The 127,856-nt window shown below is 42.9% G+C and overlaps 5 protein-coding genes across 5 annotated transcripts; all 5 read right to left on the minus strand.

Moving 5' to 3' along the window:
* Positions 1–1,095: 1,095 nt before the first annotated feature.
* Positions 1,096–2,565, minus strand: LOC140369272 (zinc finger CCHC domain-containing protein 24-like). Its single transcript, XM_072456557.1, has 3 exons — positions 2,499–2,565; positions 1,434–1,574; positions 1,096–1,293 (listed from the first exon to the last, which is right to left on the minus strand). Exons 1-3 carry the CDS (start codon positions 2,511–2,513, stop codon positions 1,174–1,176), a joined length of 276 nt encoding a protein of 91 aa, XP_072312658.1. The 5' UTR covers positions 2,514–2,565; the 3' UTR covers positions 1,096–1,173.
* A 34,994-nt stretch (positions 2,566–37,559) lies between these two features.
* Positions 37,560–39,067, minus strand: LOC140369400 (E3 ubiquitin-protein ligase TRIM21-like). Its single transcript, XM_072456733.1, has 2 exons — positions 37,727–39,067; positions 37,560–37,678 (listed from the first exon to the last, which is right to left on the minus strand). Exons 1-2 carry the CDS (start codon positions 39,065–39,067, stop codon positions 37,616–37,618), a joined length of 1,404 nt encoding a protein of 467 aa, XP_072312834.1. The 3' UTR covers positions 37,560–37,615.
* A 7,586-nt stretch (positions 39,068–46,653) lies between these two features.
* ppifb (peptidylprolyl isomerase Fb) lies at positions 46,654–50,838 on the minus strand. The gene is made up of 6 exons (XM_072456425.1): positions 50,599–50,838; positions 50,403–50,433; positions 49,650–49,738; positions 49,064–49,160; positions 48,283–48,358; positions 46,654–47,417 (listed from the first exon to the last, which is right to left on the minus strand). The coding sequence occupies exons 1-6, from the start codon at positions 50,749–50,751 to the stop codon at positions 47,282–47,284; spliced, it is 582 nt and encodes a 193-aa protein (XP_072312526.1). The 5' UTR covers positions 50,752–50,838; the 3' UTR covers positions 46,654–47,281.
* A 5,082-nt stretch (positions 50,839–55,920) lies between these two features.
* LOC140368792 (zinc finger MIZ domain-containing protein 1-like) lies at positions 55,921–120,803 on the minus strand. The gene is made up of 21 exons (XM_072455850.1): positions 120,687–120,803; positions 109,701–109,814; positions 99,861–99,966; positions 72,426–72,558; positions 71,299–71,413; positions 70,336–70,523; positions 69,059–69,242; positions 68,584–68,853; positions 67,935–68,108; positions 67,499–67,579; positions 65,813–65,981; positions 64,887–65,028; positions 64,571–64,781; positions 62,980–63,085; positions 62,717–62,877; positions 62,573–62,640; positions 61,341–61,409; positions 60,163–60,398; positions 58,203–58,360; positions 57,083–57,766; positions 55,921–56,313 (listed from the first exon to the last, which is right to left on the minus strand). Exons 1-21 carry the CDS (start codon positions 120,753–120,755, stop codon positions 56,206–56,208), a joined length of 3,546 nt encoding a protein of 1,181 aa, XP_072311951.1. The 5' UTR covers positions 120,756–120,803; the 3' UTR covers positions 55,921–56,205.
* LOC140368793 (tubulin alpha chain-like) lies at positions 102,238–103,603 on the minus strand. Its single transcript, XM_072455851.1, has one exon. It carries the CDS (start codon positions 103,585–103,587, stop codon positions 102,238–102,240), a length of 1,350 nt encoding a protein of 449 aa, XP_072311952.1. The 5' UTR covers positions 103,588–103,603.
* Positions 120,804–127,856: the final 7,053 nt, after the last annotated feature.

Here is a 127,856-nt window from a genome sequence, read left to right on the forward strand (position 1 = left end):
GCGACTTACATGTGATATTATTTGTTATTTTCACACAGGAAACCACACTTCACATGTTGATTATTTTCACACTGACAACCACAAGAGGGCGCTCTAGGCTCTAAGCGACGCAGAAGAAGAGTCTGCACTTCCTCTTCCTCTGGAGTTTGTGGAGTTGTTTAGAAGTGACACAGAGGAAGAAGAATTCAATGGATTTAGTGATTTGGGGTAAAACTGATGCTTTGCTAAACTTGTTAGCATGTTCTTTATGCTATAGTTATCTGAATAACTGTTCATATGTTACGCTAACATACCAGACACTTACCACAGTTCTGTCTGTGCCTCATGTAGCTGAAGGTGTTAGCGTTAGCATACGTCATGTAGCTGAAGGTGTTAGCGTTAGCATACGTCATGTAGCTGAAGGTGTTAGCGTTAGCATACGTCATGTAGCTGAAGGTGTTAGCGTTAGCAAACGTCATGTAGCTGAAGGTGTTAGCGTTAGCATACGTCATATAGCTGAAGGTGTTAGCGTTAGTATACGTCATGTAGCTGAAGGTGTTAGCGTTAGCATACGTCATGTAGCTGAAGGTGTTAGCGTTAGCATACGTCATGTAGCTGAAGGTGTTAGCGTTAGCATACGTCATGTAGCTGAAGGTGTTAGCGTTAGCATACGTCATGTAGCTGAAGGTGTTAGCGTTAGCATACGTCATGTAGCTGAAGGTGTTAGCGTTAGCATACGTCATGTAGCTGAAGGTGTTAGCGTTAGCATACGTCATGTAGCTGATGCGACTTATACTCCAGTGAGACTTATATATGTTTTTTTCTTCTCTATTATGCATTTTTTGTTGGTACAACTTATATTCCGGGTACTTAACAAGTGTCTTATTAATTGCTTTATTGGTATTGTCACAGGAAACACCGGGACAAGTATTGAGGCCATTATTGTGTTGTGACTTTCAAAATAAGAGCATTTCAGCGTTTCAAGCGACACAAAAACACAGGCTAGTTTCAGCAAAGTCGACTCATTTAATAACTTAAATTTGAGAAAGTGCAATTAAATAACAGCAGCAACGCTGTGCATACGAGATTAGAACTCGTTTAGCAGCTTATGAGCACAAAAAGTGAAGAAAAATAAAAAAGTACATTTTAGCAATGCGTTTCCCCGCCACAATAAGAGCGACTGTTGTGATGTCATCAGTAACCCCCCCCCCTGCAGCAGCGGCCCAGACTCTTGCACTTCTGACACAAGTGCTGAGGGTGGACTTTGCTTGGGTCCAGGTGCTCGTCCAGTCCATCCGGCTTCTCCAGGGGGCGCTGTGGAGCAGAGGCTGTGCTTATGTTTGTTTTCAGGACAAATACACAAAGCAGTCGAGTGGTGGTTAGGATATGGCTGGTCTAAACTTGGACTAAACTTGGACTATACCAGGACTAAACAGGACTAAACCAGGACTGACCTGCGTGTGGGGGAAGACGTTGACTTTGCACTTGGTGCACTCTTGTCCCATGTTGGCCCAGGAGCTGGCGCTCATCCACTTCCTGTTGCACATGTCACATTTATACTCTCCGAAGCACCTCCCCTCGCCCTGATACGGAGTCTGAAAACAAAACAAGAGACACATCAAGTTTGGCTCTCATCACGTCACAGAGACTTTTGGCTCTTCAAATGTCAGTGTTGACTTTCTGTCTGATAAGCAAAGCTTTAAAGTTGCACAATAACTTTTCTGCTTGTCGTCATGGAGATGTTATTTAGTCCAGGCAACTCATTTTTTAGCCAAAAATAGAACTAATTGTAAAAAAAAAATGTTTGCATAAATAATTTCTATGAGGTCCAGAACAACATAGTAAAAGTCCTAAGAAATCCTAGATGAGGAAATATGTTAAATTCTCATCAATCCCATATGTGCCAATAAGGCAACAATACACACCAATGGGGCTATTTTTTTCCTTTACTCCAATCAAAATGAAACTTTACACAATGAAAGTACCCATGAAAAGTACATTTTTTTGTATTACAAGTTTCTTTGAAAATACATTTTGGTATGCAAATGAGCTATATACAAGTCGAATATGCTCAAAATACACCCAAATAGGCCTATTTTTTACTTTACTCCTACCACAATAAAACTTTACACAATGAAAGTATACATGAAAAGTAAAACATTTTGTATTAGGACTTTTAGTATGTTGTTCTGGACCTCAAAGAAGTTATTTATGCAAAAAAAAAGTATTTTACAATTAGTCTGTCGTAAAAAGCTACTTTGCCTGGACTAATTGCTTTGCATGGAATGTTACACAATATAAAATTAAACATATCTTTCTCTTTGGAGACAAACAGGAACATGTTTTATGCAAAGCAGGGACAATAGTACTAAAAATATAAACTATAACAAGTTAAAATGATCAAGATCATTTTAACTAAAATTTTTATTGTGTCTTTTATTTTTAATTCAACCATACACCAGATTATTTAATACATTTATTAAATCAAACTTAAAAATATACACATAAAAATGTCTTACCTTCTGTTCACTCATATTGTCTCGCTCTGTTCCTGAAAAAGCAGCTCATGAGTTGTTTCCACGGAGACTCCTTTATAAAGGGCTGAACTGCTGAGTCATGTAAGTTTCACTTTCCACTGAAAACAAAACCTATCCCAGCATAAGGAAAGTAGATAATACTGCAATATTACTATAATACTGCTATATATTACTATAATACTGATATATTACTATAATACTGCTATATATTACTATAATACTGCTGTATTACTATAATACTGATATATTACTATAATACTGCTGTATTACTATAATACTGCTGTATACTGCTATATTACTATAATACTGCTGTATTACTATAATACTGCTGTATTACTATAATACTGCTGTATTACTATAATACTGATATATTACTATAATACTGCTGTATTACTATAATACTGCTGTATACTGCTATATTACTATAATACTGCTGTATTACTATATTACTGCTGTATTACTATAATACTGCTATATTACTATAATACTGCTGTATTACTATAATACTGCTATATTACTATAATACTGCTGTATACTGCTATATTACTATAATACTGCTGTATTACTATAATACTGCTGTATTACTGTAATACTGCTGTATTACTATAATACTGATATATTACTATAATACTGCTGTATTACTATAATACTGCTGTATACTGCTATATTACTATAATACTGCTGTATTACTATATTACTGCTGTATTACTATAATACTGCTATATTACTATAATACTGCTGTATTACTATAATACTGCTATATTACTATAATACTGCTGTATTACTATAATACTGCTGTATTACTATAATACTGCTGTATACTGCTATATTACTATAATACTGCTGTATTACTATAATACTGCTGTATTACTATATTACTGCTGTATTACTATAATACTGCTATATTACTATAATACTGCTGTATTACTATAATACTGCTATATTACTGTAATACTGCTATATTACTGTAATACTGCTGTATTACTATAATACTGCTGTATTACTATAATACTGCTGTATTACTATAATACTGCTGTATTACTGTAATACTGCTGTATTACTATAATACTGCTGTATTACTGTAATACTGCTGTATTACTATAATACTGCTATATTACTATAATACTGCTGTATTACTATAATACTGCTATATTACTATAATACTGCTATAATACTATAATACTGCTGTATTACTATAATACTGATATATTACTATAATACTGATATATTACTATAATACTGCTATATTACTATAATACTGCTATATTACTATAATACTGCTATAATACTATAATACTGCTGTATTACTATAATACTGCTGTATTACTGTAATGTAAAGATGAATGTCCCATAATGAGGCTTTAATGATGTCAATAGTCAGAGAATTGAACTCATAACCTCATGTAACAAGGCGAGGCACGTTCAAATTACATCTTTGTAGCACATTGGACTTATTTAATCAAACGTTTAACTTCACAATGTTCATCAAAATAAGTACAGAAATATATGAATATGTTTTGATTTTCAGAGCAGCAAAAATGACATAAGTTTCAGTTTTATTGCATCAGAAATGACCAAAGTGAAACTGACCTCGAGCCAACAGCTCTCTCCTCATGTACTTTACTTCACATTACTGCATTATTGTATATGTTTATAGTAAGAGCAATAGTAAAGATGCATTTCTCTCAATACTTTTCTGTTATTAGAGTGGAAGTGATTTGATTGGTAATGACGGTGAGTTTGAGTCCTCGTGAAGCTCTAACTGCTCTTCTAGTGTCGCTTTAAGGTTAGCGGCGAAACGTCTCTCCACCCGTATTTCTAACTAACATCGGGATTTAATTAAAACATTCACCACCTTCTTCGCCCGTGGCTGCTGTGTCGCCAGTATCAATATTTTGTTGTATTTCAGAAAGAAACGATGACATTTTAACCATTCGTATCTCCGGTTTACACGGTTTGTTTTCACCCAAAAGGGGGCGTGGCCGCAGCGCTAGCCCAAAAGCGTAGCATAGAAACTCGTTAAATTTGCGCTCAGATTTCTCGCCATCTACAGTGGACACAGAATGGCCGCCGCGTGTTCGTTGGCCGACGCCCGGGGGCAGCATTCTCCGGACTCGGCGAACGCTCGACACAAACGCTGCAGAACTTGGACGTTTTTTTCTCCCGCCGAACGCAGGCCCCGCCCCCTCGTCCCATTGTGAAAATACATTGTCTTTGTTATCGTTTTTGTCTTTCTTTATCATAATAAGACGGTATAGTCGCGCACAAAAAACATTTCACATTGCCAAATAAAAAGAAAGAAAGAAAGAAAGGGCCAGGGTTTCTCAGGAGAGTTTGTTGTAGGGTCGATGTCGGCAAATGATCCTCCCCGAGCCAGCAGGGGGCGACGACGGGCACTTCAAACGCCCCAAAACACACATTTAACCATCACTTACTTACAAAGACTATCAATAATGTGAAATTGTTCTGCTTTATCCTCGATGTGGGAGACGTCCTCACGTTTTAGACTCCCCACTTGATGATGACGATATAAAAAGAAAATACTAAGGCTTCATCTTCTACTTATGTTTTCGTTATAACACAGACGAAAACTACTTCTGTGTAACTTTTCTGGTGGCGGCTGTAGCACCGCACTTGTTTCCCAGGAGTGAATGTTACACAGTATTGAATTAAACGTATCTATCTAGCGTTTCGTTATGAGCGTTTTTATTTATCGCTCGAAAATGCCTTGAAAAACAGACTTTAAATCCAAATCCAGACAAAAGGAGTGACGTGTTTTCTCCTTTTGTGTTGTTCTTCCAGACTTTGAGCCCGTACGGTCGCCGTCGGGCGTCACTGAACGACCTCGTGGAGCGTTTGTCGTCTTTAGCGGATCATTTCTCGGGCCTGTCCCTGTCTCCGGACCCTCGGAATCCCAAACGGCCCCTTCCAAACTACCTGTGCCACCTCTGCTTCAGCAGGGGCCACTACGTCAAGGACTGTCCACAGGTGAGGCTCTGTCCACAGGTGAGGCTCTGTCCACAGGTGAGGCTCTGTCCACAGGTGAGACTCTGTCCACAGGTGAGGCTCTGTCCACATGTGAGTCGCTGTCCACAGGTGAGACGCTGTCCACAGGCGAGACGCTGTCCACAGGTGAGACTCTGTCCACAGGTGAGACGCTGTCCACGAGTGAGTCGCTGTCCACAGGTGAGACTCTGTCCACAGGTGAGGCTCTGTCCACAGGTGAGACTCTGTCCACAGGTGAGACTCTGTCCACAGGTGAGGCTCTGTCCACATGTGAGTCGCTGTCCACAGGTGAGACGCTGTCCACAGGTGAGACGCTGTCCACAGGTGAGACGCTGTCCACGAGTGAGTCGCTGTCCACAGGTGAGGCTCTGTCCACAGGTGAGGTTCTGTCCACATGTGAGTCGCTGTCCACAGGTGAGACACTGTCCACAGGTGAGACGCTGTCCACGAGTGAGTCACTGTCCACAGGTGAGGCTCTGTCCACAGGTGAGGCTCTGTCCACAGGTGAGGCTCTGTCCACAGGTGAGACGCTGTCCACAGGTGAGACTCTGTCCACAGGTGAGACGCTCTCCACAGGTGAGACGCTGTCCACAGGTGAGACGCTCTCCACAGGTGAGACACTGTCCACAGGGGAAACGCTGTCCACAGGTGAGACGCTGTCCACAGGTGAGACGCTGTCCACAGGTGAGACGCTGTCCACAGGTGAGGCTCTGTCCACAGGTGAGACGCTGTCCACAGGTGAGGCTCTGTCCACAGGTGAGACTCTGTCCACAGGTGAGACTCTGTCCACAGGTGAGACACTGTCCACAGGTGAGACTCTGTCCACAGGTGAGACACTGTCCACAGGTGAGGCTCTGTCCACAGGTGAGACACTGTCCACAGGTGAGGCTCTGTCCACAGGTGAGACGCTGTCCACAGGTGAGACACGGTCCACAGGTGAGACACTGTCCACAGGTGAGACACTGTCCACAGGTGAGACTCTGTCCACAGGTGAGACACTGTCCACAGGTGAGGCTCTGTCCACAGGTGAGACACTCATGTGACTCATGTCATAGCCATGATAAATAATATAATCTATAAATAATATAATATAAATTGAATATATATCTATATCAAAAAGAAAAACCTACTTTTGTCAAGGTTTTGTCTTGTTTTTCACTTGTGGCATGTTTTGTACTGTTACATTTTATAATGTTCAAATGAATAAAATAAAGTTGAAACATTTTGCTATTTTATTTTGGCATCAGATGCAATGACCAAAGTCTGCCGCCTGTAAACATCAGACTCTGTTCCTGGGACTTTTGGAACGTTTGAAAAGAATGGAAACTGAAACTTAATCTATGCATGAGCAGCTTTTGGACGACGTTCTGATGCGTGTGATCCACATACATCAAGACGACTCGCTCAGGACAGAATGGTAGAATTGGTTGTTTACGTGTCACATGTTCATATCTTTCATATCTCTGTCATTACCGTCCACGAGAAACAGAAACTGGGACAAAGTTCAAACGTCTTCTCTGTTTTGTCACCACGGCACAAAGGACTAAACCAGGACTAAACAGGGACTAAACCAGGACTAAACAGGGACTAAACCAGGACTAAACAGGGACTAAACCAGGACTAAACAGGGACTAAACCGGGACTAAACAGGGACTAAACAGGGACTAAACAGGGACTAAACCAGGACTAAACAGGGACTAAACCAGGACTAAACCAGGACTAAACCAGGATTAAACCAGGACTAAACAGGGACTAAACCAGGACTAAACAGGGACTAAACCAGGATTAAACAGGGACTAAACCAGGACTAAACAGGGACTAAACCAGGACTAAACAGGGACTAAACCGGGACTAAACAGGGACTAAACCGGGACTAAACCAGGACTAAACAGGGACTAAACCAGGACTAAATAGGGACTAAACCAGGATTAAACAGGGACTAAACCAGGACTAAACCAGGACTAAACAGGGACTAAACCAGGACTAAACAGGGACTAAACCGGGACTAAACAGGGACTAAACCGGGACTAAACAGGGACTAAACCAGGATTAAACAGGGACTATACCAGGACTTAACAGGGACTAAACCAGGATTAAACAGGGACTAAACCAGGACTAAACCAGGACTAAACAGGGACTAAACCAGGACTAAACCGGGACTAAACCAGGACTAAACAGGGACTAAACCAGGACTAAACAGGGACTAAACCAGGACTAAACAGGGACTAAACCGGGACTAAACAGGGACTAAACCAGGACTAAACCAGGACTAAACCAGGATTAAACCAGGACTAAACAGGGACTAAACCAGGACTAAACAGGGACTAAACCAGGATTAAACAGGGACTAAACCGGGACTAAACAGGGACTAAACCAGGACTAAACAGGGACTAAACCGGGACTAAACAGGGACTAAACCGGGACTAAACCAGGACTAAACAGGGACTAAACCAGGACTAAATAGGGACTAAACCAGGATTAAACAGGGACTAAACCAGGACTAAACCAGGACTAAACAGGGACTAAACCAGGACTAAACAGGGACTAAACCGGGACTAAACAGGGACTAAACCGGGACTAAACAGGGACTAAACCAGGATTAAACAGGGACTATACCAGGACTTAACAGGGACTAAACCAGGATTAAACAGGGACTAAACCAGGACTAAACCAGGACTAAACAGGGACTAAACCAGGACTAAACCGGGACTAAACCAGGACTAAACAGGGACTAAACCAGGACTAAACCGGGACTAAACAGGGACTAAACCAGGACTAAACAGGGACTAAACCAGGACTAAACAGGGACTAAACCAGGACTAAACAGGGACTAAACCAGGACTAAACAGGGACTAAACCGGGACTAAACAGGGACTAAACAGGGACTAAACCAGGACTAAACAGGGACTAAACCAGGACTAAACAGGGACTAAACCAGGACTAAACAGGGACTAAACCAGGACTAAACCAGGACTAAACCAGGATTAAACCAGGACTAAACAGGGACTAAACCAGGACTAAACAGGGACTAAACCAGGATTAAACAGGGACTAAACCAGGACTAAACAGGGACTAAACCAGGACTAAACAGGGACTAAACCGGGACTAAACAGGGACTAAACCGGGACTAAACCAGGACTAAACAGGGACTAAACCAGGACTAAATAGGGACTAAACCAGGATTAAACAGGGACTAAACCAGGACTAAACCAGGACTAAACAGGGACTAAACCAGGACTAAACAGGGACTAAACCGGGACTAAACAGGGACTAAACCGGGACTAAACAGGGACTAAACCAGGATTAAACAGGGACTATACCAGGACTTAACAGGGACTAAACCAGGATTAAACAGGGACTAAACCAGGACTAAACCAGGACTAAACAGGGACTAAACCAGGACTAAACCGGGACTAAACCAGGACTAAACAGGGACTAAACCAGGACTAAACCGGGACTAAACAGGGACTAAACCAGGACTAAACAGGGACTAAACCAGGACTAAACCAGGACTAAACAGGGACTAAACAGGGACTAAACCAGGACTAAACCAGGACTAAACCAGGATTAAACAGGGACTAAACCAGGACTAAACCGGGACTAAACCGGGACTAAACCGGGACTAAACCAGGACTAAACAGGGACTAAACCAGGACTAAACCAGGACTAAACAGGGACTAAACCAGGACTAAACCAGGACTAAACCAGGACTAAACCGGGACTAAACCAGGACTAAACAGGGACTAAACCAGGACTAAACCAGGACTAAACCAGGACTAAACAGGGACTAAACCAGGACTAAACCAGGACTAAACCAGGACTAAACCAGGACTAAACAGGGACTAAACCAGGACTAAACCAGGACTAAACCAGGACTAAACCAGGACTAAACAGGGACTAAACCAGGACTAAACAGGGACTAAACCAGGACTAAACAGGGACTAAACCAGGACTAAACCGGGACTAAACCAGGACTAAACAGGGACTAAACCAGGACTAAACCGGGACTAAACAGGGACTAAACCAGGACTAAACAGGGACTAAACCAGGACTAAACCAGGACTAAACAGGGACTAAACAGGGACTAAACCAGGACTAAACCAGGACTAAACCAGGACTAAACAGGGACTAAACCAGGACTAAACCGGGACTAAACCGGGACTAAACCGGGACTAAACCAGGACTAAACAGGGACTAAACCAGGACTAAACCAGGACTAAACAGGGACTAAACCAGGACTAAACCAGGACTAAACCAGGACTAAACCGGGACTAAACCAGGACTAAACAGGGACTAAACCAGGACTAAACCAGGACTAAACCAGGACTAAACAGGGACTAAACCAGGACTAAACCAGGACTAAACCAGGACTAAACCAGGACTAAACAGGGACTAAACCAGGACTAAACCAGGACTAAACCAGGACTAAACCAGGACTAAACAGGGACTAAACCAGGACTAAACAGGGACTAAACCAGGACTAAACAGGGACTAAACCGGGACTAAACAGGGACTAAACAGGGACTAAACAGGGACTAAACCAGGACTAAACAGGGACTAAACCAGGACTAAACCAGGACTAAACCAGGATTAAACCGGGACTAAACAGGGACTAAACCAGGACTAAACAGGGACTAAACCAGGATTAAACAGGGACTAAACCAGGACTAAACAGGGACTAAACCAGGACTAAACAGGGACTAAACCGGGATTAAACACGGACTAAACCGGGACTAAACCAGGACTAAACAGGGACTAAACCAGGACTAAATAGGGACTAAACCAGGATTAAACAGGGACTAAACCAGGACTAAACCAGGACTAAACAGGGACTAAACCAGGACTAAACAGGGACTAAACCGGGACTAAACAGGGACTAAACCGGGACTAAACAGGGACTAAACCAGGATTAAACAGGGACTATACCAGGACTTAACAGGGACTAAACCAGGATTAAACAGGGACTAAACCAGGACTAAACCAGGACTAAACAGGGACTAAACCAGGACTAAACCGGGACTAAACCAGGACTAAACAGGGACTAAACCAGGACTAAACCGGGACTAAACAGGGACTAAACCAGGACTAAACAGGGACTAAACCAGGACTAAACAGGGACTAAACCAGGACTAAACAGGGACTAAACCAGGACTAAACAGGGACTAAACCGGGACTAAACAGGGACTAAACAGGGACTAAACCAGGACTAAACAGGGACTAAACCAGGACTAAACAGGGACTAAACCAGGACTAAACAGGGACTAAACCAGGACTAAACCAGGACTAAACCAGGATTAAACCAGGACTAAACAGGGACTAAACCAGGACTAAACAGGGACTAAACCAGGATTAAACAGGGACTAAACCAGGACTAAACAGGGACTAAACCAGGACTAAACAGGGACTAAACCGGGACTAAACAGGGACTAAACCGGGACTAAACCAGGACTAAACAGGGACTAAACCAGGACTAAATAGGGACTAAACCAGGATTAAACAGGGACTAAACCAGGACTAAACCAGGACTAAACAGGGACTAAACCAGGACTAAACAGGGACTAAACCGGGACTAAACAGGGACTAAACCGGGACTAAACAGGGACTAAACCAGGATTAAACAGGGACTAAACCAGGACTAAACCAGGACTAAACAGGGACTAAACCAGGACTAAACCGGGACTAAACCAGGACTAAACAGGGACTAAACCAGGACTAAACCGGGACTAAACAGGGACTAAACCAGGACTAAACAGGGACTAAACCAGGACTAAACCAGGACTAAACAGGGACTAAACAGGGACTAAACCAGGACTAAACCAGGACTAAACCAGGACTAAACAGGGACTAAACCAGGACTAAACCGGGACTAAACCGGGACTAAACCGGGACTAAACCAGGACTAAACAGGGACTAAACCAGGACTAAACCAGGAGTAAACAGGGACTAAACCAGGACTAAACCAGGACTAAACCAGGACTAAACCGGGACTAAACCAGGACTAAACAGGGACTAAACCAGGACTAAACCAGGACTAAACCAGGACTAAACAGGGACTAAACCAGGACTAAACCAGGACTAAACCAGGACTAAACCAGGACTAAACAGGGACTAAACCAGGACTAAACCAGGACTAAACCAGGACTAAACCAGGACTAAACAGGGACTAAACCAGGATTAAACCAGGCCAAATGCCCCATCAAGTCCATACCCCTTCAACAAACTCATTCTGCTATTTTGCCTTCCATAAAATATTTGATAAACTGAACCTCATTGGGTTGAACCGATTTCAATCCTTGTTTTAAACCCATTTTAGTCCCTGTTTGGATCTGGTGTAGCCCTGTTTTTTTATTGTCCTTGAGTTGGACTTAGACCTGAGCGAGTCCAAAGTCCTGCTCCTCATTTCCAGTGAAGAGCTGGTGTGATCCTAAAGTCTTGAAATGAAACTACACTCCAGCTGTAATGCGAAATGACAAAAAATAAATATCACTTTTCTTGGGAGTCGGATTAGGATTTAGACTTGATTGCGATTCATGTACATGTTTTCTTTTTCTTTTTAGAGGTAAATAAAGTAAATATGTGACCTGGTCACAATCAGGTCCTGGACTATGCAAGAGAATTTCTTTTTCAAATTTAATGTTCAAATTTCTTTTTCAAATTTCTTTTTCAAATTTCTTTTTGAATACATTTTTATTTATTTGTTTTATTTATTTTTATTTTATTATTTTTTCATTTATTTTTTCATGTATTTGTGTTTTTTATTGTATTTATTTTAATGGCACTGATTAAATCATTTTTTTTTTTTAATGTTCATTAAATTATTATTGAACATATGTTTTTATAATAATAATAATAATAATAATAATTATTATTATTATTATTATTTATATAGCGCTTTCCAGTGACCCAAAGACGCTTTTTACTAAAGATCTGATCAGAACAAGGAAAACACTCTTGATTATTAGGCCCGAGCCCCAGCAGGGCGGAGGGCCTATTGCTCCCGCAATGCTGCCAAAGGCAGCATTGCAACTGTCTGCGCCCGCATGTTTGGTGCCTCGTCGCCCCTGGCAAGTACAGTGAACTAGCCCATGCCGAAGGCATGGATCATGCATACTTACTCCTGCTATGACAGAAATAGTAAACAATGAGTGAATGGGCGCTGTTGACAACAGCAGCGCGAAGCGCTGCATTCCTCAAAAAACCCTCCTGGCATCGTCCCGTACGCGAGAATCCATGCCGCAGGCATGGGCCATGCTTGTATCTGCTCAAATCAATGGAAATCTATGGGGAGTGGGCGGAGCATCCCGACGGAATAGGGAGTGACGAGCGCGTAAGCGCTCGTAATGATGATTCCACCCCATGGCGGCATGGGGAAGGCTTAGAGCTTTCAAACGATGTATAATTTGTTGTTATAGTGGAAACGGCTATATTGTTTTTGCTAAAAATATTATTATTTTTATTTTTATTATTAGGCCCGAGCCCCAGCAGGGCGGAGGGCCTATTGCTCCCGCAACGCTGCCGAAGGCCGCAGCCCGCATGTTTGGTACCCCGTCGCCCCTGGCAAGTACAGTGAACTAGCCCATGCCGAAGGCATGGATCATGCATACTTACTCCTGCTATGACAGAAATAGTCAACAATTAGTGAATGGGCGTAGCCCATTCACTAATTGTTGACAACAGCAGCGCGAAGCGCTGCATTCCTCCAAAAACCCTCCTGGCATCGTCCCGTACGCGAGAGTCCATGCCGCAGGCATGGGCCATGCTTGTATCTGCTCAAATCAATGGAAGTCTATGGGGAGTGGGCGGGGCATCCCGACGGAATAGGGAGTGACGAGCGCGTAAGCGCTCGTAATGATGATTCCACCCCATGGCGGCATCGGGAAGGCTTAGAGCTTTCAAACGATGTATCATTTATTGTTATAGTGGAAACGGCTATATTGTTTTTGCTAAAAATATTATTATTTTTATTTTTTTTATTGTTCTTCTTCAGCGCTTTGAGCTCTAATTTGACCCCCTGAACATGCTCAAAAACTCACCAAACTTTGCCCAAAATTCAGAATCGGCGAAAAATTTTATTTTTTCTGGGCCATTTTTTTTTTCGTCAAAAAATGCCGCGACAGCGCCACCGACAAAAGTCAAAATACATTGCGCCTATGGAAGACGCCCCGAGGTCAACTTTGGCGTAAAGCTACGAAATTCGGGACACGCATTCCTCTCGTGAGGACAAAAAAAAAATATTATTGTGGCCACGCCCCCAGACTTACCCTATGGCCACCATCTTCCTTTGAAAATGAAAACACGCTGTGTTAGCCATTTTGTTCACGTCAAACTTTGACGAACTCCTCCTAGGGCGTTTTGCCCACCAACTTCAAAATCGGCGTACGTTCTTTGGACAAGTGGGGCATCTAAAGTTATCCAATTTTATGAGATACCTTTTACGGTCTGTGTGCGGCGCAGCCACAAAGTTGGACAACTTATTTTGGAATATTGCAGATCTAAAAATTGCTCCCATTTGATCAAAAGCAGTCCGATTATGACCAAATTTGAATCAGTTGTTAAACTTTCTAGTTTGGACCAGTACGGTCCAACCGGTACGGTCTCTGTGCCGTGGAGCTGCAAATATACTGTCACAAATGGGAAAAACGCCAAATCCTTGAAATGTTCACATTTACGCTTTACACTTTAACAAACTCCTCCGTGGGCAATAGCTCGATCAAGCTTTACTTTGGGAAATATCATCTACACAAGCGCGGCATCAAAAGTTATCCATATTTTTACTCCAAGTGCTACGGTCTCTGTGCGGCGGCGCAGCAAATTTGACTGACACTTGTGTTGATTTGCACTGGATTGGCCATGTCCAATGTGTCGCCGTCTGTCAAGTTCCTTTTTAAATTCAACACACAATAAGGGCGCCATATTTATCAAGTCGAAAGCGCAGAGTCGGAAGGCCGGCGGCCCGCGAGGGCCGTTGGATGCCGCTTGCGGCTTTAATTAGGCCCGAGCCCCAGCAGGGCGGAGGGCCTATTGCTCCCGCAACGCTGCCGAAGGCAGCGTTGCAACTGTCTGACCAAACATGCGGGCGCAGCCCGCATGTTTGGTGCCCCGTCGCCCCTGGCAAGTACAGTGAACTAGCCCATGCCGAAGGCATGGATCATGCATACTTACTCCTGCTATGACAGAAATAGTCAACAATTTGTGAATGGGCGTAGCCCATTCACAAATTGTTGACAACAGCAGCGCGAAGCGCTGCATTCCTCCAAAAACCCTCCTGGCATCGTCCCGTACGCGAGAATCCATGCCGCAGGCATGGGCCATGCTTGTATCTGCTCAAATTAATGGAAGTCTATGGGGAGTGGGCGGGGCATCCCGACGGAATAGGGAGTGACAAGCGCGTAAGCGCTCGTAATGATGATTCCACCCCATGGCGGCATCGGGAAGGCTTAGAGCTTTCAAACGATGTATAATTTGTTGTTATAGTGGAAACGGCTATATTGTTTTTGCTAAAAATATTATTAGGCCCGAGCCCCAGCAGGGGGAGGGCCTATTGCTCCCGCAACGCTGCCGAAGGCAGCGTTGCAACTGTCTGACCAAACATGCGGGCGCAGCCCGCATGTTTGGTACCCCGTCGCCCCTGGCAAGTACAGTGAACTAGCCCATGCCGAAGGCATGGATCATGCATACTTACTCCTGCTATGACAGAAATAGTCAACAATTAGTGAATGGGCGTAGCCCATTCACTAATTGTTGACAACAGCAGCGCGAAGCGCTGCATTCCTCCAAAAACCCTCCTGGCATCGTCCCGTATGCGAGAATCCATGCCGCAGGCATGGGCCATGCTTGTATCTGCTCAAATCAATGGAAGTCTATGGGGAGTGGGCGGGGCATCCCGACGGAATAGGGAGTGACGAGCGCGTAAGCGCTCGTAATGATAATTCCACCCCATGGCGGCATCGGGAAGGCTTAGAGCTTTCAAACGATGTATCATTTGTTGTTATAGTAAAAACGGCTATATTGTTTTTGCTAAAAATATTATTATTATTATTATTAGGCCCGAGCCCCAGCAGGGCGGAGGGCCTATTGCTCCCGCAACGCTGCCGAAGGCAGCGTTGCAACTGTCTGACCAAACATGCGGGCGCAGCCCGCATGTTTGGTGCCCCGTCGCCCCTGGCAAGTACAGTGAACTAGCCCATGCCGAAGGCATGGATCATGCATACTTACTCCTGCTATGACAGAAATAGTGCTACGGTCTCTGTGCGGCGGCGCAGCAAATTTGACTGACACTTGTGTTCATTTGCACTGGATTGGCCATGTCCAATGTGTCGCCGTCTGTCAAGTTCTTTTTTAATTCAACACACAATAAGGGCGCCATCTTTATCAAGTCGAAAGCGCAGAGTCGGAAGGCCGGCGGCCCGCGAGGGCCGTTGGATGCCGCTTGCGGCTTTAATTTTTCTTGTTCTTCTTCAGCGCTTTGATCTCTAATTTGACCCCCTGAACATGCTCAAAAACTCACCAAACTTTGCCCAAAATTCAGAATCGGTGAAAAATTTTATTTTTTCTGGGCCATTTTTTTTTTCGTTAAAAAATGGCGCGACAGCGCCACCGACAAAAGTCAAAATACATTGCGCCTATGGGAGACGCCCCGAGGTCAACTTTGGCGTAAAGCTACGAAATTCGGGACACGCATTCCTCTCGTGAGGACAAACAAAAAAAAACATTGTGGCCACGCCCCCAAACTTACCCTATGGCCGCCATCTTCCTTTGAAAATGAAAACAAGCTGAGTTAGCCATTTTGTTTACGTCAAACTTTGACGAACTCCTCCTAGGGCGTTTTGCCCACCGACTTCAAAATCGGCGTACGTCCTCTGGACAAGTGGGGCATCTAAAGTTATTCAATTTTTTGAGATACCTTTTACGGTCTGTGTGCGGCGCAGCCGCAAAGTTGGACAACTTATTTTGGAATATTGCAGGTCTAAAAATTGCTCCCATTTGATCAAAACCAGTCCGATTAGGACCAAATTTGAATCAGTTGTTAAACTTTCTAGTTTGGACCAGTTTAGGCTGACAAAATTGAAATGGCAGTGATAGCGCCCCCTACAGAGTGACCTTTAAATTAACATTGAAGGTCAAAAATTAGTTTTACCAAAATTGTCTAAACTTTACCCAAAATTCTATTTTGCCGTCCCGATCACAAAAGCCAATCACAAAAATGCCTAAATTTTTACGCCGTAGTCGTAGCGATGACAGAAACCTCCCATGTTATCCCTATGGGAAAACCACAAAATCTCTCAAATTACCACATTTTTATGTTTTACACTTTAACGAAGTCCTCCTAGTGCGTTTTGCCCACCAACCTCAAAATCGGTGTACGTCCTCTAGACAAGTGGTGTATCTAAAGTTATCCAAATTTTAAGGATAACTTTTACGGTCTTTGTGCGACGGAGCCGCAAACGTTTCCCAGAATTCTGACTATTTGGCCTTCAGAGTGGCCTATAAACAATAGAGTTTTTCCAAATGACATGATATTTTGAACAAAATTCTAATTTGCCATCCTGATCATAAAAGTATGAGAGCCAAAGTCATATTTTGTACGGCGTAACCGTAGCGTTGACAGAAACATCCCATGTTATCCTTATGGGAAAATCGTAGAATCGCTCAAATCACCACATTTTTACGCTTCACACTTTAATGAACTCCTCCTAGGGCGATTGTCCGATCAAGTTCATATTTGGAGAATATCATCTACACAAGCGGGGCATCAAAACTTACCCATATTTTGATTCTAAGTGCTACGGTCTCTGTGTGGCGGACCCGCAAATATATGTCAGAAATGGGAAAACAGCGAAATCTCTAAAATCACCACATTTTTACGCTTCACACTTTAACGAACTCCTCCTAGGGCGATTGCCCGATCAAGCTCATATTTGGGGAAAATCATCTACACAAACGGGGCATCAAAAGTTATCCATATTTTGATTTTAAGTGGTACGGTCTCTGTGCCGTGGAGCTGCAAATATACTGTCACAAATGGGAAAAACGCCAAATCCTTGAAATGTTCACATTTACGCTTCACACTTTAACAAACTCCTCCGTGGGCAATAGCTCGATCAAGCTTTACTTTGGGAAAAATCATCTACACAAGCGGGGCATCAAAAGGTATCCATATTTTTATTCCAAGTGCTACTGTCTCTGTGCGGCGGCGCAGCAAATTTGACTGACACTTGTGTTCATTTGCACTGGATTGGCCATGTCCAATGTGTCGCCGTCTGTCAAGTTCTTTTTTTATTCAAGACACAATAAGGGCGCCATCTTTATCAAGTCAAAAGCGCAGAGTCGGAAGGCCGGCGGCCCGCGAGGGCCGTTGGATGCCGCTTGCGGCTTTAATTAGGCCCGAGCCCCAGCAGGGGGAGGGCCTATTGCTCCCGCAACGCTGCCGAAGGCAGCGTTGCAACTGTCTGACCAAACATGCGGGCGCAGCCCGCATGTTTGGTACCCCGTCGCCCCTGGCAAGTACAGTGAACTAGCCCATGCCGAAGGCATGGATCATGCATACTTACTCCTGCTATGACAGAAATAGTCAACAATTAGTGAATGGGCGTAGCCCATTCACTAATTGTTGACAACAGCAGCGCGAAGCGCTGCATTCCTCCAAAAACCCTCCTGGCATCGTCCCGTATGCGAGAATCCATGCCGCAGGCATGGGCCATGCTTGTATCTGCTCAAATCAATGGAAGTCTATGGGGAGTGGGCGGGGCATCCCGACGGAATAGGGAGTGACGAGCGCGTAAGCGCTCGTAATGATAATTCCACCCCATGGCGGCATCGGGAAGGCTTAGAGCTTTCAAACGATGTATCATTTGTTGTTATAGTAAAAACGGCTATATTGTTTTTGCTAAAAATATTATTATTATTATTATTATTATTATTATTTTTCTTGTTCTTCTTCAGCGCTTTGATCTCTAATTTGACCCCCTGAACATGCTCAAAAACTCACCAAACTTTGCCCAAAATTCAGAATCGGTGAAAAATTTTATTTTTTCTGGGCCATTTTTTTTTTCGTTAAAAAATGGCGCGACAGCGCCACCGACAAAAGTCAAAATACATTGCGCCTATGGGAGACGCCCCGAGGTCAACTTTGGCGTAAAGCTACGAAATTCGGGACACGCATTCCTCTCGTGAGGATAAACAAAAAAAAACATTGTGGCCACGCCCCCAAACTTACCCTATGGCCGCCATCTTCCTTTGAAAATGAAAACAAGCTGAGTTAGCCATTTTGTTTACGTCAAACTTTGACGAACTCCTCCTAGGGCGTTTTGCCCACCGACTTCAAAATCGGCGTACGTCCTCTGGACAAGTGGGGCATCTAAAGTTATTCAATTTTTTGAGATACCTTTTACGGTCTGTGTGCGGCGCAGCCGCAAAGTTGGACAACTTATTTTGGAATATTGCAGGTCTAAAAATTGCTCCCATTTGATCAAAACCAGTCCGATTAGGACCAAATTTGAATCAGTTGTTAAACTTTCTAGTTTGGACCAGTTTAGGCTGACAAAATTGAAATGGCAGTGATAGCGCCCCCTACAGAGTGACCTTTAAATTAACATTGAAGGTCAAAAATTAGTTTTACCAAAATTGTCTAAACTTTACCCAAAATTCTATTTTGCCGTCCCGATCACAAAAGCCAATCACAAAAATGCCTAAATTTTTACGCCGTAGTCGTAGCGATGACAGAAACCTCCCATGTTATCCCTATGGGAAAACCACAAAATCTCTCAAATTACCACATTTTTATGTTTTACACTTTAACGAAGTCCTCCTAGTGCGTTTTGCCCACCAACCTCAAAATCGGTGTACGTCCTCTAGACAAGTGGTGTATCTAAAGTTATCCAAATTTTAAGGATAACTTTTACGGTCTTTGTGCGACGGAGCCGCAAACGTTTCCCAGAATTCTGACTATTTGGCCTTCAGAGTGGCCTATAAACAATAGAGTTTTTCCAAATGACATGATATTTTGAACAAAATTCTAATTTGCCATCCTGATCATAAAAGTATGAGAGCCAAAGTCATATTTTGTACGGCGTAACCGTAGCGTTGACAGAAACATCCCATGTTATCCTTATGGGAAAATCGTAGAATCGCTCAAATCACCACATTTTTACGCTTCACACTTTAATGAACTCCTCCTAGGGCGATTGTCCGATCAAGTTCATATTTGGAGAATATCATCTACACAAGCGGGGCATCAAAACTTACCCATATTTTGATTCTAAGTGCTACGGTCTCTGTGTGGCGGACCCGCAAATATATGTCAGAAATGGGAAAACAGCGAAATCTCTAAAATCACCACATTTTTACGCTTCACACTTTAATGAACTCCTCCTAGGGCGATTGTCCGATCAAGTTCATATTTGGAGAATATCATCTACACAAGCGGGGCATCAAAACTTACCCATATTTTGATTCTAAGTGCTACGGTCTCTGTGTGGCGGACCCGCAAATATATGTCAGAAATGGGAAAACAGCGAAATCTCTAAAATCACCACATTTTTACGCTTCACACTTTAACGAACTCCTCCTAGGGCGATTGCCCGATCAAGCTCATATTTGGGGAAAATCATCTACACAAACGGGGCATCAAAAGTTATCCATATTTTGATTTTAAGTGGTACGGTCTCTGTGCCGTGGAGCTGCAAATATACTGTCACAAATGGGAAAAACGCCAAATCCTTGAAATGTTCACATTTACGCTTCACACTTTAACAAACTCCTCCGTGGGCAATAGCTCGATCAAGCTTTACTTTGGGAAAAATCATCTACACAAGCGGGGCATCAAAAGGTATCCATATTTTTATTCCAAGTGCTACGGTCTCTGTGCGGCGGCGCAGCAAATTTGACTGACACTTGTGTTCATTTGCACTGGATTGGCCATGTCCAATGTGTCGCCGTCTGTCAAGTTCTTTTTTTATTCAAGACACAATAAGGGCGCCATCTTTATCAAGTCAAAAGCGCAGAGTCGGAAGGCCGGCGGCCCGCGAGGGCCGTTGGATGCCGCTTGCGGCTTTAATTAGGCCCGAGCCCCAGCAGGGGGAGGGCCTATTGCTCCCGCAACGCTGCCGAAGGCAGCGTTGCAACTGTCTGACCAAACATGCGGGCGCAGCCCGCATGTTTGGTGCCCCGTCGCCCCTGGCAAGTACAGTGAACTAGCCCATGCCGAAGGCATGGATCATGCATACTTACTCCTGCTATGACAGAAATAGTCAACAATTAGTGAATGGGCGTAGCCCATTCACTAATTGTTGACAACAGCAGCGCGAAGCGCTGCGTTCCTCCAAAAACCCTCCTGGCATCGTCCCGTATGCGAGAATCCATGCCGCAGGCATGGGCCATGCTTGTATCTGCTCAAATCAATGGAAGTCTATGGGGAGTGGGCGGGGCATCCCGACGGAATAGGGAGTGACGAGCGCGTAAGCGCTCGTAATGATAATTCCACCCCATGGCGGCATCGGGAAGGCTTAGAGCTTTCAAACGATGTATCATTTGTTGTTATAGTAAAAACGGCTATATTGTTTTTGCTAAAAATATTATTATTATTATTATTATTATTATTATTTTTCTTGTTCTTCTTCAGCGCTTTGATCTCTAATTTGACCCCCTGAACATGCTCAAAAACTCACCAAACTTTGCCCAAAATTCAGAATCGGTGAAAAATTTTATTTTTTCTGGGCCATTTTTTTTTTCGTTAAAAAATGGCGCGACAGCGCCACCGACAAAAGTCAAAATACATTGCGCCTATGGGAGACGCCCCGAGGTCAACTTTGGCGTAAAGCTACGAAATTCGGGACACGCATTCCTCTCGTGAGGATAAACAAAAAAAATCATTGTGGCCACGCCCCCAAACTTACCCTATGGCCGCCATCTTCCTTTGAAAATGAAAACAAGCTGAGTTAGCCATTTTGTTTACGTCAAACTTTGACGAACTCCTCCTAGGGCGTTTTGCCCTCCGACTTCAAAATCGGCGTACGTCCTCTGGACAAGTGGGGCATCTAAAGTTATTAAATTTTTTGAGATACCTTTTACGGTCTGTGTGCGGCGCAGCCGCAAAGTTGGACAACTTATTTTGGAATATTGCAGGTCTAAAAATTGCTCCCATTTGATCAAAACCAGTCCGATTAGGACCAAATTTGAATCAGTTGTTAAACTTTCTAGTTTGGACCAGTTTAGGCTGACAAAATTGAAATGGCAGTGATAGCGCCCCCTACAGAGTGACCTTTAAATTAACATTGAAGGTCAAAAATTAGTTTTACCAAAATTGTCTAAACTTTACCCAAAATTCTATTTTGCCGTCCCGATCACAAAAGCCAATCACAAAAATGCCTAAATTTTTACGCCGTAGTCGTAGCGATGACAGAAACCTCCCATGTTATCCCTATGGGAAAACCACAAAATCTCTCAAATTACCACATTTTTATGTTTTACACTTTAACGAAGTCCTCCTAGTGCGTTTTGCCCACCAACCTCAAAATCGGTGTACGTCCTCTAGACAAGTGGTGTATCTAAAGTTATCCAAATTTTAAGGATAACTTTTACGGTCTTTGTGCGACGGAGCCGCAAACGTTTCCCAGAATTCTGACTATTTGGCCTTCAGAGTGGCCTATAAACAATAGAGTTTTTCCAAATGACATGATATTTTGAACAAAATTCTAATTTGCCATCCTGATCATAAAAGTATGAGAGCCAAAGTCATATTTTGTACGGCGTAACCGTAGCGTTGACAGAAACATCCCATGTTATCCTTATGGGAAAATCGTAGAATCGCTCAAATCACCACATTTTTACGCTTCACACTTTAATGAACTCCTCCTAGGGCGATTGTCCGATCAAGTTCATATTTGGAGAATATCATCTACACAAGCGGGGCATCAAAACTTACCCATATTTTGATTCTAAGTGCTACGGTCTCTGTGTGGCGGACCCGCAAATATATGTCAGAAATGGGAAAACAGCGAAATCTCTAAAATCACCACATTTTTACGCTTCACACTTTAATGAACTCCTCCTAGGGCGATTGTCCGATCAAGTTCATATTTGGAGAATATCATCTACACAAGCGGGGCATCAAAACTTACCCATATTTTGATTCTAAGTGCTACGGTCTCTGTGTGGCGGACCCGCAAATATATGTCAGAAATGGGAAAACAGCGAAATCTCTAAAATCACCACATTTTTACGCTTCACACTTTAACGAACTCCTCCTAGGGCGATTGCCCGATCAAGCTCATATTTGGGGAAAATCATCTACACAAACGGGGCATCAAAAGTTATCCATATTTTGATTTTAAGTGGTACGGTCTCTGTGCCGTGGAGCTGCAAATATACTGTCACAAATGGGAAAAACGCCAAATCCTTGAAATGTTCACATTTACGCTTCACACTTTAACAAACTCCTCCGTGGGCAATAGCTCGATCAAGCTTTACTTTGGGAAAAATCATCTACACAAGCGGGGCATCAAAAGGTATCCATATTTTTATTCCAAGTGCTACGGTCTCTGTGCGGCGGCGCAGCAAATTTGACTGACACTTGTGTTCATTTGCACTGGATTGGCCATGTCCAATGTGTCGCCGTCTGTCAAGTTCTTTTTTTATTCAAGACACAATAAGGGCGCCATCTTTATCAAGTCAAAAGCGCAGAGTCGGAAGGCCGGCGGCCCGCGAGGGCCGTTGGATGCCGCTTGCGGCTTTAATTAGGCCCGAGCCCCAGCAGGGGGAGGGCCTATTGCTCCCGCAACGCTGCCGAAGGCAGCGTTGCAACTGTCTGACCAAACATGCGGGCGCAGCCCGCATGTTTGGTGCCCCGTCGCCCCTGGCAAGTACAGTGAACTAGCCCATGCCGAAGGCATGGATCATGCATACTTACTCCTGCTATGACAGAAATAGTCAACAATTAGTGAATGGGCGTAGCCCATTCACTAATTGTTGACAACAGCAGCGCGAAGCGCTGCGTTCCTCCAAAAACCCTCCTGGCATCGTCCCGTATGCGAGAATCCATGCCGCAGGCATGGGCCATGCTTGTATCTGCTCAAATCAATGGAAGTCTATGGGGAGTGGGCGGGGCATCCCGACGGAATAGGGAGTGACGAGCGCGTAAGCGCTCGTAATGATAATTCCACCCCATGGCGGCATCGGGAAGGCTTAGAGCTTTCAAACGATGTATCATTTGTTGTTATAGTAAAAACGGCTATATTGTTTTTGCTAAAAATATTATTATTATTATTATTATTATTATTATTTTTCTTGTTCTTCTTCAGCGCTTTGATCTCTAATTTGACCCCCTGAACATGCTCAAAAACTCACCAAACTTTGCCCAAAATTCAGAATCGGTGAAAAATTTTATTTTTTCTGGGCCATTTTTTTTTTCGTTAAAAAATGGCGCGACAGCGCCACCGACAAAAGTCAAAATACATTGCGCCTATGGGAGACGCCCCGAGGTCAACTTTGGCGTAAAGCTACGAAATTCGGGACACGCATTCCTCTCGTGAGGATAAACAAAAAAAATCATTGTGGCCACGCCCCCAAACTTACCCTATGGCCGCCATCTTCCTTTGAAAATGAAAACAAGCTGAGTTAGCCATTTTGTTTACGTCAAACTTTGACGAACTCCTCCTAGGGCGTTTTGCCCTCCGACTTCAAAATCGGCGTACGTCCTCTGGACAAGTGGGGCATCTAAAGTTATTCAATTTTTTGAGATACCTTTTACGGTCTGTGTGCGGCGCAGCCGCAAAGTTGGACAACTTATTTTGGAATATTGCAGGTCTAAAAATTGCTCCCATTTGATCAAAACCAGTCCGATTAGGACCAAATTTGAATCAGTTGTTAAACTTTCTAGTTTGGACCAGTTTAGGCTGACAAAATTGAAATGGCAGTGATAGCGCCCCCTACAGAGTGACCTTTAAATTAACATTGAAGGTCAAAAATTAGTTTTACCAAAATTGTCTAAACTTTACCCAAAATTCTATTTTGCCGTCCCGATCACAAAAGCCAATCACAAAAATGCCTACATTTTTACGCCGTAGTCGTAGCGATGACAGAAACCTCCCATGTTATCCCTATGGGAAAACCACAAAATCTCTCAAATTACCACATTTTTATGTTTTACACTTTAACGAAGTCCTCCTAGTGCGTTTTGCCCACCAACCTCAAAATCGGTGTACGTCCTCTAGACAAGTGGTGTATCTAAAGTTATCCAAATTTTAAGGATAACTTTTACGGTCTTTGTGCGACGGAGCCGCAAACGTTTCCCAGAATTCTGACTATTTGGCCTTCAGAGTGGCCTATAAACAATAGAGTTTTTCCAAATGACATGATATTTTGAACAAAATTCTAATTTGCCATCCTGATCATAAAAGTATGAGAGCCAAAGTCATATTTTGTACGGCGTAACCGTAGCGTTGACAGAAACATCCCATGTTATCCTTATGGGAAAATCGTAGAATCGCTCAAATCACCACATTTTTACGCTTCACACTTTAATGAACTCCTCCTAGGGCGATTGTCCGATCAAGTTCATATTTGGAGAATATCATCTACACAAGCGGGGCATCAAAACTTACCCATATTTTGATTCTAAGTGCTACGGTCTCTGTGTGGCGGACCCGCAAATATATGTCAGAAATGGGAAAACAGCGAAATCTCTAAAATCACCACATTTTTACGCTTCACACTTTAACGAACTCCTCCCAGGGCGATTGCCCGATCAAGCTCATATTTGGGGAAAATCATCTACACAAACGGGGCATCAAAAGTTATCCATATTTTGATTTTAAGTGGTACGGTCTCTGTGTGGCGGACCCGCAAATATATGTCAGAAATGGGAAAACAGCGAAATCTCTAAAATCACCACATTTTTACGCTTCACACTTTAACGAACTCCTCCTAGGCCGATTGCCCGATCAAGCTCATATTTGGGGAAAATCATCTACACAAACGGGGCATCAAAAGGTATCCATATTTTTATTCCAAGTGCTACGGTCTCTGTGCGGCGGCGCAGCAAATTTGACTGACACTTGTGTTGATTTGCACTGGATTGGCCATGTCGAATGTGTCGCCGTCTGTCAAGTTCTTTTTTAATTCAACACAATAAGGGCGCCATCTTTATCAAGTCGAAAGCGCAGAGTCGGAAGGCCGGCGGCCCGCGAGGGCCGTTGGATGCCGCTTGCGGCTTTAATTATTTTTATTTTTATTGTTCTTCTGCTTTTTGATCTCTAATTTGACCCCCTGAACATGCTCAAAAACTCACCAAACTTTGCCCAAAATTCAGAATCGGCGAAAAATTTGATTTTTTCTGGGCCATTTTTTTTTTCGTAAAAAAATGGCGCGACAGCGCCACCGACAAAAGTCAAAATACATTGCGCCTATGGGAGACGCCCCGAGGTCAACTTTGGCGTAAAGCTACGAAATTCGGGACACGCATTCCTCTCGTGAGGACGAACAAAAAAAATCATTGTGGCCACGCCCCCAGACTTACCCTATGGCCGCCATCTTCCTTTGAAAATGAAAATACGCTGTGTTAGTCATTTTGTTCACGTCAAACTTTGACGAACTCCTCCTAGGGCGTTTTGCCCACCGACTTCAAAATCGGCGTACGTCCTCTGGACAAGTGGGGCATCTAAAGTTATTCAATTTTTTGAGATACCTTTAACGGTCTGTGTGCGGCGCAGCCGCAAAGTTGGACAACTTATTTTGGAATATTGCAGATCTAAAAATTGCTCCCATTTGATCAAAACCAGTCCGATTAGGACCAAATTTGAATCAGTTGTTAAACTTTCTAGTTTGGACCAGTTTAGGCTGACAAAATTGAAATGGCCGCGATAGCGCCCCCTACAGAGTGACCTTTAAATTAACATTGAAGGTCAAAAATTAGTTTTACCAAAATTGTCTAAACTTTACCCAAAATTCTATTTTGCCGTCCCGATCACAAAAGCCAATCACAAAAATGCCTAAATTTTTACGGCGTAGTCGTAGCGATGACAGAAACCTCCCATGTTATCCCTATGGGAAAACCGCAAAATCTCTCAAATTACCACATTTTTATGTTTTACACTTCAACGAAGTCCTCCTAGTGCGTTTTGCCCACCAACCTCAAAATCGGTGTACGTCCTCTAGACAAGTGGTGCATCTAAAGTTATCCAAATTTTAAGGATAACTTTTACGGTCTCTGTGCGACGGAGCCGCAAACGTTTCCCAGAATTCTGACTATTTGGCCTTCAGAGTGGCCTATAAACAATAGAGTTTTTCCAAATGACATGACATTTTGCACTAAATTCTAATTTGCCATCCTGATCATACAAGTATGAGAGCCAAAGTCATATTTTGTACGGCGTAACCGTAGCGTTGACAGAAACATCCCATGTTATCCTTATGGGAAAATCGTAGAATCGCTCAAATCACCACATTTTTACACTTCACACTTTAACAAACTCCTCCTAGGGCGATTGTCCGATCAAGCTCATATTTGGGGAAATCATCTACACAAATGGGGCATCAAAAGTTATCCATATTTTGATTTTAAGTGGTACGGTCTCTGTGCCGTGGAGCTGCAAATATACTGTCACAAATGGGAAAAACGCCAAATCCTTGAAATGTTCACATTTATGCTTCACACTTTAATGAACTCCTCTGTGGGCAATAGCTCGATCAAGCTCATATTTGGGAAAAATAATCTACACAAGCGGAGCATCAAAAGTTATCCATATTTTTATTCCAAGTGTCACGGTCTCTGTGCGCTGGAGCTGCATATTTGACCGACATTTGTGTTCATTTGCACTGGTTAAGCACAGCATTGTACATGTCCAATGTGTCGCTGTCTTAGTTCTTAGACAATTGCGTTAGCGCCATCTCTGTAAAATGCAGAGAGCAGAGTCGGAAGGCCGGCGGCCCGCGAGGGCCGTTGGATGCCGCTTGCGGCTTTAATTTTTCTTGTTCTTCTTCAGCGCTTTGATCTCTAATTTGACCCCCTGAACATGCTCAAAAACTCACCAAACTTTGCCCAAAATTCAGAATCGGTGAAAAATTTTATTTTTTCTGGGCCATTTTTTTTTTCGTTAAAAAATGGCGCGACAGCGCCACCGACAAAAGTCAAAATACATTGCGCCTATGGGAGACGCCCCGAGGTCAACTTTGGCGTAAAGCTACGAAATTCGGGACACGCATTCCTCTCGTGAGGATAAACAAAAAAAAACATTGTGGCCACGCCCCCAAACTTACCCTATGGCCGCCATCTTCCTTTGAAAATGAAAACAAGCTGAGTTAGCCATTTTGTTTACGTCAAACTTTGACGAACTCCTCCTAGGGCGTTTTGCCCACCGACTTCAAAATCGGCGTACGTCCTCTGGACAAGTGGGGCATCTAAAGTTATTCAATTTTTTGAGATACCTTTTACGGTCTGTGTGCGGCGCAGCCGCAAAGTTGGACAACTTATTTTGGAATATTGCAGGTCTAAAAATTGCTCCCATTTGATCAAAACCAGTCCCATTAGGACCAAATTTGAATCAGTTGTTAAACTTTCTAGTTTGGACCAGTTTAGGCTGACAAAATTGAAATGGCAGTGATAGCGCCCCCTACAGAGTGACCTTTAAATTAACATTGAAGGTCAAAAATTAGTTTTACCAAAATTGTCTAAACTTTACCCAAAATTCTATTTTGCCGTCCCGATCACAAAAGCCAATCACAAAAATGCCTAAATTTTTACGCCGTAGTCGTAGCGATGACAGAAACCTCCCATGTTATCCCTATGGGAAAACCACAAAATCTCTCAAATTACCACATTTTTATGTTTTACACTTTAACGAAGTCCTCCTAGTGCGTTTTGCCCACCAACCTCAAAATCGGTGTACGTCCTCTAGACAAGTGGTGTATCTAAAGTTATCCAAATTTTAAGGATAACTTTTACGGTCTTTGTGCGACGGAGCCGCAAACGTTTCCCAGAATTCTGACTATTTGGCCTTCAGAGTGGCCTATAAACAATAGAGTTTTTCCAAATGACATGATATTTTGAACAAAATTCTAATTTGCCATCCTGATCATAAAAGTATGAGAGCCAAAGTCATATTTTGTACGGCGTAACCGTAGCGTTGACAGAAACATCCCATGTTATCCTTATGGGAAAATCGTAGAATCGCTCAAATCACCACATTTTTACGCTTCACACTTTAATGAACTCCTCCTAGGGCGATTGTCCGATCAAGTTCATATTTGGAGAATATCATCTACACAAGCGGGGCATCAAAACATATCCATATTTTGATTCTAAGTGCTACGGTCTCTGTGTGGCGGACCCGCAAATATATGTCAGAAATGGGAAAACAGCGAAATCTCTAAAATCACCACATTTTTACGCTTCACACTTTAATGAACTCCTCCTAGGGCGATTGTCCGATCAAGTTCATATTTGGAGAATATCATCTACACAAGCGGGGCATCAAAACTTACCCATATTTTGATTCTAAGTGCTACGGTCTCTGTGTGGCGGACCCGCAAATATATGTCAGAAATGGGAAAACAGCGAAATCTCTAAAATCACCACATTTTTACGCTTCACACTTTAACGAACTCCTCCTAGGGCGATTGCCCGATCAAGCTCATATTTGGGGAAAATCATCTACACAAACGGGGCATCAAAAGTTATCCATATTTTGATTTTAAGTGGTACGGTCTCTGTGCCGTGGAGCTGCAAATATACTGTCACAAATGGGAAAAACGCCAAATCCTTGAAATGTTCACATTTACGCTTCACACTTTAACAAACTCCTCCGTGGGCAATAGCTCGATCAAGCTTTACTTTGGGAAAAATCATCTACACAAGCGGGGCATCAAAAGGTATCCATATTTTTATTCCAAGTGCTACGGTCTCTGTGCGGCGGCGCAGCAAATTTGACTGACACTTGTGTTCATTTGCACTGGATTGGCCATGTCCAATGTGTCGCCGTCTGTCAAGTTCTTTTTTTATTCAAGACACAATAAGGGCGCCATCTTTATCAAGTCAAAAGCGCAGAGTCGGAAGGCCGGCGGCCCGCGAGGGCCGTTGGATGCCGCTTGCGGCTTTAATTAGGCCCGAGCCCCAGCAGGGGGAGGGCCTATTGCTCCCGCAACGCTGCCGAAGGCAGCGTTGCAACTGTCTGACCAAACATGCGGGCGCAGCCCGCATGTTTGGTGCCCCGTCGCCCCTGGCAAGTACAGTGAACTAGCCCATGCCGAAGGCATGGATCATGCATACTTACTCCTGCTATGACAGAAATAGTCAACAATTAGTGAATGGGCGTAGCCCATTCACTAATTGTTGACAACAGCAGCGCGAAGCGCTGCGTTCCTCCAAAAACCCTCCTGGCATCGTCCCGTATGCGAGAATCCATGCCGCAGGCATGGGCCATGCTTGTATCTGCTCAAATCAATGGAAGTCTATGGGGAGTGGGCGGGGCATCCCGACGGAATAGGGAGTGACGAGCGCGTAAGCGCTCGTAATGATAATTCCACCCCATGGCGGCATCGGGAAGGCTTAGAGCTTTCAAACGATGTATCATTTGTTGTTATAGTAAAAACGGCTATATTGTTTTTGCTAAAAATATTATTATTATTATTATTATTATTATTATTTTTCTTGTTCTTCTTCAGCGCTTTGATCTCTAATTTGACCCCCTGAACATGCTCAAAAACTCACCAAACTTTGCCCAAAATTCAGAATCGGTGAAAAATTTTATTTTTTCTGGGCCATTTTTTTTTTCGTTAAAAAATGGCGCGACAGCGCCACCGACAAAAGTCAAAATACATTGCGCCTATGGGAGACGCCCCGAGGTCAACTTTGGCGTAAAGCTACGAAATTCGGGACACGCATTCCTCTCGTGAGGATAAACAAAAAAAATCATTGTGGCCACGCCCCCAAACTTACCCTATGGCCGCCATCTTCCTTTGAAAATGAAAACAAGCTGAGTTAGCCATTTTGTTTACGTCAAACTTTGACGAACTCCTCCTAGGGCGTTTTGCCCACCGACTTCAAAATCGGCGTACGTCCTCTGGACAAGTGGGGCATCTAAAGTTATTCAATTTTTTGAGATACCTTTTACGGTCTGTGTGCGGCGCAGCCGCAAAGTTGGACAACTTATTTTGGAATATTGCAGGTCTAAAAATTGCTCCCATTTGATCAAAACCAGTCCGATTAGGACCAAATTTGAATCAGTTGTTAAACTTTCTAGTTTGGACCAGTTTAGGCTGACAAAATTGAAATGGCAGTGATAGCGCCCCCTACAGAGTGACCTTTAAATTAACATTGAAGGTCAAAAATTAGTTTTACCAAAATTGTCTAAACTTTACCCAAAATTCTATTTTGCCGTCCCGATCACAAAAGCCAATCACAAAAATGCCTAAATTTTTACGCCGTAGTCGTAGCGATGACAGAAACCTCCCATGTTATCCCTATGGGAAAACCACAAAATCTCTCAAATTACCACATTTTTATGTTTTACACTTTAACGAAGTCCTCCTAGTGCGTTTTGCCCACCAACCTCAAAATCGGTGTACGTCCTCTAGACAAGTGGTGCATCTAAAGTTATCCAAATTTTAAGGATAACTTTTACGGTCTTTGTGCGACGGAGCCGCAAACGTTTCCCAGAATTCTGACTATTTGGCCTTCAGAGTGGCCTATAAACAATAGAGTTTTTCCAAATGACATGATATTTTGAACGAAATTCTAATTTGCCATCCTGATCATACAAGTATGAGAGCCAAAGTCATATTTTGTACGGCGTAACCGTAGCGTTGACAGAAACATCCCATGTTATCCTTATGGGAAAATCGTAGAATCGCTCAAATCACCACATTTTTACGCTTCACACTTTAACAAACTCCTCCTAGGGCGATTGTCCGATCAAGTTCATATTTGGAGAATATCATCTACACAAGCGGGGCATCAAAACTTACCCATATTTTGATTCTAAGTGCTACGGTCTCTGTGTGGCGGACCCGCAAATATATGTCAGAAATGGGAAAACAGCGAAATCTCTAAAATCACCACATTTTTACGCTTCACACTTTAACAAATTCCTCCTAGGGCAATTGCCCGATCAAGCTCATATTTGGGGAATATACACAAACGGGGCATCAAAAGTTAGTCATATTTTGATTTTAAGTGGTACGGTCTCTGTGCCGTGGAGCTGCAAATATACTGTCACAAATGGGAAAACGCCAAATCTTTGAAATGTTCACATTTACGCTTCACACTTTAACGAACTCCTCCTAGTGCGTTTGGCCCACCGATCTCAAAATCAGTGTACCTCCTCTATACAAGTGGGGCATCAAAAGTTATTCAAATTTTATCGATAACATTTACGGTCTCTGTGCAGCTGAGCCGCAAACTTTTCGCAGAATTTGGACTATTTGGCCTTCAGAGTGGCCTATAAACAAGAGTTTTTCCAAATGACATGACATTTTGCACACAATTCTCATTTGCCATCCCCTAAATAAAAGTATGGGAGCCAAAGTCATATTTGGTAAAGCGTAGCCGTAGCGATGACAGAAACATCCCATGTTATCACTATGGGGAAACCGCAAAATCTCTAAAATGACCACATTTTTACACTTCACACTTTAACAAACTCCTCCTAGGGTGAATACCCGATCAAGTTCATATTTGGGGAGAATCATCTACACAAGTGGGGCATCAAAAGTTATCCATATTTTGATTTTAAGTGGTACGGTCTCTGTGCGGTAGAGCCGCAAATATATGTCACAAATGGGAAAAACGCCAAATCCTTGAAATGTTCACATTTATGCTTCACACTTTAATGAACTCCTCTGTGGGCAATAGCTCGATCAAGCTCATATTTTGGGAAAATAATCTACACAAGCGGAGCATCAAAAGTTATCCATATTTATATTCCAAGTGTCACGGTCTCTGTGCGCTGGAGCTGCACATTTGACCGACATTTGTGTTCATTTGCACTGGTTAAGCACAGCATTGTACATGTCCAATGTGTCACTGTCTTAGTTCTTAGACAATTGCGTTAGCGCCATCTCAGTAAAATGCAGAGAGCAGAGTCGGAAGGCCGGCGGCCCGCGAGGGCCGTTGGATGCCGCTTGCGGCTTTAATATTCTTTCTTTCTTTCTTCTTCTTCTCGGGACCAACCCCCCTATTTTTCACCCAGTGAACATTGACGAAAAGTCACAAAAATTTGCACACCTCTAAAAATCGTGCCTCTCTACATTCTGGCTATTTCCCTTTTCTAAAATTAAAAAAAATGGCGCGTCAGCGCCCCCAAATGTACCAAAAATGCATTGAGAGATGGGAAATGACCCAAAAAAAATCTGATCGTAGAATCATGAAATTTGGCGCAGAGGTAGATGGTGACAAGAGAAGTAAAAAATATTATTACGGCAACGCCGTCCGCCCAACCAAAAGTCGGCCATATTGCTTCAAAAATGGCTAAACATGACTTCGGAGTTTTTCCAAACGTCGTACTTTTACGAACTCCTCCCAGGGCGTTGGCCCTAAAAAGCTGAAATTTGGTGAAAATGCTACTGAGGAGTGGGACATCAAAAGTTATCCAAATTACATTGATACCTCTCACGGTCTCTGTGCGGCGAAGCCGCAAACTGTAGCTAGAATTTCAGAAATCTCCCATATTTAAAATTTCTGCCGTTTGCGCAGATAAAGTCCGAATTGCGTCAAATTAGAATCAGTTGTTAAACTCTTTGCCCTAAACCTACTTGAAGTGAAATAAATTCATTTGGCGCCACAGCGCCCCCTACAGATTTTATATGGAGGTTAAATGTTTAGTTTTGCGAAATTATATGAAATTTGACACACAACTCAATTTTAGCATCCCCATCAAAAAAGTCAATGACTCATGTCATAATTGTTATGGCGTTGCCGTAACGATGACCGAAACCTTTCATGTTATTCCAATGGGGAAATCGCCAGAACATGTTTACACTTTAGACTTTCACAAACTCCTCCCAGGGCGTCAGCCCTATTAACCTGAAATTTGGTGAGACTCATCTTCAAGACCATCAAAAGTTATCCACATTTTCATTCAAAGAGTCACGGTGTCTGTGCGGCAAAGCCGCACATTTTGCCAAGAATTCAAAATAAAATTGCTTTTTGATGGTAAAACAAAGGGGAGAAGATGTGACAGCGTCACAGATTCAGCAGTAGGCGTAATAAAAGGACAATTGGGGCGCGTTAGCGCCCCCTCCTCTTGCGGCGTGGCGGCGGTGTGGCGGCGGCGTGGCGGCGGCGTGGCGAGGGCCGATCATTGCCGCTTGCGGCTATATTTTTTATTATTTTTCTTGTTCTTCTGCTTTTTGAGCTCTAATTTGACCCCCTGAACATGCTCAAAAACTCACCAAACTTTGCCCAAAATTCAGAATCGGCGAAAAATTTGATTTTTTCTGGGCCATTTTTTTTTTCGTTAAAAAATGGCGCGACAGCGCCACCGACAAAAGTCAAAATACATTGCGCCTATGGGAGACGCCCCGAGGTCAACTTTGGCGTAAAGCTACGGAAGTCGGGACACGCATTCCTCTCGTGAGGACAAAAAAAAAATATTATTGTGGCCACGCCCCCAGACTTACCCTATGGCCGCCATCTTCCTTTGAAAATGAAAACACGCTGTGTTAGCCATTTTGTTCAAGTCAAACTTTGACGAACTCCTCCTAGGGCGTTTTGCCCACCAACTTCAAAATCGGCGTACGTCCTCTAGACAAGTGGGGCATCTAAAGTTATCCAATTTTTTGACATACCTTTTACGGTCTGTGTGCGGCGCAGCCGCAAAGTTGGACAACTTATTTTGGGACATTGCAGATCTAAAAATTGTTCCCATTTGATCAAAACAAGTCCGATTAGGACCAAATTTGAATCAGTTGTTCAACTTTCTAGTTTGGACCAGTTTAGGATGACAAAATTGAAATGGCAGTGATAGCGCCCCCTACAGAGTGATCTTTAAATTAACATTGAAGGTCAAAAATTAGTTTTACCAAAATTGTCTAAACTTTACCCAAAATTCTATTTTGGCGTCCCGATCAAAAAAGCAAATCAGACAAATGCCTTAATTTTTACGGCGTAGTCGTAGCGATGACATAAACCTCCCATGTTATCCCTATGGGAAAACCGCTAAATCTCTCGAATATCCACATTTTTCTGTTTCACACTTTAACGAACTCCTCCTAGTGCGTTTTGCCCACCGACCTCAAAATCGGTGTACGTCCTCTAGACAAGTGGGGCATCTAAAGTTATCCAAATTTTAAGGATAACTTTTACGGTCTCTGTGCGACGGAGCCGCAAACGTTTCCCAGAATTCTGACTATTTGGCCTTCAGAGTGGCCTATAAACAATAGAGTTTTTCCAAATGACATGATATTTTGAACAAAATTCTAATTTCCCATCCTGATCATAAAAGTATGAGAGCCAAAGTCATATTTTGTACGGCGTAACCGTAGCGATGACAGAAACATCCCATGTTATCCTTATGGGAAAATCGCGAAATCGCTCAAATCACCACATTTTTACGCTTCACACTTTAACGAACTCCTCCTAGGGCGATTGTCCGATCAAACTCATATTTGGAGAATATCATCTACACAAGCGGGGCATCAAAACGTATCCATATTTTGATTCTAAGTGCTACGGTCTTTGTGTGGCGGACCCGCAAATATATGTCAGAAATGGGAAAACAGCGAAATCTCTGAAATGTTCACATTTACGCTTCACACTTTATAAAACTCCTCTAAGGGCAATAGCTCGATCAAGCTCATATTTGGGGAAATATCATCTACACAAGCGCAGCATCAAAACTTATCCATATTTTTATTCCAAGTGCTACGGTCTCTGTGCGCTGGAGCTGCACATTTGACCGACATTTGTGTTCATTTGCACTGGATTGGCCATGTCCAATGTGTCGCCGTCTGTCAAGTTCTTTTTTAATTCAACACAATAAGGGCGCCATCTTTATCAAGTCGAAAGCGCAGAGTCGGAAGGCCGGCGGCCCGCGAGGGCCGTTGGATGCCGCTTGCGGCTTTAATTCTTCTTTTTGTTCCCCTCAGTCTAAATATGTCCTGATTTGAATTAGTCCCACATTTAAGTTTAAGACCTTTTCTAGTCCTGGTTTTGACTGGTTTAAAAGATATGAACTGTTTCATTTTAGAGTTTGAGAGCAGCAGATGTCATTTTTGGGACGCGGCGGCACTGATTTGGAAATAGTTATTCCATTTGGATTTGAATGACCCAGTTGTTCTTAAACTTGGATCAGCTGCAGTTTGTCGTCGCTCTGCTGATATTTAAAGGGATATTCAAAAGTTTCAGGATGAAAAATACAAGCGTTTTTCGTTTGTTGAACCCACACGCTTTGGTCAAGAATAATTAGAGATGACTTAGTATTTCAGTGTTAGAATTTCTTTTTTTACATTTTTTTCTCATGTGAACAACCAGGACGATAACCACAAAATGCAAAAGAAAAATAGGAAAAAAATAAAATATTTAATTAATCTTTGTGTATATATGTATATATATATATATATATATATATATATATATATATATATATATATATATATATATATAACAGTAATATAGTAAGTATAGTATATAGTATAGTAAATGATAATAGTAATAAAGAAAGAGATCTGGTTTAGTCCTGTTTTAGACACGTTTTAGACCTGGTTTAGACCCGGTTTAGATCAAGTTTAGGCCCAGCTTAGACCTGGTTTAGTCCTGCTTTAGGCCCGGTTTAGACCTGGTTTAAACCCGGTTTAGGCCCGGCTTAGACCTGGTTTAGTCCTTGTTTAGGCCCAGTTTAGATCTGGTTTAGTCCTGCTTTAGACCTGGTTTAGACCTGGTTTAGGCCTGGTTTAGGCCTGGTTTGGACCTGTTTTAGTCCTGCTTTAGACCTGGTTTAGACCTGGTTTAGGCCCAGTTTTGACCTGGTTTAGACCTGGTTTAGACCTGGTTTAGTCCCGGTTTAGTCCTGTGGCTTTCGCCGTCTGATGTCTCAAAGTGCCTCTGGAGATGTTTGTGAGGAGAATCCCTGGACGTAGAACATTTTCTGACCGTTAATGATGTGGAAAGTGCTTGTGAAAAGCTCTGGTCTCTTTAAACTTCGGCGTCGCTTCGTGAACAGATTGATAACGCTCAGAATCACCAAAACACAATCTTCATAAAGCCTTTTGAGTGACGAGACGACGGTGAGATGAAAACACAAACTAAAGCAGAAACGCACTTGGACTGAGTTAACGTGAGGCTCGTTCACCTAAATCCACTTCTGTCTTTTCAATCATCTCCATTTGTAAATCCAATAATCCATGTTTTCTTTTGTGTCAAATAATGCAAATAATAAGAGGTCAAATAATACAAATATGTTTTATTCCACTTCTCTCCAAACGGCACAGACACTAAACACATCATAAACTTACTCATATGGCTAAAGAGACCCCCAGAGACCCCCAAAACTCTTTGAACACAACTTAGATCTTATAAACCATCAAAAATCTACTTGGAAGAACAAAAAAAGCACTGAAAACATAAACCTTTTCAATAAACGTGACCTGAATACTGTTAATTATGATTAATTTGGCTCTAATAAAAGAAGAATTCCCGCCTCGTCAGTGCAGTGTGGAGTGGTGCATGCTGGGACACTTCTGTTCACATTTTCTGTTTACTTCTATTTCATTAAACACAAAAGCACATATTTACATCATATTACAAATAAAACGATCCCTAAGCAACATATTTGTTACTTTCTCAAGGCAGTAATTTAATTTATTACATTTTAAACAAATGAAACAATTTGTTACTAAATACTTTTCATAAAACGTCCCCAAAACTATTGAAGTCCTCCATTTTGTACAAAACATTTAAGTTAAAGTATTCATGTATTGGTTACAAATGTACTTTAAATGATAAAAGTTTAGATGCATTGATCTTGATTATGAATTGATGCTGAATTTTCATATTATAATTTTGTTGACATTTTATGTGTAAATAGTATTTTTTGTTTTTTACCATGAACGTGATAGAAATAAACCCGCTGACATTTCAACACAATAAAGAGAAGAACTTTGTACTTTCAGTCCAAAATGGAGTCAAAAGTATCCACAGTTACATTTGACTGAAGTTCAGAACTTTTAGTCTTGTTTTAGTCACTTTGACCTCTGAAAGTCTAAACTGCAGTGAGGACCAGAGGAGCAGAGTTTGAACCTCCAGCATTAAAACTGGGACTGAAATATGGAAACAGTTTCTCCCTGAAGCAGCAGCCGCTGAAGTAGAAGAGAAGATCTGCAGAATCTGCATCATAAAAGGAGACCAGACCCTCACCATAGTCCACAAACACCCCGACCTTCTGAGGAGCTCGCTGCAGAGGCAGAGGGACAGAAGGACTTGTACAAGCTTTGTACTTATCTTTGTTTCTCAAGATGATGCACCAGAATCCAGTTTTAGGACTCAGAGGGATCACTCCCTTCCTGTTGATGGACTCTTGGGCCACTCCTAAATCCCACTCTGTTTTCCCTTTGACCTGAACCTCAAAGTAAAACCTGCCTGAGGAGAAACTCTGCTTTCCCAGAACACAAACACATCGATCAAACCTCAGAGGAGAATTTGGCAGTATCTTCCACACATCAGTGTGATGAACCTGTTTGAGATCTTCAGACAGAACGAGCCGAGGATGAGCAGTGTCTGGATCCAGAGTGACGTCCACCACAAACTGCTTCACTCTCAGTAGTTCTAATCTTGAAGGCAGTTGTTTAAAGTTTTCAGAGAGATGTTTCTCCAGCTCAGACAGAGCCCGGGCTGCACTGCCCTCACACGTCTCCGGCTCAAAGCTCACGCTGCTCCACTCCTTCAGCCCAGCAGGGGGCGTGAGTGCAGGGCAGCTCTGTAGAAAGTGGAGGGGGTCTTGAGAGCGTGAGAGCCGCTCCGCCTCAGTGCTGCTCTTCTCCAGCTCACAGATCTCCTGTTCCAGCTGCTGCACCAGCTCCTGGGCTCGTTTGTGGCTCCGGCTCTGCTTCTCCTGCAGCTCCTCTAAGAACCGGTCCTGACGCCTCTGAACAGACTGCATGAGATCAGTGAAGGCCTGCAGCTCCTCTAAGAACCGGTCCTGACGCCTCTGAACAGACTGCATGAGATCAGTGAAGGCCTGCAGCCCCACAGCCCTCTCTCTGTGGACCTCTGTGTCACTGAGCTCCACACAGCGCTGGATCTCCTGGACCTTCAGCCTCCTCTGCTCCACCATGTGCTGGCTCTGAGCCTGAGTGTGCAGCAGAGAGGACCTCCTAAACTGAGAGACCATCTCCGAGAACAAATAGTTGACCATGATCTCAGGTCTTCTGTCATATCTCCTGTTACACAGAGGACATGTGCAGGGCCCCTCAGGGGCCCAGGCCTCACAGATGCAGCGTTTGCAGAAGTTGTGTCCACATGGAGTGGTCACTGGCTCAGAGAACACCTCCAGACAGATGGAGCACAGGAACGTCTCCTCAGAGCTCCTTTCACTTGTGGAGGACAGCTTCATCTTCTTCATCTTCTTCTTTTTCTTCTTCTGTGTTTTATGGCAGTTGGTATCTGTTGGAGAGATACTCTGGACTGTAAGGTTCTGGTTCAGGTGTGTAGTGGTCACTGTTCTTGAGGGCCGGTCAGAGCACTCCTTAAGTCCTGGATGGATATCCGGATCGGTAGAAACAATGAGGAGACTGGAGGACGGCTTCAGGAGCTTTAGTGATCCTCACAGGTACACACAGATGCCTTTCTGATTCGTAATCTGCCGGACTTCTTCTTCTTTGGTGTTTTATGGCGCCTCACATCTTAGACTTTATTCTTTAGACTTTATTCTTTAGGCTTTATTCTTTAGGCTTTATTCTTTAGGCTTTATTCTTTATTCTTTAGGCTTTATTCTTTAGGCTTTATTCTTTATTCTTTAGGCTTTATTCTTTAGGCTTTATTCTTCTCCCCCCTTCTCTTCTCCACTTCCTCTCATCCCTCTTCTTCTGGTCAGCACTAGGTCATATAGGGAATTGCGACTGAAGTGACTGAATCCAGCACGGCGGCGAATGAATCTATTACATTATCAGCTCAGGCAATAATGTTCTTTCTTGGGTCCAAATCGCAAGTGTACCCCAACCTCTAACCCCCCCTAACCCTAACCCCCGCTAACCCCAACCTCTAACCCCCCCTAACCCTAACCCCCGCTAACCCCAACCTCTAACCCCCCCTAACCCTAACCCCCGCTAACCCCAACCTCTAACCCCCCATAACCCTAACCCCCCTAACCCTAACCCCACCCCCCCAACCCCTTACCCCCCCTTACCCTAACCCCTAACCCTAAGCTTTTGTAGTAATTAGGAGACGAGGGAAAAAATGTAAATGTTTGCTCACCTGTTCATCTGATACAGACATTATTTTCTTGAAGTTGAATAATGACAATGAATGAGGAAAGTTAGTTTTACTTCGTCTGGTTAAAACTAGTTGATGCCATGGCTCTGTATTCGCAAAAGTGGAGCTAACTCATCCCAAAACAAGACAATCTTTAAGTTTGAAAAGTTTAAATCCAAAATAAATGTTGAAGCAGGCGTTGAACCCAGTATGTCCTGCACCATAAGCCATGTCATTAACCGCTGGGCAACACATCTGAAGGTGATTTGGATTTTGTAACTTCCGTCCCAATAATAAAAATAATAATAATAATCATCTTTATCTTCATCATCTTCATCTTCATCTTCATCTTCATCTTCATCATCATCATCATCATCATCATCATCCTTATCTTCTTCAGTGTATCTACTGTGGACAGACCAGCGACGCCCCTACATCCATTTCTTTACTCTGATCACTCTAAAAACAATTTAAATTCTGTTATTTTATCATTATTATATATATATTTTATTTTAATTTGATTGTTTGTCTTTATTTAGCTTCTTCTTTTTTTTTTAAATGGCATAATCATCATTCAAATGTTCTGTGCTTTTATTCGTTTTATTTAGTGCTACTTGTGTTCTTTTTCTTTTCTCCGGTCGTGTTTGGTTCTGTTCCGTGTTTCATGTTAAATTTTCTTTAAACATTTAAAAAAGACAATTTAGATAAAGAAAAAGAAAAGTGGCACCAAAACGCACTTTGGGGATGAAGTAACATAAAGTAATATAGTACAATTTAAAAAAAATGTCAATATTATAAAAAATCACCTCCAGACAGATGTAGTGGAGCGGTTCACCTCAATATTTTAAAAGAATTGTGCACTTTTTGAAAGAAGCATGAGACTTTCAGGACTGGATCATTACACCCCTAAGGTAAATATTAAGTTAATAATAAGTTAATAATATAAGCATTCTGGATCCGACCCGTGGCGGCCTGGAAATAGGATTTTCCAAAATGGCAGCAAGCAAATTAACCATACATAGTTATTTAACTTGTAGGCCACATAGGAACATGAACTTGGTGTCTAAACATACGTTTTGAGGTACTGTGAGTCTACTGCCATATGCTAGAATGTCCCAAGTATGTCAGCCATCTTGGATTTTCCAAATTGCTGCCTTTAAAATTACAAAATCACTCATTTTAGCATGGAGATATGAGTGACCGTGTCACAGCATGGATCTTAAAGCTTACATGGAGTGGGAGTGGAGTTTCCTGGTTTCGATTGTGGCGCCCAGTGCCAGTAGATTCTGGGCGGGCATGCTTGACACTGTTAAAGATCAGTAACTGTGAGACTGTGTGGGCAGCGGTTTTGGTGGATGAATTTGAAAGTTGTGTCTGGTCCTTTATGTTGGCACCATCCAATATCATGCTTAGCAGTGCCATTATTGTTGGTGGAACTGCCTTAGCCTGGCACTCAGGATCAAATGAGCCATCAAAGGTGAACTTGGCTTCAAAGATTTCTGCACGTATTGTTTTTGCTGTTCTCATCATATCTATGGCATCACTTTCATAGTCACAAGCTTTTTTCAGGGCTTCTCCAAGGTTCTCCTGAAATGTGATGAGTGCGTCTCTCCCATGTGTATGTGATATAAGGCCTGGGACTGTCAAGAGAAGTCTGTTCTTAAGTCTAGTGGTATGGATGCGGTTCTCCGCAGGGCCACCCAACTGATTGAGACGAACCTTGTAGAGTTCTGCCAATTCTGCTAACCTGAACACTTGTGCACAATCCATATCTCTCCTTTCCTCCATAAAGGCCACAAGCTCAGCAAATGCAATTCCTTCCAGACAGGCATCTTCTTGTGTGTCCTGTTGCATTTCTCTCCTGGCCCTATTATAGAGTTTGTTCAGACAGCTGTGGTGGTACTTAGCCTACATTGCTATCAAGTCTCCAGGCGCAAGCTTGGCCAAAAGCTTTGTGTCGTTTAGTTGTGTGGCACACTGTCTAACATTTATATCTAACTGTTTAGTCATGACCTCATGGAAGCCTTCGGGACCCGCAGGAACGTCACAGAAGAAACACAAAGATTCTTCTACTTGTCGCATTGAGCCAATTGAAGAATGTGTGTGTATGCCTGATGTCTTCTGCTTTTCTGACTGCTGTTTGAGATACCTATTTAGCATGCTTTGGTTGAACATCACCCTATATATTTTGTGCCACAATGCCTCATTAACGACCAGGGCTGACTCTATTCCCTTTCCTTCATCTAGTCTAGTCAGAACAAGAGGCAATGGAAAGTACACTGCTTCTTTGCATAGGAGTAAATCTTTTGCAAGTGATATGATACAAAGCCAGCACCAACTGGTTTCTTTGTGGACCGGATGGGACATTGTAGGTCTGGGTCATCACTTGATCCTTCTTGGCACAAAGCACAAATTCAGTTTGTTGTACATGGCATCGTTGGCTGTTTGGGCTCCTGTGGTAAAGAAGTATCTACAAGCGAAGGTTGTTTAGACATGTTCACAATTTCTTGATAGTAAAGCTGAAAGTTTCTACTCTACATTTGACCACCACCATATATCAAAGCACCTCACATGCACCCTGAAACAATATAAAATATGAGTTAATGTGACCAATCCAGAGACAATGAACGACTTACAAACTGCTTATTCCTGATAAGTAATAGGTAAATGGCTTTATCCATGAATCACTCCTTATCATAAGGGATTTTGGGTGCACCATTATATATGAATTGGCATATGCATATATAAAGGACAGTGTATTAATCAGTATTTGATCATTTTATACATTACAATTGAGTGATTTTGGTATATCAAATGCATAATCGATGACGAAAGTAAAAAGCAAATTACCAACAGAATATTATATGTGATTTAGCAAAGACACAACATCATTATTTTATACTTACACAGAAATTAATAACTTATATTTTGCAGTCAGTATGACTATTTTAGCAAAAGCAAGCATTACTTGACACATTTGGTGAATTCTAATGAGCTACCCATACCCAAAAGACTAAGTTCAGAAACCATAATAATGCTTCTATCATGGCTACATGCTAAAAAATTGTATTTTGGTCATTTTGGAGGGAGCAATTTTGAAAATCCAAGATAAGATAAGATAAGATAAGATAAGATATTCCTTTATTGTCCCACATGGGGAAATTTCATTGGTGCAACGCAGGTAGATACAGAAGAACAGATCACTTATAGGAAGTCTGAAAAACACTTTCAGTAGAAGATCTCCTATAAATAAATAAAAACTCCCATAGACAAATAAATACATAAATACCATTGCATGTGATCACGACAGTAATTGCACATGAATATGTGTCACGACAGCACATAGATTGCACATGAATTTCACAGTAATTGCACATGAATTGCACATGAATTCCAACAGCAATTGCACATATGACAGAATTGCACATCAGTATTAGATTAGGTCAGTATTGCGAGTGTTCAGTACTAACAGTTTTTGTTATAAAGTCTGACAGCAGCAGGAAGGAAAGACCTACGGAACCTTTCCTTCACACAGCGAGGGTGGATCAGTCTCTCACTGAAGCTGCTCTCCAGAGCGGAGAGAGTGTCCTGCAGGGGGTGGCACTCATGGTCCAGCATAGATGTGAATCTAGCCAGGACCCTCCTGTCCCCCACCTCCTGCACCGAGTCCAGAGCACAGCCCAGGACGGAGCTGGACTTCTTGATGACTCTGTCCAGCCTCTTCCTCTCCCTCTCTGTGATGCTGCTGCTCCAGCAGGCCACACCATACAGGAACTGATGCCACCACAGAGTCTGTGGCTGACATACATGGAACATTCTAGTGCAGGGGTGTCAAATTCATTTGGGCCGCGGGCCGAATTTCAACGCTCAGGCTGGGTCGCGGGCCGAACATAACGTAAAACATAAGGCCGTGGCTACAGAGCCGCGGCGCGGTCAAATGGCCCAGCAGTTTCAGGAACCGCGGCACTGCCATATAGCCTCATGGCTAACCCTAACCTTAACCCTGACCCTAACCTTAACCCTTACCTTAACCCGGCGTGGTCTAAAAAGGCGCGGTCAAATAGCGCAGCAGTTTCAGGAGCCGCGGCACAAAATAACATGGCAGTTTTGGCCGCGGCTCTGTAGACACTCCCAAAACATAAAAATATAAGAAATAAATTGCTTTATATAGCCTACGCTGTGAGTCAGCTTTTTCCACTATGAACATTGTCAAAAACAAGTCATTCTAGGCTCAACAATGAACACTTGGATATGAACCTGAGAATGGCACTAACTTCATTCCAACCAAGACTTAACCTGTTACCACCCACCTGTCCGCCGGCGAACATTTTCTATATCTCAAATATGCTCTTACATCATCACTTTAATTTCCGTGGTCAATACCAGCAAGTTATACATCATTTTAAAGCTTATTTTCTCAACAAAACGAATATGTCATTGATTTACATTGAATAATTTGCCCCAAGAAGCAATTGCCAATAGTTTGTGAGAAAGTCTCAACTTTTACAAACGCATGTCCTGTTTGCTGTTTATGACGGACGAAACGGCTTTAATTCTGTACATCCTTGTACTCAGTCTGTCCGTAAGGAACCATTGAAAAACAATATCCACTTGTATTTTTCCTGAAGTTATCCCATTTCAAGATATTGTCAAGTAAACAAACTTTTCTTCGTTTCTCACCGGACGAGAATGCGCTTGTCCGGCGCATTTCTCCGTCCATAACAAATGACCTGTTTGACCTATAAAATAATGTTGGGTATCCTTCTTTTCCTCAGACTGTTACCTACAGAATGAGACCATCCACGATTTTTTCTGTCCACGGGTTTGTTTGCTACAGCCTCCGCAAAAAAAAATGCGCCGCTTGCGACGCACATGGATTAGTCTGTTTACATCTAAATAGCGCTGCGTGCGAATGACGTAGCTAAGATTGATTGACAGATTATTCAAGCCAATGAAAATAGCTTTAGAAAGAGAGGCGGGACAAAGGGCTGATTGACACAGAATCTTCTGTGTTCTCGTGCGTAAGGCTCCGGGAAGGCTGTAAAGAGACAGATTTCTCGGCAGGATTTTGCGCATAACGTTTTCTGAGTTTATTAGCCTTTTGGACGTGCATTTTGTTAGATATATGTATTATTATACCAATACAAAAATAAAATAAAAATATTATAATTTTTTTTTTTTTTTAACCTCTATTATGGGAAATTCATGGGTAAACTCATATTTACACATTTTCACATATATTTTTTTTAGCAGTTATAATTGCTATTAGTGGCCTACAGAACATCAAAATGTATGTTTTATGATCATAGAGGAGCTAAAATTGTAATAAAACAGTTTGGCACAGTTGGCACATATTTGGATCACTTGTTCCGAATATACTTTTTTATACAAAAAGGTCAACAGCACCAAAATGCCTGTTCCTAGAGATCTGAAACTTTACACAGTTGTTGTCAACAAGATAAACATCATGTACAGTGAACAGCATATGCACACAATGAAGTATGTCATGCTCAGGACCTTTACAAATTAACAATATTCAGGCGAGACTAAAAAAGGATGTTTTGTTTATGTTTGGGCTTCTGTAGTGCAAGTTCTGAAGCCCTGACAGTGTTCATCTGCACATCTGCAGAAACTAGAAGGCCTAAGCTTTCTAATGATGCATCACACTAAGGAGAGTCTAAGGACAGAGAACCCTGGGACATCGTCCCTCGCCACCACAGACATTGTCTGACTTCATCGCCACCACAGACATTGTTGATTCATTTCTCCCTGTGGCCCTCAGAGGCAACTGTTGTTGTGATTTTGGGCCTTACAAAAATAAATTGATTTGATTTGACTTGCATGTGGAACATAAGATCCTCTTTTAATAAGCAATGCCATTTGGGTCCAACCATTGTGCACAGGGCGAAATAGGTGGATGGTAACAGGTTAAATGACTGGCAGGTCAGCCACATGCTCATTAAAGGTGCAGGACCCTATAAGGAAAAAAAAGAGAAAAGTTCAGAGAAAAGACTCAGTTCTTTGCATTTCTCCCCCTAAAAAGACACTTGTTTTCTGAAGTTGGACTTTTTGTGGAAAAAAATAAAAATGACAAACAGAAATGAGGCGGACAAGTTGAGTTTTGTAGAAAACCTCTTTATTTTTAACACTTTTACAAACAAAACCCTTGAAATAAATTCCGACTCTGCTAAAGTTCACATTTAGTTTGGCGTCACGGCGATCGCCTCGAGGTCACGTGATCGCTGTCCAGTGTTAACGGGAAAGTGGTCGATACCGATGTGGAAAAGCAGACGGGAGTCGTGTTCTCACGCCGAGCTTTAAGGCAACAACGATCGGCACGCGGCGAGTAAAAAGGCAGAAAATATAAATAAATGCGCGTTAAATGTATTTAACTCTGGATAGTCGCAGTATTTGGCTCGTATTACCACGTTTTAATGGAGACGTGGTGGTTTGAAGAGTTTCAGACGCGAGCGCCGGGAAACTTTCAGGAGGTTTTTATTGTTATTGGCCGTTTCACGACATAAAACGGACCAAAGATCACGATAGACGACGTGCTGAAACGCTTCCCGGCTCGCAGCGTAAAACATACACATTTGTGATTAGGTCCGGGAGATATGACATATGACACGCACATGTGTATTTATATAAAAAGAAAAAAAAAGTGACCAACAGTTGCTCGAGTTTTCAAATCGGCGAAAAATCCTCTTATTATTTCTTTAGGGGTTTTTGGGTTGAAGGTTTGATAGGGTTTACGGTCTTATTCAGCTTGTAAAGAAAATTATATAGAATAATATTTGTGTCATATCTCCCGGGCCTAATTTCAAATATATAGTATCTCCTCTCCGCTCTCCTTCACGGTGGTTCTCCTCAAGGTTTTTACTTCTCCCCGCTGTTGTTTTGTAGTTTTTCCAGCAGCAGGAGAGTTTCACAGACAGGGGGCGCTCTGGGACATCACCCATTTGCTCATTTCCTATGAGCATAGTTTGTTCTGCTTCACAAATGTAATTGAAAAGACCAGAGTGGACTAGAAACACAGACCGAGACATTTGAACTCCGTCAAATTTGTACACAAATCTGTCATCCGAGTTCATTTGTTCAGGGCTGGATCGGGCCCCGGGGCCACAGTTTTTTTATTCAGCCACGACGTTGGCGCTCCGGTCTGCTTTTGAATTCACAAGATGCAAAATGACAAAATGTTTAATGCTACTGATTTACACAAAGAACAAACTCCAGTCGATTTAAACAGCGACCGGAAAAATTACCGCCTGAAATGCCCCTCGTGCCCCAAAACGCCCGGGTCGACCGCAGTGGCCGGAGGCCCGGGTCCCGCCGCGGCCGCCCGAGGCCCGGGTCCCGCCGCCCGGGTTCACTTCAGCTCGCCGCAGTCCGTGATCTGGATCCGTTTGGAGGTTTTGCCCGAGCGAGAACCGAAGGACTCGACCTTCTTCACCACCTCCAGGCCGTCCTTCACACTGCCAAACACCACATGTCTGCCATCCAGCCTGAAGAGGAGGAGGAGGGAGGAAGAAGAGGAAAAAGGAGAAGAGGAGGGAGAAGGAGAAAGAGGAACAGGAAGAAAAGGAAGGAGAGAGAGGAGGAAGGGGAAGAGGAGGAAGGAGAAAGGAGGAAGAAGAGGGAGAGGAAGGAGGAAGAAGAAGAGGAGGACGAGGAGGAAGAAGAGGAGAAAGGAGGAAGGAGAAAGAGGAAGGAGGAGGAAGAGACAGAAGAGGAGGAAGAAGGAGAAAGAGGAAGAAGAGGAGGGAGAAGAAGACAGAAGAGGAAGGAGGAAGAAGAGGAAGGAGGAAGAAGAGGAAGGAGGAAGAGGAGAAGGAGGAAGAGGAGAAGGAGGAGAGGAGGGAAGGAGAAGAATAAAAAGGAGAAGAGGTTCATCAGTACAAAACGAGAGGACGACAAGGGGGTTTAAAAATGTGACGTTTTAAACTGCGAAATAGACGACTTGTAAAAACGACTTTATTCCCGTGAATGATTTTCCCGCCGCAACGACTGAACCAAATATGAGTCATTATAAACCACACGTGATCCAAGTTCAAATGAAAGTGACGAGTCGACCGTGGGAAGAACGATGGTATTTTGATACTAATACTGCAATATACTGACTTTAAAAACACCTTTTATAACAAAGACTGTGGCAATATTTCATCAGAATGTGAAAAAAAGAGATGAATCCATGTCAGATTTCCCCCTATAACGAGCTTTAGTGGTAAATACTCTTCGCCGCTCGCCGTATTTTCACATTTATTTGGTTGAAAATGTGTTTTTAAAAATCTCGATGTTCAAAAGAAAGAATCATTTGACCCGTCGAGGGCTAAAAACGATTGTTGGGACTTCCCGAGCGTCGGGACTCACCAGTCGGTCTTTGAGGTGCAGATGAAGAACTGGGATCCGTTTGTGTTTGGACCGGCGTTCGCCATCGACAAAATACCTTCAAATAAATATTATAATTAAGCCACGTTTATGGAATGTTCTTGTCCGTGTTGCACCTTATGTTTGTCAGGATTACATTTATATTAGTGTCACAATAATACTATGAATAATAATAATGTCACATAATACTCATAATCACAATAATAATACTGTGAATACGAATAATAATAATCACAATAATACTATGAATAATAATTAATAATAATGTCACATGATAATCACAATAATAATAATGTGACATACTCAATCACAATAATAATACTATGAATATGAATAATAATGTCACATGATAATAATAATCACAATAATACTATGAATAATAATAATGCGAGATAATCATAATCACAGCAATACTATGAATAATATAAATAATAATCATAATCACAATAATAATACTATGAATAATACAAATAAAAACCCTAAAATTAATAATTGCAATAATCATAACAATAAAATTCCTATTATGAATCATAATAATAAACATAATCACAATAATAAAAATACTAATATTAATCTTAGTCACAATAATAATCGATCATAATAATGACAATAATAATCGTCATATCTGTGGCTCAAAGTGCAAATACTATTATGATATATATGATATATGATATACTGCCCTCTGGTGGTCGTCTGGGAGCAGCACCACAGAGACACTTTTTAAAGGATACATGACTTTTGTAGGTCATAAATGAAAATGCACCTGATCCAGTGTGTTTCAGTTTGAAGTTCTCATCCGGAAACTTCCATCCGTAAATCGACTTTCCTCCAGTTCCGTTGTGGTTTGTGAAGTCTCCTCCCTGAAAATTAAATCACAATATTTAAAGTCTATGAATATATTTCAGATCTGACTAAACATTTTGCCCATTTCCCCCCAGTTTGAACTGGATGGGGCCCCGGGGTTCATGGCCGGATGGGGCCCCGGGGTTCATGGCCGGATGGGGCCCCGGGGTTCATGGCCGGATGGGGCCCCGGGGTTCATGGCCGGATGGGGCCCCGGGGTTCAGGGCCGGATGGGGCCCCGGGGTTCAGGGCCGGATGGGGCCCCGGGGTTCAGGCCTGGATGGGGCCCCGGGGTTCAGGCCTGGATGGGGCCCCGGGGTTCAGGCCTGGATGGGGCCCCGGGGTTCAGGCCTGGATGGGGCCCCGGGGTTCAGGCCTGGATGGGGCCCCGGGGTTCAGGCCTGGATGGGGCCCCGGGGTTCAGGCCTGGATGGGGCCCCGGGGTTCAGGGCTGGATGGGGCCCCGGGGTTCAGGCCTGGATGGGGCCCCGGGTTCAGGCTCGTACCTGGCACATGAACTGAGGGATGACTCTGTGGAAGATGGAGCCTTTGTATCCAAAGCCTTGTTCTCCGGTGCAAAGAGCGCGGAAGTTCTCTGGGAACATAAAAAACAAGATTTATAAAAGGCTCAACTCCACAGATCAAACAAACAAACAAACAAACACCTGCTGAAAAGATATGGCCAGGTATTAAGAGAACTGAGCACGCGCCGCCGGCATTTTAGACTCACACGTGACCAACAAACATCACAATAGAAATAAAACAGTTTTGCTCAACATTTGAGAGTCATTTAACACGAGTCTTTGGTCTGAAACATCAGGACTTTATGTTTGTGAAGAATCTGAAGAATCTTCTGGACAGATTCATTACTTCCCCCTAATTATGGAATTTAAAATCGAGTCCAAACTCGCCCCACAAACACTAAAGAGAGCGGTGCACTTCTGCTCACTCCACTCTTCAAATACTGTCCTGCAGGAACAAGTCTGATATGATGCTGAATAAATAGTGCAAATATGATCCTGATGCATGAAGTTCACACACTTTTAGAACCTCCACACAGCCCGGGACAGTCTGAAGCTGCTCCTGCATTTAACAGTTCATTAGGTCAAAACTGAGACATTTTGTGCTTTGAAACGCGCACATCTGGCAGTTATGTCACATGTCACAGGAAACACTGCACTTTACTACAAATCCAGACATAAAACTCAAGATATAGAAGCAGCACGTGCGTTAGAGCTCGTTTTTTGTCCACGACTTACCTGCAGTTTTGGGAACAACCTCCGCGTTGAGCTGCAAAAGACACAGGAAGACGCATGAAAACGTGCACAAAAGCATGAAAACGTGCACAAAAACGGACAAAAGGACGGTTTAAATGCACTTCTGTCACACTTGCACGGCTCAAAACAAAAGGTCAAGGTCACGTGTTGCACGGCTTTACGCAACCGGCGGCGTTACCTCAAACGTGACCCGCCCGAGCGGCTCGTTGTCCGCGGAGAGGTCGAAGTAAACCACCGGGTTGTTGTTGGCGGCGGCCGGGCCGGAGCTGTAGAGCCGGGCCGCGGTGAAGAGGCCGGAGCACAGCCGGACGCGGTGCGACAACAGCAGCATGTTTCACGGGCTGACGGGAAGGAGGCTCCGGGGAGGAAGAAGAGAGAGAGACGGGAGTCGGCTCCAACGTCCGGTCACGCCGCCGCGGATCAGGCAGCGCGCCCGGAAGTGTGCGCGGAAGTGCTCGCTGAGAGGTGGTGTTCAAGTCGCGCGAGATTTGGCGGCGCCAATGAACAGTATTTACCTTTTTATTTTTTTAATTTGCATCTAATTATATCTTGTCAAGTGAGATTTGAGCTGCACCGATGAATAATATTTACCTTTTTTAATTATTATTATTATTTTTTAATTTGCATCTAATTATATCTTGACAAGCGAGATTTGGGCGGCACGATGAGTAATATTTACCTTTTTTAATTTTAATTAAAAAAAAAAAAATTGCATCTAATTATATCTTGTCAAGCGAGATTTGGGCGGTGCCGATTAACAATATTTAAATTGTTTTATTTTTGATTTTATCTGTATCTAATTATATCTTCATAAGTGAGATTTGGGCGGCACCGATGAACAATATTTACCTTTTTTTAATTTTTTTGCATTTCCTTAATGCTTAATGCAGAGGTTCAAAATGTACAATTATTAATAACTAAATATGTTTTTTCTCTTTTCATTAAAGCGCATTCATATTTTGCTCAACATCTTTACAAATGTTACCCTTGTTTAGCATGTTTTGTGTTGTATGATTTTACTTCCTGATTGAAAATGTTGACGTTGATAAATGAAGGAATGTTTAAAATGTTCTAAAATTGTGTTTATTGTGCATAAAATCTCCCTGAATCCTTTGGATGTGTTTTACCCGTGATTTCCTACTTTTAATTGGACTTTACTTCACAAACTGTCACTTGGTTGGTGTTCGACTGTGATAAATATATAATATACCACAACTCTGGCCCAATATTGTGAAACCCTGGACCCTGAATAGAAGTGAAACTAAAGAATTTAACGTTGTCTGTGTTACTATTTAAAGTGCCCCCGTCAGGTCGGACGACTCATTGAATTAAAACGCAGTCAAGATAAATAACTTTTAAATTCAGCTAAAAATTATACATATTTTATCCCATATTTTTTAAGGTTTTTATTTTCACTTCCTGTTTGTAATTGATGACTTCGGCAACCACTGGGACAAAACTCATCCCAATTTATTTTTAAATTCGATAAATAAAAATATAGCAACTTTATTTTGTTGAATTCATCAAACCGTCAAAAAATATGTTAATTTTCTGTAAATTCTGCATAAACTATGGAAGGTGTGATGTCACTTCCTGTCATTTTCTACAGATTTTTCAACGTTTTCTCCACAAATACCTGCTCGGCCGGTGTAAAACTATAATGTATATGTACAACAGGTATAAATACACCAAATAAAGTCAAAATGATAAACTCATAAAAACCTGTCACGGGCCCTTTAATCAAACACATAAGGGACAAAAGAGGACGTAGGATCGGGTGTACTCTGAATACATATTTATTAGATAAATATTAGGCCGTCACATCATGGATCTAACTACGTACACTTCTGCAAGACTAAAAAAAAACACAATTAGTTCCTTTGTTTCTGTCCAGCTCAGAGTTCGAAGCCGTTGTACAAACACGGGCGTGAATGAATCTATCAAAAAGTGTAAAAATCAGTACAATCGTATGGACCCCTCGTTTGTCAATAGTTATTAAATGATTAGCACCTTTTGTGAAATGAGAGGGAGAAGCACAGGTCAGAAAATCACAGTAAAACGGGAAAAAGAAGCTCATTATTTCAGATACAGAAGGTTCAAATGTGACATAAATCCAGAAACATTAAGACGGTTTGAACGTTAAAGGTCTAATACGTCACTTTCCCCGCTCGTCCAGATGTTATTGCTTTGCCGGGAATGTTCCGCAGTGTTGCATTATCTATCGCCGTGGAGACGAGCAGGTGATGCGGCCAGAAAAGTTACACAGTTACACAGCCTTTTGCTAATCGTAAGTCCCAAGTTTTTCAGGTGAGATTTGGTCATAATTTGATCAGATTTGAGTCGATATTTACGACGTTTAGTTTCAACGCTTCGGACTCGATGTGTCCCGCTTTAGACCTGGTTTAGTCTTAATTCTGTCCCGCTTTAGACCTGGTTTAGACTTAATTCTGTCCTGGTTTAGTCTTAATTCTGTCCTTCTTTAGACCTGGTTTAGACTTAATTCTGTCCTGGTTTAGTCTTAATTCTGTCCTTCTTTAGACCTGGTTTAGACTTAATTCTGTCCTGGTTTAGTCTTAATTCTGTCCTTCTTTAGACCTGGTTTAGACTTAATTCTGTCCTGGTTTAGTCTTAATTCTGTCCTTCTTTAGACCTGGTTCAGACTTAATTCTGTCCTGGTTTAGTCTTAATTCTGTCCTTCTTTAGACCTGGTTTAGACTTGATTCTGTCCCGCTTTAGACCTGGTTTAGACTTAATTCTGTCCCTCTTTAGACCTGGTTTAGACTTGATTCTGTCCCGCTTTAGACCTGGTTTAGACTTAATTCTGTCCTGGTTTAGTCTTAATTCTGTCCTTCTTTAGACCTGGTTTAGACTTAATTCTGTCCTTCTTTAGACCTGGTTTAGACTTAATTCTGTCCTGGTTTAGACCTGGTTTAGACTTAATTCCGTCTCACTTTAGACCTGGTTTAGTCCCTGGTTTGTCCCAGTTTGGCTTGGGTTAATCCAGCAGTTCTCACACTATCGTCCCAGTTTGATCATTAGTTTTATTTGGAGTCGTTTGGATATTTAATCATAAATAACGCTTTTGTCTCATAGTTTAAAGAGGACACGGGGTTTAGACCTGGTTTATCATAAATCTGATTTATTGCTTTGAGAACTTCTGGTTTAATCCATCACAGATTTATCGGATTCAGTCTCTTTACCTTCAATCCCATGAATTTGACCGACTTAAATAATGCTTTTTCCACAATCCTATAATTTATTGAAAAGTAGGTTGAAGGAAACAGGCGTAGGACACGTGTGCCAAATTCAAATTAAAAGAAATAATTCCTCAAAAGGTGGAAGTACGTCGCGTGAACGGGTCTGCAGCTTTTATTGTGAAGGAACACTGCACATTCCAATTAAAAGGAAAATAATATGTGTTTCTGTCTCATTTACATATTTACAGCTTTGCTACACTCAAACTCCAAATTTTCTTTATTTTTTACTTCATTGATAAATTGTGTCTCAGAAAAAACGACCCAAATTTAAAAAAGAGTTGAACTGAGAATTTATCTTGATTTATCTTTAAGATCATTAAATAAAAACATTTGATATACTGTAAAAAGTTGTCATTATCGCATCATCAAATCAACATTTTGGGGTCGACTTGACTTAATTTAAAACATTGTTGACTTTAAATAAATATATTGTCACTTTTTTCCTTTTAAATAGTTTATGTTAAATGTTACGCAAAGTATATTTTCTTACAATCTAAATTATATAGTTTGGATTAACATAAATTCAATGAACTGAACTTGCATGTTTCAGGAAAGGGCATCTGGCTTAACCTTTGCAAATAAAATGTTTCCAAATGAATTACTTTGATTTATGTATACTTTACCATTAGTGCATACTTTTGTACAGTAAATCCAGAAATGTATTGGAATATATTTGCCTCTAGCCTCACACTTTTCAGTAATAAAATAAAGTATACAATAATTTAACAAAAAAGATTAAAAATGTATATGATTTTACAATTTCTTAAGAAAAACGCCATATCTATGTATAACATAAATATAAATAGCCTACAATGGATTTATTTAAAAATGGTTTTGAATATATTTGGGTGTCCACAGCATTTTAATGACAAAACTATCAACAATTGGGGATAAATTGGCAAGAGACTGAACAATAAATTATTAAAACATAAACGTATTGCTTTCAACCAATCAGAAAAAACTTGAACTATTGTTTGCTTTATAGTTGGCCATAAAACTAACACAGAGCGCGCGGTTAGCTTCGAACAAAAAACAAAAAATTAACCCCCCCCCCAAAAAAAAAACAAAAAAACAAAAAAAAAACAATTAAAGATGATACAAAAATATTCACATTGATATTTACATTACAATAGCATTTCTTAAAAAATAATAAATTTGCATAATGGACAGCAATCGCCTCGGAAAAAACAAAAAATGGCTCCAATACTGCGTTAACCACGATTAGCGTTAGCAGCAATGGCTAATGTCGCCGCTCACTTTTAGCCCAATATTTACAACATTCAAACTCCAGCTCCAAACGCAAACACAGACATCCACTCCACGAGCTTTGGTGAGAGAAGAACCAAAAACAAAACCAAACAAAAATATATGTTGGATCATGAAAAATGTTTCGGCAAAAAAATTGAAAAAATCTTGGGAGTGGTTTAATAAATTATCAGACGATTTTGCAAATAAAAGTCAAAAAATGGTCCAATATTGTGTTTTTTTTCTTAAAATCTTACTTTTGTCTTTTGCACAGTTGAAATTCAAAGTGCAGGCAAACACATTTTTTTATTTATTTTGTAGGTCAAATATATGTGTTATTTGTAGTAAAAATTGACTTAGATTTTGTGGCAAAAGACAATTATCCACAATCCAACATTTAATACCAATGACGCGATCGACAAAAATTGGTATTAAATCAGACCTTCTCAAGAGCTACTATTATAGATTTTATTTTTTTAAATGAAAAAAACAATCTTTTTTGGGTTGTTGCCATGATTGCCATACAAATTTAAGATGTGTAAATAACATTTAGCGCGAGCATTATGTAAACCATTTGCTTCTAAACTTGCTTATGGGAATTAGTGATTTTGAAGTGTATACGAGGTTCTCACAACTTAAAATAATAAAAATTCAACCTAAAATTGGACTAATATTGAGAATTTTTACTGTAAATGTATACAGTATAAAACAAATGTTAATTATTATTATTATTAAGTTAATTTGTGCCAATTTGTCTTAATAGTAGCTTTTTAGAAGGCATGGTGTGACCAATACATGTCCCAAAAATGGTAAAAAAGGACCAAAATAATAATAATTTAAAAAAAATCTTAATTAACCTACAGTCTCCGTGTTCATTTTGCGTAACATCCAATAAAAATCCATATTTCTTGTGCTTTTCGGACATTGAGGGTCTGGAGTGGCATTGCAACATAACAGTGGCCCAGTATTTATTATTATAGCTTACTTTTTTTTTTGGGACATTTTTCACTTCTTTTTATTTTTTGTAAAAGAAACCCACAAATAAAAAAAAAATGCTACATGTGTGCATACCATGCGTATAAAACGTTTTTTTTTTTTTTTTTAAGTTTAGCTGCGCGGTTTGAAAAGTCCATGGGAGCTAGAGTCTGTGCTGGTCGAATGAGAACTGTACACGAGGGAGAGGAACGGGGGAGTGCATCAGTGTGTCTGCAGGCGGACATTTTGGCTCCATTGGCTCAGAGTTTTCATAGAGTTTTTGATAAAGAGTTTTTTGCGACTCGGCCTCAGTTGTTTTCGAAGAGCGAGAGGAGGTCGTCGCTGCTGTTGTTGGGGAGGTCCGGAGGGTCCAAATAGGAAAGCAGCTCGTCGGGGTTCGCCAACTCTGGAAGAAGCTGAAGAACAGACAAAAAACAGTTAGCGTTGGACATTGAACGTTTAATTACCGAGGCTAAAGTCCTGATCCAAATTAGTTCAATAAACAGCTGCGGCACAATTGTGGCGATTCTCTGACCCCTTGATCTCACCCTCTGACCCTTGATCTCACCCTCTGACCCTTGATCTCACCCTCTGACCCTTGATCTCACCCTCAGACCCCTTGATCTTACCCTCAACCCCCTTGATCTCACCCTCAGACCCCTTGATCTCACCCTCAGACCCCTTGATCTTACCCTCAACCCCCTTGATCTCACCCTCAGACCCCTTGATCTTACCCTCAGACCCCTTGTACCCCTTGTACTATTCCACGTCCTGTGTGATCTGGACGTAGAATACTACCAAAGTTTTCTGACAATGTAATAAAGCAATTGAAAATACAAAACAATAACTGTTACCTTTATTTTGACTACTTAAAGGACACATATGATGCAAAATGGACTTTCTTGACCTCATCACAATCGAAACCTGGAGTTGTATTTCGCTTCATTCACACTCGTTTCATTAATCCTGTTTACGAGGCTGGTCCATAAATCATCCCTAGACTAGTTCTGAGAGTTTCTGCCTCAAATCCCATTGTAATTCCACCTGCTGCCAGTAGATGGAGTGCTAACACCAACCCTGATGAACAAGGGTGCTCAAGGGCAGGTTTAAAGCCCAACGACAGCACTACAACTACTATTACTACTAGTACTATTACTACTACACAAAGAAAGTAATTTGACTCACATCTAGGGAAGGCTCAGGCATATCGGACCCCGTTCCATCGAGGCCGTTGCCGGGGTTAAAGGTCAGATCTCCAGGCGTCTGCGGTCGTGTTTGCTGAGGAGGCGGGGCCTGCCTCTGAGGCGAGGGACCCCTGTGAAGCAACGATGGGCCGGAGTGGCTGCCTGGATGTAAAGGTTGTCCTGATTGGTGGCCCGGGTGTAACGATGGCCCTGATTGGCTGCCCGAATGCAAGTGTTGTCCCAATTGGCTGCCAGGATGTAAGTGTTGTCCTGATTGGTTGCCCGGATGCAAGTGTTGTCCCGATTGGTTGCCAGGATGTAAGTGTTGTCCCGATTGGGCACCCGGATGCAAGTGTTGTCCCGATTGGGCACCCGGATGCAAGTGTTGTCCCGATTGGGCACCCGGATGCAAGTGTTGTCCCGATTGGGCACCCGGATGCAAGTGTTGTCCCGATTGGGCACCCGGATGCAAGTGTGGTCCCGATTGGCCGCCCGGATGCAAGTGTGGTCCCGATTGGCCGCCCGGATGCAAGTGTTGTCCCGATTGGTTGCCAGGATGTAAGTGTTGTCCCAACTGGCTGCCTGGGTGTAACGAGGGCCCAGATTGGCTGCCGGCACGGGGGGATCCGTGCAGGGTCTGCTGCAACAGGCTGTGTGATTGGTCACTGCCAACAGGATGAGGTATCTGTGGGTGAGTTGGACACAAGGTTAGCAATGTGTTTAAGACGAGAGAAAGACGGAGACGGCACGGTCTGCCTGCCCCAGTGAGATCAAGGGGTCTGAGGGTGAGATCAAGGGGTCTGGGGTGAGATCAAGGGGTCTGAGGGTGAGATCAAGGGGTCTGAGGGTGAGATCAAGGGGTCTGAGGGTGAGATCAAGGGGTCTGAGGTGAGATCAAGGGGTCTGGGGTGAGATCAAGGGGTCTGGGGGTGAGTTCAAGGGGTATGAGGTGATATCGAGGGGTCTGGAGGTGAGATCATGGGGTCTGGGGGTGAGATCGAGGGGTCTGGGGTGAGATCAAGGGGTCTGAGGATCTTAAAGGTGAGATCAAGGGGTCTGAGGGTGAGATCATGGGGTCTGGGGGTGAGATCGAGGGGTCTGGGGTACTCTCTTGCACTCACTGCGTCGCTGTGGTGGGACAGGGGCTTGTCCTGGCTCAGGAGCCCGCTGGACAGCTCCGGAGGGTGGGACAGCTGAGGTCCAGGGATGAAGTCGTTCATGGAGGTTCCACCAGGATTTCCATGAGGGAAGTCGAAGTTACTGTGGCCCGGGAAACTGCCTAAAACCAGCGACAAAGACGTGTTCAGACACATGGCACCGTCTGACATGGATTTAGTGCTATATTATACCCCAGAATGAATACACTGTAGGGGGTTTATCAGACAAAGAGAGTAAATAATAAGTGTACAAGACGTCTGTACTTTGCACCTAAGAATCTAATTAGGGGCAAATAATGATCAATTCAATGTCGTTTCTGATCCAGCATTAGTTGTGGATGTGTTCATTAATCAGGGACTAAACCAGGGCTAAGGCAAGACTAAAGCAGGGCTAAATCAGGACTAAACCAGGACTAAGGCAAGATTAAAACAGGGACTAAACCAGGACTAAGGCAAGACTAAAGCAGGACTAAACCAGGACTAAGGCAAGACTAAACCAAGACTAAAATAGGGCTAAGGCAAGACTAAAGGAGGGCTAAATCAGGACTAAACCAGGACTAAGGCAAGATTAAAACAGGGACTAAACCAGGACTAAGGCAAGACTAAAGCAGGACTAAACCAGGACTAAGGCAAGACTAAACCAAGACTAAAATAGGGCTAAGGCAAGACTAAAGGAGGGCTAAATCAGGACTAAACCAGGACTAAGGCAAGACTAAAACAGGGACTAAACCAGGACTAAGGCAAGACTAAAGCAGGGCTAAATCAGGACTAAACCAGGACTAAGGCAAGACTAAACCAAGACTAAAACAGGACTATGGCAAGACTAAAACAGGGACTAAACCAGGACTAAGGCAAGACTAAAGCAGGACTAAAGCAAGACTAAACCAGTACTAAAGCAAGACTAAAGCAGGACTAAAGCAAGACTAAACCAGTACTAAAGCAAGACTAAACCAGTACTAAAGCAAGACTAAACCAGGACTAAGGCAAGACTAAACCAAGACTAAAATAGGGCTAAGGCAAGACTAAAGGAGGGCTAAATCAGGACTAAACCAGGACTAAGGCAAGACTAAAACAGGGACTAAACCAGGACTAAGGCAAGACTAAAGCAGGGCTAAATCAGGACTAAACCAGGACTAAGGCAAGACTAAACCAAGACTAAAACAGGACTATGGCAAGACTAAAACAGGGACTAAACCAGGACTAAGGCAAGACTAAAGCAGGGCTAAATCAGGACTAAACCAGGACTAAGGCAAGACTAAACCAAGACTAAAATAGGGCTAAGGCAAGACTAAAGCAGGGCTAAATCAGGACTAAACCAGGACTAAGGCAAGACTAAAACAGGGACTAAACCAGGACTAAGGCAAGACTAAAGCAGGGCTAAATCAGGACTAAACCAGGACTAAGGCAAGACTAAACCAAGACTAAAACAGGACTATGGCAAGACTAAAACAGGGACTAAACCAGGACTAAGGCAAGACTAAAGCAGGACTAAAGCAAGACTAAACCAGTACTAAAGCAAGACTAAAGCAGGACTAAAGCAAGACTAAACCAGTACTAAAGCAAGACTAAACCAGGACTAAAGCAAGACTAAACCAGGACTAAAGCAAGACTAAACCAGGATTAAAGCAAGACTAAACCAGGACTAAAGCAAGACTAAACCAGGATTAAAGCAAGACTAAACCAGGACTAAAGCAAGGCTAAACCAGGACTAAAGCAAGACTAAACCAGGACTAAAGCAAGACTAAAACAGGACTAAAGCAAGACTAAACCAGGACTAAAGCAAAACTAAAACAGGGATAAACCAAGGACAAAACCAGGACTAATATCACATCATTATCATATTATTATTATATACACGTTTGTTAACATCGCCCGACAAACAGAACAGCCGCATCACGAGCGACTCTTCGCCGAGAACGCTGACCTTGGCCGCCGTATTCGTTGCCGTTGTTGCCCTGTTGGGACGGATAGGGCGCGGTCCCGGGCCCGAGCTGCGCGATCATGTCCATCACGTTGGGCAGGACCATCTGACTCGGGCTCATGGTCTTGAACCTCTTGGACATGGGTCCGTCCGGGTCCTCTTTTATGTGGAGCTCGGACTTGACGGCGACGGGCCTCCAGCTGCACGTGGGGTCAATGGTCACCTCCTCGAACTCGGAGCTGCGCCCACAGAAACGGAAATGAGGCAAATATTAGGAAAATTCAGGCATCGTTTAGGTTATTTTACTGATGATTTGTACCGGACTTCAGTCTCAAATAAGTAAAAATATGTCAATCCAATAGAAATGTCTTTAAATGTATTAATTCCGGTTTAATTGTGAGAGAAATGTGAATAATTAAAGATAATTTGTTCCATCAGACTTTGAATTTTAAATACTGGTGAATTTCAGTAACTTATAATAAATAATAAAAAAAAAAGAAAAAAAAAAATTCAGCAGCTGAATTTTGCTGCTGAATTTTGAATTTTCTCTGTAAATTTTTTTTAATAATTAGAAAAACAACATTTTAAATATTCAATGCTTTCAAGCCTTCAAATTCAACTAAATTCAGTGTAAAATTCACAGAATAAAGATGCTAAGATTCACACACTGATCAGTAAATATTTAAAACAGTTCAATTTGACGGCTTGAAAATCTGTGCACTGAATTATTTAGTATTTTATTTCAGTACATTTTTTTTAAAAAGTTTAAAATATAATACAGACACAAAACAGGACCAGAGAGTGAAAAAAATAAAAATTACAAATTGACATCATTTTCAAAACAGATAAAAACACAATGAAAATTTTCACCGCAAAAAACACAAAATGAAACACAAAATAAATCAAAATAGAAAGAACCTCAAACCTTTTTTTCATAACGTTAACATTTTTTTAAATAGAAATTTGCCAGTCTTTAAAATTCACAAACTGATGAAACAAATGTCTGTAAAATCACTTAAAACAAGCTCTTTGCTGCATTTTCCATTCATTTCCCCCATAAACGATAAACTCGATATTCAAACCTTGCATTTATTCAAAACCACATTCACAATATGACATGCTTTGCACCACACGAGCGTCTCGGAGCTCACTCCCGTCTGCAGTTGGACGTCTGGACTTACTTCTGGGTGGCGTTCAGGATCCCCCACATGTACTGGTCCACCTCCAGACCCTCGAGTAACGCCGACTTACTGCCAACAACACGGAACGCTTTAGTCACAACGACACCACAGAACTCCTGCTGCACGACAGACGACCCAGTACGCCTGAATACTACTGTACGCGGTCAAAAGTATCAAAAGTCAGACACTATTTCGTACTTTCATACTCATGGAAATTAGAAGCAGTTTCACGGAACAGTTTTAGAGCGATCTTGAGCCTTCATCAGAACTAGTATAAGACCAAATAAAGTGTTTGTTTTTTTGTGTATTTTTTTTATATCATTGTCCGTATCGACTATCGAAAAACAGTTCAAAATGGTTGTATCTGTAGCTGAATCTGCTGTAGTGAAAATAAACGCAATATACTCTATACAAATGAGGCATTTTTGACTCGACACGTTACATCGTCGAGTAAAAAAAACGTTCTTTTAGTCGTCGAAACGCTCTCAAAACTAAACCAAACTGCACACAAAACACCACAATCTGAGGAGGTGGCACAAAAGCAACGATTCAGACTCGTTTATGGCCCGTTTGTGTGTAAAAAGGCAGAAAACAAAGCGCCCCCTACAGGTCGGACGACTCATTGAACTAAAATACAGCTAAGATGAATATATTTTGAATTTTGCCAAAAGTTATAAACATTTGATCACAGAAAAGCACATTTTTGGGGTTTTTATAATTTCACTTCCTGGTTGTAATTGATGACATCACACTAGGAAATTACCCAGCAAACACTGGACCAAATCTCATCTAATGTCACAGATTTTTTTTAAATAAAAATATGTGAGAACGACTTTATTTTGTTGAATTAAGTTTAGAGAGTCAAAAAAGTTGCTTCTTTGTGTAAATTCTGCATAAACTTTGACTGGTGTGATGTCACTTCCTGTCATTTCCTGTCATTTTTCAACGTTTCCTCCACAAACACCTGCTCGATCGGTGTAAAACTATAATATATATGCACAACAGGTATAAACACACCACATAAAGTCAAAATTAGATAACCGGAAAACCCTGTCACACGTCACTTTAACCGCTTATAATCCAAATTAAATAATTAGTCACCGAAGAAAAAGTTTGGTTTATTAATTTACTAAATGAACAGCTCTAATGATATGAATATTCGGGTTAATATCTGGGTTAAAAATGGTGTTGACGCGAACAAACATTTCTGCAGAACCTCCGGAGACACTCACTTGCAGACGGGACACCTCCACGTCCCTCGCTCACAGTTCAGCTGCAGGTACGACTCCAGATCGAAACACTGCAACGACAAAGCGGCGTTGAACGTAAACCGTACAAAAGCCCCGCCCCCTCGTTGCCCCGGGCGACCTCCACACCTGGACGTGTTTGCAGTCGTGTCCCCGCGCCGGCAGCTGGATCCGCCGGAAGGTGATGGGGCACTTCAGGGACACTTTGATGGCCGTCTGCTCCACGCCGTCCTCGCCGCTCAGGGTCGTGCCCCCCGACGACGCGGCGACGCTGCTGAAGTTCCGCTTGACTGTGAGCAGAAAATACAAAATAACCCCCTGCTTTTTGTTCACGTTTCGTCGCCGAGGTGTACGGCGAGTGTGGATCGGGGGGAATTCGGACGCGCTCGTACCTTTGGTGATGCAGTGCTCGGCCGGGAGGAGTCTTTTCTTCAGTAAACCCTGGAGGACCGAGCGCACCGACGGCCTGTGGACCAGCTGCAGCACGAACAGGTGCGACTGTGGGAGGAGCACAGAAGAACAGGTGAGAACAGGTGCATTTAAGGTGACGTGTGACAGGTGTTTATGACTTTCTGATTCTGACTTGTGTATTGGTGCCTGTTGTACATATATACTATAGTTCTACACCGATCGAGCAGGTATTTGTGGAGAAAATTTTGAAAAATCGGTTGAAAATTATGACAGGACGTGACATCACACCAGGGACACTCATTCCAGTCAAAGGTTCTGCAGAATTTACACAAAGAGAAACAACTTTTTTGACTCTTTAAACATTAATTCAACAAAATGAAGTCGCTCTCATATATTTTGAAAATGTAGGTTTTGGCCCAGTGTTTGCTGGTTAGTTTCCAACTGTGATGTCATCAATTACAAACTGGTGTAAAACTATAAACCTAAAAAATTTGCTATTCTGTAACATTTGTTTATATTTTTTAAGCAAAATTCTAAATAAATGTATCTTAAGTGCATTTTAGTTCAATGCGTCGTCCGACCTGTAGTGGGCACTTTATTCTAGTATTAGTAATGATTTGTGAACCATGTTTTAAAAGTCATTGTAGATTAGATCCAGTTGTTCTTAACCTTTGTCTCACACGAGTGCCCCCAACTCGGGCACTGAAGTTACTATGAGAACGATATTGGACTCCAGAATGCTCAAAAACATTCTTAAGTATGTCAAATTTACAGCAAAACAAATTACTTGTACCGTTTTAAATCTGAAAACCATTCCAAGAACTCCCTGTGATGTTATTTTGTTTAAATAAATGCCCCTAAAATAGCTTAAAAAAGATTAATTCTACAGCCCTATTTTTTAGAATTAATTATTATTATTAATTTTATATTATTTTTATTTATTAATTTACCTATTTTACCTATTTATTTATTTATCTAATACTTCTAATTTATTCAATTTATTCAATTAAATTTATCTAATTTAATTTAATTTTATTTATTGTATCTATTTTATTTATTTTATGATTATGATTATCATTAGCATTAGCACTCACGCAGCAGCAGGCGGTGACGGTGATCTAGATTATGATTATTATTAGCAATAGCATTAGCATTAGCACTCACGCAGCAGCAGGCGGTGACGGTGATCTAGATTATGATTATTATTAGCATTAGCATTAGCACTCACGCAGCAGCAGGCGGTGACGGTGATCTAGATTATGATTATTATTAGCAATAGCATTAGCATTAGCACTCACGCAGCAGCAGGCGGTGACGGTGATCTAGATTATGATTATTATTAGCAATAGCATTAGCATTAGCACTCACGCAGCAGCAGGCGGTGTCGGTGATCTAGATTATGATTATTATTAGCAATAGCATTAGCATTAGCCCTCACGCAGCAGCAGGCGGTGTCGGTGATCTAGATTATGATTATTATTAGCAATAGCATTAGCACTCACGCAGCAGCAGGCGGTGACGGTGATCTAGATTATGATTATTATTAGCAATAGCATTAGCATTAGCACTCACGCAGCAGCAGGCGGTGACGGTGATCTGGATGGTGTTCCGTCCCGGTTGGCAGACGTGTTTGAGGTGCAGGGCCTTGTGGGTGGTCTTGTTGTCGCCCCGCTCGATGGTGAGGGGCGTGGCGTTCACGCTGACCTGCACCGACGCCGGCCAGTTCGTGTTCATCTGCCGGTCCTCGTGGTGGTAGCACTTGAACTGCAGCTCCAGGTCGGATCTGCGGAGGGGGGGAAACGCCTTTAGATCGTTGACATTTTTTGGAAGTTTTTTTGGACGTTTTCCGCGTTTCCGTCCGTCTTTTTTGCGCGCGGCGTTACGTTACCTCCACATGAGCGTCTGGTTGACGGACGGCCTCAGGTGGAAGACGTGGTTGCTGACGGCGAGGTTGTGCTCCAGCCTGAACGGCTCCAGCACGACGCCGTCTCGCACCGGGAACGTCAGGCGCAGCTCGTCGTTGTGACTCGCTGCGAAACCATTTCAAGAAGAAGAAGACGGTCATTGTCGCGTTGGTTAGAAACGTGTTTTTTCCTGATAGCACGGCGTTTGTGAACTACAGAGCTGCTAAAGCGATGATCTGCTCGGGTCTCGCTTTATTGAAGAAGGCTGAATTATGAATGTTTCTACACTTTAGGATCAAAGCGAGGAACAAGAGGATTTTGTCAGTGTTTTGTTGTTTTTGTGCTGGAGATATTTGCGGATCGTCCGGTTGGATCGGTTTTAACAGTTTAAACTCTAGAAAAAAAGAGCAGAATTTTGAATTTCTGTGCCAATTTTCACTGATATCTAATTTACCGTATTTTCTGGACTATAAGCCGCACCTTTTTTTTTATAGTTTTGGCCGGAGTGCGACTTATGTATGTTTTTTCTTCTCTATTATGCATTTTTTGGCTGGTGCGACTTATAGTCCAGAAAATACGGTACTCAAATATCAAATGAGATATCAAAATCTCCTCTGCCCATTTTTGAATCTAATATGTCCACAAAAGGAAATTTAAAGCAGGCTCTATCCAGTTTTCAGATGTTTATGTTCCAAATATGTGCAATTTTGGCAATTTTTACACATAAAATGCCTTATTTTGACATGAAAACATATAAAGAAATATTTGTAATACATATTTTTCATAGAAGTATGTAACATAACTTCACTTCACCACAATACACATCTTCAATAAAAGTATTTTCTACGCATTTCTCAAAATCGTACTATTGTCTATCGCTTTTTCTTCCAGGTTGTGTTCGGATGCTGACCTAGAGGGGGCGGTAGTGAGTTGATATTTGGCTTGACGTCTGGGGGAAAAGGTGGTTTTACGTCCGGGTTCGGGGACAGATAGGGAGGGATGCCGCTGCCCGGGGTCATGGGCGGGGTCGGGTTTCCTGGCACTGGAGAATGAGGGTAGTTACCGACCGGCCGCGGGGGCTGAAAGAAACCACAGTCACATTAAACATGAGAAATTTATTTATTTGTTTGTTAGTAGAAAAAGCTTCAGGTGTAGTCATCTGGACTCAGTTTGTGCTTAAATTCATTGGTTTTATTAAGTTAAATAGTATGAAACTGTCGCCGTGACAGCTTGGTACGAGTAAAAACATGAATATTGAGGGCTGTGCAACGAGTAATAAATGTCTATCTAACTTATCTTAACAAATGTTTGGAGATTTTGTGACGTTAGTTGCTTAAACAAATGTGTGATTGTCAAACCTTTTTTTTCTTCTATGTTTTTGCTGCGATTAGTTCTAGAATAACTATAGATTTAAGAAATATGAATTTGCTTGGTTGTTAGCTGTTATGCTAATTATGCTAACGCTAACTAAGCTAAATATTTGGTATCATTTTCTAGCGAGGCTCTGGTGTTACTCACGTGTGCTCGAGTTTTGCTTTTATGCTAATTAGGCTAATGCTAACAAGGCTAAACACCTCAATAAGTGGTAATGTTTTCTAATGAGGCTCTGGTGTTACTCACGTCCGATCGAGTGTAGCTTTTATGCTAATGCTAACTAGGCTAAACACTTCTACACGTGGTAATGTTTTCTAACAGGGCACAAGTGTTACTCTTGTGTGGTCGAGTTGTGCTTTTATGCTAATAAGGCTAATGCTAACTAGGCTAAACACCTCAACAAGTGGTAATGTTTTCTCACGAGGCTCTGGTGTTACTCACGTCCGATCGAGTGTAGCTTTTATGCTAATGCTAACTAGGCTAAATACTTCTACATAACGGGGCCCTGGTGTTACTCACGTCCGGTCGAGTTTAGCTTTTATGCTAATGCTAACTAGGCTAAACTCTTCTACACGTGGTAACGCTTTTTAGCGAGGCTCTGGTGTTACTCTTGTGTGGTCGAGTTGTGCTTTTATGCTAATAAGGCTAATGCTAACAAGGCTTAACACCTCAACAAGTGGTAATGCTTTCTAACGAGGCTCTGGTGTTACTCACGTCCGGTCGAGTGTAGCTTTTATGCTAATGCTAACTAGGCTAAATACTTCTACACGTGGTAATGCTTTCTCACGGGGCTCTGGTGTTACTCACATGTGCTCGAGTGTAGCTTTTATGCTAATGCTAACTAGGCTAAATACTTCTACATAACGGGGCCCTGGTGTTACTCACGTCCGGTCAAGTGTAGCTTTTATGCTAATACTAACTACGCTAAACTCTTCTACACGTGGTAACGCTTTCTCACGGGGCTCTGGTGTTACTCACATGTGCTCGAGTTTAGCTTTTATGCTAACGCTAACTAGGCTAAACTCTTCTACACGTGGTAACGCTTTCTAACGAGGCTCTGGTGTCACTCACAACCGATCGAGTGTTTTTCAGTCGCCAAAACAGCTCTAGTTGTTCATAGTTTGTGATGTTTGGAGGCTAACGCTAACTCTCCCATTGAAAGTGCGGTGGAGCTAATGTATCATGGCGGTACCAGCCTTTCGAACACTGGAAGGGAACATACCCCATTCATGTTGCCCTGGTTGAACTGGCTGTATCCACTCCCGGAGAAGTTTGTGGTTTGGCCGTTGAAAGGCGGCTCTTGCTGTAAAAGAAATACATTTTGACGTGTTTAGCGTGAATATTGTTCAGATTTGGACATACTGCACCCATAGTCCAACAGATGCCATCGTACAAAACAGCTCAAATTGCTCCTACGCAGTTAACGTCAGCTCAAATCGTACTCTGAGCAGTATCTGTAATAAACGCTGGCAATTTTCGCATGCGCGCCAGAATAATTCATCATGATCTGCTTTTTGGAGATGATTGAAATGTTGCGTCTGATGTGAGTGATCTGTTTTGGGTCTGATTGTGTGCAATGGTCACGCCGTAGTCCTGACCTCATCACTGTAAGTCACTTTGAGTCATTTAAAGATAGTTTAAACACTCGATGTGCAGACCTTATAGTACGGTCCCATGGCTGGATTGGGGGGCGGGTACTGTCCCTGCATGGCCTGACCCGGGTGCCTCTGCGGCGGGTAGTTTGGAGAGGGCATGGGCCTGGACGAGTTGTACTGGTTCTGCTGGTTTGGGAACTGGCCGTTTGGTCCGTACTGCTGACCACCGTAGTTTGGCTGAGGACAGACAGAAATATGGTTTGAAATGTCACATACATGTTATTTTACAGCTTTAGGATTCAAAATGTGCCGTTTTGTTGAAGTTCTTCAAAATCAGCAGAAACTACAATCCATTATGCTGTAAAATACATGTTGAGATATCAATTTGAAACTTCTACTGTGGGTGTAATCGTGTTCATCAAGACTGTTTTCAAATAGAAATACGTTTTATGGGTAAAAATGACCAAAATTGTATTTACCTAGTCTTTCTGCAATCCGTCTTGTGAAGTAGAAACGATAAAGTTTGATGTGTGTAGGTGCTACTTTAAGGCATGAGTTTTATTAAATTAAACAATACAAAAACATATTTAGTTGCAGACGATGTTGTTTCCAGGTGAACGTTTGTGTGATGAGAGCAAACAAACAAAAAGATAAAAAAGCTTTAAAGAAATGAGCTGAACACTGGCTGCATCTGTTGCACCGCCGCTCTCACCTCTCCAGGATACGGCCTCTTCATCCCCTGCATTACCAGGCCCTGAGGCCGGGGGGCGCTGTAGTTCTGCTGGGGCATCCTCTGTCCCCCATAGGACCCCATGCTCGGCCCCCTGGGCTGGCCCATGCCCATGGGAGGAGGGCCGCCCATGTTGGGGTTCATCCCGTGGCCCTGCATGCTCCCTGGGTGAGGCGCGGGCCCTCGGGGGCCCTGCTGCATGAACTGACCGTTGTAGCCCTGGTTCGGCCCCATCTGGAACGACGAGTTCATCTGAAAAAAGGTTTCAGAATGTGATCAAAATAAGCCCCAGAGCTAAAGCCCCAGTGGAATAAATACATTAAAATACAAATATATAAATACAATTCAAATGATCCTTTTCAGCAAAGTACTATCTCATCATACCACATTATATCTGACCCTTTTAAACCCTTCGTCCCTGTATCGTTACCACGGAGACATTAAGGCGCGGTCGTACCGGTCCGTACTGATGGCTGAGCTCCTTGTTCTGCGTCTCCTGCAGCGCGGCGACTGTTGCGGTGGCCGTGGCGGTTGCCGTGGCGGCGGCGGCGGCAACGGCGGCAGCAGCAGCCGCGGCCGCCGGCTGAGGGTGACCCAGAGCGGGGGGACCGGGAAGAACCTGGTTGGGACCGCCAGGGTAACTGCGAGAGAGGAGAGACAATCAGACAAACAGGGTAAATGAGCGCTTCAAATATTAAACCTTATTGCCATGTGTGTATGTTTTATTATGGAGCCAAAAAAGTTCAAAAATCTTGAAATAAACTGAAATAATTTTTAAAAAGCAAGTTTTGACGTTGAACTGCAAAAAGAAACTAATGCATCGATTCTTGAAAGTTGACAATAAAAATATTTTCAGGTTTCAGACTTTATTTGTTCCAAGTTCTAAGTTTTGTTTCACCTTCAGATTTATTTCATCCGCCTTCAAATCCTCTTTTTAAAGCGGAATTAAGTAACATTTTCATCTAATTGAACCTTTGTAAGTCCCTGTGATGGTTAAATATGTATTTTCTGGGCGATTGAAGTGTCCGTCGTCGCCCCCTGCTGTCTCTGGGCGGAAAACCAGCCTTAAAACATTTGCCGACATAGATAACTCTCCTGAGAAACCCTGGCTCTGAAATTAGTATGAGATTATTATGATCAAGAAGTAAAGAAAAAAAAATCGCTTACGAGTATATTTTATGACTACCGGTATGTATTTTCACAAGGGACCAGCAGGGGGAGCACTATTGCTGGAGTTACTCAGTTTCAAGTCACATTTTACTTCTACAATATTTTAGTCGGCTGCTGTGGAACCTTCAAGTCCAAACCAGATCCAGACCAGAGACCCAAGTCCAAAGCAAGTTCAGACCAAGTCCAGGATCAAAGTTCCGACCAAGTCCAGGATCAAAGTTCAGACCAAGTCCAGGATCAAAGTTCAGACCAAGTCCAGGATCAAAGTTCAGACCAAGTCCAGGATCAAAGTTCAGACCAAGTCCAGGATCAAAGTTCAGACCAAGTCCAGGATCAAACTTCAGACCAAGTCCAGGAACAAAGCGACAAAACGCTAAAAGTTCAATTACGAAAAATGTCCGCTGTAGGAAATCAAGTCATTATTTGCTTCCCCGGTTGCACAGTTCAGTTTAAAAGATAATGGACCTTCTTTTGTTCCATAATTTTCATCCTGCAAACAAACTGACACTGAACGGAAACAAAACTGCCTCTCGAAGCTGATTTAGCGCCTCCCGCCGGACTCACCCGCCGTTGAAGCCGCCTGCCGGGTTGTAGTGCGGGCGCCCGTACACGCCCTGCTGCATGTAGCCCTGACCCGGGCCTTTGTTATACTGCTGCTGCGGCCCCGGGAACGGAGCCGAGTTCATCCCAGGACTGGTCCCGGAACCCATGGGGGGCAGCGTGGGGGTGTGCGCCATCGGGTTCCCCAGCACCTGAAGGGCCAAAGGAAAAGCGGTGTTAAAGGAGACCTATTCGGCATTGAACCACAACTTATAGTCCATATTAAAGGTTCTCCTGCTTTTCCAATTATGACTTAGTTTGGTTGTGGTAAATATTTATCATAGTTTGAAAATAACAGTTTAAAATGACAGGAAGTGGAGTTGAATCCCTCTTCCATGTCATCAGTGTGCGACACAGACTAAATAAAGGTGTTTTATGGTGTTATTGTGTCAGATCAGAATTGTTGTGTCATTTATGTGGAGTTTGGCTCTTGTTTACAGTCTGGTTGCTATGGTAACAGCTGTGGAACGACCTCTGTCATATTTGTGCTCACATCCAACCAGGAAGTACAATTATAAACTTTACAAAAATGGTTCAAACTGAAATATAATCGTGTTCACTGCGTTTCAGTGCAACGTGTAGTTTAACGTGTCATATTTACTTTAAGTAGATACTTTGTTTACATTTTATTAACAGACTTCCTGCTCTAAACCGCAGAACTGTTAAGCTCCGCCTTTTCACCGTGACGTTTCACCTCAACAAACAGAACATTTTCATTTATTTTTGAAAAGTGGCTACGTGATATTTTAGCAGCCGACATGCGTCACTCGGAGTCTTAACTTTTCAAATTGTTGTCAGTACGTACAGGGGATGTGGTAGGGGGTGGGGGGGAAACCGGAATTTTCAGAGAACTCGAGCCTCAAGTCCGCAGGACAACACGGGATTATTCAACCCTGGCTGATTCTTTTGCTTCAGAGTCTCTCTTACCTGGCTCTGCGAGGTGTTGGTGACGCCCCAAACCGTAGTGACCACGGACAGAGCGCCGGGAGGCTGAGAAGTGTTCTGCTGCCACGGCCCGGAGTCGTATGGGAACTGTCCGTCACTGAGAGAGGGAGAGAGAGAGAGAGAGAGGGAGAGAGGGAGGGAGAGAGAGAGAGGGAGGGAGAGAGAGAGAGGGAGGGAGGGAGAGAGAGAGAGAGGGAGGGAGGGAGAGAGAGAGAGGGAGGGAAGGAGAGAGCGAGAGAGAGGGAGGGAGAAAGAGAGAGAGGGAGGGAGAAAGAGAGAGAGGGAGGGAGAAAGAGAGAGAGAGAGAGGGAGGGAGATAAGAGAGAGGGAAAGAGATGGAGGGGAGAGAGGAAACAGTGGTTATGTAAACAGAGACACACGGTCGGTGTTGACTCTTTGCTCTTGTGTTTGTTAAAGGACGGTGAAAGTGCAGGTTTAGCCTTCACAATAAAAGCCTCACTTGACCCAAACCTGACCGCACCGGCCACGCTTCACGCGTTGGGTTTGTGGGCTGCGCGCTCGCCGTTTGAAAAAAGTAAATACGACCACAAGTGAAACCCTGGACGTGTGACAGGTTTTTACCAATTTCTTATTTTTTTTAAAAAACTTTATTTGGTGTATTTATAACAGTAATTTTTTTTATTTCGTTTTAGTCAGCAAAAATATGACGCTGATGAAAACTGAGACGGGTGCTGCCCGGTGGTGGAGTGGTTAAGGCACAGCGCACGTATGCCGGGCTACAAGTGCAATTTACTGCACATTTACTCTCTCATGCCTCATCTCACACTGTCCTTTCCTGTCTAATAAAGCAAATAAGGAAAAACAATTTGGGGAAAAAAAAGAAGAAAAAAAGTCAATCACAAGTGAAGTGTTTTTACCATTTTAAAATGTTTTGATTTTCTACTTTTAGTCATAGTTTTAGTCTTTATGATGATTATCGTTTCCTTTCATTGGGCTGTAAAATGACATGTCTCACAACACCGATCTCAGTCTTCTTATAAAGCGTTTTATTCTCCGTTTGCTAGCGTTAGCGTTAGCGTCCACTCGGCTCTGGCCTCTGAAAGCCGCTCTGGACCGCGCCGCGATCGAAAAGCGGCGCGTGAACTCACCCGTGGGACAGGCCCGGCTTCATGGCGCTCATGGGCGGCTGCATGGACACTTTCTGGGCCTCGTTCTGTCGGCTTTTCTGGTGTCGCAGGAGCAGCAGGCGACCCAGCTCCTCGCACCAGGACGACAGGAGCGCTGCACCGGAGAGAGAGAGAGAGACATACATCAAATCAGTTCAATTACCTTCAGTTTGTGTTTGTGGAGCTCGATGACGGGACAGCGAAACTCAATGATGGGACAGTGGAACTAGATGATAGGTCAGTGGAACTCGATGATGGGACAGTGGAACTAGATGATAGGTCAGTGGAACTCGATGATGGGACAGTGGAACTAGATGATAGGTCAGTGGAACTCGATGATGGGACATGGGTCAGTGGAACTCGATGATGGGACAGCGGAACTCAATGATGGGACAGTGGAACTAGATGATAGGTCAGTGGAACTCGATGATGGGACATGGGACAGTGGAACTCGATGATGGGACATGGGCCAGTGGAACTCGATGATGGGACATGGGCCAGTGGAACTCGATGATGGGACATGGGACAGTGGAACTCGATGATGGGACAGTGGAACTCGATGATGGGACAGCAGAACTCGATGATGGGACAGCGGAACTAGATGATGGGACAGCGGAACTAGATGATGGGACAGTGGAACTCGATGATGGGTCAGTGGAACTCGATGATGGGACAGCGGAACTCAATGATAGGTCAGTGGAACTCGATGATGGGACAGTGGAACTCGATGATGGGACAGCAGAACTCGATGATGGGACAGCGGAACTAGATGATGGGACAGCGGAACTAGATGATGGGACAGTGTAACTCGATGATGGGTCAGTGGAACTCGATGATGGGACAGCGGAACTCAATGATAGGTCAGTGGAACTCGATGATGGGACATGGGACAGTGGAACTCGATGATGAGACATGGGCCAGTGAAATTCGATGATGGGACATGGGACAGTGGAACTCGATGATGGGACAGTGGAACTCGATGATGGGACATGGGACAGTGGAACTCGATGATGGGACAGCAGAACTCGATGATGGGACATGGGACAGTGGAACTCGATGATGGGACATGGGACAGTGGAACTCGATGATGGGACAGTGGAACTCGATGATGGGACAGCAGAACTCGATGATGGGACATGGGACAGTGGAACTCGATGATGGGACATGGGACAGTGGAACTCGATGATGGGACAGTGGAACTCGATGATGGGACAGCAGAACTCGATGATGGGACAGCAGAACTCGATGATGGGACAGCGGAACTAGATCATGGGACAGCGGAACTAGATGATAGGTCAGTGGAACTCGATGATGGGTCAGTGGAACTCGATGATGGGACAGCGGAACTCAATGATAGGTCAGTGGAACTCGATGATGGGACATGGGACTGTGGAACTCGATGATGAGACATGGGCTAGTGAAACTCGATGATGGGACATGGGACAGTGGAACTCGATGATGGGACATGGGACAGTGGAACTCGATGATGGGACAGCAGAACTCGATGATGGGACATGGGACAGTGGAACTCGATGATGGGACATGGGACAGTGGAACTCAATGATGGGACATGGGACAGTGGAACTCAATGATGGGACAGTGGGACTCGATGATGGGACAGCAGAACTCGATGATGGGACATGGGACAGTGGAACTCAATGATGGGACAGTGGGACTCGATGATGGGACAGCAGAACTCGATGATGGGACATGGGACAGTGGAACTCGATGATGGGACATGGGAAAGTGGAACTCAATGATGGGACAGTGGGACTCGATGATGGGACAGCAGAACTCGATGATGGGACATGGGACAGTGGAACTCGATGATGGGACATGGGACAGTGGAACTCGATGATGGGACATGGGACAGTGGAACTCGATGATGGGACATGGGACAGTGGAACTCGATGATGGGACAGTGGAATAACTGAATAATTATGAAGTCTTTGTTTGTACTTTAATAACGCTAAATAGTGTGTAGTTATTATAAAGAGCTATAACGTTTCCAAGAGCACGGAAAATAGTACTTCATATGTAAAAATAAAAAAGTTGCTTGAAAACCTTTCAGTCTCATAGTGTTTGGAATACCATGAAAAATAATCCACATTTAGAAATTGATTCATCACAATTTTAATATCCCGTTTAATCAATATAAATATTGATTAAAATGTATAAAAATCTCTGTCAGTGTCAACTTCCTGAACCAAAACCTGACAAATGTTTAATCATGTCCATTTAACACAGTTAATTCTGAACTCTGCTCCAAACTTTGCTGTTTTAGAGACAGAGAACCTCTCGATTAACGACCCAAGATCATCTTAGCTCATCGTAGCTCATTGTAGACAATTAGAAATGACTGAATCTCAGTCTCATGCCAACTGTGCTCATTTGTCATCTCTCTAAAACCCATAGATACGTCACAGAAGGATCTGATCAGTGTCGTTGTTATGTCACAATTTGGCCACTAGAGTTCACTCAAGTCCTTTCATACATCAGATCTGATCATTCTTCTGTCTCTTCAACACTCATCCTCCAAACCAGGTCCAGACTCCAAACCAGGTCCAGACTCCAAACCAGGTCCAGACTCCTAACCAGGTCCAAACCAGGTCCTAACCAGGGCCAAACCAGGTCTAAACCAGGTCCAAACCAGGTTTAAACCAGGTCCAAACTCCGAACCAGGTCCAAACCAGGTCCTAACCAGGGCCAAATCAGGTCCAGACTCCTAACCAGGTCCAAACCAGGTCCAAACCAGGTCCGAACCAGGTCCAAACCAGGTCCAGACCAGGTCCAGACTCCAAACCAGGTCCTAACCAGGTCCTAACCAGGTCTTAACCAGCTCTAAACCAGCTCTAAACCAGGTCTAAACCAGGTCTAAACCAGGTCTAAACCAGGTCTAAACCAGGACCAAACTAGGTCTGAAGCATCTCCAATACAAAAGCTGCAGTTTTGGTGATGCTCCGACTCTTTTATCTGTAAAACCATCACAATTTCACCACTTTGTATCATTACGTTTGCTTATTTCCCATTTTTTTACACTAATCCTGGAGGATTTTGATACAAATAAACCACATCATTGCTAAGTAGACATGCCTCGATTGACCCCTCCGGCTCTTAAGACCATTTTATCATCATTTATTCACCTTTATTTCACCACTGAGATGTGGCATGTCTGTGGACAAAACCCGAGCAGAAGCCAAACAAACTCCGTCCCCGTCTGCTGCGTTTTCATTTGAACACATCGCACATCGGCCTCTCAAAGCGAAGCTGCGCTGAATACAAAAGACGCCGTGTACAGATGGCGCCACCCCACTGTCTCAGCGCTTCCCTCTCGCTCGCTCTCCTCCCCTTTTATTGATTTTACCCGAGTAGGCGAGCGTGACACAGGTGCCAAAAGACAGAGAATACACGAGCGACTCTTCAGATAATAGGATAATAGTCCGATAACTCAAAATTGTTGTTCTTTTCATTGCTATTTCGAGCTGTAGAACAAGACTTTTCTCTTGTAAATCAGTCATTTTATCCACATTTCTCTCCGCTTTTGGATTAGTCCTTGTTTAGAACATCGGTAGCAAGGGTTTAGTCTTATTTTAGACCCAGTTTAGTCATGTTTACCATAACACATTGATCATAAACCCAAGACAAGCCTCATATTTCGCTGCTGTGTTACGTTTATGTCGACTTTGTTCACTTTGTCGTCTAAAAAGGAGTTGTAAAGGACCAATATTATGCAAAACGGCTTTTTTTGAGCTTTTAATCACGCTATAACATTGTTCCCGCACCCAAAACATACCTGGAGTTGTATTTAGCTTCACGATTGTTTCATCATCCTGTTTACACGATCGTCTTCTCCGAGCCTCAGAAAACACTAAATTTTCCCACATTTATGACGTGAAAGTTGGAGATTCAGAGCTGCTTTTAAGTCCATAAATTGTTCTGAGCATTTCTGCGTCACATTTTATTCATTAAAATGGCATCGTAGCTCGTCGGTGCAAGCTAGCTTTTGTTTATTTCGCCACGGTCAGTCCCTTTTCTGCTGCCAGTAGTCAAATTCTGATGAGGAAACACTTTATCGTGTATGACTTCCAATGCAGACCTTACTTTAAGCTCTGAAACACGAGATGCCACAGTAAAGAGCGTTTAAAAGGATAATAACGACACACACGACGCATAATACGTGTCCTTTTAATATCGATAAGTGTCTGCTTCAAAGAACAAACGTGGATCCCAAATAACAAATGCACCGACGTTGATTACGCGGCGACATTAATTGCGCACACGTCTCGATCCAGATCATCTGTAAAGTGGTTACAACACCTCCACACTTGAGAAAGTAGGTTAGTTTTAATTAAATGTAAGTAGGCCCCCTCCTCCCTTTGTCCCGCCCGCTCTCAGAGTCTTTTCTATGGCAGAGTCTGGACGGCGGCCAGGGCCTTACAGCTCAATTAGAGCCGTCCATTATCCCGCTCCATAAAAGAGGTTCTCTCCGTCCTCGCACCTTCACTCTTGTGTGTGCAAACAAAGCCCGACAGTTTGTGTCCCGAACGCGCACGGGCGAGAGCGACGTTTCAGCGCGCCGACGCCGTTCGCTACAACTTCTGCTGCGTCCCGCCGCGCCGCTTCACGGATCCGCCACCGGCAATTCGCTTCTAAATTTCGAACCGTTTAAATCTGCTAATGCTAATGGACTGGACTGCTAGCTGCGGTTGCGGTTTCGATTACAACTCTATTCGATGACAAAAAACGAAAACACTATGAATTACCTCCCGTTTAGATTGACGACACTTTTCTAAACCCGTGCTCATGGTTCTGCTGATGTTCAAAGTGCACAGTGTAACTTTGGAGATGCTTTTGCTTTGTTGAGGACGTTCCACGAGTACGGCACGTCGATCTCTGTGAAGACGAGGATTTGACGCCACCGAGGGCCGGGCGACCGGTCGGAGCTGAAATCTAAAATCCGGATCTAATAAAGGGGAAATTGAGTCCATTTAATTTGGCGTCCCTGGTGCTCAGCTGCTGGTCCTGGCGGTCAGAGGGGGCCGGGGACAGCAGCGCCGTGCGGTCCCTCCAGCACAAAGCCCACGGAACAGATGATGAACGACACGGAGGGGTTCGCTGACAGGAGTCCGGCGCCCGGGCCAATCGCGGGGCTCCGATTCAGGGCCTATCGCTCAGACATGCAGGGGTGGGCCCGACGCCATGATTAAAAACTGTCTCGATGGTTGGACATGACAGGAAATGTCTCGCCAAAACCGAGCGGTTGGACTGGAGGCGTACGTTGGGTTTTCGATGGGAAATTAGAGGGTTTTTTTGCGTTGTTTTTCGGTTTAAATTGTGGCTAGTGCCGATTTAGTCTTAGTTTGTTGACTGGTTTAATCGCAGTTTTGCATCGAAACTTTACAGTAGCACATTTATTGTATTGACACTTTCTGCAGTACCAACGACAACCACAAGATTCTAATTGCCGTAATTTTGTCAAACCAAAACTTAGCATCTTACAGCATCGTTGACATTTATTTTTCAACTGTTTGCTGTATAAAAAATGCACTTGTGAAACTTGTAAGCTGCGAGTTTGCGCGAGTCACTGTGGTATTTTGATGACTTGAGACTTGACTTGATAAAATGGGCAAAGACTTGGGACACAACTTGGAATCCCAGGGAATTGGGTCTTGACCTGGACCCGGACCCCTATGACGGCGGTCGATGTGTCTTTTCTGTACAGTTGACAAGATGTGCTTTCAAGTTCATTTTGAGGGCTCAGGTTTAGCGTAAAGAAGAACCATTGAACTCCAAAAGTTTGAGATGTATTTGGTACGAGGACTCGAGACTCAAAACAGAGAACTTGGACTTGAACTTGCGCGCCATTGACTTAGGACTCGACTTGGACTTCTTTGACTCTGGCCTTGAATCCAAAGACTATCGAGACGTATTTGAGACTTGCAAAAAGGGGCTGGCACACTCGATCACAGCCAAAAGCTCCATCGACTCCTGACAAGCTCGGGGGCCTTTTCTCGCAGCGAAGTTTACACGTTCTCTTCGTGTTCGATCGGGTTTCCTTCCGCACGCTGCAGTTTTCCCGCACGATCGGCGAAATCCCAACGTCGTCCTGACCGAGGGACGGGCCCGCTCACTGCCCCCGACAGGTTCAACCCCGGCCGAACTGAAGGAAGGGTCAACCTTAAAGCCATGCTAAGGTATTACGCTCTACTCATCCACCTCCCTTTACCTTCGTCCGATCCGGGCCTCTTTTGGTCCCAACTCAACATGAAGAATCGCAAAACCAATCAACTATATTATAAACGAACGACCACGATCTATTACCACAAAAGATGTCCCGATGTCACGTTTCCGTGTTAAAATAACGAACGATTCTTCGCGAGCTTCATGAAATCGAACTTTCTGAACGTCATGATAAACCGTCATGAAAAAAAGTACTTTAAATGTAGTTTTTGGATTGAACTGAAAATACTCATCGTTGCCACCTACGATTCTCGCGATTTTTACGATTAAGTGCTTAACGTGACGCAGAATGGGTCGATCGCAGAGACTCGCTACGGTTTAAATTTGGCGTCTGCAGGTGCGAAGACGGGGCAGACGATCGCAGCTCCAGAAGCTTCAGGCCCTATGGGGGCTTTCTTCAGACCCCTCCTGTCTGCTGTTATGAATGGGCCGCAGCCTCCTGATGGGACAAAGTTAATTAAAACCTGAATTCGTAAAGAGCGGCTTGTATCCCTTGGTAACTGAATGAATGCGACACTATTGAGAAATGTAGTTATTGTGCGTGCTAATGGAAGAGGGCGAGCGTGAAATAATATCGCTCGAGTTGGAAGTAAAACGTACCTGAAAGAAAGCCTGGCCGAGCTTAAGCGAGTCGTTATTTTAATTAAAAAAGCCATGTTTTTTGTCGCCTCATTTTCCTTCTTTGGCGAACTGATATATGTAGCGGCGAAAGAAAAACGTAACGCAAAGACACAGCTTGATAAGAAACATTTTGGATTGATTTATGAGTCAAAGCACTTTATATCTAATTAAGATTGTATTTTAGAATTTTTTTATCCATTAAAATTGGAACTTAAACTATGCACGTGCCACAAAAAAGATCTCAGCCACTTTCACTTACAATATTTTTCATGAAAATCGCAACATTTTAGTCAATTACGGGTTTCGAATTCTGACACGATGGACGTTGACGGACGAACGCGCATCGGTTTCCTCTTAACCACAGCTGGACCGCAAATTATCCCCGCACCCGGCGCTCGGTTGGCTGCCTGCGCGGGTCTCCGTGCCCAGATGCCACGAACGATCCGACAAATTCGATCTGATAACGGAACAGCAGCGACCGCCGCGTCACACGAGGAGGTTTGTCGCCGACTGTTGGCGCTTCGTCCGTTGAGCGATCGGGATTATTGGAAGAATGAACAGGATTTCCCAAAGCGTTTTAACGTTTTAAGGTTCGGCCGCGTTCAAGAGCCACTCGACACTTGCAAAAGACGTGATTTTTGAGGTTCAGGGATGTTTAAAAAGAACGAATACATTTTGAGAAAGCTATTGGATCATGTAAAATGAGAGATAAGAGTTTTTATAAGAGCTTTTCTATTAAGAGTGTTTTTTTAGTTATCTGTTCTTAGTTATCTGTTCTTTGTTGTTTACTTCTGTACCTACTTTGTGTTGCAACACTGGAATTTCCCCATTGTGGGACAAATAAAGGCTTATCTTATCTTAAATGTCAAACGCAACAACTGTAGAAAACCTCCCTAAAATCTTCTTTGTTCTCTTTAAAAGGTGTTGTTTTTCTCTATTTGGTTTATTGACTTGCTCACCACCGTCTACGTCGTGTTTTACTGTTACTGTCAAACTGATTTACATTTACAAACGGCATCGTTTCTACAGCGGACAAATGTGTACGAGTCGTTCTGTCCGAGAGCAACACTAAAAGTTGGCTGTATTGTGCAGAAGACAGCTTAAAGCGCCCCCTACAGGCCGGACGACTCATTGAATTTAAAATGCTGTTAAGATTTTTATATTTAAAATGTTGCAAAAAAATTATAAAACGTTATCCCAGAATAGTTAATTTTTTTGGCTTATATTTTAACTTCCTGTTTGTAATTGATGACATCACAGTAGGAAATTACCCAGCAAACACTGAAAAATCATCTAATGTCACTTTCAAATGAAAATATATAAGAGGGACTTTGTTTTGATGAATTACCATATTTTCACTTTTTTCATAGTTTTGGCCGGGGTGCGACTTATATTTATATTTATACTCCGGAGAGACTTATATGTGATATTATTTGTTATTTTCACACTTGTGACTTATATATGTTTTTTTCTTCTCTATTATGCATTTTTTGGTGAGATTTATACTGTCTAATTTATGCATAAACTTAATCTGGAATGAGTGTCCCTGGTGTGATGTCACTTCTTGCCATTTTCTACGGATATTTCAACGTTTTCACCACGAATACCTGCTAGTTTGGTGTACAACTGTACAACAAAACACACCAAATAAATAAAAATTTGAAAATCGTAAAAAATGCCCTGGTAGAAGTTTGAGTCCTTTTAACGAACGAGTTGCTCCTGCCAAATATGTTTCTTTACTTCGCACGCGCTCAGTACGACACTCGCGGTGAGAAATCGGGATCGTGCGTTTAGATGCCACAATAATCTGGACGCTATCGGAATATCCCAGCGACAACAACCCGGTTTCTCATCACCGGGATACTGGAACCGGGATGCTATGTTTACACAAAACCCGGATACTTAAAAACCCGACGATATTTGTGTTATTGCTAAAAAAAGTAGTACAAAACTGTTGTGACTCTCCAGGTTAAGTTTGTGATCCGTAAAAGGACAAAACGACATGGAAACGAGCCAGAGATCGCACAAAACTCCTCTAAATGCACCAGAGTTGAGGCGGAAGGTGATCGGCGCTAAAAGAGGACGCACGATATTTGCTCTTCAACGATAAAAAAGTGTTACACGGTTTATTATTTTACGTCTCTCTCCGTCTGCGTCTTCATTGTCTCTCCGGACGCTGTAGTCCTGGAGGCTCTCGCCGCAGACAGACAGACTGGCGATGGTTTTATGGCCCCGTTTTAGTGCCGGCCCCCGGCTTAAATACGGCCCCCTGCTGGTGACGCGGCTGCACTGTCGCCCGTGTCCATCCGGTGGGCGCTTCGGGGGATGGGACTGGTCTTAAAAGAAGACGAGGGTTTTAGAAGAGCTACAGGAGGATGCGTGTGGAAGAGGCAGGACATTGTGTGCCAGTGTGAAAGGAAAATGTAGCAACGGGCAAAAACCACAAAAAGCCAAAAAATTATAAAAATATTTGGGGGATGCTGTGGGGGTGTGGCAAATAAATGAACAGTTTTTTGTTGAAATTCATCGATGTCAGTTTTTTTTTAAATTCGATTTATTTATTTTTCAAAAACTAAACGACTGTAAGTATTGATTTCATGAACAAGACGTTTAATTTGTGCGATTTAACATGAAAATAACTCATAACTAAGTAAAAAATCTGCCCGAAAAAACATACAAAAGGCTAAATAGATACTCAAATACTTATCTATATTAAAAATTGTATTGAAGTAAGTATTTGAGTAGAGAAAAACTAGCAAAAGACTACATGATAATTCAATAGATACTAATAGTTTGAGTTCAACTTAACTGGGGCTGCAACGGGGCTGCAACGGATAAATGGAATACCATATTTTCCGGACTATAAGTCGCACCTTTTTCATAGTTTTGGCCGGTGTGCGACTTATACTTATATTTATACTTATATTTATACTTATATACTTATCCTCCGGAGCGACTTATATGTGATATTATTTGTTATTTTCACACTTACAACTGCATTTCATCCTCCAGTGCGACTTGTATATGTTTTTTTCTTCTCTATTATGCATTTTTTTGGCTGGTGCGACTAATACTCCAGTGTGACTTATAGTCCGGAAAATACGGTAATCTTTTTCAATAAAAATGTCATGCAACAAACTGAAAAATTGCGTTTTTAATCAATAATAAGTTTTGTTTGTAATAATTCTCTAACTAGAAGGCTTAAATTGGCATATATTTAGCATTAATCTCATTACAAATGTATTTAAAAACAAAAAATAGTCAATATAAAATGGAAATTGTTTTTTTTTTCATTTTTTTTTTTATCAGTGACTAGTCTAACATTAAAATAACCAGCCCTAGTATTAAGTGTTTTCAGTATCAAAATAAAGATTCATCCTTTTCATTGCTCCCATTTCTGTCACACGCTCACATTTAACATCTAGCCCAATGTTTAAAATAATCTCTCTAATCTCTTCATTAAAAGCGGGCCGTGCCATTCACAGTCTCTAAAAGTGTTCTATACGGGGCCCGACCCCCTGGAGAGGTTTAACTCCATCTGCATCAAAGACCGAAGCATCTCCCGAGCTGAAGAGGACGTAATCCGATTCCCCAACACTTCCCTCCAAATCTATATCTTTATTTAATCTCCGTTTTTTGGAAGACCACATAACGCCAGATTAAGTGTTTGTCACGTGCCTTTAAGGGTTTACCGTCTGTGGAGAAGGGGGCGGGGACAAAAAACTGCATTTATTCTTACTAAAGACAACATGTTATGCTTTTATCTGCTATATGAAACTGATATTTTATATTTTAAACATCCTTCCAAGTGTATATCTTTATTTAATCTCTGGAAACATGTATTTACCATTAAGGGGTCATCAGAAAATAGGTTGTTTTAGATCTATAATGAGATTTAAGATATTTTGGACATCGTACATCGCACTAAAGATAAACATTTTTTTTTTAAATTCTGCAAAAATTCTGCAATGGAAGTAATTTCCCCCCTTTTTAAATACATAAAACACTAAAGGGTGTCGGTGAAAACGGGCATTGTCGGAGCAATGGCGTCTTGAATGGAAAAGAATAAAGGGCTGTTTCATGGTTGCAAACTCTTCCCTCCAAATGTATATCTTTATTTAATTTCTGAAAATATGTATTTACCATTAAGGGGTCATCAGAAAATAGGTTGTTTCAGATTTAAGATATTTTGGACATCTTAAATTGCACTATAGATCTAAAACAACCTATTTTCTGCATACCCCTTAATGGTAAGTAAATTGTTTTCAGTTTTTGAACATATACCGTACTTTCCGGACTATAAGTCGCACCTTTTTTCATAGTTTTGGCCGGGGTGCGACTTATATGTGATATTATTTGTTATTTTCACACTTGCAACCGCATTTCATACTCCAGTGCGACTTATATATGTTTTTTTTCTTCTTTATTGTGCATTTTTTGGCTGGTGCGACTTATACTCCAGTGCGACGTAAAACACTATCGGCAGTCGACACTTTCAGGCCTCGTACGTTTATATCTACACAAGAAACGGTCTAAAAAGAATGCACGATTACTCACTTCTACTTTGGAGAGCGCCAGAAACGCCCCGGAAAAGCTCACGGTCTGAAAACGTTCTCAAACTTGTAAACAACATTACTTCTGCGGCGTAGCGTGATGAGTCAGTACGGAACACAGCGCTGCTTAGTGGCTTAACACGTGCATTGCAGCTTCTCGCGCCATCACGTACGTCAAAACGCAGGTAAATGAAGCGTGCTCGAGCATGTTTTAGAGTCCGCAAACAAAAAGGTTGTCTCGTCATGATTATTCTGATGGAATCGCGAACTCGAAATGTCAATGAGGTTCAAAATGGGGGGCACTTTCTTTAGGCCACACGACTTTCAACGTTATTATCGACCTCAAAAGAGAAATGTATCAACCTGACAGGAAACGTGTCCTCTACAACTGACCCATCCTTCAATACCGCAGAGATTAAACCTGTCGAGAGCGGTGCAAATACCCTTCTCCGGCTCTTGAGACGGAGCCAGAGGATTTTGCATATGTTTTAAATGTTTTAGGTTAAGAAGAAGAACAAAGAATACCAAAAAAGCCAGCGATATGAAGGTGCTATAGCAAGGATATTAAAGGTGGAGGTTAGTTTCGTGCATTCCAGTCTATTTACAGGGTGAAACGTAGAGATTACGGCAGAAGGACCTTATAGCAGCCATATTGATCCTGGACGCTATTAACAGCATTAAGCCTTGGTCAAGATGACACTCGTTTGGCAAAAAGAAGACACATTGAACGCCTTTGGGGGCTAGTTTGAATATAAAGACATTTACATTTATCGTGACACTTTATAGCTTTAATATTTTAACATAAACAAGAATAAATAATTTAGTCTTTTACTTCATTCTTCAGAGGTCTAACTGCATGAATGCGTCTTTTAGGAATTCGACCATTCATCAATTAATAGTGACTAGAAAATGAATCAGAGTCGAGCTTTAATAATCGTAATCATCATCTGGACTGAACAGGCTTTAAAAAGCACATGCAAATACATTTTGTAACAAAGACAGTGACATTATTGACACAAAATGTCAAAAAAGAATAAATTTCTGATTTTCATACATTTTTGCTCTTCAGTTGCCTATTTCAAACTTAATTTGGTTAAAAATGTATTAAAAAAGTATTTTCCGGAGTAACTTAAATGTGATATTATTCGTTATTTTCACACTGACGACCACAAGAGGGCGCTCTAGGCTCTGAACGACGCAGAAGAAGAACCTGCACTTCCTCTTCCTCTGGAGTTTGTGGAGTTGTTTAGAAGTGACACAGAGGAAGAAGAATTCAGTGGATTTAGTGATTTGGGGTAAAACTGATGCTTTGGTAAACTTGTTAGCATGTTCTTTATGCTATAGTTATCTGAATAACTGTTCATATGTTACGCTAACATACCAGACACTTACCACAGTTCTGTCTGTGCCTCATGTAGCTGAAGGTGTTAGCGTTAGCATACGTCATGTAGCTGAAGGTGTTAGCGTTAGCATACGTCATGTAGCTGAAGGTGTTAGCAAACGTCATATAGCTGAAGGTGTTAGCGTTAGCATACGTCATATAGCTGAAGGTGTTAGCAAACGTCATGTAGCTGAAGGTGTTAGCGTTAGCATACGTCATGTAGCTGAAGGTGTAAGCGTTAGCATACGTCATGTAGCTGAAGGTGTTAGCGTTAGCATACGTCATGTAGCTGAAGGTGTAAGCGTTAGCATACGTCATGTAGCTGAAGGTGTTGGTGTTAGCGTTAGCATATGTACACCTGTTCACCATGTTCTCTCATCTGTAATTATTTTAAACTGCATTTACAGATGAAATGACTTGGATTTTATCAAATAAGTTCCCCAAAAATACGACTTATACTCCAGTGCGACTTATATATGTTTTTTTCTTCTCTTTTATGCATTTTTTGGCTGGTGCGACTTATACTCCGGAAAATACGGTATAATGGAAAGAACTGTTTGACTAGCGCTCATGTCTTGAACGAAGAAAAAACTTCTAAACGGCCGAACGTTTACTGTGTCAGCAACATTAAAGACTGGTTTGTTTTGCGTGCGGAGAAAACGAGGAATCAACTCCGGAGACAAAGATTGGATAATGATGCGAAAACCCAAACCGTTTCAAACACTCGCCGACCGTGACGCGCGCGAACGTCTTCGTTGCCGGGCGTGTGCCAGACGCTTCTTAAAGTGGTTTCAGCGTGTTGGGAACCGTCCACCGAACACCGAAGAGAAAAGCCCACTAAATCCTCCACGAAGAGTCACACAATCTCCCCCTGGCAAGCGACGGACGGAACGAGCGGCGACGGACTCAACGGGACGGATTTGAAAAGCGGCGAACAGGAAATACAGTCGACGGTGTTTTTATCCGTACAATATGTTCAGTGATAATGACTAATGACTCTAAATAGTGCCAGTTAGGAGATAAAAGGGTCCAAGTGGAGATTATTACGTCGCAGTACGTGTTTGAACGGGTATATCGACATGGAGACAAGCAGGTGACGCTTCCAGGCCGAGTTACAGGTCAGGTCTGTGGAGAGGCGCCCTCGCTCACAGTAAGAATGCAGGTTTTCAAGGTGTTTGTACGCGATTAAAACGTCGGTGATTTCATAAACGCAAGATAGAACTGTGGACTAGGGGTGTCACGATGTCAAAACTTCAACATTTAACAATTATTCACGATTGTGGAGACGGAGAACAGTGAAATCTTGAATTTTCTTTCATGCTTATATAAAAAAAAAAAAAAAAAAATCGATATCGTTTTTCAACAAACAGCATCAAAACTGTACTTAAAACAAACTGATCTATGTAAAGAAAAATATATAATAATAAGTGCGGCACGAACTGAGTTTTGACGCCATCCACTGGCTGCAAACGGAATTACACAGGTTAATAATAGTTTTCTCGGAGATGCTAGTTAGCCGCCGCGCAGTCGTAGTGATCGTCTTGTGATGATTTATGGACTTGAAAAGAGCACAGAAGATTCTCAGAGCCACGTCACAGGTCAGAGAGATTCAGAACGGAGAGCTTTTGACACAGGATTCATCAAACTAGCGTGAATGAAGCTAAATGCTACTCCAGGTATATACAAGGTTAATTTAGTCCGTTAAAGCTCAAAATTGGTCAATTCAGGAATCGAGTTGGACAAGTAAATTCAGAATGGAGTGTTTTTGACGCTCGGAGGGGAGAGGACGTTCTAACCAGGATTCACCAAACTAGCATGAAAGAAGCTAAATGCTACTCCAGGTATACACAAGGTTAGTTTGGTCTAGTTTAGTTTAATCTACTGTATGTTCTGGTCCCGCGGGTCACCGTGCCAGGCCTGAGAGCGCGAGGCCGGGACAAACTGCCAAGAGTCTGTCAGAAATGCCTCAAGTAGGTCGCAAGGGGAGCGGGCGAGGGAGAGGGATAATCAAGCCGTGTCCAACCCCGAGAGTGTGTGAGTGTAAGTGGGTCAGTGGGTGTCCTTCAGCTGCTGCCGCTCTGTCGTGTTCCACCGCGGCGATGCAACGGAGCTCTAGAGCGGACACGCCCCGGACGCACAAGCTCCGGCGGACATTTCTGGACTGTACAGGGTCAACGGAGGCGCCAATAATGAACTGATGAGGATTTTTGTTTTGTTGGTTCAAATATTCAAAACTAAAATAACTTAAAATATAATATAATCGGGAGTCATCTGGACAATGTTTACTGTTCACTAATCTGTCTAATGTTCACTTTGAAAACGTTTCTACAGTGAAATATAATAAAAAAGCGAAAACTTAAAAGGAACAAATGTTGATTGAACGATGAATTTGCCTTAAAAATATAAATAAATAGTTAAAGGTGCACTATGTCACATTATTGCTGTGCCTGGAATGTCCCACAGTTTGATTTATTCAATTACCGTATTTTCTGGACCGCAAGAAGTTCACTATAAGTTGCACCTTTTTTCATAGTTTTGGCCGGGGTGCGACTTATACTTATATTTGTACTTATATACTTATACTCCGGAGCGACTTATATGTGATATTATTTGTTATTTTCGACTTTCTTCTCTATTATGTATTTTTGGGCTGGTGCGACTTATAGTCCGGAAAATACGGTATATGAGTTTTTCCGTTCTTAAAAACCTTGAAAAACACACATTTTTACTGTGAACGGCTGCGCCTCTGCGCAGATCTGGTCTGTAACTTGCCCTGGAGGCTCCATGGAGGAACTTAAGTTTAATGCCATGCTGCGGAACATTCCAGGCAAAGCAATAGCATCTACATAGGGACAAGCAGGAATCGAACACCAGAAAAGTCACATCATTCGACCTTTAAACTACTTATTCCTGTTCAAATTTTGCATTCAAATTGGTTCATGTGATTTAAACATATTAGCAATTATTATGATGTTTTCACAGAACCACACGAATTACAAGATAAAGTAGAGACCACTGCAAATGTGATGCAATAGGGTCAATATACTCATAACAAATATATTCTGAAGCGTTTAATATGAGCTTTTATGGGTTTTTAGAACTTTTTCTATTAACTGTATTTTTTCTGTTATTTGTTATGTATGTATAAAATAAAATGAATAAAATGAATAAAATCAAAATAAATACAATACATAAATACAATAAATAAAAAAGGATGTATATATATATATAAAAAATAAAATAAAGAAATACAATTAAATCAATTAAACAATAAATAAATAAATAAATAAATAATAATACATAAATATATTCTAACCATAACAGCAACAGTCTAAAGATGCTAAATAATTATTGTTCTCCAAATGTTTGACGTTTACTCTTACTCTTTGCCAGTATTTGAGGACATTTGCCATTAGGACCAGGCTTCTCTGACAGTCCCAAGATGGCGGACCCTCGTGCCACAGCAGCAGTTGCCCTGTGCACTCTAGAGCGCTCTCCCTCCCCCCTGTTCACGCCTGTCACTTACTCGGACTCTGCTGGTTTAAAAGCGTGGCCCGGTGCCCACAGAGAGGGGGGGAAACCTAAACTTATGTTTCAGGGGCCCCACACTTTCAAAATACCACAGGAATAACGACCTAAGTTCACCCACTAGCAGCTATCGGACAAGAGGCTGTTATAGAAGTAAAAAACAATCACAAAACAAGTGCAGAATATTGGAATAAAAGCGACAAACCGGAAGACAGTTTGACATCTTTCAGTAAAAGCATATTTGTCCCGGTTTGATGCGAGATTGAGCTTATTTTAGTCCCGATGTGGACTTGGTTTGGTCCTGTTCTAGTGCTGGTTTAGTCCAGGTTTAGTCCCAGGTTTAGCCACAGTTTAGTCCAGATTATGTCGTGAACGGAGCCAAAGATGAAGCTCTGAAAAGGTTTTATCGTCTGTCGAAGATCACCGGCTAAATAATCACGCAAAAATCAGAAGTCGGATCGCTTTATTGATACGACCCTCACACTTGACGGTGGCAAGTCACTTCTGTAGCCACAGCTGCCCTGGGGTCTACAATCCACTGACCACGACCACTCGCTCACATTCATTACAGCGTCCTGACCTTTGTTTACGTATTAATTAATTCAAATTCATTACACTTTATCACAATAATAAAGTTTGCAAACTTCATATAAAAACAACATTGCTACACACAATAAATGAATCCATGAAGCGTATGTTACAATTTCTACAAATCCTTTAAAGTGCACTATGTAACTTTTTCTCATGAGGGGTCTACCACCTGCTCGTCTCCATGGCGATGTCATGCTAAACACCTATGTAACGTTCATTTCATTTTGGCTGTGCTCAAAAAACACCAAGACAAAGCTGCATTCTTACAGCAGATCTGACCCGTCACGTGACCTTGAGGCGCCTCCTTTAGGTTAAATGCCACACTGCGGAACATTCCGGGCAAAGCCGTGGCACGGAGACGAGCGGGTGGCGAACATGCACCAGAACAGTCACTCGTGCACTTCTTTTACGTCTCCATTTTAGCGGAACAAATGGACTTTTATTCAGCTTTTTATCGTGTTATGACATCGTTCCTTCATCACAAACAAACCGGGAGTCGTCTTTCCCTTCACTCTTCACACGTTCACTCACTCTTTCACTCACTCTTTCACTCACACTTTCACTCACACGTTCACTCACACTTTCACTCACTCTTTCACTCACACTTTCACTCACACTTTCACTCACTCTTTCACTCACACTTTCACTCACACTTTCACTCACACTTTCACTCACACTTTCACTCACACTTTCACTCACACTTTCACTCACTCTTTCACTCACACTTTCACTCACACGTTCACTCACTCTTTCACTCACACTTTCACTCACTCTTTCACTCACACTTTCACTCACACGTTCACTCACTCTTTCACTCACTTTCACTCACTCTTTCACTCACACTTTCACTCACACGTTCACTCACTCTTTCACTCACTCTTTCACTCACTCTTTCACTCACTCTTTCACTCACACTTTCACTCACACGTTCACTCACTCTTTCACTCACTCTTTCACTCACTCTTTCACTCACACGTTCACTCACACTTTCACTCACTCTTTCACTCACACTTTCACTCACACTTTCACTCACACTTTCACTCACACTTTCACTCACACTTTCACTCACACTTTCACTCACACATTCACTCACACTTTCACTCACACTTTCACTCACTCTTTCACTCACACTTTCACTCACTCTTTCACTCACACATTCACTCACACTTTCACTCACTCTTTCACTCACACTTTCACTCACACTTTCACTCACTCTTTCACTCACACATTCACTCACACTTTCACTCACTCTTTCACTCACACTTTCACTCACACTTTCACTCACTCTTTCACTCACACATTCACTCACACTTTCACTCACTCTTTCACTCACTCTTTCACTCACACATTCACTCACACTTTCACTCACTCTTTCACTCACACTTTCACTCACACGTTCACTCACACTTTGACTCACACGTTCACTCACTCTTTCACTCACTCTTTCACTCACTCTTTCAATCACACTTTCACTCACTCTTTCACTCACACTTTCACTCACACTTTCACTCACTCTTTCACTCACTCTTTCACTCACACTTTCACTCACACGTTCACTCACACTTTCACTCACTCTTTCACTCACACTTTCACTCACTCTTTCACTCACTCTTTCACTCACACTTTGACTCACACGTTCACTCACTCTTTCACTCACTCTTTCACTCACTCTTTCAATCACACTTTCACTCACTCTTTCACTCACACATTCACTCACTCTTTCACTCACTCTTTCACTCACTCTTTCACTCACTCTTTCACTCACACTTTCACTCACACGTTCACTCACACTTTCACTCACTCTTTCACTCACACTTTCACTCACTCTTTCACTCACTCTTTCACTCACTCTTTCACTCACACTTTCACTCACACTTTCACTCACACGTTCACTCACTCTTTCACTCACTCTTTCACTCACACTTTCACTCACACTTTCACTCACACGTTCACTCACACTTTCACTCACACTTTCACTCACTCTTTCACTCACACGTTCACTCACACTTTCACTCACACGTTCACTCACTCTTTCACTCACTCTTTCACTCACACTTTCACTCACACTTTCACTCACACGTTCACTCACACTTTCACTCACACTTTCACTCACTCTTTCACTCACACTTTCACTCACTCTTTCACTCACTCTTTCACTCACTCTTTCACTCACACTTTCACTCACACTTTCACTCACACTTTCACTCACACGTTCACTCACACTTTCACTCACTCTTTCACTCACTCTTTCACTCACACTTTCACTCACACTTTCACTCACTCTTTCACTCACACGTTCACTCACACTTTCACTCACACTTTCACTCACACGTTCACTCACACTTTCACTCACTCTTTCACTCACTCTTTCACTCACACTTTCACTCACACTTTCACTCACTCTTTCACTCACACGTTCACTCACACTTTCACTCACACTTTCACTCACTCTTTCACTCACTCTTTCACTCACTCTTTCACTCACACTTTCACTCACACTTTCACTCACACTTTCACTCACACTTTCACTCACTCTTTCACTCACTCTTTCACTCACACGTTCACTCACACGTTCACTCATTCACGACTCATTCATCCCGTTTACGAGCCTCGGAAAGAAACTAGCTTTCAAAATTCCCAGATTTACAACGTCAAGAAATCTAGACGTCTCTCGCGCCGTTTTTTCAAGCCCATAAATCATCTCTGACGTCAGCTCATGATCATCAACTGTGTTCTGACATATCGGGCCGCCAACACCAAATCCTGAGGAGGGAACGCCTGACAGATTAAAGAGTCCCGCGTGGTCTTCCCTCACATACGGCACGTTGAAGTTCTACCGCACGAAAACGCCAAAGCAAAGCCACAAAAGAACCGGGTTCGAACGCCGATAACAATGCAAATAATGCGTCTATTTTGCATTTATGTGGTCGTCAAGGACTCTTCCACGGCAACGCCCCCCCCCCCGCCCCGTCCTCCCCCTCTCCCTCTTCTGTCCACTGACCAAAACGCACAATGCCACATCAATTATTCATGCCCTCTTTCCATTAGCCGGCTAAACCAATCGCGTAACGACCGGTCCAGCACTTACAACCCGGCAACGCTCGGCGGGGACGACGCGGACCAGAAACTCGCAGAACGCGGCCGCCAAAACTTCTTTAAAAAACACCGCTATTTACCCCGCCGGAGTCGCGCGCGCGAAAGAAGCGACCCGGAATAACGAAATGTGCCTACCTCGGCGTCAGTATTGTCGCTTTTTTCCCCCGTTGTTAGTAATCCATTGCTCGCTCCGTGTCCAATAGTGAGCGACAGAAGGCATGGACGGGCGAGCAGGCGGCGAGGGAGCAAGGAGGGAGGAGGGAGGAGGGAGGAAGGGGAGGAGGGAGGAGATCGTGTTTCAAAAGGAGGGGAAAAAAGAGAAGGGAAAAAAAAAAAAAAGGTGGTGCTTAACGCGCTAGACGGCCTGGCTCGTGTCCAGAGACGAGGAGAGACGAGGAGAGACGAGGGCGGCGGCGGCGCGATCGAATTCGCGATGGTGTCGGCGCGAGATCATGCGGGAGTCGAACGGAAACGGAAAGAGTTTCGGGCGAGAAATGTTGTGTTTTAGATTGATATCGCGCTCGAGTCGTGTCAAAATGTGCGAAGAATCGGACGCCAAAAGAGTGGAAATTTGACGCGTGTTTGAGTACGAACGAGGGACATAAACGGGACAAAATGTGACTTTACGGAACAATTTAGAAATGATATTGAGCTAGAATAAGACCGTCATTTTCAATAAAGAAAGTAGAATTATTTTGTCTGAAACGTTGAGCTAAAAGATAGAACTTTTTACCGTATTTTCTGAACTATAAGTCGCACCTTTTTTCACAGTTTTGGCCGGGGTGCGACTTATACTTATATTTAAACTTATACTCCAGAGCGACTTTTATGTGTTTGTTTCTTCTCTATTATGCATTTTTTGGCTGGTGCGACTTATAGTCCAGACAATACGGTAATGGTCTTGTTGGCGTCAAAATTGCTGTTGAATCGAGTATATTCTTTAGTATCGAAACTAGGGTTGTCACAATATAATCGTATAAAACTGAAAAATAACAGTTGTGACAGTTTTAGAAGCTAAAGTGAACTGCTTGTGGCTGATTGGTCTACGCATTTTACAAAAACTTTTCTAAAAACGTTGAAAATGTTATCCCGGTTTGACATTTTTGTTTCGTTTTCCTCCCAATTGTAGATTACGACGTCACACTAGAAAATTCTAAAAACACTATGGGCCAAAACTCAGAAATTATTATTAAGACGAATAAAAATGAATAGAAACACCTTTATTTTGTTGAATTAATATAAACGGCGAGAAAATTGTGAAAAAAATTTGCCATTTGATTTGATTTTTAACACATTTCTTAAAACAAATCGCTTCTTGATGGGTGTAAAAATAATGTTTCATATTTACAATAGAAATGATCGTTCAATAGGTATAATCTTACAAAAAGAAGTCAAAATTTGAAAAATCACACGCACTTTTAATGAATCGACGGTCCACAAAACGGACCTAAACGTAAAGTACCGTTTTATCCGTTCGATTTAGTCCCATTAACTTTATTTTGCGATTCAGAAAGTTTTGTTTCGCTCGACACATAATCGAAGAAATGCGGCGAAAAGAAAACGAGAGATTTGAGCGTCGTTAAGTCACGTTCTCAGTCATCTCAATGGGTTTTCTCACGTTTTGTCGCTTTAGTCGCAATCGTGACTGTTTGGGCCGCGATTTGGATTCATTTGCGACGCATTTCAAACGGTGAGACTAAAGCTGTGGCGGTTTTAAGGTTTAGGGGCGTGAAAAGGATAAAAGAGGACTCCAGCCGAGAAGCAGGCTGTCGACAAAAGAGCGGGGGACGAGCGGGGGCCGACGGGGCCGGTTACATTATTGTTATTCATGATACCGACGGGCGTACCGTATATTCCGGACTATAAGTCGCAAAAGCAAAAAATGCATTATAGAGAATAATTTTTTTTCGCATTTTTGGGGAAATTTATTTGATCAAATCCAGGACCAAGAACAGACATTTCATCTGTAAATGCAGTTTAAAATAATAACAGATGAGAGAACATGGTGAAGAGGTGTACGTATGCTAACGCTAACACCTTCAGCTACATGACGTATGCTAACGCTAACACCTTCAGCTACATGAGGCACAGACAGAACTGTGGTAAGTGTCTGGTATGTTAGCGTAACATATGAACAGTTATTCAGATAACTATAGCATAAAGAACATGATAACAAGTTTAGCAAAGCATCAGTTTTACCCCAAATCACTAAATCCACTGAATTCTTCTTCCTCTGTGTCACTTCTAAACAACTCCACAAACTCCAGAGGAGGAGGAAGTGCAGCTTCTTCTTCTGCGTCGCTCAGAGCCTAGAGCGCCCTCTTGTGGTTGTCAGAGTGAAAATAACGAATAATATCACATATAAGTCGCTTTGGAGTATAAGTCGCACCCCGGACAAAAACTATGAAAAAAGGTGCGACTTATAGTCCAGAAAATACAGTAAAAGTGGTAATGTGGCGACGTGTGGCCCGGATTTGAGCGCAGGCGACCCACACCCACGCACGGCCCGGGTCAGAGCGCGCGGCCCGGGTCCACGCTCACGTCTGCAGTCTGTAATTTACCGCGCCACATCTGCACTCGGGCAGCGCCTCCTCCCATCGCGTGGTTCCACTGCGGCTTTTCCTAAATAGAATTTACACGTCTGAAAAGTGCTGGGCCGTCAGCAAATGTGGGCCGACCAGTTTGAAGAGGACGGTTCTGTTTGAGTTCAATTATATTCATAAAGTTTTTAATTTAAAGTCTGAGCAACTTTTTTATTATTTGTAAGATCATTAAAGATTAAATGTGACCGTAGTTCTATATGTTGTGTATATATATATATATATATATATATATATATATATATAGTTTGTATATATAAATGTTCATGTAGAACATGTTCTACATGAACATATTCTACATGTTTTTTTTTAAATGTTTTTTATGTTCTATACGTTTTATTTGTTCTATATGTTTATGACGTTTTCTCTCTTGAACGTCCCACTTTGGGTCCGAGTGAAAAGTACAGGAGAAGTGCTTCATCACAACAGAAGGTCAGAGCAGCACATTCCACATACAGCTCGCCTGAGCAGCCCCCAGGAATCTGAGAGGGGGAGAGAGAGGGGGAGAGGGGGAGAGAAGGGGAGAGAGAGAGCAAGAGAATGGACAGAGCAGATGGAGTGAAAGAGAGAGAGGAGAGGGAGAGAGAACACGAGAGAAAGAAGAGCTAGATGGATAGAGATCGAAAGAGAAGAGGGGAGGTTGGTGGGAGTGGCCAGCAGAAGAGCGCTTTGACCTGAGCTGTTCTTTTCACCGTGACAGTTTATCCAGGCGTTAGTCCGTATCCAGGCGTTAGTCCGTATCCAGGCGTTAGTCCGTATCCAGGCGTTAGTCCGTATCCAGGCGTTAGTCCGTATCCAGGCGTTAGTCCGTATCCAGGCGTTAGTCCGTATCCAGGCGTTAGTCCGTATCCAGGCGTTAGTCCGTATCCAGGCGTTAGTCCGTATCCAGGAGTTAGGGTCAATATTGATTGACATTTATGACGAGTTTTAATCTTTTGAACGATCAGAATAATGAAGAGGCAGTGGGCGGGGATGGGGGGTAGGTGAAAACTGAAAGAGCAGAATACTACAGGATTCCTCAAACATGAAGAAATGAAAATACTTGGCGTAAGATAATGTTGAGGGAACGAATCATATTTTACTTTAAATAAACACATTGTGACAAAAACAGCCACTATATTGTTTTGATGATTTTACAACATTCCCAGAAATATTAAAGGTGAACTATGTCATTTTTTAGGTTTAGAGTGCAAAACCTCATTGTTATTGCTTTATTGATTATTAGGCTAATCAATAATCATGATTATTCAGGTCACAATATCATCGTAGGAACTAAACAAAATAATAACGGAAGCAAAATGAAGTCTTTTTTGTTCAATCTATCGCCCAAAAAACAGACTTAAAAGTAAAGATTTCACTGTCGCTCGGTCACAGTCTCAGATAATCGTAAACAATCGTTAAATCGCGAAGTTTTTTCCGCACAATAATCGCAACACAAACGTTTAAAAAGTGTGACACAAACGACAAATGTCCAGAGAAGAGTTTAGCGCCGCTCTAACACATTCGGGCGGATGAGAGACAAACGGCCCCCATAATGCCCCCCCATAGTGCCCACCATAATGCCCCCCCTGGTGCCCCCCCCATAGTGCCCCCCCCATAGTGCCCCACCGTTCTTTTAAAAAACCCGCCTTTTTCCCCTTGAATCGTCGCGCTCGAATGGTCGCCGGGTTAAGACAGTGCAGATTAATCGTGCGGCCTAATCCCTCCACGTAGAGATCAGAGGCGCAGACGCAGACCCGACCCCCCCCGGGACCCCGCCCCCAAAAAATGAGCCTCGCAATCTGGAGACGGACACTAAAAAAAAAAGGCATCGGGATAATCCAAGTACTCAGCCCGTGTTTGGACACAGGGGGAACGATCAAACAGGTCGCACACAAAAGCCGCTTCGACCACTCGAGTTTGAATTGGGATCGTTTTCGAGCAACTGCACGTTTGAAGAAGACCGTTTTCTAATTCCGCTTCTTTATTTTTAACGCCGGAATAAGAAAAAGCGCGCGAAATGCTCAAGCAAAAAACCTCACCTGGAACTCGTCGGGAATAGAGAAGAATCGTTTAACAATCGGCGCGAAAACGCTAACCGCTACATCGAGTAGAACGCCAAGAAAATGCTAACCGCTACATCGAGTAGAAACGCCAAGAAAACGCTAACCGCTACATCGAGTAGAAACGCCAAGAAAACGCTAACCGCTACATCGAGTAGAAACGCCAAGAAAACGCTAACCGCTACATCGAGTAGAACGCCAAGAAAACGCTAACCGCTACATCGAGTAGAAACGCCAAGAAAACGCTAACCGCTACATCGAGTAGAAACGCCAAGAAAACGCTAACCGCTACATCGAGTAGAAACGCCAAGAAAACGCTAACCGCTACATCGAGTAGAAACGCCAAGAAAACGCTAACCGCTACATCGAGTAGAAACGCCAAGAAAACGCTAACCGCTACATCGAGTAGAAACGCCAAGAAAACGCTAACCGCTACATCGAGTAGAAACGCCAAGAAAACGCTAACCGCTACATCGAGTAGAAACGCCAAGAAAACGCTAACCGCTACATCGAGTAGAAACGCCAAGAAAACGCTAACCGCTACATCGAGTAGAAACGCCAAGAAAACGCTAACCGAACGCCAAGAAAATGCTAACCGCTACATCGAGTAGAAACGCCAAGAAAACGCTAACCGCTACATCGAGTAGAAACGCCAAGAAAACGCTAACCGCTACATCGAATAGAAATGCCAAGAAAACGCTAACCGCTACATTGAGTAGAAACGGCAAGAAAACGCTAACCGCTACATCGAGTAGAAACGCCAAGAAAACGCTGAAATATAGTTATAGATAAAGTGCGATAAGAATAGAAAGTGGAAAAGTGGGCGCGTGATCCTCACATCGCCTTGAACGATAAGACTTATAAGACTTCCCCGACAGCAACAACGCTCGCGATTCTCTAAAGTTCGATATGTTGACCACTTCTAGTCCGACCATTAGAATCTTAAAACACGCATCTGCTAAACAAGTCTTCTTCACGGATTCCCCAGTTCATTAAAGTAAAAACAACACTACATTTAGCCTTTTAAGACCACATGGCAAGCTAGCTTTTACCCATATCTCTACTTCCTTTAAAGTCCATATGAAGGTTCTCCTGTTTTTCCAATGATGACTTAGTTTGGTGGATTGAACCTGTGCTAAATATTTACTGCAGTGAAGTTGCGGTTTGTGAAGAAATTTTTAAAAAAAAAAAAAGTTTAAAATGACAGGAAGTGGAGCTGAATCCCTCTGTGATGTCATCAGTGTGCGACACAGAGACAGTTTAAACCGTTGTTGGACTAAATAAAGGTGTTTTATGGTGTTATTGTGTCAGATCAGAACTGTTGTGTCATTTATGTGGAGTTTGGCTCTTGTTTACAGTCTGGTTGCTATGGTAACAGCTGTGGAATCACCTCTACTTATGTCATATTTGTGCTCACGTCCAACCAGGAAGTACAATTATAAACTTTACAAAAATGGTCAAACTGGGGACGGATAGGCAAAATGTTTAGTCAAATCTGAAATAATAATTGTGTTTTATAGTATAGTATAGATAGGATACTACTAAGAATTTGTGTGTTTTGTTCAATTTGTTAAAGCAATTAATTAGTTATTGGTAGTTCAAATATCAGAACATTATATGTAATAAATAAATAAAATAAATAAAATAAATAAAATAAATAAAATAAATAAAATAAATAAAAAAAATAAAATAAATAAAATAAATAAAATAAATAAAATAAATAAAATAAATAAAATAAGTCATTACTTATAAAATAAAAAATAAACTAGCCATTACTTAAACAATGAAAAATCAAATAGCCATGACTTAAAAAAATAGATAAAATAGCCATTACTTAAAAAAATTAAAAATAAAAACAAAATAGCCATTACTTAAAAACATAAAAAAAACAAAATCGCCATTACGTAAAAAATAAAACAAAATAGCCATTACTTAAAAAATAAGACAAAATAGCCATTACTTAAAAAATAAAAATAAGCGATTAAATTAAAACAAGTGTACAGGTCCTAGTCTGAGCCTAGTTTAGTCCTGATGTAGACTTGGTTTTGTTCTCCTGGTGTAGTCCTGGTCTAGCCCTACCACCTTCATACACCACATGTCTTAAACCACATTTTCAACCATTCATATACAGCAAAATCAATTGACTTTTCCTGCAGCATAAGCTCAAAACACAAATTGTTCCGGCTCCTCGAATTAAACTCGCCGTCCGACATTTTGCACCACTGGGCCCTTTTCCTCTCACAACATATTTCAAGAATGACGCGTACAGGGGCATTTTGTGAGCGATCAAAGCAACGTCTTGTTTAATTGCTGCATAGACTGCTTGGATATTGATCTCCGGCCACTGAAATCAGTCAATGCGGCAGGCCACAACGTTCCCCCTTTCAATTTTTGCCCTGTGTTTGAAAAAAGGAGTTTGGATGGCAGAACAGAAATGTAATCGCTTAAACTGCAACGTTGTGTAAAAAAATAAATTTAAAAAAAGATAAAGCTGGTCAAAATGAATGGGCTGTGCAATCTTAGGCTGCGTTCACATTTGGACTGGACTAAACCAGGATCAAATCGAGCCTGAAGTCTTTGGAGTACGGAGAAAAAACACAGCTTTATCGTACAGAAAAGATGACCAGACAAAGAAAATCAAGGAGTATAGGCTTGGACAAAAATGACAAAGTTCTTAAACTACTTAAACTTCTTGAAATACTCTCAAACAAGCCAACGAGCAAAAACAGTGCTTTGATCAAACTAAAAGGGAGGCCAGGCCTTACCTGCAGATTTGGGGGTGAACTTGTCCCTGTTGGCGGCGCACACAGCCAGAAGCCGATAGCCCAGGTCCAAGTCGTAGCCCTGCTGAGCGGCCACGCGACTCACCACCTGAAAAACGACAAGAACAATCAACTCTCGAACGATCCAAGAAAGGGAAATAGTAGATTATCTCACATGTGGGTGTGTTTGGGACATATGTGTGTGTGTTTTGGGACAGGCGTGTGTGTGTTTTGGGACAGGCGTGTGTGTGTTTGGGACAGGCGTGGGTGCGTTTGGGACATATGTGTGTGTGTTTGGGACAGGCGTGTGTGTTTGGTATAGGTGTGTTTGGGACATGTGGGTGTGTTTAGGACATGTGGGTGTGTTTAGGACATGTGGGTGTGTTTGGGACAGGTGGGTGTGTATGGGACAGGTGGGCGTGTTTTGGAAATGTGGACGTGTTTTGGACAGGTGTGTTTAGGACATGTGGGCGTGTTCAGGACAGGTGTGTTTGGGACATGTGGGCGTGTTTGGGACATGTGGGCGTGTTCAGGACAGGTGTGTTTGGGACATGTGGGCGTGTTCAGGACATGTGGGAGTGTTTGTTTGCTCATGAAAAGCCTTCTCAGCAGAGAAGACGAGGACAGGGCACTAGGGCGGGTCTGAAACTGCGAGATCCAAATTGAGAGCAGCTCAAAGCCATTTGGCTCTAGGCACGTGTTGTCCTGCCCCTGAAAGATATTTGTCCTCGTCCACGAGATGATCCTGGTTGAAGTCTTAAAAAGTCTTGGAACCGTTGTAAAGCAGGTCCGATTGAAAAGTCCATCAATGGCAAATCGCAGAAGATTCCCATCCAGGATCAGTAAAAAATGAAGAGTAAGAGAGACCATCAATCCTCCTGACACTGAACTGAGGGAACGGGCCTAAAGGCTGGCTCAGATGTACAACCTGGAGAGAAACCGGCTCGTGGGTGCCGCAGGTGTCAGGGAGTGGTACTGCAACAGGGAGTGTCAAGGGACGCACTGGCCCAAGCACAAGAAAAGCTGCCAGTGGATCAGAGACAATTCAAAAGGACGCACTAAAAGCTAATTTTAATGGTCTGTAGGACATTAAAAAATAAAATAATGAGTGAAATATGAGTCACTCTAAAGCCATTGCTCGGGTACCACACACTTCTTCTCTTGGTCTTTAACTGGTGTATTTTAACTAGTGTGGGCAGTGAGAGAAGTTTGACTGTCTTTGTCTGGCGATGATAATAGCATTACACGGGATCTGGTTTCAGCTCCAATACCTCAGCTAAAAGGCCTAAAAGATGAGACGAAGTGAACCACCCGGCTGCATGTCTTCAGGTCAGAGAGACAAGAGTGTAAACATATACCCTTCAAATTAGTGAAACTTTTATTTCAAAAATTTAAATCACATTAAAAAACACACATGAACCAGAAAAGGAGCAGAGAACATATCACGCAAAAGAAAAGAAGAAATCAAGAAAAACATCCTACTAACATCAATTCAAGTCTCCCAAGTCCAAGTAAATGTCCCATTTAGTCCAAAGACACAATGTCATTTTTTTTTTGACGTATGTGTCCATGATATTTCCATTAAACCGCAAAGATAACCATAGTATTCTAAACTATTTAAACTCTAGGCATTCTAGAATATTGTGTCCCCGTGACATTGAAAGTATGTATATAAAGTATTTATTTTTTACTTTAGATAAGTGGTCTATTTAATATCAAGTATTATTTAACACAACATTACATTCATTAAGTGATATAGAACAAGAAACATTGCATCAAAACTGTAACAAAATATTTAGTTGTAGTCATCTTTCGACTCTCATCCAAGAGTCATTCTCAATCTGCAGACATTACATCGACTTGCTTCAAAACCTGAAATTGTCTGAAATTGTATGCACAGTTCAAACAGAAACAAAATCAGGAAATCACATTCATTCATTTTCTACCGCTTTTTCCCCTTCGGGGTCCGAGGTGACTGGAGCCTATCCCAGTGACTTTGGGCCTCAGGCACATTAAATAATTTTTATTTACTTATTCATTATTTACTTGTATGTTATGGCTGCAAATAAGCATTTGAACACCTGGCAATCAGCAAGAATTGTGGTTCTAAAAGAGCAGCTAGTCTGCCTTTAAAAAGTCCACCTTTACTCCACTTATTCATCCAAATTAGTAGCATTTAAAAATCATACAATTTGATTTCTAGATTTTTTAGATTCCGTCTTTTACTGTGTAACTGCACGTATGATGAAAATTTCGGCCCCCCCCTTTTTAAGAGGGAGAACTTGCAAAATCACAGGGTGTTCAAATATTTTCCTCACTAATTCAAAGCTAATCTGTTCTCAAGAACGAATAGCTTTGAACAATTCAATGTTAATATTCCTTAATATTCCTCTCCCTCTTCTCCTCCATCCACAGAATCAGCTCCCACTTCCTCATAATCCTTCTCTAAGGCGGCCATGTCCTCTCTGGCCTCAGAGAACTCTCCCTCCTCCATCCCTTCTCCCACGTACCAGTGCACAAAGGCGCGCTTGGCGTACATCAAGTCAAACTTGCGGTCCAGTCTGGCCCAGGCCTCTGCGATGGCCGTGGTGTTACTCATCATGCACACGGCTCTCTGCACTTTGGCCAGGTCTCCCCCAGGAACCACTGTGGGGGGCTGGAAGTTTATGCCCACCTTGAAACCTGTGGGACACCAGTCGACAAACTGGATGTTGCGCTGGGTCTTAATGGAGGCAATGGCAGAGTTGACATCTTTGGGAACCACATCACCGCGGTAAAGCAGGCAGCAGGCCATGTATTTACCATGACGAGGGTCACATTTGACCATTTGGTTGGCGGGCACAAAACAGGCGCTGGTAATGTCAGCCACTGTCATTTGCTCATGAAAAGCCTTCTCTGCAGAGATGACTGGGGCATAGGTGGCCAAAGGGAAGTGGATACGAGGATAGGGCACTAGGTTGGTCTGAAACTCTGCGAGATCCACATTGAGAGCACCATCAAAGCGAAGAGAAGCTGTGATGGAGGACACAATCTGACTCACGAGCCTGTTCAAATTGGTGTAGGTTGGGCGCTCAATATCAAGGTTTCTATTGCAGATTTCATAGAGGGCTTCGTTATCCACCATGAAGGCGCAGTCAGAGTGCTCCAGGGTGCTGTGGGTGGTCAGGATAGTGTTGTAGGGCTCCACCACAGCAGTGGACATCTGAGGAGCAGGGTAGATGGCGAACTCTAGCTTGGACTTCTTGCCATAGTCGACAGAAAGACGCTCCATGAGCAAAGAGGTGAAGCCAGAGCCAGTTCCACCGCCAAAGCTGTGAAACACCAGGAAGCCCTGCAGACCTGTGCACTGGTCAGCCAGCTTTCTAACCTTATCCAGTACACGGTCAATCATTTCTTTGCCAATTGTGTAATGCCCACGAGCATAATTGTTAGCGGCATCTTCTTTGCCAGTAATGAGTTGCTCAGGGTGAAATAGATGCCGGTAGGTTCCAGTACGAACCTCATCTATGACAGTTGGCTCTGTGTCAACAAACACGGCTCTGGGCACATGTTTCCCCGCCCCCGTTTCACTGAAAAAGGTGTTAAAGGAGTCGTCTCCTCCACACACAGTCTTGTCATTGGACATCTGTCCATCAGGTTGAAGGCCATGCTCTAAACAGTAGAGCTCCCAGCATGCATTACCAATCTGCACACCGGCCTGGCCCACGTGCACAGAAATGCACTCACGCATGATTCACGCTTTAGTTGTAGAGAAGTTTATGAACACTTTTTCTTTGCCTCAGGCTTTCTTTCTCTTCTTTTGTGTTTTATGGCGGTTCAAGTGTTACATTACCGCCATATACTTTTATTCTTTAGACTTTATTCTTTATTCCAGCAGATATGTTTTTGTTCTTTTTCTTTGGTGTTTTATGGCAGTTAGTAATGTTTTTGGGGCAGTTTGTTGCGTCGTCCGTTGTTGTTGTTGTTTTATGGCGGTTGGCATCCGAGTGTTGCATTACCGCCAGACTTTATTCCTCAGACGTTTCGTAGTCCGTAAAAGTTTTGACTTCCAGTGCTTTAACAAAGCCCAAGAGGTCATGAGATGCCTTTGTTATTGTGAGATGCCTTTGTTATTATATCCTATAGTCCGTGTAATCGATCAGATTGAATGATCTGTTGTGATGCTTGATGACCTCACCAACGAGTGACTGTAATAAAGCGGACACTATTAGTTACCATAGCGATCACTATAAGTTACAATATACACAGTGTGTTTTATGGCAGTTACACCTACTGTAGTTGTATATTTTAGACTTTATTCTTCAGACTTCGTTGGTGTTTTGTTGTCGTGTTACTTTCAATGGAGGTTGGCAGCCAAGTGAAAAGGTGCATTTACCGCCACCTACTGGAGTTGTACGTCTTCAAAGTATGTGTTTTACGCTATACTCTAAATAATAAATACAAATAATAATAATAAATAGAAGAAAGAAAGAGAGAGAGAGAGGATGTTGTTGTTTTATGGCGGTGGGTAGAGAGAGAGGATAAAACACGGAAAGAGACCGTGATAAAGCAGTCGCGACGTCATCATCAGTGACATCATCATGGTGTTACATCATCAACATGTTGTCACATCATCGTCATGTCGTCACGCCATAGATCTAACTCATGCCATAGATCTAACTCATGCCATAGAGCTAACTCATGCCATAGAGCTAACTCATGCCATAGAGCTAACTCATGCCATAGATCCAACTCATGCCATAGAGCTAACTCATGCCATAGATCTAACTCATGTCATGCCATAGAGCTAACTCATGCCATAGAGCTAACTCATGCCATAGATCCAACTCATGCCATAGAGCTAACTCATGCCATAGAGCTAACTCATGCCATAGATCTAACTCATGTCATGCCATAGAGCTAACTCATGCCATAGAGCTAACTCATGCCATAGATCCAACTCATGCCATAGAGCTAACTCATGCCATAGAGCTAACTCATGCCATAGAGCTAACTCATGTCATGCCATAGAGCTAACTCATGCCATAGAGCTAACTCATGCCATAGATCCAACTCATGCCATAGAGCTAACTCATGCCATAGAGCTAACTCATGCCATAGATCTAACTCATGTCATGCCATAGCGCTAACTCATGCCATAGAGCTAACTCATGCCATAGATCCAACTCATGCCATTGAGCTAACTCATGCCATAGAGCTAACTCATGCCATAGAGCTAACTCGTGCCATAGAGCTAACTCATGCCATAGAGCTAACTCATGCCATAGATCCAACTCATGCCATAGATCCAACTCATGCCATAGAGCTAACTCGTGCCATAGAGCTAACTCGTGCCATAGAGCTAACTTGTGCCATAGAGCTAACTCGTGCCATAGATCCAACTCATGCCATAGATCTAACTCATGCCATAGCTCTAACTCATGCCATAGCTCTAACTCATGCCATAGAGCTAACTCATGCCATAGATCCAACTCATGCCATAGAGCTAACTCATGCCATAGAGCTAACTCATGCCATAGATCCAACTCATGCCATAGATCTAACTCATGCCATAGATCCAACTCATGCCATAGAGCTAACTCATGCCATAGAGCTAACTCATGCCATAGAGCTAACTCATGCCATAGAGCTAACTCATGCCATAGAACCCCTGCAGTTCATTTTTCTGTTTGTGAAAATACATTGTCAGGAAATAGACACAAAACCATTTTACATTTCTAAATATAAAAGAAGAGCCAGGGTTTCTCAGGAGAGTTCGTCTTCAGGTGGACGTCGGCTAGTTTTTCCGCCCAGTAACAGCAGGGGGCGACAACGGACACAACCATCACTTTCAGACAGCATTTTGGAGTGAACTTCTGATCCAGAAAAGTTACAACAAAAACAACCACTAATGCAAAATCTCCATGACATGACGGATTATGACTTGTTTTCCTAATGATTTGGAAAATATACACGCGTTTTTAAGAATGAAAATTGTACATACTTTTGTAATCGTTCAAATAAAGTAACTCTAACTCCAGCACAGACACGATTTGATTCAAATTTAAATCATTCGATAACAGGATACCGTGTCATATAGTATCTTAAAACAAAACAAAAAGTTGAAAAACACTGGATTTTCCGATGAAGCAGGTCAATCTTCACACTTTTCACACGCTAATTTATCGACTTTTACCAATTTCAACTGCTTCTGGGTGTACAAAGATTTTTAGAAACCTTTTAACTCTTGACATTTATCAAAAATGCAGTTTGACTTTTGTAAACGTGTTCTCCGTTTAGATTGCAGCCTCCCTCTCGCCGTCATACGCTCCCCTGGTTCAAGACGTCGCCCGGGGACTTGTCCTTCTGAACCATATTATTACCTCCTTAACTATAACCCTGACGCCAAAACCAAAACACTGCAGCGCAAATCTGCTCCTTTATTTATAGCCATCCGACATTTAGCCGGAAGATCTACGACTTTGGGCCGTCTAATTAAGCCTCGGCTGCTTTTGCCAAAAGGCGAATTCTAGCGTAACGAGCTACAGCGACTGTCTAAATTCGAGAGCGCTGATTGTTGTTGTTTTTAACGTAAAAGAGAAGCCGAACGGTAGCATTTATCACCTGCGCTTTGTTTGGGCAAACTCAATCACGGAGTGTTTGTGCGCTAAATGTGTGTAATTATCTCGGCGCGTTTAGGAGATCCGCCGGGGATAAGTCTGTGGTAAAAAAAAAAATATAGAGGTAGTAAACACAAGCGGAAAAAGTCAAGCGGGACTGATTTTTTGACCATCTTAAAATCCATCCATCCATTTTCTGCCGCTTTATCCGGGGCCGGGTCGCGGGGGCAGCAGTCTGAGCAGGGACTCCCAGACTTCCCAGGCCAGCCGGGAGACATAGTCTCTCCAGCGTGTCCTGGGTCTTCCCCGGGGCCTCTTCCCGGTGGGACATGCCTGAAACACCTCCCGAGGGAGGCGCCCAGGAGGCATCCGGAACAGATGCCCGAGCCACCTCAGCTGGAGGAGCAGCGGCTCTACTCCGAGCTCCCCCCGTATCCGTGATCTTTCGGTCATTACCCAAAGCTCATGACCATAGGTGAGGTCAGAACGTAGACCGACTGGTAAATAGAGAGCTTTGCCTTTCGGCTCAGCTCCCTCTTCACCACAACGTGAGATCGACAGGCGGATCGGTGCAGCGGCTGCAGTCGCTGCATCGATCAGCCTGTCGATCTCACGCTCCATCCTTCACTCACTCGTGAACAAGACCCCGAGATACTTGAACTCCTCCACTTGGGGCAAGGACTGTCATCTTAAAATGTGAAAATTAAAAAAATATGTTCATTATAAACAGTTTGCGGCCGTTCCAAACGTATCCCTCACTTTCCAAGCATCGCAATTATTCACGTAACGTTTTTATAATGCAACGTTCAGAGGCCAGCGCAAACTTAGCCTGCTAACTTAGTACAAACTTAGCCTGCTAACTTATTGCAAACTTAACCTGCTAATTTAGTACAAACGTAGCCTGCTAACTTAGAGCAAATGTAGCCTGCAATTTGGCGCAAACGTAGCCTGCTAACTTGCCGCACTTCCTGTTTCTCCAACGATAAAAGCGCTTCGTAATGAAACGCAGACGGCGCACAGCGGTCTCGTTTTGACCCGAGGAGCTGCTTTTACGATGTATCCGTGCATATTTCACTTGGGTACGGCTCCTTTAAGTTTAAAATGTTTTAGACAGTGGAAAATAAGAAAAAGCATGCGATTTGCATTGAACTATTGGCAATTTGTTAGATCTTGATATTAGAATTTATTTTGCGGAGAAACACAAGGTCTAGTAATAACGCTGGGTTTCAGACAAAGTGTATTAATTGAGACTTGTTGCCTTAAAATAGCTATAACAATTGTTTTAAAGCGTCGGAATAGATATTTAATTAGTCTTTACTTTACTTTACTTTAGCTGGAGAATGACATCTGTTGTGCATGTTTTTATTTGAAGGACATGGGAAGAACATGCAAACCAAGGCCTTTTTACTGTGGGTAAATAATGATTTTGACAATAATTCACAATAATTTAGTTTTAGTTTCAATCTTTTCACTAAAATGAATGCTAATTTTAGTCTGTTTTGGGGCAGAAAATTCACATGCTAATTTAGTTGACGAAATCCATCCAACAGCAACAACATTTTTATTGTAATTTTAACTATGATGTGATGATTTGATATGATATTTTGTATTGCACAATTAGAAATTCCAGAGTTGCAACACAGATTAAGCACAGAAGTAAAATATTAAAAAACACTCTTGTAGAAAAACTCTTATTAAAAAAACTCTTATACTCCCTGAAGATGAGTCTCACAAAATTTCAGGTTAATAGGGCTGACGCCCAAGGAGGAGTTCGTGAAAGTCTAAAGTGTAAACATGTTCTGGCAATTTCCCCATTGGAATAACATGGAAGGTTTCGGTCATCGTTACGGCAAAGCCGTAACAATTATGACATGGATCTCATTGACTTTTTTGATCGGGATGCCAACATTGAATTTTGTGTCAAATTTCGTAAAATTTCGCAAAACTAAACCTTTAACCTCCATATAAGATCTGTAGGGGGCGCTGTGGCGCCAAATTAATTTATTTGACTTCAAGTAGGTTTAGGGCAAATAGTTTAACAACTGATTCTAATTTGACGCAATTCAGACTTTATCTGCGCAAAAGGCAGAAAATTTAAAATTTGGGAAATTTCTGAAATTCTAGCTACAATTTGCGGCTTCGCCGCACAGAGACCGTGACAGATATCTAATTTTAATAACTTTTGATGTCCCACTCCTCAGCACCATTTTCACCAAATTTAGGCTTTTTAGGGCCAACGCCCTGGGAGGAGTTTGTAAAAGTCATGCGATGCAATATGGCCAACATTTGGTTGGGCGGACAGCGTTGCCATAATAATATTTTTTACTTCTCTTGTCACTATCTACCTCTGCGCCAAATTTCATGATTCTATGATCAGATTTTTTTGGGGGTCATTTCCTATCTCTCAATGCATTTTTGGTGCGCCAATTTTTAAAATTTTAGAAAAGGGAGATAGCCAGAACGTAGAGAGGCACGATTTTTAGAGGTGTGCAAATTTGTGTGACTTTTCGTCAATGTTCACTGGGTGAAAAATGGGGGGGTTGGTCCCGAGAAGAAGAAAGAAGAAGAAGAAGAAAGAAGAAGAATATTCTAATGCGAAAACAATGTTTCCCATTTTTCAAATATCATAATAAATACATACATTTTTCCTACCTCATGGTGTGGGTCCCTGGTCACTGACGGGTACTTTCGTTAATTTTGAGTGGGCTCCGCCCACTTTGTGTTTTTGGCCCTCTATACAGTAATATTGTTAAATTTTTGCTCGGGCCAAATAACACTGTTATATTGCACATGATTATCTCAGTATTGCACATGATTATCTCAGTATTGCACATGATTATCTCAGTATTGCACATGATTATCTCAGTATTGCACATGATTATCTCAGTATTGCACATGATTATTGCACATGATTATCTCAGTATTGCACATGGGTTGATGGTGTTTCTTGGGTGTCGAGTTGGTTTATCCTCAGGTTTTAGGTTTTGGGATTTAAAAGTGGAAATTCAAGTCACCACTTGTTCCTTTTGTTCATTTAGTTTTTCTTTAATTAAACAAAAATATCTATAGTAAACAAAAATCTAGTTAGTCATAGTTTATTTACTTTTTTTATATCAGTTTATTCTGCAAAAAATGTACGCTGACACAATCTTTCTTGAAATATCTTAGTGCTAAGCCAGAGTTTGATTGTGAGACAGAAACGGCGTCTTTGTGGAGGAGATCGGAGGGTTAGTACGATACTTACCGTGAGACATCCCATGAGGCTTTGCTCGAACGGCCGCTGAAACGCTCGAGGATCGCCGCACCAGTCCAACAGCTCGGTGGCGGCGGTTTGGAAGTTAGCCGGGTTCTGTAAGTGCTGCGAGGACCAAAACAAGAACACATGATGTAAAAAAAACACATAAGAGCTCCATAAACAGACATTTTACAGCATTCAGGTCAGTTTGTGTTTCATTTTCATTTTTTTGGCAAATGTTTTATGCTTTTTAATAGAAAATGTTCAAAAAAAAAAAAAAAACTGACATCAGATCTGAATACTAGTTGTTTTAAGTGTTTTTAACAACGAATAAGTAACAATCCTGAAATTCCAGATTAGAAATGACAATTAATTTGCTTTTTTATTTAAAAAAATTCTAGCCTGAAAATTGTATTTGAGCTTCACAAAAAGTAAAATTGATGTCAAAATATGTTAAAGTATGTAATTTATCTGTAGGGAAAAACATATTCACTGTTCATTAACATTTCTGTACATTTTTTTCCTATAAAACTTTTTTGCTTCATCAAAAACACTGTCTTTTATAACATTTTGAAACAAATGACGTAAAATACAATTGTACTTTAAACACACACGTGTCCCAGTGGTTTTCGTTTGCCAAAACCAGCAGGATTTTTCATATTTTCTAATATTTTGAGGTTAATCCCAATCCCAGTGGAAATTACATTATGTTCTTCTTCACTTTAGCCTTTATTTTGGAATTTTAAACAGTTTTTTTCCCCAAATTTGAAAGGGTCCATCACAGGGAGACAGACTGAATATGAAGGACACAAACTCAACATAGACTTTGTTCGATATTAAGCTTTTACACCTATTTCTTCTTCCATTAAACTTATATTTATTTAGCAAAAATATATTAAAACAACACATCACAATTTTCTGTTTCTAAATGAAACTGTGGGCAAACTGGGACATTTGTTTGGGTTCAGTTGTGTTTCAGTTTTTATTGATTTTTCATGTGATTTTTCATTCTTGTTCTTAAAAAAAGAAAAGAAAAAAAAAAGTTGAACTCATAAAAATTAAATTAAAATAAAATATTGTGATAAAATGTGAATATATGATTATATTTCTGTGATGTATTTTATCTGCATAATAGTGATATATTATCTGCATCATTAGTCTAAGAGAAGAACGGGTGTGTGACAAACTGCATTTGTGAAGGGGTTGTAAAGATGGGCCAAAGGATGTTTACCCTAGGGGGGGTGACAGCCCAGAGGAGTTTGGGTAATGTTTACCCAAGGCTTGATCTCTACGGAAAAATACTAAGTGCCTTGATGTGAGGCTGACCAATGAGAAATGTGACCCGCCTATTCCAGAATATCTAATAAAACCAACCAGCATGGGACAAAACGGGGTGAGACGCGGGGGTGAGACGCAGGAGGGTCAGCCAGGCTCCTTACAACGGCTTGGCTGACACAGTCCCCGCGTTTTCTCCCAAGCTTGCCATACAAATGTCTGATATTTCTGTGTCGTTTCATATTCTAAGTTGAATTGTGTTCTCAATGTGTTACGGAATAGCATCGGTGTTTGTCTAATTCCATGACAAATATACAGAGACTTTGAGGGGTCTTTTATGTGTGCAGAAAAATGACAATAAATTCAGTCTTGATCTTAAAAAAAAAAAAGTAAAATAAAAAGAACCGTCTCTAAATATTCCTAAAATAGATCAAAAACGACATGTTATTTGTGACCGCACATCCGTTATTCCCATATACCGGACCCGTCTCTCTCCCCGTGTTATGTAGCCAGTGTTATTGCTTCGTGAACAGAGGAGGAGGACATTATTCCAGGTTTTGCCCCTCGGCGACGCTCCGGCTTTACCCGACAACAGCCTCCTTCACCTCCGTCACCTCTTTATGTTTCCACGCAGACCGAAGCTACAACCTCTGCAGCGCGGGGACATAGCACAGACCAACGGGAGAGGTCGTCACGGAGCTTTTACCGCTAATATTTAAATGCGTTTCAAATGACGTAACTGCACGGCATATGTGCGCGTGACAGGTTAGACCGCACGTTTCACTAAAATGTCGTGAGCGCATTTAAGTTTAAGATTCTGCTAAAAACGTTTTTCCGTTCAACAGTTTAAAATGTTGATTCTTGAATAAGACAAAAGGTCGAGGTAATTCAGTTCCCGTCATGTCAAAAGTATGGCATTTTCCCATTAATTAAGAGTCATTAAATGCTTTTAACCGTGTGACAATGTACTTGTAATACACAACTGTGCCACCAGAGAGCATGCAAGCGCCTCCATACACCACGTTAGCTGGAACCCTAATAATGGATTTATCTCTGAGCAAACCTGAGTGACACTGCAGTATTTATGGATCATATTCTGGGGTTCATTTCACTCGGATCTCACGATGGTGAAGAGAACAGACTGGATTGGGTGGATTGCCGCAGATGGGAAATTATTGATCTTTTTATAGCTCAGACTCGCAGCTTCAACTGAAACCGACGGTCAAAGAAAATGGTTAAAATGAGCATCTTAACGCCGGGTGTTTTGCGCCAAATGCAAAGGCGGGTTCGGCATGTATTTTCAGAGGGTTAGGTCAGGGTTGCGGATGGTTGCCCGTAGCACCGACTGCGGCCCGTCTTTGACAAACGGCGCTTGGATTCACGCGGGTTTGAGTCCGATTCCCTGGACACACTGCTTTCGGACCACTGCGACATCTGGTAAGTTCTTTCCACAGAACCGCACCCGCCTCGCAGTCGCTGTACACCCGGCTTAATGGCGTTTAACCTCCGTATTTAGTCGAGCAGCGATAGTTTAGTCCACAAACTCATTTATGGCCTTCATCAAGTAAAGATCCAGTCCAGTTTAAGTCCTGGTTTAGGGTGCACGTTCAAGGACAAGATCAGACCTAAACCTGGACAAGATCAGACCTAAACCTGGACAAGATCAGACCTAAACCTGGACAAGATCAGACCTAAACCTGGACAAAGATCAGACCTAAACCTGGACAAGAGCAGACCTAAACCTGGACAAGATCAGACCTAAACCTGGACAAGATCAGACCTAAACCTGGACAAGATCAGATCTAAACCTGGACAAGATCAGACCTAAACCTGGACAAGATTAGACCTAAACCTGGACAAGATCAGACCTAAACCTGGACAAGATCAGACCTAAACCTGGAGTAGAACAGACCTAAACCTGGACAAGATCAGACCTAAACCTGGACAAAGATCAGACCTAAACCTGGACAAAGATCAGAACTAAACCTGGACAAAGATCAGACCTAAACCTGGACAAGATCAGACCTAAACCTGGAGTAGAACAGACCTAAACCTAGACAAGATCAGACCTAAACCTGGAGTAGAACAGACCTAAACCTAGACAAGATCAGACCTAAACCTGGACAAAGATCAGACCTAAACCTGGACAAAGATCAGACTTAAACCTGGACAAAGATCAGACTTAAACCTGGACAAGATCAGACTTAAACCTGGACAAAGATCAGACCTAAACCTGGACAAAGATCAGACTTAAACCTGGACAAGATCAGACTTAAACCTGGACAAAGATCAGACCTAAACCTGGACAAGATCAGACCTAAACCTGGACAAGATCAGACTTAAACCTGGACAAAGATCAGACCTAAACCTGGACAAGATCAGACCTAAACCTGGACAAGATCAGACCTAAACCTGGACAAGATCAGACCTAAACCTGGACAAGATCAGACCTAAACCTGGACAAAGATCAGACCTAAACCTGGACAAGATCAGACCTAAACCTGGACAAGATCAGACCTAAACCTGGACAAGATTAGACCTAAACCTGGACAAGATCAGACCTAAACCTGGACAAGATCAGACCTAAACCTGGACAAAGATCAGACCTAAACCTGGACAAGATCAGACCTAAACCTGGACAAAGATCAGACTTAAACCTGGACAAAGATCAGACCTAAACCTGGACAAGATCAGACTTAAACCTAGACAAAGATCAGACCTAAACCTGGACAAGATCAGACCTAAACCTGGACAAGATCAGACCTAAACCTGGACAAAGATCAGACCTAAACCTGGACAAGATCAGACTTAAACCTAGACAAAGATCAGACCTAAACCTGGACAAAGATCTGACCTAAACCTGGACAAGATCAGACCTAAACCTGGACAAAGATCAGAACTAAACCTGGACAAAGATCAGACCTAAACCTAGACAAGATCAGACCTAAACCTGGACAAGATTAGACCTAAACCTGGAGTAGAACAGACCTAAACCTAGACAAGATCAGACCTAAACCTGGACAAAGATCAGACCTAAACCTGGACAAGATCAGACCTAAACCTGGACAAGATCAGACTTAAACCTGGACAAAGATCAGACCTAAACCTGGAGTAGAACAGACCTAAACCTGGACAAGATCAGACTTAAACCTGGACAAAGATCAGACCTAAACCTGGAGTAGAACAGGACCAAACCACGTCCAAATCACTAAAAATGGGCTCCGTTTAGGACCTAATAATGAGCGTGAATGCCCCTTTTCTAATCAGATTAGGGCCAATACGAGGTCGGCAAACTTGAATAGGACGAGCGTCCACCCTCTCCGAGCGCCGGGGCAGAGCGCGGACACTTGGCGCTCCCGTCAGAAGTGATTACAGCTCTGACCACTCCGAACAATGAATCCCCGACGGAGGCACCGTCACCGGGAGAGGTCTTGGCACGCGCCGCGGCACAGATGTTCCACCCGGCCGCGGCCAAGGAACACCAATCACAGCCCAACCAGGGCCAGAACCAGGGGCCAGAACCACCCAGGGGCCAGAAGCAGGGCCAAAGAGGGCTGGGCACCAGCCTCTCCACCTGCCCACGCTGCCGCCGGAGGGGAAACTATAGGCGTCTGGGCATTTCAAAGTGTCTGTATGTTGCATAGGTTGAAAATAATGTTTGGAAGAGTGGCCGGGGCTTGTTTAGTTGTTAAAAAGCTCGACAGGTTTAGATTCAGGCCTGTCACGACTTGAAAATAAAACTGAAACTAAAAACAGAAGAAAAAAAACAAAAGCTTTTCGAAACGGTCGAATTTTGGCTTTTCCTGTAACGTTTCTCAGATTTATTTGATAAAAAAAGTGCCGTTTGTCACCAGAAAAGTGACATAAAACACCTTTAAATGTCATTATCAAGCAATTTAATGACTTGAAATGTGATTTATTTTTTTTCAAATGTCAAAAAATATGTGAGGAAATCTGAAATCAGGTCTTGTTCGACGTTATACATTCAAATCCCATTCAAATATGTAGAGGACGTGTGGAGATATTCTTAAGACAGAATATCACGCAGGCTGAATCTTAGCTCGGAAACAAACAATTAAATGATAATCAAACACCTGTCACCGCGACTAATTAGTTTCCGTGCGGATTTGAGCGGCTGAGATTTCTTTCAAAGGGAAAAGATGAGTTTGTGAGTGATTGAATGGGCCGAGCTGCCACAGACATTTACAAAAGGCTAAACTGTTATATTCAAAGCACATTCATTGTCCACGACTCTAAGCTGCTTTGTACGAGCGGGATTTGAGTGAATTGACTCAAACATTAGACGCTATTCTTACTGCGTATTATCTGGGAATTGGGACTAATTGATATTCAAGCGATGATCGAGTGTGAAATTGTTTAAAACACTTTTTTATTCAACTACAAACTGCTGCGGCTACAGTTTTATTTGCTCAGGCTTAGTTTTTGGCTGATGTTTGTGTGTATTTTTTGGGGGAATCGACTCCTTGAACCGACACCTTAACGTGGTGGAGGGGTTTGAGTGCCCGAATGATCCCGGGAGCTATGTTGTCGGGGGCTTCATGCTCCTGGTAGGGTCTCCCAAGGCAAACAGGTCCTAGGTGACGGGTCAGACAAAGATCGGTTCAGAAGCCTCTTATGACGACGACACAATCAAGGCAGTTCACGTCGCCCGGATCGGCGTCACCGGGGCCCCATCCTGGAGCCAGGCCTGGGATGGGTGCTCCATGGCGAGCGCCTGGTGGCCGGGTCTTACCCCACGGGGCCCGGCCGGGCACAGCCCGAAAGAGCGACGTGGGGCCGCCCTCCCGTGGGCCCACCACCCGCAGGAGGATCCATAAGGGGCCGGTGCAGAGAGATCTGGGCGGCAGTCGACGGCAGGGGCCTCGGCGACCAGATCTCCAGACACAGAGACTAACTCTGGGGACATGGAATGTCACCTCGCTGGGGGGGAAAGAGCCTGAGCTTGTGCGGGAGGTTGAGCGATACCGACTAGATATAGTCGGCCTCACCTCCACGCACAGTTTGGGCTCTGGAACCCATCTCCTCGAGAGGGGCTGGACGCTCCACTTCTCTGGTGTTGCCCGCGGGGAGAGGCGGCGGGCTGGTGTGGGCTTGCTGATAGCCCCTCAGCTCAGCCGCCACGTGTTGGAGTTTACCCCGGTGAACGAGAGGGTCGCGTCCCTCCGCCTTCGGGTGGGGGACAGGTCTCTCACTGTTGTGGCGGCCTACGGGCCGAACAGCAGTGCAGAGTACCCGGCCTTCTTGGAGTCCTTGGGAGGGGTACTGGACAGTGCACCGACCGGGGACTCCGTTGTTCTACTGGGGGACTTCAACGCCCACGTGGGCAATGACAGTGACACCTGGAGAGGGGTGATCGGGAAGAACGGCTTCCCCGATCTGAACCCGAGCGGTGTTCAGTTATTGGACTTCTGTGCTAGCCACGGATTGTCCATAACGAACACCATGTTCAAGCACAAGGGTGTCCATCAGTGCACATGGCACCAGGACACCCTAGGCCGGAGGTCAATGATCGACTTAGTTGTCGTGTCATCAGACCTCCGGCCGCGTGTCTTGGACACTCGGGTGAAGAGAGGGGCAGAGTTGTCAACCGATCACCACCTGGTGGTGAGTTGGATCCGCTGGCGGAGGAGGAAGCCGGACAGACTTGGCAGACCCAAGCGCATTGTGAGGGTCTGTTGGGAACGTCTAGTGGAGCCCTCTGTCAGTAGGGTATTCAACTCGCACCTCCGGGAGAGCTTCTCCCATGTCCCGGGGGAGGCTGGGGACATTGAGTCCGAGTGGACCATGTTCTCCGCCTCCATTGTTGATGCGGCTGCTCGGAGCTGTGGTCGCAAGGTCTCCGGTGCCTGTCGTGGCGGCAACCCCCGAACCCGGTGGTGGACACCGGAAGTAAGGGATGCCGTCAGACTGAAGAAGGAGGCCTATCAGGCCACTCTGGCTTGTAGGTCTCCGGAGGTCATCGACGGGTATCGGCAGGCCAAGCGAGCCGCGGCTCGTGCTGTCGCAGAGGCAAAAACCCGGGCCTGGGAGGAGTTCGGGGAGGCCATGGAGGAGGACTATCGGTCGGCACCAAAGAAATTCTGGCAAACCGTCCGGCGCCTCAGGAAGGGGAAGCAGTGTCTCACAAACACCGTTTACGGTGCGGGTGGAGGCCTGCTGACCTCGACTGGGGATGTCGTCGGACGGTGGAAGGAATACTTTGAGGATCTCCTTAATCCCTCAGTCACGTCTTCTGAAGAGGAAGTAGAGACCGGGGACTCGGAGGCTGGCTCATCCATCACCCAAGCTGAAGTCACTGAGGTTGTCCGCAAACTCCTCGGTGGCAGGGCTCCGGGGGTGGATGAGATCCGCCCTGAGTATCTAAAGTATCTGGATGTTGTAGGACTGTCTTGGTTGACACGTCTCTGCAACATCGCGTGGCGTTCGGGGACCGTGCCTCTGGACTGGCAGACCGGGGTGGTGGTCCCTCTGTTCAAGAAGGGGGACCGGAGGGTGTGTTCCAACTAAAGAGGGATCACACTCCTCAGCCTCCCGGGTAAGGTCTATTCCAAGGTACTGGAGAGGAGAATCCGACCGATAGTCGAACCTCGGATTCAGGAGGAGCAGAGTGGTTTTCGTCCCGGTCGTGGAACACTGGACCAGCTCTATACCCTCCATCGGGTGCTCGAGGGTTCATGGGAGTTTGCCCAACCAGTCCACATGTGCTTTGTGGATCTGGAGAAGGCTTTTGACCGTGTCCCTCGGGGTGTCCTTTGGGGGGTGCTCCGGGAGTACGGGGTCCGGGGCCCTTTGCTCAGGGCTGTCCGGTCCCTGTATGACCGGAGCAGGAGCTGTGTTCGCATTGCCGGCAGTAAGTCAGACCTGTTCCCAGTGCATGTTGGACTCCGCCAGGGCTGCCCTGTGTCACCGGTTCTGTTCATAATTTTTATGGACAGAATTTCTAGGCGCAGTCAGGGGTCGGAGGGGGTCCGGTTTGGGGACCACAGGATCTCATCTCTGCTGTTTGCAGACGATGTTGTCCTGATGGCTCCATCAAACCCGGACCTGCAACATGCACTGGGACGGTTTGCAGCCGAGTGTGAAGCGGCTGGGATGAGAATCAGCACCTCCAAATCCGAGGCCATGGTTCTCGACCGGAAAAAGGTGGCTTGCCCTCTCCAGGTGGGTGGGGTGTCCTTGCCCCAAGTGGAGGAGTTCAAGTATCTCGGGGTCTTGTTCACGAGTGAGGGAAGGATGGAGCGTGAGATCGACAGGCGGATCGGTGCAGCGGCTGCAGTGATGCAGTCGCTGCATCGGACCGTTGTGGTGAAGAGGGAGCTGAGCCGAAAGGCAAAGCTCTCTATTTACCGGTCGGTCTACGTTCTGACCTCACCTATGGTCATGAGCTTTGGGTAGTGACCGAAAGAACAAGATCGCGGATACAAGCGGTCGAAATGAGTTTCCTCCGCCGGGTGGCTGGGCGCTCCCTTAGAGATAAGGTGAGGAGCTCGGCCACACGGGGGGAGCTCGGAGTAGAGCCGCTGCTCCTCCACGTCGAGAGGAGCCAGCTGAGGTGGCTCGGGCATCTGTTCCGGATGCCTCCTGGGCGCCTCCCTCGGGAGGTGTTTCAGGCATGTCCCACCGGGAAGAGGCCCCGGGGAAGACCCAGGACACGCTGGAGAGACTATGTCTCTCGGCTGGCCTGGGAACGCCTCGGGATCCCCCCGGAGGAGTTAGAGGAAGTGTCTGGGGAGAAGGAAGTCTGGGAGTCCCTGCTCAGACTGCTGCCCCCGCGACCCGGCCCCGGATAAAGCGGCAGAAGAAGAAGATGGATCGACTCCGTATCGGGTTTTTTCCCCCAGTTTGTTCTAATCCTAAACCAGATTTGTCTTTTTGATCAGACAAATGAGTGAAAATGGAAATGGACAAGCAATTAGGCAACAATCAAATATGGCTGTATGTTTACACGATCATGAGCATCAGTCCGGATCATGTTATTGTATTAGTTTTTACAAAAGTGAAATGTTTTTGGGTGATTTGTCCTGTAGTGGCCAATTTTATGATGACTTAATAAAGGTGTTTATTTTATTTTATTTATTTATTATATTGTATTTATTTTGTGTATTTAATTTAATTAATTCATTAATTTAAAGGTGGTATGGACGATTTTTTTCAGCAAATTTTTGATCATATTTCCTCGTGGCGTGGATAAATCATTTGTCCTGCCACGTATCAATCATAAAACGCACCTATCGCTCACCTGCAGCCGCGTCAGGCTCGTCCCCACGTTTCCGAGGGCTTAAGCGCATGGATCTATCATAATATAGTTCCCTCAGTGTACGGGGCAAAATGAAGATGGAGAAAGACTGTTCGAGCAGAAGCAGAAGTGGACAGAAATCTACGGGAGACGAGAGATGCGATGCGATCCGTTGCGCTAATAAACAAACGCACGTGTGTGTTGTATCAGTCCACACGGGGGAGTGGCATGTGCACTTCCACCTGCGTTCTCAAATCGCCAAAAAATCGTCCATACCGACTTTAATAGATTTTATTTATTAGATTTATTTCATGCATTTAATTTAATGTATTATTTATTTATTTTAATCTTTTTTTTTATTGTATATTTTTCATTATTATTATTTTTATTTACTTTATTTGGATAGCATTTTTCTAAACAAAGTTACTTCGCAGTACAATTAAAAGCTCAAAAACAAGATCCAATATAATAATTATAATACTACAGGCCAAAACTGCAAATATAAGACCTGAAATCTGCATTTAGTCCATCACAAGTTGCATTAGTCGACTCATTATTTGATTTCGATTGTAAGGATTTCTATGGGACGACAGAAGGAAGGACAGGAAGCAGGAAGCAGGAAGCAGGAAGCAGCAAGCAGGAAGCAGCAAGCAGGAAACAGCAAGCAGGAAACAGCAAGCAGGAAGCAGCAAGCAGGAAGCAGCAAGAAGGAAGCAGCAAGCAGGAAGCAGCAAGCAGGAAGCAGCAAGCAGGAAGCAGCAAGCAGGAAGCAGCAAACAGGAAGCAGGAAGTAGGAAGCAGGGAGCAGCAAGCAGGAAGCAGCAAGCAGGAAGCAGCAAGCAGGAAGCAGGAAGCAGCAAGCAGCAAGCAGCAAACAGGAAGCAGGAAGTAGGAAGCAGGAAGCAGCAAGCAGGAAGCAGGACACAGCAAACAGGAAGCAGGAAGCAGCAAGCAGGAAGCAGCAAGCAGGAAGCAGGAAACAGGAAGCAGCAAGCAGGAAGCAGGAAGCAGCAAGCAGGAAACAGGAAGCAGCAAGCAGGAAGCAGGAAGCAGGAAACAGGAAGCAGCAAGCAGGAAGCAGGAAGCAGGAAGCAGGAAGCAGCAAGCAGGAAGCAGGAAGCAGCAAGCAGGGGGTGAGACCTCGGGATTTGGGGATTTAGGAGTGAATTGTAAATCTTCCTTTTACTTATAAATACACCGTTTCCTCGTCCTTTGCAGTATAAAAAGTACAGTGTAGTCGTGCGAGTGCAGTATAATTCAGATACACGCTCGGATCACAGAGATACTGCAGCGTTTTCAGAGCTTTCGCCGGTTTTAGTCGACGAAATCAATCGGCAGACCGCGTTTCCGGACGTGTTCGAGCGTTTTCAGGGGTTTCCGAGCGTTCGCGGGCGTTTCTGGGCGCGGCCTTGCGTGCGTTTGCGGGCGCGGCCTTGCGTGCGTTTGCGGGCGCGGCCTCGTACCTGTTTGATGCAGAGCAGGCGGTCGTTGGTCTGCTGGATGTGGCGGTCCATGGAAGGGAGAGAGTTCATGATGTCGTCCCTCGGCAGGCTTCACCTCTCTGCCATCAACCTGCAGCACAGAGCGACCGTTCAGGCTCCAAAGAAACTAAACACAGTCTAAAAGTGTCGGAGAGGACGTGTTAAAGCTTTAGTACGGGACATTCTGTGAGTAAATGAGTGACGTTTGTGTTTTTCACCCAAGAGTTGAGGGTAAAAGCAGCACTTTGTGAAAAAATGAGACAACCGTGCGCCGTCTGCAGCTAATAATACAGTATTTTGTTACATGTCAACCAGGAAGTGAGAGTGAAAAGCAGCGCTCTGATTGGCTGTGCTTGGGCGGTCCACCCCGGTTGAGCGATGGGGAGGAGTTAGATTCAAACACCCACTTCCTGCTTTAACATGAAGAGATGATTTAATAAGCATTTATTTCTTTAAAATATGAATTGTATTATTTGTACTAAAGGTTTGTCAATAAATTAAAAAATATATATAAAAAGGAAAACGAATAACAATAAAAAAATACAAATAAATAAAATGATAAAAATAAATAAATAAAAAGATAAAAGTAAATAAGTAAAACGGGAAAAATATTAAAAATAAAGACAAAAATAAATAAAGATAAAAAATAAAAAAGATAAATAAATAAAGATACAAATAAATTAATAAAACGATAAAAATAAAGAAAACAATAAAAATAAATAAATAAAACAATATAAATAAAACGATAAAAATAAATTAATAAAACAAAATAAATAAATCTATAAAAATAAATAAATAAAAATATAAAAGGAAATAAATAAAACGATAAAAATAAATAAAAAGACTAAAACAAAGATCTTTTTTTTTTTTGAATAAATAAATATAAATAAAAAACGAGAGCTGGGCAGGGCCATAGAGAACTCAGAATAAAATTAGACAGTAAAACGGTGGTATATTATGGGGGGAAATAAGGTTAATTCAAACCCTAACTTTAACCTGAATCCATGCAGTATGTCATCAATGGAATAATTTATCCTTCTCTTTTCCATCCGTCTTTCCTCCTCTAAAACTAAACCCCTGACGCAGCAGTATTGATCCGAGGCCGCAGTCTTTACCAAACACTTATTTCACACTGCGATGATTGTTCACAGACAAAAGCACTGCCATCCCACATTATCTGGTGTTAAAACTACACCGGGGGCTCCAAGTTCAATACATCCTGGATTTCATTTCACTTTCACACCTGAAAGTTGGTGTTAGTTTTCTCTGTAGATGAACAATAAAGAACATGGAGCACAGAAGATAACAGATACATCTATAATACATCAGGATCTACAAAGAAGTAATAGTATTTTTAATTTTTTGTATTATTATATTATTAATTTATCGTAATAGTAATTGCATAATGACTGAATGTTATTAAATTCATGTTAGAATAAGTGTTTTTTTTTAATGTAAAGCAGCTGTAGTCATTTCAAATCACATGTTTTGAGAACAATTAATCAGATTTACTTAAAAAAAACAAAAAAAAAACACTGACTTTTTGACCTCTGGATTCTAAATTATCAATAATTTCAACCGATCTCTGTTCAATAAAAAAACTGGAAATTCCAAAGAACAGACACAAAGGAACATCTAAATCACATCTGAACGTAAGAAACACAAATGTTCAAATATTGTATTAGTGTGAAACATAAAGCTGTTGCCACTTGTATTTACTCACAAACTTTTACTTAAGTAACAGCAGAGGTGGATGAAGTACTCAATTCTGCTAAAGTAAATGAACAAATATCACATAAAACATCTACTTAAGAAAAAAAATACTGAAACACCGGTTTCGAAATGTACTTTTAGAGTGAAAAATCATATGAAAGTATTTTTTTAATTTTGCTGAAAAAAATGTGCGATGCTTTTTGATCAACAGAAGCAACTGAATCAACGACTTAACATTCAATTTTTGAATACATTGTTGATGTATGTGTTGATGTCACCGTGAACGTGCGGGAAAAACAGGAAAAATACTTACAGTAACAAAGAAATGAAGTACTGGACTGAAAAAACATTATACAATGGAAACACTGAGATTTACGCTGGATTTAACGAACACCGGGACAAACGATGCACTCAACTCTATTTCCTTTTGATTCTACTTGTTCTGTTTGTTCATTTTTATTATTTTTCTATTCCAAAAATCTAAATAAGAACATAAAAGAAGAATACTTTGTACTTTTCAGTCCGGTCATGCAGTAGAAAAGAGTAGTAGTAAAGTACAGATACCTAAAAAACACATTTGCTTGTGTACTTTGTTACTTTCCACCACTGAGTAAGAGTACCGCTGCTTCCAACAACAACAACAATACTACTAAAGCAGAAGTAAAAGTATGACAGACGGTGCAGTACAACGTGTTCATGACTGAAGTAGTAGTAACTGAGCACGAGTACATCTTCTGTCCAGCAGGTGTCTCCCTCTTCCTTCTGGTGCCGGCGCAAAGCCACTTCTCCACCGGTTTGACCTCGTTGTATTGACTCCTAATGACGCCGCGTCAGGGGGTCAAAGGTCAAAGGTCAGGCAGAGAAAGGGAGGAGGGTGTCGTCGTCTTTTGCAGCCAATAAAGAAAGAAAGAAAAGATGTTCTCCGAGATGATGAAGCCGATGACTTGTGTTGTCATCTTTTGTCAGTCAATCATACGACACACGACGACGGCCGCGGGAGGTCACGGTTGAGTCGCCATGGAGACGGGTTACAGGTCAGATCTGCGGAGAGGCTGGGGGTCCCGATCGCAGGAAGAATGCACGTGTTTCGATGTATTATTTACTTATTTTAATTGTGTCAGCGCAGATATTTTCACAGAATTACAACAGAACTAAACTCTAAAAATCTCATCCAAACATTTGGAGTTAACATTTGTTGACAATAACTGGAAAAAATATGGAAGAAAGACAAGATAGATAAGTTTAATGACTGGAATAGTATGTTCTAATATTCTTTTTATGTTGTATTTAGTGATTTTATAGTCTTAACTTGTAAAGTGCTATTAAACAAAATGTATCATTGTTAATATGGCATTTAACCACAAAAACATGACATGTTTTACCTTTAAATGTTCATTAAACCTCATATTCGATAAATCCTTCATAACTACGCCTTTAAGAATGACAATGACATTAATAAAAAATGACTAAGCGTTTTTAACTTTTTGATAAATGACTAAGAAATACATGAAAACAAACTCATTCTAATCTATAAAAGGAACATGAGTTTTAGTTTATGAAAAGCTGACATATATTTGACATAAAATAAGTTTTCAGGCCATTTTTTTTCTTCTGGTTATTACTTTTCTTTTCAGTATCAGTGTTTCTCAAACTGGTGGACCTCGGACTCCACTGCAGTTCTAGTGTCGAATTTGGAGTCCATTTTATCCTCATTTCGGTTAAGTCCTTGGACCTGGTCCAGACCTCGTTCAGAGACTCAGAAGACTCATTATTTTCACAGGAGAAGTTCGATCTGAGCCCATTTCGTCTCCGTCCGACCGAACCAAACATCTGCGCTAAAACTCGGGCGTCTTATGCGTGAGGAGAACGTACGCGGCTGCAATCAAACGGCGACGCCCAGCCGAGTGTGACCGCCCACCACCGCAAGACCGGACCATGATCTCTCTTTGCCCACGTTTACCGCGGTTTAGCATCTGGGGAAGAGGCGCGTCGTCCTAGCGCGGCGTCGTCCTAACGCGGCGTCGTCCAAACGCGGCGTCGTCCTAACGTCGCGACGTCCAAGCGCGGCGTCGTCCAAGCGCGGCGTAGTCCAAGCGCGGCGTCGTCCTAGCGCCGCGTCGTCCTAGCGCCGCGTCGTCCAAGCGCCGCGTCGTCCTAGCGCCGCGTCGTCCTAGCGCCGCGTCGTCCAAGTGCGGCGTCGTTCTAGTCCTAGCGCAGCGTCGTCCTAGCGCCGCGTCGTCCTAGCGTTGCGTCGTCCTAGCGTGGCGTCGTCCTAGCGCGGCGTCGTCCAAGCGCGGCGTCGTCCTAGCGCCGCGTCGTCCTAGGGCATCGTCGTCCTAGGGCGTCGTCGTCCTAGGGCGTCGTCCTAGCGCCGCGTCGTCCTAGCGCCGCGTCTTCCTAGCGGCGCGTCGTCCAAGCGCGGCGTCGTTCTAGTCCTAGCGCCGCGTCGTCCTAGCGCCGCGTCGTCCTAGCGTTGCGTCGTCCTAGCGTGGCGTCGTCCTAGCGCGGCGTCGTCCAAGCGCCGCGTCGTCCTAGCACCGCGTCGTCCTAGGGCGTCGTCGTCCTAGGGCGTCGTCGTCCTAGGGCGTCGTCGTCCTAGGGCGTCGTCGTCCTAGGGCGTCGTCCTAGCGCCGCGTCGTCCTAACGCCGCGTCGTCCAAGCGCCGCGTCGTCCTAGCGCCGCGTCGTCCAAGCGCCGCGTCGTCCTAGTTCTAGCGCGGCGTCGTCCTAGCGCGGCGTCGTCCTAGCGCGGCGTCGTCCTAGCGCGGCGTCGTCCTAGCGTGGCGTCGTCCTAGCGTGGCGTCGTCCTAGCGCCGCGTGCCGTCGCATCATTTAAAAACGTCAACTAAATTAACTTTTGCTACAAAAATGTTCACGGCGCGTTCATACCGTCGCCGACACTTCCTAGTCCCTTTTTTGTCGCAATTTTAGCGCAAAGTAGTGTAGGTTTGTCTGGAATAGTTCAAAATTGAGCGTGCGCTGCCTCCGGTGGTGAAATACGTGCCATTGCAGTAAACGATGCGCTACAAGATTGACAGATTTTCATACATCAAGCAAAAAATACATAAAAAAGATGCAAAACAAGTGATCCAACCCCACAAAACAAGACGTAAATAGTAAACGTTGTGTGTCGATGTAGAACGAGCGAAACGGAAGCAAAAAGGTGAAAAATGACCTCTTTTGACATGAAGCGCAGCAACAAAAAACTGCGACCAGTGATTTGTAAGCAGCTTTCTAAAAATAGAAGGCACCGCCCAGTTTAGCCGCGCTGTTTACACTGTATTTTACTGTGTGGGTGGAGCTTAAGTGACAGGTTCTCACGTTTTTAAAACGATGACGTCGTTCGGAGAGTTTGTTCCTGTGGTAAATAAATATCATGGTTTTTCATCTGTCGTGTTGCAGTTTGTGAAGAAAATTTGACAAATAAGAGTTGAAAATTGCAGGAAGTTGAGTTCTGACTCTGAGAAACTTTGTAGATTTAAAAAAATACAAAAAACAGTGCCGTATTTTCCGGACTATAAGTTGCACCTTTTTTCAGAGTTTTGGCCGGTGTGCGACTCATACTTATATTTATACTTATATACTTATACTCCGGAGCGACTTATGTGATATTATTTGTTATTTTCACACTTGCAACTGCATTTCATACCCCAGTGCCACTTATATATGTTTTTCTTCTGTATTATGCATTTTTTGGCTGGTGCGACTTATACTCCAGTGCGACTTATACTCCGGAAAATACGGTAACAATAGTGAGAACAACAAGAACAAAAACGACAAAAGACAGACCAGATCACTGACGATTCATTGAACTCAAACGCAGTTAAGAGAAGTATACTGATACGTGCTTTATGATTTATTTATCTCGTAAACAACGCCAGTCTGCAACTAATACATTAGAACAATTTCGCTCAAAGCCCAGATCATACAAGGCCTTACTTTTCAGACATACATCACATAAAATACATCATAAAGAGCGCCGCACTCGACCTACACGGCGTACGACATGCCGAGCGATGTCAAATCCACTTTATGATTGCGTAGTCATGGTTTTTTGCCTACATTAAGTGGCATTACGTGCGGGAGTGTTCCTGGCCGTTTCCCGCGGCGTCAGCAGAACTCGGCTCCGCACGCGCCGCCGTCGTCGTTCTGCAGTCAAATAACTTTCGTATTAATAAGTGTTTAACCCGTTTTATCACGCGAGTCCGGAGCCTCCACTTTGCCCCCCGTGAAAAGCCTTTTAATTTCCGTCCGTCTTGGCGGTGAAATGCGGTAAGCGGCGGCGGCGGGCGGAGAGGGAGAGCGAGGCAGGAGGGGGGCTGGGGCGGTTGAATCCCCCCGGGGCGGAGGCAGCAGATGAGTACCATCACGACAGCAGCACGGCAGCAACGCCTGGCTACGCGCGCACTCAACCGGGAGTTTCGGGGTTAGTTTTCCCAGCACAACCAGAAATCAGTGAGTGGTAAGCGCGCGGATAAAGAAGAGAGGGAGTTTAGAAAATAATCTTAAAAAAAAAAAAAAAAAAAAAAAAAAAGATCAATAAATGAATGTGTTTAAATACCGTATTTTCCGGAGTATAAGTTGCACCAGCAAAAAATGCATAATAGAGAAGAAAAAATCATAATTATAAGTCGCACTGGAGTATAAGTATATGAGTAAAAGTATATAAGTATAAGTCGCACCCCGGCCAAAACTATGAAAAATGGTGCGACTTATAGTCCAGAAAATACGGTACTGCTTTTTTTTTTTTTATTCAAAATACAACCCTATGAGAGAAAACAATTATAAATCATTTTTCAAAGATTTTTGAATTTATTTTTAATCTTTTTTTTTTTGGTCTTTTTTTTTTTTTTTTCAATTTCCAGAAAGGTTGTCATTTTGGAAGTAAAATTAGCCTTTCCTCAAAAAAAGATTTACCTAAATGTAAAGTGCTTTTATATCTTGTGATTTATGTCAAATTGATCATTCATAACGTTTAATTTCATGAAGTAGGTCACGTATTGCGGCGCGCTAATACGTGAAGAAAACAACCAGGAGAAAAGAAAACGTAGGATTTTAATGTTTTTTGAGTCGTGATGTTAATATTGTGAATAATCGTCAAATAATCGTGATATTTATGCTCACAATAATCATGACACTGACATTAGCGTTTCTGTCAGGCTTGAAGAAGAGGACCTCGTAAACAGGGTCAACGAAACAAGCGCAATTGCAGCAAAATACAACCCCGGGCGAGTTTTTGGTGACGGAGCATCGTCATGACCGTTAAAAGCTCCAAAAAGTCAGCTTTGAATAACATCCGTCTTTTAAAAGAGATTAAAATTTACTCATTTGTTGTTGGGGATCAGTTTCACAAAGTGTCCATATGAACGGCATCATTCATCGAGTTCAGTCCAGATCCTGTGAAGCCGCTTGCAGAGCCCGTTTCTCCCATTGTGAGGCT

Source organism: Eucyclogobius newberryi, unplaced genomic scaffold (genome assembly GCF_026437365.1).
Source record: "Eucyclogobius newberryi isolate DKJ021-1_F unplaced genomic scaffold, fEucNew1.0.hap1 SCAF_20, whole genome shotgun sequence".
Classification (NCBI taxonomy): Eukaryota; Metazoa; Chordata; class Actinopteri; order Gobiiformes; family Gobiidae; genus Eucyclogobius; species Eucyclogobius newberryi.

Coding starts and splice junctions, on each gene's coding strand:
- LOC140369272 (XM_072456557.1), bottom strand. Junction 1,294..1,433: donor ACGTCTTCCCCCACACGCAG/GTCAGTCCTGGT, acceptor TCTGCTCCACAG/CGCCCCCTGGAGAAGCCGGA.
- LOC140369400 (XM_072456733.1), bottom strand. CDS start 39,067: ATGAAGAAGATGAAGCTGTCCTCCACAAGTGAAAGGAGCTCTGAGGAG. Junction 37,679..37,726: donor GTTCAAACTCTGCTCCTCTG/GTCCTCACTGCA, acceptor GACTAAAACAAG/ACTAAAAGTTCTGAACTTCA.
- ppifb (XM_072456425.1), bottom strand. CDS start 50,751: ATGCTGCTGTTGTCGCACCGCGTCCGGCTGTGCTCCGGCCTCTTCACC. Junction 49,739..50,402: donor GGTTGTTCCCAAAACTGCAG/GTAAGTCGTGGA, acceptor TTATGTTCCCAG/AGAACTTCCGCGCTCTTTGC. Junction 48,359..49,063: donor ACTGAAACACACTGGATCAG/GTGCATTTTCAT, acceptor ATTTATTTGAAG/GTATTTTGTCGATGGCGAAC.
- LOC140368793 (XM_072455851.1), bottom strand. CDS start 103,587: ATGCGTGAGTGCATTTCTGTGCACGTGGGCCAGGCCGGTGTGCAGATT.
- LOC140368792 (XM_072455850.1), bottom strand. CDS start 120,755: ATGAACTCTCTCCCTTCCATGGACCGCCACATCCAGCAGACCAACGAC. Junction 63,086..64,570: donor CCGTCACCGCCTGCTGCTGC/GTGAGTGCTAAT, acceptor CTCCTCCCACAG/TCGCACCTGTTCGTGCTGCA. Junction 56,314..57,082: donor TGCCTGAGCCTTCCCTAGAT/GTGAGTCAAATT, acceptor TCTGTTCTTCAG/CTTCTTCCAGAGTTGGCGAA.